Source organism: Cyprinus carpio, chromosome B25 (genome assembly GCF_018340385.1).
Source record: "Cyprinus carpio isolate SPL01 chromosome B25, ASM1834038v1, whole genome shotgun sequence".
NCBI classification, from domain to species: domain Eukaryota; kingdom Metazoa; phylum Chordata; class Actinopteri; order Cypriniformes; family Cyprinidae; genus Cyprinus; species Cyprinus carpio.
The window spans coordinates 15,304,476-15,440,396 of NC_056621.1; the positions used below are offsets into that span (position 1 = coordinate 15,304,476).

Sequence of the window (135,921 nt, forward strand, 5' to 3'; positions counted from 1 at the left end):
GGAGTGAGCTGATGTCCACAACAACCACAAAGTAATACTTTTTATCTTTACTTTGCACCATGTATTTATTGATTTATCCTTTTACACCTACAATTTTTTTTGTTCATTAAAAAAATGATACAATAAATGTGACATTTTATTTTAACTATTTATTTGTTTTTTATTCTAACTATCCATTTTAATATTTTATCCAAAGGTCACATCATATTTTGGCAGTAATAAAAGTTCTAGATTCTCACTGAAACTGTGAAAATGTCTAAGTTTGTGGCTTATGTAGCCAATATGATTATTGGAAATATCATGGCCATGGTATTTATAATTAAACTGTATGTTAAAGAAACAGACAACTTCATTTCACGTTAATCATTTTCAAATCAGTTTTGTGCAATATTCATTCATTAAATTTAGTGCACTTACAGCACATTTATTGGCAGGTAGGAATGTAATGTGACATGCTTATTAATTTTCTATAATTGTATATACACACTTAAGTTATTTTTGACACCATTAATGGTCTTTTCTGTGTGTCTCTGTCCCTGTTAAAAGGATAGGTGACTCAGGTAACTGGACTGTTGATTTTGGTGCGAACGATTCCATTAAATGTCACCTTCACTTGTATATACTCTATGCGTACCAGATTTCCCTTGCCCACCAGTATCCAAATAGCTTTACACTATACCCCTATACAACCTGCATGGGGCCATAACAGTTTTTGTATTTCATATAGTTATCACCTAAAATAAATGTTTAAAATAATTTAGATATAAGTCATTTCAGTTCTATAAAGGTTAAATCTTGCATAAAACCTTATGTAAAAATAAAACCCATGTTCATAATGTATGAAATAAGGTCAATAAGGGGGTAAAATTTGCATCAAGAGCTTTAGCTGCTACAAAAAAAAAAAAAAAAACACTTTCGATGTGAGGTCATTGTTACAACTCACTTCAACTTTATTATTAAAGCAGTCATGAATTATTCAGCATCACTGCATTTATATGGAGGCATACTGCATATGTTATAAAATATATTTATGCTCTGTGTTGATTTGTTTACATTTTAATTTTATTTCTGCAGTTTTCTCGTATTTTGTTGTTGTTCACCCGAAGATGAAAACTAACATCCCAATGATTTCCATGGTAAGGATAAAATACCTTGGAAGTCTGTTGGGACCATCAACTGTTTGGTTACCAACATTCTTCAAAATATCTTCGTTTGTGCTCAGCACAAGACAGAAACTCTGAGGTTTGGAACAACTGACAGAGTTTTCATTTTTGGGAGAACTACCACTTTAAGGTTTCAACTGGTCTTTATAAAGTTGGCAAAATCTGACCCACACACATAGGAAGTGTTAAAATTGAATTGGCAGGAAATGATGACATATATAAAGATTTTCAGTATGTATTAGATACTTGTTTTATATAATTTATTTATTTGTGCATACATACAGTATGTCTATATAAAAGCAATTGTAAAGATACTTAGGACAGAGTTCTCCTATAGCTGGAATGTTGCTGCACTTCCGACAAGCCCTTCTGTCCTAAACAGAGAAATAGAGAGGTCTGGATAAAGCATGGACAAAATGCACAAACACTAATCTGTCCTATTCAAGATTATCAAAACATGAAAGACACAACATACTGCTGATATAATCAAATATATATATAGCCTACAAAACAGTACATGGGCATAGTGAATGCATTAGGTATTGGGTTTCAATTCAGATCCTTTGAATCTTTAACTGATGCCAAATCACTCCAGCAGCAGTTATACTTACGCCTCTCTCATGAACGTCTCTTGTGATATTCTGTCATCACTGGCTCCTTCTGGGAACTCATTGAAATTCTTGATGCCAAGTGTCTTCAGTGCTGTTGGGAAGCCATGTTGTGCATATTCAGAGTCAGGCCATTAGTAATTCTTATACTCATGAATTGTAAACAAAATAACTTAAGTTCACATGGAAGTATTCAGTGTAATGTACTGTAAAAGTCGCAGTGCATTCAGGTCATTTTCAGGGTCAGTTGTTTCCCCGTGACTTTGCACTGTACAATAAACCGGATACTGAACACAGTCACATTATTTGATAGATTTAAAGGAATAGTTCACCCAAAAATGTAAATTAGCTGACAAGTCAGTGACCCTCAGGACATCCAAGATGTATACGTGTTTGTTTCTTCATCAGAAAAAATTTGAAGAAATGTAGCATTACATCATTTGCTCAGCAAAATATAATCTGCAGTGAATGGGTGCCGTCAGAATGAGAGTCCAAACAGCTAATAAAAACATCAAAATAATCAACAAGTCACCAATCTATCAATTAATATCATGTGAATCAATCCATAAGCAAATACATTAAGATGTTTTTAGGATCAAACTGTTGCTTTTCTCTCTCCATAATGTCCATAATGTTTACAAATGAAAATGGTCTAAAACTATTCTTAACAAATGTCTGTGGATTTTAATGTGAGTGGACAGCACAGGATTTTTTCACTAAAGGAAGTGTTAGCATGGATTACGGACTGGAATTTTTGGAATTTGAAGTAACAGGTTATCATAAAAATGCCTTAAAGGGTTAGTTCACCCAAAAATGAAAATTCTTTTATTAATTACTCACCCTCATGTCATTCCAAACCCATAAGAACCTTCGTTTATCTTCAGAACACAAATTAAGATAGTTTTGATAAAATCCGAGAGCTCTCTGACCCTCCGTAGACAGCAATGCAACTGACATGTTTCCAGGCCCAAAACCATAGCAAGGACATCTGTAATATAATCCATGTGACATCTGTGGTTCAACCGTAATAATAAAATAATTTATTCATGTCCTTGCTACGTTTCTGAACCTGGACCTTTGTTTTCCGAAAATGAATGGTGGGCTTACGGGTTTAGGGCGACATGAGGGTGAGTAATTAATGACAGATTTTTCATTTTTGGGTGAACTATCCCTTTAGAGATTGATTTGTTTCGTAGAAACACACTGTTTGAACTCTCATTCTGATGGCACCCATTCACTGCAGAGGAACCATTGGTGAGCAAATGCTAAATGTAAATGAGCAAATGTAATACTAAATTTATCCAAATCTGTTCTGATGAAGAAACAAATTCAAATACATCTTGGATGGGCTGAGGGTGCATAGATTTTCATGTTTGGGTGAACTATTCTTTTAACTTTGTTCAAGTAAGTAATGTAGTAGAAAAATTTAAATAAACCATTCTTTTTATTTTTAAATAGTTGTTCATATGAATATCCACCAATGTCTCTATTTGATGCCATTACATTTAAATAGGATATTTATATGTAGAATAAAACTATTACTATTTTTAAAATGGAAAATCATGTTTTTACTGCCTGTATTGATAATGTAGAGATTATTTATGCATGTGCCACTCTGTAAACATTTAATTTAAGAAAGATAAAAACATTAATAAAATGTGTTTAAACAAAAATCCTTAAAGAGGTCACATGACGTTGCTAAAAAGAACATTATTTTGTGTATTTAGTGTAATGCAATGTGTTTATGTGGTTTAAGGTTAAAAAAACACATTATTTTCCATATAATGTACATTATTGTTGCTCCTCTATGCCCCGCCTTCTGAAACGCGTCGATTTTTACAAAGCTCATCGTTCTGAAAAGCGAGGTGTGCTGTGATTGGCCAGCTATCCAGTGCGTTGTGATTGGCCGAATACCTCAAGCGTGTGACGGAAATGTTACGCCCCTCAACAATACTGCAGCGAGAATCAAAGTTACGCCTTTGCGTGAACATTTGGGCGGCGTTATGCAAATCTTCCCACACAGTGATGTATACATGTGGGGGCGTGTTTAAACGAGGCGTTTTAGGAAGGTGTGGACGAGTCTTAACTTTTATAAAGAATATCTCTTTGAGTCTGAGACTTGGTCTCTGCAACTTTAGGGATCTTATCTATTCACAAACAGCTTGTAACACTCCAAAGAGAAAGAAAAACTTGAAATTGCATCATATGACCCCTTTAACATTTCATGGATAATTGGCATAATTTTTCTGGTTTTTAAGCACTGGTGTGTTGCTCAATCAGCAACTATGAAGCCTACTTAAATTGATAATATAATATAGCCTAATATATAATACAGTATAATATAATCAGTGAAATTCTCAATTCAAAAACAATTTGTTGATGTTTTGTTTTTTCATTTATTTACATGCATTTGACAAACACTTTTATTCAGATGACCTTCTTTATATTTTACTGACCACGACTGTTTTTACTGGTGTAAAGTTAGTTAGTTACAGCACAGCTTTTCCCAAACTGACAAGGTCTTTTACAACCTCTGCAACATTACGCCAGTTTTACCTTCTTTGTATTGACTATAAGTGATGAATCCTTGATGGGAAGGGTCCAGGACTCCAAACAGAGCATCTAAATTGGACTCGTTAAAGAGGCACGGAGGCTTTCCTGGATGAACCTCGGAAACTTTCAGCTTTTCAAGCTGGTCGATCAGAAATTCTCGAGGACGATCTGTAACGGAAGTATTCATGAGATTAGCCATTAAGTTTGTCATTATTTTTCTGTTTCCCAAAAAAATAATGGCAAGAAGGCAACTGGTTACTACTCTAGATGTCAAAGCACTACAAAAAAACTGTCGTTATTTATGACGTCAAACGTTCAATTTCAAATTTATGCTGATTAAGGCAAACGCGACACAGGTTACCAAATCTTCTCGAGTCAAAAGTCTCACCTGGTCTGTAGAAGAAGAGCATACTAGTTAAATTATCCATAAGCTCAATAATTTTGTGTTTCTTGAGGTATTCTGCTGCCTCTAGCTCCCGCGGCGATGACATCTCTGCCACCGGTTCACTGTTTACCACTGTTGCTATGATACCGCGCATGCGCAGAAGAAGTGTCAACAGTGAACGCCCCGCTGCAGCGAAAGTTACAGAGGGATTTGATTAATTATCATGAATTATTAATAATAACTGAAGTTGTAATAAAGGAAATCGATCTCAATTTGTCTCTTTAGTGATATATTATGAATTGTGTTACCAGCTTCCACGTAATTCACATGATATCTACATAACTTTGCATTTTTTGTGTAATATTAATGTTTAATTTTGTATTATTTAATACAATAAATACTAAATCGCCAACAAGAAATGAACAGCTCTAATATGACATATCTACAATTATCTTTAATAAATGTTTGAGAGTTTTACAAACTGTAGGATATCAGTTGGGAAACGAACTATATGACAAAGATCCTTTTTTATTTTTTGCATGGTATGATTCTTTTAATTCCCACGCACATGAAAATGAGTCTAAAGCCCAGCACAGTAGTTGTCTATTTCTTGCAATGCTTATGGAATAAAGTTTTCTGAGTATCATTTGCCTTGTTTAACCACGAGAGGGAAGTGTTTGAGACAACCACGAGATGAAATTATCTAATACCACAAAAGTAACTGAGTTCATTATATTACATTATATAACTTAAGTACCTTTATTCAAAGGTATTGATATATAACATTATATTACATCAGTATTTTTTTTGTATGCTTTATGTTATGCATTTTCACGGTGTAAGAGGCAGGGGGAACGAAACCCTTAGTAAATCATTAGAAAATGTATTTTATTTACCTACACATACGTTACATATGCACATAAACTGACAGTCACCACTGATAAGCTACTACTAAATATTGTATAAAACTTAATTTTCTGTAAAGTTGCTTTGCAATGATTCGTATCGTAAAAAGCGCTATACAAATAAACTTGAATTGAATTGAATGTTAATATTAATAAACAGTTACATACAAAGCTGTGTATAAAATCAATGTACATAAAAAAAAAACATTATTGCTAAAACATTTAGTTTAGTAAGTCACTTTTTAAAATGTTTAACAAAACAATATTTGAGAAGTGGGTCTGTTTCAATTTTTATTAGTTAAATTAGGGGTTTAAGCGCGAAGACCACTTGGTGGCGCTATAACAGGATTTTTTTTTTAAATGGTTGTAACTATGGGTTAAGGCTAGGAGGGGTACCCCTGTGGCTACTGTACAACAATAATTACTGTAGAATGTAATGTAAGGGGTAGGTTTCGGGTTGGGTAGGTGTAGACATAAATCGCAATAAATACAATCTAATATGTAGAAAATTTAATTTATAGTTGGTTTCCAGCCGTAGCTGTATCCCTGCTAGCCACAACCGTAACTATGCACACATTTGTCTGATTGACTTGAAATTTGGCATACAGTGTCTTTTTGACCAAGGTGCTTTCACGCCATATCGTAATTTACGTAATTACGAGATACCAACATGAAAAAAGCATTCACATCCTTTTAGAACTCGTAAATACAATAAATAAAGTGTTATAATAACGTATTTGCATATCAACTGTTACTTACATTTACATTTATGCATTTCGGCAGATGCTTTTATCCAAAGCAACTTACAGTGCATTCAGGCTATACATTTTTTATTTTTATTGTTTTACTATTTTTTTTTTTACAATTTTACAATACAATACTTGTGTTGTGTTTTACAGCTGCCTGTAACATTTTCATGCAGGTTCATTTTGTTGACTGTCAATATAGAAACGGATAATGCCCAGTCCGAGGACGTGAACAGCACCGAGTTGAACGTCACGTGCTGTCATCTCAGAATTACGGTAATTATGACATGGCGTGAACGCAGCATATGAGGGCAGTGACGTATCTTGAAAAACATGGCCGCCATCAACCAATCAACTTTGAGCATCTATTAGACGAGGTTAATGGAGGCCAATCATAATGGACGTGTTTGACTCTTGGCCCTATAGGTCTGAGAAATTTGAAAGAAATAGGCCTCTAGGTGGCGCTATCATGTTTTACTACTCGTGTTTCACACATACAAACAATACTCATATCATATGTTAGATCTCTTCATTCTGAATAACTTTGTCTCTAGAACCACTTCTGTCAATCAAACCATTCATTAAAGATTGGACATTATGTAAAAAAGCTACTTTTTGAACTCGTCCAAGACAAATTGTCCAGTTTTCTGAAACAAAAAAGTTATCAAAAGCTTTCTGGTAGATCCAACCTTTCTCAAATAACCCACCAATGAATTTGACGAAGAGCTTGCCAAAGTAGACATGAGGCTTTATCATGTTAAGACCAAACTTGGGCTGCGTTCCACTTCACTTTTAGACACGCACTCGCAAACGTTCTTAAGCACTTCCCCTCGGGTGAATCCCGCTGCCATTTTGAAGTGCGTTCTACTTCGTGAAGTGGACAAGGGAAGTTTATATGGACAGATCCTCCACCCCTCGATTTTGACCGAGGGAGCAAGTCTGCTTTATAATGCACACTTCAGGCCGCTCCGTAGACCACAATGCGATTATGACGTCATTGCAGATCGCGTTTAATTTTTCCCCACCCCAAACAACTCTATACTCTAACAGCCCAAGAATACCTATTAACATATAGGATGCTGCACCAAACAAATTCATAAGGGGAATAATGTAAACAATAAACCAACCCTATAGCGGATTCTAAGTGATCAAGGGCTTAGGACGTTCTGATTCAGTCCATTGCAAGGGTTTCGTGAGTAGTGGGCACTCATGCAACGTAATCAATGACGTACATCCGAGTAAATGAGACAGAGGGAAGTTTGCGAGCGAAGGGCATAAAACAATAGACTGGAACGCAGCCATGGAGTTTATGACAACCATGACCTGATGTTACTTACACAGTTTTGGCACAGTGCCACCTAGTGGACAGAAGACATGAAAAAAATCTTGGGCATATTGGCACTAAACTGTGTGTCATCCTCACCCCTACTTAACCACACCACATTAATTTGGTCAAAAGTAACAGATCATTAAATAACATTTCTAGTGATTTTATTTATTTATTTATTTTTACTTTTTTGGGTAAAATCATCTTAAAATCTGATAATTGCTGCTTGCAGCTATATTTGTTAATTAATTCCTAACAAGGGAAAACAGTTAATATACAGTTAACAGTTTAACAGCTAACACTTTTTAACAGGGGAAAACAGTACGTATACATATGCATCCATAATACATCTTACAACAAAAATCAGTCAAATAATTAGTAACCATTAGTATGGTTTTACGGTTATTCTTTATAGAAGTGAAAAACAGTCTAATTCTTGGCACAACTTACCTATTTTAGTTTATGTACGGGATATATTCGTTTCATTACAGTTTCGTATTGTATTGTCAACCCAACTGGTATCACAACCACAAACAATTCCTTTTATCATATATTTGAATATTTTGCGGACAAACCTCGAAAACAATCAATGAGATTTGAGACCCGAATTATTTAGTATATATTAAACTAATAAAAATAAGCGTAAAATTATTTCTGACTTCTCTTTACAGATGATATGAAGTTTCTCCTGCCAGGTTGAGTAACAAGCTGGACGCCTGACATCATCATGCAGCGACTCTGATCGCGTTGCGTACTGCGCATGCGTAAATTGACTAGTCCTTGGACACAGCGATCGCTGTAGGTGAAGTGGTCTCGGGAGCGACGTACAGTCAAAATGCAGACCTGGAACCATCTATACCGCACACTTGCCACGGTAATGACTTTGTTTGGCTCAGGACACTGTACTCTGGGTATATTAATACTACGTTAGAATGAAAAGAAACCATTGTAGACAGAAACGCAATGTTGTTACTGCGTAGGCCCAACATACTCGCATGTCATCGTGCACAACTGTCAGCCCATAAACACAAACGGAGCGGACTTTATGAGTTTATGTGTTTAGCTACACGAATTTACTTCTATTTATAAAACTACGAATTTGATCTGTGCTCACTGGTTGAACTTACAGGGGTGTATAGTTTACTAAATCTGTGGAGCTTCTTGTTAACTTGCACATAGGTCACATCATTCTGATCCAGGTAACTTACAGACTACATACTGCATACTACATACTACATACTACACACTGGGTCAGCCGCCTGCCTAACATATGCCAGTGATGTCCACTTTTGTCATTGGCTTCTCTCTGGTAGTGATTCTTATTAGTGTAAAAATCAAATTTGTGGAATTTTTATTATTATTATTTTTTTTATATTGAGTTTTATATTAAATAACTTTTTTTTTTTTCAGTTAGTGGCCAAAACATTTCTAATTTAAGTTTTTATTTTCTTTTTTTTTAATCTAATATTAATATGGAGACATTTGAGGCCTGCCTTTATTGCAACATAATTATGCAACTGTTTAATATCTGTGATTAACTTTCATTTGACCTTTATACCTTTAAATGCTGACATGTATTTTTCTATTTTTGTCTCATTCTCCCTTTGGATTATTTATTTTATTTAAAAGCGTATTTAAAATAAATAGTTTGTGTGTCATTTGTAAGCATTAAAATAGAGTATTGCGAAGTAAAATCTGTATAATAAAATAAAGTTTGGTTGTTTCTATTTCCTTTGTACAATGCAGCGAGGTCAGCACCTCCCCAACAGGCTACATGGAGCCACAGTCTTGTCTTTGAGAACGTATGCTGACAAAGCACCAAGTAAGACGACTAAAGCCCCGTCCACACCAAGACTATATCATTATGTTTATAGTTATAGTTAATAATCATATCTGTACTGTTATATTTATAAACATTCAGTGATGACCTTTAACAATAGACAAACTTAATGATATGAAATGCACTTATATGTAAGTCCATATTGAAACAATCATTGGTTCTGTCAAAGTTGATGCTGATGTCACAGTTGTGGGCTCCGGGCCTGGAGGATACGTCGCCGCCATCAAAGCAGCTCAGCTTGGCTTCAAGGTATCACTTTGACACCCGGATCACAGATACCATCAGCTTTCTTTGACTGCGCTGGTAACATGCAAACTTCTTTCACAGACAGTATGCGTGGAAAAGAACGCGACCCTCGGAGGAACGTGCTTGAACGTGGGCTGCATCCCGTCAAAGGTTTGTGAGTTTAAAAATGCTTTTCCAAAAATGACTTTAAGTTATGCTTAACTTGATCTTTTGTTTTTTGCTTATTTAAGGCTTTGCTCAACAACTCGTACCTGTATCACTTGGCACACGGAAAAGATCTAGAAAGCAGAGGCATTGAAAGTAAGTTCAAGTGTAAACATGTGATATGGGTCCACATATATCGTGGATATTGTGTCAAGGATGTGCAGCCAACAGATTTGAATGAGGCCATTTAAACTGTAATAAATTAAAGAGGATTTAAATTTTCTGTTTGTTTCAAATCATGTCTTTCATTTCATCCTGATTTCTTCTACATTAGTTCAGGGGATCTCATTGAACCTGGAGAAGATGATGGCACAGAAGAGCGGGGCTGTCAAAGCTCTGACCGGAGGAATCGCACACTTATTCAAACAGAACAAAGTGAGAACCAGTGTTTCTTTTTCTGTTTGTTTTATCTGTTTATCCAATGGTAATATGTAGTTTTTTAGAGCCATATTAAATTATTTTTTTGCAATCCCTAGGTAACTCACATCAACGGTTATGGAAAGGTAACTGGCAAGAATCAAGTGACCGCAAAGACTGCTGATGGAGAGCAGGTCATAAACACTAAGAACATCCTCATCGCTTCTGGATCAGAGGTCACCCCCTTCCCAGGCATTGAGGTACTTCAGCCATAAACAAGAACGTAAGCAGCTGATGACACGGAGCAACTTTTCGAGTAATTTTACTGGGCAACTTTTTAAAACAATGTTGCTTGAACACTTTCCCATTGAGAATGGGTAACACATTTCTGTCTGGATAATTTAGATCGGTTGGGGCCCTGTGTCTCACCTGGTTGGCTGTTGATGTCAACATTGCTCAAAAAGTTGCCCTGTGTATCATCATCAGCACTGTCAACCACCAACACTGACAGCTGCCTTTTAAAGGCCTTGGTGGGTTTTTTTTCTGTGTTCCACTCCATCTTTCACACAGCCATGTCCACACAGTTTTTAAAGTGTACTTAGCTGCAGATAAGCTTTAATGGACGAGTTCGACCCATGCGCAGTTCACCATCCACAGGAACACAAAAATTGGGTTGCAGACGAACTGTGCGCTGATGTCCACGTGCTGGTGGACCGTTGCGGAGCATGGGCGGTTGAAGTATACTTTGAGCTTAAATGTGACCCTGGATCAAGCTGAATAAATAAGCTTGCCATTGATGTATGGTTTGTTAGGATAGAACAATATTTGGCCGAGATACAACTATTTGAAAATCTGTTTGTGGTTTATTGGCCTACAACTATTTGAAAATCTGGAAGTATAAATTTTTTGAAGTTAAAGTCTTCGCAATGCATATTACTAATCAAAAAATAAATTTGAATATATTTATGGTAGGAGATTTACTAAATGTCTTCATGGAACATGATCTTTAAAATTATAATGATTTTTAACATAAAAGAAAAATCGATAAATTTGGAGCCATACAATGTATTTTTGGTTATTGCTACAAATATACCCCAGCGAGTTTTATGACTGGTTTTGTGGTCCGAGGTCACAAATGAGCATCCTAATCGATGTGGAACACTCTACATCAGAGGTTCTCAGCTCGCCCTCGACATCAGAGAGTTCTCAACCTCGCCCTCGACATCCACTTGATCCTGGCAAGCTTTAGGAAAGTGACATGTGATTTCTAGGGATGCACCGAAATGCAAATTCTTGGCCAATGTGATTTCTAGGGATGCACCGAAATGCAAATTCTTGGCCAAAACCAAAACTGAACAAAATGAAACACTGGAAAAAAAATAAAAATTGCGTATTTTTCACCATTGCATAAGTTAAATAGCCAAAATGTGCCTTTTACTGTTTTGTCTTGCTTTTCAAAGAACAAATCAATTACAAAACAACGATTTAAAAAAAAAATATTTACACTGAACCATTTTTAACATTCTAGCAGACATTATACCAACAAAGCACAATTTAACTTAAAATTAAGTTAAATTGTTGGTAAAAAGTTGGTAAAATTGAAGTTGAAAGATGCGAACGAGGCAGATATCGCATGTTCGTGGCAATCACATTGCCAAATTCGCACCTATGCATTACATTGTGTGTAATTCACGTGTGTAAATAAATTCACTTTTGGTGTGCACACACCTTTAAAGCGTCTCTCTTTTGTTGACAACAGCCCGTTTATAAGCGCTTCTTCTCATTAATTAAATTTAAGTATTTTTGATTTTATAATTGCAATAAGCCAAATTGCGATTTCAGGTTATTACTTCATGCAAAAGTTTATTTGCTTTGTCTGCTGTCTTGTATAATTACGATCCTCTTTTGATAGATTGATGAAGACACCATTGTCTCGTCCACCGGCGCTTTGTCCCTTAAGAAGGTTCCAGAGGAGCTCATCGTGATTGGAGCTGGAGTCATTGGCGTAGAGTTGGTGAGTAGGCAATTGGTTGATCGTGGGGTTTCATTCCATAATCATCAGAACACTGTTCTGAATTGTTCATTTTGGTCATGAATCTGCTTGTTTGTAACATTTGAAGTCTGATGATGCTTCTGAATTGGGTTTGATAATGGAGATCCATTCTGTTTGTTTCCAAGGGGTCCGTATGGCAGAGGCTTGGTGCCAAAGTCACAGCGGTGGAGTTCCTCGGCCACGTCGGTGGAATGGGCATCGACATGGAGATCTCCAAGAACTTCCAGCGAATTCTCCAGAAGCAGGGGTTGAAGTTCAAACTGAGCACCAAGGTCATGGGCGCCACCAGGAGACCTGACGGCAAGATCGATGTGGCGTGAGTGCAGCATTGATTCATCTGCTGTGTAGGAACTAATACATCTAGTGCTTTTGCCCATTTTGTTATTTCTGTTTGATAGTGTGGAAGCTGCAGCTGGCGGCAAGAGCGAGACGCTCGCCTGTGACGTTCTGCTGGTGTGCATTGGCCGCCGTCCTTTCACCAGTAACCTCGGCCTTGAAGCTGTCGGTATAGAACTGGATAACCGCGGGAGAATCCCTGTCAATAGTCGTTTCCAGACCAAAGTGCCCAGGTATGGTGATTTGAAATGAGTTTTGTTGTATACGTTGCAACAGACAAGTCCTAATATGCATTGCAAATCTCTTCTAGTATCTATGCCATCGGAGATGTTATAGCTGGACCCATGTTGGCCCATAAAGCAGAAGATGAAGGTATCATTTGTGTCGAGGGAATGGCAGGAGGAACCTCCCATATATACTCAAGACCGAGGAACAGCTCAAAGAGGAAGTGCGTAGACTCGCCTTTATCTTAAAACACCGATTAAAATCAAAAAGAATAACATATTAAATTTTACTTCTCATTTACTACAAATTACTATTTAAATTCAATTTCACATCAAAAATTTTCTTCTAATATACATCAAATAATTGGCTGTTTTCCAGGGCGTGCCGTATAAGGTAGGCAATTTTCCCTTCGCAGACAACCAGCAGAGCGAAGACGAATGCTGATACAGATGGACTGGTAAAGATCCTCAGCCACAAGGACACAGACAGGATGCTGGGAGCACACATTCTGGGATCGGTAATGATCTGTCTGCTTTGCTTTTCTTCTATAGGAGGTCATTTTTAATTACATGATAATTCATATATTCCAATTTTCATTTTACAGGGGGCAGGAGAGATGATTAATGAGGCTGCATTAGCTATGGAATATGGAGCATCATGTGAGGATATTGCAAGAGTGTGTCACGCCCATCCCGTAAGTGTCCTGAATAAATTCTACTGATTTCATTTTACTTCTTCTTTTTCCCATAGATTCCTGTAATTAATTGACATTCTTTGGAATGAGCACATTAGACTTGACCAGTGTTTTTTTTTTTTAATTGTAAAATATTTAAAATAAAATGTCAACATTTCAATATTTTTTTATATATATATATATATATATATATATATATATATATTATATATAGATTAATTTTTTATTTTTTTTTCATTAATGTTAATCAAGATTTCCTCTTTTCCCAGACTGTATCAGAGGCCTTCAGAGAAGCTAACATTGCTGCTTCGTTTGGAAAAGCTATCAACTTCTAGATTTTCTTCGTATACCCTTGTATATAAATAAAGTATCTTCTGCATTTTTTCCAAACAGTCCACACAATCTGGAGTTCTTCAGTCTCTGGGCTTTCAGGTGTACCCTTCATGCATTCATCCAGAATAACCCTGCAAAACACTTAGGCCTGTTTTCACAGATGGGGCTTAGACTGAGTCAGGATTAGGCGATAGTACAATTAGGACATTTAAGTAATTTTTATTAATATGCCTTAGAAAAAACATTAATGGTGTGCATCTTGGGACAAAACAAAGGCACTGATATATTTTAACATCAGTTGAAACTGCTCAGACTTACATTTTAGTTTGGGACTAGGCTTAAGCCTTGTCTGTGAAACCGGGGGTTAGTCTGTTATTTAATTGTCCTAATAAAGGAGTTTGGGTCTTATGTTAAACTTCGCCTGACTGAGAAGAACGTGGTTTGGATTTTATAAATCAGTAGTGTTGTTCACTGTTGGGTTATATGTAACACATTTCATGCTGGTGGTCATAAATAGTCTCCCGAAAACCAAAGCAATAATTTTGACGGTTGGAAAAGTTGACTTTGGCTGTACTGAAATACACAGGAGATGAATAAAGAGGAACATCATTATTCAGTGTTAATTCTTGCTTTCATAAGGAAGATATACTTTGCACACAGTTTAAGATGTATGAGGATTTGAAAACATAATTTAATGCAGTTTGTGGTGGGTTTGTAAAGGAATGGTCTGGGTTCAAAATATCTATCTAAAGAACAGAGATAGGCAGTATCTTAATTAAATGTATTTGAAATAAGTATTTAATTACTAAACACGTAATTTGTATTTTGTTGGATAAAAAAAAATCCCATCAAAAAAGTACAATTTCTGCCTCTTTTTTTTTTTTTTTTTGCATTTTAATATTTGCATTAGCCAGTGTCAGCAAATACTTACATAATATAAACTTATTATTATTATCATTAAGACAAGAGCATAGGATACGACAGGATTTGATAAAACACTATGCTAATAATAATATAAACATGACTGTGATAATCATTTAGCCAAGTATAGATTCTGCAGTTCCTCCTTAAGCCACAAGAGGGCAGAATGTCTCCTGCGCACACACACACTGTTGTTCACTCCCTCATTTCCACAATTTTACACACACACACTGTTGTTCACTCCCTCATTTCCACTGTTGGAATAACCAAATATGGTCTATCACATTTTGAACACATTTCTTTGAGTCTGACAACCAGATGGTGGCCAGAACTTGTCTTCTTTTTCAAGTTTATTCTTGTATAATTTGAAACATAACAGACTTGTTAAAATGTTTCACATGTATTGTGCTTGTGCAATATAATTCCTAAAAATAAATGCTAATGGGTTTGTCCTTTTCCCTACCTAATTTCAAATTAGTTTCAAGTTTCTAAATACATTCTGGGGACAATGATTATGTGTCTACTTTAGATACTTCATGATAAATGAATGAAGAAGGGGCCAAAAAAGAGGTCACTAATGGCTTCAACCAGTTTGGATGATCACGCCCGCTGAGACCTTTGTGTGTAATAAAGTTGTGACGTTCATAGCTGACAGATACTCAGCATCCTGGCTTCTAAATGTATCCTTCAGAGGTCAGAAGGGAGATGGCTGTTATTGCTGGTGTTTAACAGATGGCGATATTAACACTTCATTTAACAACACCCATCCTTCCTGATTCATTTTATTCACTATATCCTGAGTACATCACTTATTTTAGTTTTCTGCAGGGGCTCATAATCTGGGAAAAGTGAATATATTGTATGTAAAATTAAAATAAATAAACAGGGTTGCATAAAAATCACGATAAAGCTTAGCACAATTATCAAATCGAACACTGCAATTTAATTAAATGCATATTTTGTTGCATGTTTCAGAGTGAAGCGTGGCACTGTGTTTAGCACATACACGCACAGCCGATGTTCCTGTGTTTTCAGCATCTCAAATCACATAATTTCCAAAAAAATTCAACAAAAATCATCAAAAATTCAAGATTTTGAAAATTTAAAAGTTTGAACATTAAATTTTTCGACAGAGCTTTACAGCATTTCAGGATTCTGTCAAAATAAAAGCTTGATCATTAAATAAGTAAAAAATTATAAGTATACAAAAAATAAAAAATTTAAAAGTGGAGAATTTAGGACAAAAATATCATATCTAGACTACCTTTACAGCACATTAATTGTGTAAGCAGCTTATAACTATTAAGCTCTTTATATGTATACAGTATATATATATATATATATATATATAATATATATATATATATTATGCATATATTACATTATATTCTTCTAAATATGCATCTTTTTGTATTTAAACAACTTTTGTTTATTTATATTCTTCTAAATATGCATCTTTTTGTATTTACTTTGGAAAATACATGTTTCTGTGAATATAAATGATTGCTGGGGAGTGTAACTTCAGATACTGAAATGCACAAACGATTGGAAAATGAAAGTTTTTCCATCCCACGGATGCTACATGATATTGCTATTCTATTTCAAGCTATAAAAGGCTTTCAGGAAGTGATCTACCTAGTGGTCTTCCTGTAGCCTAAATAATGCTCTGCATTCTGATTTCATTTCTGAAAATGTTCATGAGCAAACCATCAATGTAAAGTGAAGCATTATGTGCTATAGTGTACAAGTATTCATCTATGTAATGGCAGCATGATGGTATCTGAGAGCTAATGCTCACACACTACTTTCAGATGATGGGAAGGTATTAAACTAAAGAAGCTTAAGTCAATTAGCTAATTGCTGATGAACAGATGTAAACGTAGGGTGAGGGAAATGCATCACCTTCTGTTCAGATTAAATTGAATTCAGCTGTTTTTAGCTACCATATTTTGCATGTTGGTTTATTTTAAACCAGTTTCAGTTCCCGAAATTATGTTGAACATAAGACTAGAGCAGCTTTTGATGATTTTCCAGTCATTCAGTTAATCTTAATGTTTTCCACATACAGTACATGACCATTCAGTTGCAGAATTAGAGTTTTATTCATGGCAAAGGCTACAGCTGTAGAGGAGTGTGGGACACAACCTAAAACCTCTTATCTTTCTCTCATTTTTGTGTGTTTAAATTCACTTGAGGTTTCAGAATATTTATTTGTTTCCACATTAATTTCACATATCTAGTACAAAAATGTGGTCTTGTTTCACAGTGTGTTATAACATGACCAAACACATCTATACAGCATAGGCTAGTTAAAAACAATGTGAACAAATAAACAAAGGAAACACAGTTAGAAAAACACACACACATCCCTTTCCCTCCACGCACAGCTCTCCCAGAATAGGAGATATGAGCCAGTAAATTTCCTGAAAAAATAATTTCTGATTATTCAAGGTCTAAGAATAGCCTCTGCTCTGTTGGAGCGCGTTCATGTGTTTTGGAGGAGACATGGCTTTGGAGAGTGATTTGCAGGGAGGGTGAGATCTTATGCTTTCAAAGCTGGCTTGCTAGCCTCTCTGAAGTGGCCTACCCAGTGCATTCACATGAAGCATCGGTGTTAACACGTTCCCCATCAGGTGTGTTCGACCGCTTGCACTCAGGGGTAAAACAGAAAGAGGAGATGTGAAGTTGCTTCCTTTATTTTTATTTAAATAGTATAGGCATATGTTGAACTTTGTTCTTGTACAGACTGTGGCATTAAACACCACATGAAATGCATTTGTGTTGCCTCATGAAAATGTCTCGGAAATTTGTTTAATTCACTTCATCTGTGATAAAGTATGCAAACACCGCATGAGCGTCTGTACAAGAATAAAGTTCAACACATGCCTATACTATTTAAATACCTATAAAGTGGGTCAATATATATTTTATCAGTGTTTTTTGATAAGCGTGACTCAAGATAACATTGTAACTACACTAAAAGAGTTTTTACTGTTATAAACAGTATTAGTGGAACTGAAGGTGTCTGAATAAACACCGAAACACATCATCGTTGTCATGTGGTGAATTTGGTCAATCGTGAAACAGCTGTGTCATCATCGGAGCTTCTGCAGCTGTTTTGGATTAACTGCACTGATTGAGTCAGCCGACTGTTCTTGAACTGCTTTTGCGATACTTTGATGCCATACGTCGCAGTAACGAAATTTCTAACCGGCATGCACTGCTTCAAGCCAGCCTTCAAGTTTTGGCCTTGTCCCAAATGGCACACTTCACTTGTGGTCTTGCGGACTTACAATGGCCACCACATGCACATTTCCATTGAGACCACGAGACCTTAGGGTGCCCCATTCATCATTTTAGCTTTCAGAAGTGTGCTCGTGAGTTTAGGGTGCGATTGGGATAGTGCGCAGAACGATCAGCGTATGATATCAAAGTACACGGTACTTTGATGTCTTTACCTATTTACTTTGAATGAGTGACTTCACATGCATTGCGCGCTCTAGAACTCGAAAAACTTTTAACTTTTCAGCCAGTCAGTCATTGCCTTATGCAAATACCCTAGCGCAGGTGCTAGCCAATCACATTCATGCAACACCAGAAAAGTGTTGCATGAATGTGTTGACGCTTGAAAAGTTGAAAGTTTTTAAACTTTTGCCACGAGCAACGCCAGTGGCGTGACACAACGGATCCACAATTCAGTTCGTCAACGCATTACGTCACCTATTCAAACTAAATGAGAAGCGTTTACACCAACGCTCCGTGTGAAGGCATCGTTATTGATTTGATTCTGGAACCAGGGCCTGTGCTGATAAGAGGTAGAAGACTAGAAGTGATAATTCACGTAACCACTAGTTTAATGTGCCAAATGAGGTCCAATTTTACTTGCAATACTGAGAGTGTACTGCGTGTATTACTAGCACAGAAGAGTGTTAGGCTAAATTTGGAACGATCTTGTCTCTCTTATCTGATTAACGTAAGTGAAATGAAGAAAAATGTCTAACATTTATACAGTGACTCAACTTTCATAGAAATTGTTCAGAAAACATAAACCAGATAACTTGCTGCATCGCTGCCGTATTAGGCAATGACTTTGCAGGCAGCGTTTTTGCATGAAGGCTTCTCATGAAACTGATTTTGGACAGGCTTCTGAGGCAGAGTAACGGTTTAATGATCTACAGCAAAATATAGAGAGCTTATGTGATAACTAAGTGGATATTTCATTACTGCAATATTAATTTCTTGCTAGAAATTACATAAAAAGTGGAAAACGTTGATCAAAAACATACATTTACACACAAACTCACACCGACTTTCAGACGTCATCTTTATTTTTTGGCTTACAGTAACTGTCACAGAATGGAACGCACAGGATTGTGGGATATCAAAGGCAGTGAAGGATACATCTATGCTGCCTTAAAAAATCGGCCAGATGAAGGCATCTCAGGAGACAGGAACTGAAGCTAACAATGAATTCAGACGTGCCTTGATGCCTTCCTACCTTGGAATGCGTCCTCCGAAGGCAGCATTTCCAGTTTTCGGATGCAGCCCTGGTCTCACATCCAACATCTAATCACTGAATCTAATCATTTTACAGGCAAAAAGTTCACTTCAAGAATGAAAATAAGGGTGTTGACCAGCATAAATGGAAAGCGCAATCTATATTATTATATCTCTCTCTATGAAGCATATTTATTCAGTCTATAGAAAGACAAAAGTATTATTGAAAAATGTCTACACACACTCCTCCAGCCTGGGGTGAAACAAATCTAATGCGCTTCTCGTGCAATGTGCGACCACCTTTGAACTTATTCTTCTGTATCTTGGTAATATTTATAAAATGGAGTGCAAGTCAAAACAAATACTAAGAGCTGAAATGAAATATCAATCATCAAGCTGCCAGCAGCAAATGAAAATTTGGGGTGACACCTGGGATGGCCAATCAGATGTTAGGGGTGTCAATTGGACACCATTCTGGCTCTGCTACTACTATCTGTCTGTTAATACTAAAACATGCAGGTATTAAACATATCTGCTAACTGTATAGAATTTAAAATCCTAAACAAATATAAAATACCAAAACACTGTGGTAAAGAATAATATCTGTAGAAAAAAAAAATACTTAAACTAAATTACACAATTGAGCTCACAACAAAAACCAATATAGTGACACCACTGTCTAGACATAGGTATTAAATTAAAAATGTCATATGAAAAACCCATTTTCAAGTTACATGGAACAAGTCACGACCAGACATAATGGTAATATATTTTCCAGAGTGTCATTTTTGTGGTTTAAAAACAACCATGAGTAATTTGTGGGATTTTGTGTTTTCTGTGGAGCAACATGTAAGCACAAGGCACAATGAGTCATGCAACTGCAAAGATTTAGGAGGGTCATCTTTTCAAGAACTTGTGTGTAAACGTAATTAAACAATACAAATATCACTTATGAATAATATTTCAAGAGAAGTGCAACTTTTTCTGTGTTCAAAATTTGCTAAGTGTATATAATGAGCAAGTACATCATAAATTCATCTACCAAACCGGCATTTTGTCTTATCCCAAATCACTACGGTACATTTATAATAAGTGATTATTTCTGGACTATTGTTTGGGTCGTAACACATACCTACGTGAATCGCCATAGACATTTAACTTGGAGAAGTAGCTCCGGTAAGAATGTTCTTCCGCGGGATGCGTGCAGTTCTGTTTTTTAACCGCTAGAGTTAAAATGATGCAATCATAAACTTTTTTTCCCAAGACATCTTTACGAATGCGTACATAGCCCCGCCCACAATGCACGCCATTGGTCGAATAAGACGGCTAGTTTTATGTAGATGCTTGTAATATTAATGTATATTATTATTTTAATAATTAAAATATATATATTTTTTTAATTATTATAACATTATGGCAGTTTTTCTTTTACAAAGTATTTGTTTATTGAGTCACATTTTGGACAAAAGGTAGTCTGCAGGACTTGAAGGGGTCATATGATGTTGCTGAAAAGATCATTATGTATTTGGTTTAATGAAATGTATTTATGTGGTTTAAGGTTCAAAAAACACATTATTTTCAACATACTGTACATGATTGTTTCTCCTCTATGCCCCGCCTTCTGAAACACATCGATTTTTAAAAAGTTCATCGTTCTGAAAAGCGAGGTGTGCTCTGATTGGCCAGCTATCCAGTGCTTTGTGATTGGCCCAATGTCTCAAGCGTGTGACGGAAATGTTACACCCCTCACCATACTGTGATGCCGTGTGTCCCGGTCAGAATACCGGCTCGACCAGACAAAAATCAATAAAACCCATTAGAAATGAGGCATTTGTTGCATCCAGTGGGGACATAATTACTGATTATAATGACTTATACTGTGTTTTTACGCATTGCATTGCATCCCGCCACGTAAACATGAAACCATGTCTGCATTTGTGTTATGTGAAACAAACAACAAGCGCTTCTCTACATGGCTCAAAACTCGCGTTTGAATCATCAGTGGCAAATCCTTTACATATGTACTTACAGACTGTGAGTCAGAACAGCCGGCATTGTAGTCTTCTCTCCCAGGATCAGGAAACAGTCCTCCATAAAATATGCTGCACACATCTAAATATTTGGTTTGAATTGTTCTGGAACAGTGTTGAAAATACAACTTAACCACTGATTTCTAGTTGTGTCCTCTTTTGAAAGACCAAACAAAGTAGTATCGCTTTCACAATGAAACACACAGCGTCTCCACAACATGGTGCCAGCGGCAACAGCAAGAATTAAAGTAACGCTTTCTTTCTTTGTGTGAACATTTGGGCGGCGTTATGCAAATCTTCCCACATCATGACGTAGACATGTGCAGGCATGTTTAAATGAGGCATTTTAGCAGGGAGTGGACCAATCTTAACTTTTATAAACAATATCTCTTTGGGTTTGAGACTTCAGTCTTTGCAACTTTAAAGATCTTCTTTATGCACAAAGAGCTTGCAACACTCCAAAGAGAAAGAAAAAATTGAAATCGCATCATATGACCCCTTTAACAGACTGGCTCCAGATGTAAAAGGTGCTCCAAAAGCAGCAAGAGACCATATGTTTATAAAACTGAAGCATTGCGATTGGCTTGAGATAATGAAAATATTCTCCTTTCTGGATTCCTGGCTCCCTCTGTGTCTTTCTGTTCCTAAAACCCTTTTCAGAACATTTACTAATGGAATTTTTGGTAACATCCATAATGAAGGTGAATGTTTCTTTAGTGAATCTATCACTATTGTTACCAGTGTTGTGAACCATTCAAGTTAGGTGTTCTCCAAGTGTGCAGGTGTGTTTGTGCATAAGAATAACAGAGATGTTCAAGTGCTATAAAAATATAATTGTATTAGTTTTTCATTATTTAAAGGAAATACATAAGTAATGCACAAGAATAAATATACTGTAGTACAACTTAACAGATCATTTCATATCTAAAGGCTTAAAAGTCACACACTGGGAGTTATTTAGGGTACAGACCATTTAGCTGTAGGAGAACATGATTCAGAAAGTGCACAAAAATATTCATCATAAAATATAACTTAAAGCAACAAAGTGTCCCTTGTATAATATAATAAACAATTCAATTTTGCACTGACATGAACCAGACTACACTAGAATCAAAGCAGCCGGTTCACAGCTGTGACTCGTTTGTCATGTCCCTCTCCCTCTCAATAATGAATGTCTTATAGCATTAAATAAAAAATAAAGAGACCACTGTAAGCAATACTTTCATGCTATCAATGGCAATATTTAATGTCTGCAAGAAACATCACAGCTGCAGAAAAACATTTTTGAGTGAACATGTCAAGAATATACATACAATTCCCTTCATTTTCATAACATTCAGTTGTCTACAACCTAATGCGCACTCCTTTTTCATTCCCTACAAACACAACAGCTTCCAAACTTACTTTACATTTATAGTCCCACAGATAAAAGAAAATGCTTCAACTTTTAACACAGAGCCTATTTTCTTTAAACAATATGCAGCAGCCAAAAGCACTGAAGTCCAATAGTGACCTTGTGTTTGCCCACCACACCCAGAATTCCTCAAACATCCTCAGACTTCCTGAACAACTTTACTGATATGATTACACCCAAACATTTCCTATTTCTGTTTCTCATTGTAAAAGCTAATTCTTGGACAACTAGCACTATGCAGATTGGGGAAAAAGTGCTTAAAACAATACAAATAGCAGAAAAGAATTACCAAAGTAAGCAAGTGCACACATGAGTGCCAGACATAATAATTAAGTGGATACAATCTCTCAAATTAGGCTACACTAATATGAGGAAGTTGCAGTAAACAATAGGGCAGCAAACAATTCGAATCGATTATTCGAATATTCGTTCGGTGGGTTGGCATTCGATTGTCAAATCTGAGATTCTAATATTGTTTTTTTTTTTTTTTTTTTTTTTTATTCGCTGTTCTGTAGTTTATTAAAAATGTATTAATTCTGAACTTGCTGTATGTCCATATTGCACCAAAATGTGACACTGCACTCCCTTGGGTCCGCAGCACCACACCCGCCATGCATGAAGTCGATTCGATGAACGGTTCTCGACATAATAAAAATGCATAATGGGTTCTATTGTATTTTGTCGCGGCGCGTCCAGTGGACACGGTGTTGAGAGAAGAATATGTTCAGCCCCCTCCCTCCGAAGCTTCAAATATTCGGTGTTGATTACTACTGAAGCTCTAAATCTCAAAAAAATGTATTTGGACCAGCCAAGGGCATAGGCGGCGGACGGGCCATACGGGCACAGGCCCGCCCGATCTGATGTAACCCCCCCCAAACCCCCCCCCCCACCACCACCACCAGCAGTTTATTAGACAAATATAATATTTGTTAAATAATTACTGTTTAATCTATTTTAACACAATTAGACTATTATAACAAATAAATGAAATAAATAAAATAAATAAAGTGTATTGATGAGTTTGATTGACGGCAGTGTTAGCCTATTGTTATCCAGGTTGTTTCTGGTGTGGCGCGCATGTAACGTTAGGCCTTTATAAATTTGACTGAAATTCTTCTGATTATTAAGCCAATTAATATTAAGTAACTTTTATTATTAAATTAATATTACAATTAATTTGCACCGCAATAATTTCATAGCGCATATCACCACATAACTGACGTCCTGCGAGTATAATAAAGATTAGTCTGGTTTACTCCTACATGTTTATACAACATTCTGATAAACAAGTTTAACCTTCATCCATCTCTCGGGTCATTTTGTCCTGAAAATGATTTTTAAAAAATTCTAAAAATCGTGTGTTGATCATATCGGTCCAAGATTTCTTAACTTTTGTCACACTTGCACTGGGAAAACACAAATAAATAAATAAATAACTAAATAAAAAAAGAGTGGAATCGAGGAGTTTAAATGGGTGCAATAACATTTTTCCATTTTTTTTTTTTTTTTTGCACTTAACACAGTTAAATATGAGTATTTTTTAAAATATATTATATATTTATTTAATATTTATGAAATTGTATAAAAATACATACAGTATGTTTAGGTTATAATTCAGTTAGAATTTTAAATGTCAAAATATGGATTTTGTAATGTTTTGTATATATATATATATTTGAATCCATAAACAACCAAATTAAAGCCTCAAGATTATCTAATTTCTCATGTTTCACTTGTTACGCTTGTTTTCAATTCCATGGCCATCTGTTGGTTTTTCATGAAACAGGACTGAAATTGTGTCTTTGTTTTTTTTTTTGTTTGGTGAAATAATGTATAAAAGAAAACTGCTTATTTACTTATATTTTCTTAAAAATATCCAGAATAAAAGGTAAATATAATAAAAATCACCAGAAAATAATAGAAAAACCTAAATAAATATTTAGAAAAAAATTTATAAAAGTGGATCAATATAAGCTTTCTGGACCAAAAAAAAAAAAAAATGGTGTCATTTTCAGCCTTCAGATCATTTTGACCCGAGGGACACGGCTTACTTCATTCACTTAGGGACGGATGAGGGTTAAGCCTTTTTGCTCCACAAATGAAAACAAAGTTTGAAACAAAGTCTGAAAGAATTTGCATTTCTGTTAACAAATTGGTTGAATGACTGATTCAACGGCTTACTTCATTCACTTGTTGCCATCTACTGGTGTATTATATTATGTAACAATATTGATGAATATTTTCAAAAGCATCTTGCGACCTAGAAATAGTGCATCATCTGACATATTTCATCTTCATTTTCCTTCACCAGCTTTTGTTTGTTAAAACAATTCTAAATCCTAAAACTGTCATAGTATTTCCAGTTTTTAAAGATGAAAGTCCAAATTTTCATTGTGGTCTCAGACTTTGGACCACACTGTATACTTTCAACAGCCACTCAAGGGATGGCAACCATATAATTGCGAGTTGTCTGCTAGGACAGATGCTATCTTTTACTTCAGTGTTTACTTGCCTATAAACTTCACTTGATAAGACCACTGGCGCCTGACAACGTGTGACTGATGGTTTTAATCAGTTTATAGGTCATCAGAAAAGCTTTAAGATGGAAGCACTGACTTTTATATAACTACCTTGACCTTAAAGTGAGCGCAGATAGAAGGCACTAGTGACAAATGTGGCCATTAACCAGTTCTGGGCTCTCAGCTTGAAAGCACCATTCTCCATTCTCCATTCAACTCTGTATTCTCTCACAGTTCTGGTGTAATCGAGTTCATGGGATGTACATTTGTAATCACCATACATGCCATTCGTCATGGCTGGAATGAGGAGGAGACATTCTGATTGGGTCTGCTTGCATGGGATGCTCGTTTGATTATGTTCCCATTTGTAGGTGGCATGATTGGAATCGACAGGACAAGAGAGGTAGAAGGGAATGCCAGTGTGCACAGAGTGTTGAATCCTTAATGGAGCTGTCAGTGATTGTTTCACTTCTCTTGTGAATCTTCCACCTTAAAAGACATTAGTTACAGATACATGAGCCAGTTTTGTCTTTTGTCTTAAAAATCAAGCAAAAAATGATATGCAAAACAACTGGATTGATCTTATACCTGATTTTCGGTGACATACTTTAGTGAGTCCATCAGCAATGTTTTGTATTCCTCCTCTGAAACACAGAAAAATCTATTTAAAAAAATGCTAGGGTGTACAATACCCAAAAGACAGCATTTTAAAGCCACAATATGTAAATATATATATATATATACATATATATATATATATATATATATAGATATATATATATATCTATATATATATATATATATATATATATATAATATTACTAAACTAAACACATAAAACACTACCTAGTTTGTGATGTGCAGCCTTGTTCAGTCCAAGCGCAGTATGGATCACGGGAAAGGACACATTCTTCACAGGAAGCATTGTAATCTTCACATCTCTGAAGGTCTAAGATGGAAATTTGTCCAGGGTATCCTACAAACAGCTTCCTCTGCAGACAAAATCAGCAGTGGGTGAATGTGCAACAGAAACTGCAGACACTTTCTGAAATGTCAAAGTGTTCAATGATTCACAAGGCTGCTTGATTACCTTCTCAGAGTCGAGTTTCATCGAATGTACGGGTGCTGAACCATTGCACAGATGCGTTTCAGAGATGATGAATGCTTTGGAGCCATCTTCCAGTATCTTAAGGATCACTCCATTGTCTAAGATGAAGCAAGATATCAAATGGCTGAGTAAGACTGAGGAATCTGAAAGCGCTAACGAGAGCATCTGCAGTAGAATACTAAGTGCAAATAATGGAAAACATGAACGCACATGTTGTATGATAGGAACGTTGGACTGTTTCCATCAAACATGTTTGATATTTTGAGCCAATCAGTCAGTCTATGATGCCTAGCTTTTAGAAATCTGTTCAGAATTTTAAAGTCATGTAGTGTATTCCAGCCTATAGTAATATAAAGGCTATAGTATATCTCACTCAAAAGTGATTATATCATTAGAAAACAAATTCACCTTGTTTTTTTTAAATAAAATTATTCATTATTCTCTGACAGTATGATGTTTCAGTTAATTTCAGAACTTAAAACTTCATCCGGAATCCAAAAAGACTGGTTTCTTGTTGTGTGTAGCACCTACAGCTCTGCATTTCCTTCTGACGGATCACATTGTTATCAAAGTTTCAGCATATGTTGCTAAAACAGCAGGAATTCAGTAGCTTGTAGTTGAATTTTAAGGGTCAGAAAAAATTGGGAAAATAGTTAAAAATGAACGATGTTTTTTTCTTTATTTTTTAAATGCAAAACTAATGTTTTGAAAACGAATGTAAGACTAATGTAACTAATGTTATAAGCAGACTTCAATGAGAAAACAAAACAGAACAAAAGCTGGTAACAAGGGAAGGGTTTCTTTTATCAGGAGTATTGTTATGGTCTCTGGTATGAAGGAAGTCAGCAAACATCTTTGTAAACATCTGAAACAAAACAACACATGCAAGAATACCTGTTGCAAGCAGCAGCACATTGTGCAAGTTGTCATCTGAAGCTTGGACTCGGTCAACAGCTATCTTGGTGAAGTTCTTATTACTTGTGAAGAAGGGCGTTTCTTTTTGAATGGGTTGAATCCAGTCCTTCATCTCTGGATGGTCTTTAATGATTTGAAGGGTAGAAATTGGAATGAAATTGCTTTGTTTGACACACTGGAAAAGAGGGATATATCTGTTATAATATCATCTCAGTCAGTATTGCTTGAGGTCACAAGTTACAACACAACACAAGTGAGGTTAGAACCATTCTATTGTTATCAAGGCCATGGCAAAAATTACTGCGCATTTCCTCAACTATAAGAGGAGATTTAAAATAGCCATTGTGAGGAAACAATAGCCTTGGTTCACCAACAATGGCTATAATAATAGGTCTGAGCAATTCACCTTTGGGTCAAGAGTAAAATGATTGAGGAAGTTGTTGGGCATAAACAATATACAAAAATAAAGCTTGAATTTTTTTTTTTAATTTTGAATTGAATAGGCCTCAGCTGAATCAGATGTTACTCAGTTTTTTTTTTTTTTTACATTTTAATGCAAAAATATGATGATCACAGTAGGGCTGCCCTCGACTAATTATTTTTCTGGTCGACTAGTAGTCGTTCATAAGCATTAGTCAACCCGCCCGTTTATTAATAAAAAATTTAAATCATTATAATAAGCCTTTAATTGCCTATAGCCTAATAAGTGCTCAAGCACACGCATAAAGCCTGCCACAGCGCACCAGCAGAAGTAATGATTATGAATGTGTCAGTGAAAAACAGTAAGGAGACTGCATTAACATTTTAATAATTTGATTAACTAGTGCTTTCTTTGTTTTCGGTTTAAGAGATGAAGTCAATGACACTGACTCATCATCTCCGCAGTAGTGATGTGTCTGTATGCATGTTTCATACAGATTATATAATCTGAGAATATTTGTTTTCTATTTGAATTGTTTCATTTAAAAGTAGACATTTCACTGTCTACAGATATATTTTGCAAGTTCACAGAGACTGAGATGGCAGAAAGCGCATCATGTTTGCTTTCATTATTTTACAAAAGTGCAATGTTTTGTTGTTATTGTTAGTGCACACAAATAAACGTAGAGTCTTTACAGATTTGAAAGATGTATTATCTGTATAATCAAATATTACGGACAAATTTAAGAGCAAGGGTAGCGCACCCTGCGCCTCCATCTTCCTGCAGTGAGCGCATTATTCTGCTTCCACACTCCACACAGACACTTGAATAGCACACATTTCTCTAGATTAAAGGTATAGTTCACCCTCCCATAGACAGCAATGTAATTAACACGATCAATATCCAGAAACGTAGCAAGGAGATCGGTAAAATAATCTATGTGACATCAGATTGTTCAATTGTAATTTTACGAAGCTATGAGAATTCTTTTTGTATGCAAAAAGAAAACAAAAATAACGACTTTATTCAACAATTCTTCTCCTCCGCGTCACCCTAGAGCTTTTTTGGAGATTATGCACTGAATGCAAACAGCGTATGCCAGCGGTTCTCAATTCCAGTCCTCGCGCCCCCTGCTCTCCACATTTTGTATGTTTCTCTTATGGCTTCAGACGTTTGTTCTATTCAAAAGGAAGTGCCCTGCGAAGTGGACATCACAGGATATTCCGCCATGATTCCAGTTCGAAGCAAACGTATATGTTCCATTCAAAGTGCATTGAAGTGTGCGAGGCGTCAATTTAAATTGTATTTATTTACAGAGGTATATGATATCACACTTGTCCGTGTGTGAATATGTTGCGCAGTGCATATCCGTGAATGAATGTTCCGAAATGAGGTAAACGTCAACAAATTTCCCCTGCTCAGGGAGTAGGGAGCAATGAACACTGTGTAGGGACCATGTCAATGGGAACACAGTTCATGCATGAAGCTCACTTCTAACGAGCTGATTATCTCAATCAGGTGTGTTAACAAAGAGAGACATGTTAAATATGGGGGGCGCGAGGACTGGAATTGAGAACCGCTGGCATATGCTGTTCTGTGTCAGCTGTGCCACGCGAAGAAACTTCCGTACACATAATTTTACCACAGTGGTTAAACAATAAGTGTTGTAATGGACAGAAGTATAAAACAAAAAGAGGCCAAACAAAGAGAACAGTGATATATTTTTTTTTCCTACCCAAACATACTGAATATTTGATAAAACAACATGTTTATTTTGATTATTCTGTGTATGTTTTTGCTCACAGTTCCTGGTCTTGGGATGGGTATGGCCTCAGAATAACCTTTGAAGGAGGAATGCTCAAAAACATCATCAAGCTCTGCCAACGAGTAAATGCACACAGCAGTAGAGTTCCTATAACAACATTAAAAAAATAATGGTGAGATAATGCATTTAATTTCTGAGCAATCAGTGGCACCAAAGGAATCGCAAAAACAATATGAAGTAACTAGATGAGTAAAGTTTGTGAACAAACTTAAGATTCAAGTTCGAAAGTTTAGATAGATTACATAGATGTTGATCGCATGTTGCTATCATGATTTAACATGTTGCTAACGTTTTACCATGATTAGCATGCTGCTAGCATGTTTTAACATGTTTAGCTAGCATGTTTCTAGCATGATTACATTGTTGCTAGCACATTGCTAACATGTTTTTCCAATGTTGCTACCATGATTAAACGTTACAAGCACAATTATTATGCTGTTAATATTGTTAATAATGTTGCTAGCATTGATTAGCATGTTTGCTAACATGAGTAGAACAATTAGCATGTTGCTAGTATGTTTCTTACATGATCTAGCATGTTGTCAGCATGTTTTAGCATTATTTAACGTTGTTAGTGTGTTTTAACATGTTGCTATCATAATTTAACACACTGCTAATATGTTTTAAGACTACATATTTTAGCATGATTTAACCATAAATATATATACGTAGATGCCTCATTAGCAACATATTCTATGGGCCGTGATACGTAAGCCATCCGCCATTTTTGGAACGGTCTGCGAACCTTTGAGCATGTTGACTGTGTGCTTCTACAACAAGCGTGCTGCACTAGTCCTCAAAAGTGGAGCCATTGCGTTTCGATCACCCCCAGGTGGCTGGTCCCAGTATAGGTCATAAACCCCGCCCTCTCCATGTAATCTAATTGACGTGGGACAAACTAAATAATATATTTCACTTCAAATATTTTGTTTTCAAACATGGTTTATGTCATTTGATGTAGATTCTATCACGCTGATGTAAATTAGGGTGTTCGTTTTTAAAATAAGTTTGGCTTTAGTTAGTTATGTGATGCTATAAAAAAGGGAGTGTGACGTCATGACTGACAGCTGAGACTGGCCGCTTCTCTGAGCGAACTGAGGCGCCAACAGACTTTTTCGGGATCTTCAGGAAGAGATTGGAGTTGCCTCATACGAAAAACCAGCAGACAAAAATTGGACCAGTCAGGCTAATTTAAAAAAGGCGTGTTTGCGCTTGACTCTGCGGGAATGTGTGCGGGACGCGGCTCCACTTCGCTCTCTACTGCGCAGACTCCGGTCCCAAATCAGCGCAATATGGTTTTGTAGTATAAATAGTGCAAGTAGTGTGTTCACACTAAAAATTCCAAAACGAACAAGTGCACTTTAAATACCAGGATGATGCACTTAAATAACCAAAAAAAACCGCAATATTGAACTCTTCGTGCACTCGACTGTCTCTGCTTTAATTATGTAACGAATGGGCAGGGGCTCTCAGGCTTCAATTATGAATGACAAAATAACCTTATATAATTCATAAATAAATGGTTGAGTACATCGTGTATAAGTTCGTAGTGTATAAGTGCACAGTCCTATAGTGAGTCATTTGGGACACAGTTGTTGTTAGTGTAATTTAGCACACATTTAGCATGTTTTAGCATTAACATATCTGTAACATTTTAGCACACTGTTAACATGATTAATAATATTATCATATTATTATAATATTATTATAATAATTATAAAAGTAGCAGATTTCTCAAGCCAACCTAATTATTTTTTTTAAATGTCAGAAGATAATGCAGTGTTTACCAGCTGCTGGAGAAAAGTGCATACACTCGTGAATCCCTCCAGTCATCAGCATGTTGGATGAAAATGTCCTGTAAACGGTTGAAATACAGCGACTCTCTAGGAATCCCGCACACAAGTCGTGCCTTCAGAAAGGAGGTCCAGATGTTCTGGAGCAACTGCTTGGGACCACCCTCATCGACCTACAAGAGACTGATGTTTTTACAGGTGGACAGTGTTCTGCCATCATCATCCACAAGCCCTGGAAGGTACAAACCCGATTCCAAAAAAGTTGGGACACTGTACAAATTGTGAATTAAAACAGAATGCAATGATGTGGAAGTTTCAAATTTCAATATTTTATGCAGAATACAACATAGATGACATATCAAATGTTTAAACTGAGAAAATGTATCATTCTAAGGGAAAACATAAGTTGATTTAAAATTTCATGGCGTCAACACATCTCAAAAAAAGTTGGGACAAGGCCATGTTTACCACTGTGTGGCATCCCCTCTTCTTTTTATAACAGTCTGCAAACGTCTGGGGACTGAGAAGACAAGTTGCTCAAGTTTAGGAATAGGAATGCTGTCCCATTCTTGTCTAATACAGGCTTCTAGTTGCTCAACTGTCTTAGGTCTTCTTTGTCGCATCTTCCTCTTTATGATGCGCCAAATATTTTCTATGGGTGAAAGATCTGGACTGCAGGCTGGCCATTTCAGTACCCGGATCCTTCTTCCACGCAGCCATGATGTTGTAACTGATGCAGTATGTGGTCTGGCATTGTCATGTTGGAAAAAAGCAATTTCTTCCCCGAAAGAGATGACGTCTGGATGGGAGCATATGTTGTTCTAGAACTTGGATATACCTTTCAGCATTGATGGTGCCTTTCCACTCGTGCAACCCCATACCATCAGAGATGCAGGCTTCTGAACAGAGCGCTGATAACAACTTGGGTTGTCCTTGTCCTCTTTAGTCCGGATGACATGGTGTCCCACTTTTCCAAAAAGAACTTCAGATTTTGATTTGTCTGACCACAGAACAGTTTTCCACTTTGCCACAGTCCATTTTAAATGAGCCCTGGCCCATAGAAAACGCCTGCACTTCTGAATCATGTTTAGATATGGCTTCTTTTTTGTCCTATAGAGTTTTAGCCGGCAACGGCGAATGGCATGGTGGATTGTGTACACCGACAATGTTTTCTGGAATTATTCCTGAGCCCATGTTGTGATTTTCCATTACAGTAGCATTCCTGTATGTGCTGCAGTGCCGTCTAAGGGCCCGAAGATCACGGGCATCCAGTATGGTTTTCCGGCCTTGACCCTTACGCACAGAGATTGTTCCAGATTCTGTAAATCTTTGGATGATATTATGCACTGTAGAGGATGATAACTTCAAACTCTTTGCAGTTTTTCTCTGAGAAACTCCTTTCTGATATCGCTCCACTATTTTTTGCTGCAGATTTGGGGGAATTGGTGATCCTCTGCCCATCTTGACTTCTGAGAGACACTGCCACTCAGAGAGGCTCTTTTTATACCCAATCATGTTGCCAATTGACATAATAAGTTGCAAATTGGTCCTCCAGCTGTTCCTTATATGTACATTTAACTTTTCCAGCCTCTTATTGCTACCTGTCCCAACTTTTTTGGAATGTGTAGCTCTCCAAAATGAGCCAATATTTGGCATGACATTTCAAAATGTCTCACTTTCAACATTTGATATGTTATCTATATTCTATTGTGAATAAAATATAAGTTTATGAGATTTGTAAATTATTGCATTCCTTTTTTACTCACAATTTGTACAGTGTCTCAGTGTTTTTTAAAATCGGGTTCGTATCTACTTCTCATGGCACTTCATACCAAGAACGCAACTTCTGTGACTCACGCTTTGTTTCTAGAATCTGACCTCTGTCCTGCAGTCATGTTTTCTGCTGTAGATGCTTTTACCTAAATTTTCTGATAACAGTGGTGCTGACAGAACTGTGATAACTTATCGAGTTGAATGCCAGGAAGGCTCCAAAGTGCTAAATTTGAAACTCTACGTGAGTCCTCAGACTCCATTTCCACCTCCTGAATAATTCAGGGCATACTTGTAATGTGTAGGATGATAAAATCAATGTTGAAGGTCACTTTTCCACAACAATGGTTCTCTCAGATTTGGTGGGTTCATGTAGGAAGCCTCACAAAGAACCGTCACATCTTTCATACGTAAATAAGAAACATACCTTACACACTCTGGCCACTCTAGATATCCAAGGGTCAGCTTCTGGACTCGTGTCTGAGTTTTTCTCACGGAATAAGACATATATCTTCTCATTTAAGGAGTCATTCTTGCGCTGGGCCAGAAAACTGGAAATAAAAGTGGGTTCTGTGGGGAAGTATGAATGAGTCATTCATTATTTCCTTACTTATTTCACATATCACCCATATCACCGAACCTCAACTTTATTTTGAAATGAGAAGCCTGGTTTATAAAAGAAACAAGAACTAGGCTGTATTTTGATAGCTGCGGCTTGGGAGAGGCAAAATGCTGTTTGGTCAGCAGCTGAGGAACTTGCTTGCTCATCCCACTCTGTCAACAAACATACTTTACAGTCACTAAAGTGCATACTAAAGTGAGTTTACTAATTACAGCTTTAGAGGTAAGATGTTAATTAAGCAGAGCAAGATCTGGGTCATAATTCACCCAAATTGTAAAACTGGTCATAATTTACGTACTCTCAATTTGTTCCAAACCTGTATGAGTTTCTTTCTTCTGTTGAACACAAAAGAAGTTATCTTGAAGAATGTTGGTATCCAAACAGTTTCTATTTTTTCCATACTATGGAAGTCAACAGGGACCCGCAATTGTTGGGTTACCAAAATTGTTATTCTTATATTCTGCTGAAGAAAGAAACTGGGTTTGGGAATACAGGTTTGGAAAAACTTAATGATGACCAAATTTTCATTTTTGTTTCAACTGTCCATTTAAAGGCATAGTTCACCCAAAAATGAAAACTGTCCCATGATTCACTCACTTTCAGGCCATCCTAAGTGTACAGCCAAGAGGAGAATGGTTTCCCTTTGTTGCAAGAAAAACTTGGTTCTCACGAGATTAGCATATTCTCAGAGGAGATTATGCGACGCCTACTTCATCCGCTGGAACGTTACTCTCTCGTAAACATGCATTCGACAGTTAGCGGAAACTAGAGATTACGCATCATAAAATATTAAAAATTAACATACACAAAACAAAAACTCAACTCCACAATTCATAAATCAACTACCAACACCCCAGAGCCATGTGGAGCACTTTTAATGATGGATGGATGCACTTTATTTCGCTTCAAAATCTCAACAGCCATTCACTGCCATTATAAAGCATTAGGAAGAGCCAGGACATTTTTTAATATAACTCCGATTGCATTTGTCTGAAAAAAGAACGTCATATACACCTAGAATGGCTTGAGGGTGAGTAAATCATGGCGTAATTTAAATTTTTGGGTGAAACTATACCTTTAAATCTGATCTTTGGGAATATTTGGAGATGTTCTCAATTAGAAAAAAAACTATTTATACATAAAATAAGTATTCATATATATAAATTAAATAAGTTTTCTTCTAGCAATTTTTGTGTGATTCAACCAACCTGAGACCCATTGATCATACATCCATACGCTGGTTCGTTTTCCAGCTTTTCTGCGAAACTGCAGCAGGGTTCCATCACTGTATAAAGGAGCTGCCGCATAGAGATCTCCATCTGTATATAACCAAAGAAAGCCTTGGTGTTAAGCTAAATAAGTATCTACAATCCTCCAGCTCATTCACAAAGCCTAAGCAGATCAAAACATTAAGCTGCTTGTGCTCCCACATACCTGCCACCAGCGACAAGACGTTTTGTGAACCTGTATGAGGTGAGATTCCTGTGCCATCTACACCCTCTGTGGATTTATTGCTTTCTCTGGGAAACCAGGAAAGAGACATTATTAGATATCAGGAATATGGCAAGCCATTTGAACATTTATTCATTTGCAGGATATGAATTCTAGATAATATAGTTTCTAAACTACAATGCATTTACAGGCATCAAGAATTACATTTTTTGACAAGTTGAAACTGATTTTTTGCTATCAAGACTTTGTATATCTGTGAGTAATTCTGCAATTGTTTATATCAAGAATTCCTGTTTTACTATAGGAAATGTAAAAACCGACATCAAAAAGGGGTTTTAAAATAAAAAAAGGTGTTTTGATACAAAATCAAAAATCGAACTGTTAATATACAAAATTCATATCCTGGGAATGATTAAAAGTAAAATTGGCTTGCCATCCAGGGTAAACTAGTAAGACATTGATTCTCATTCACACATTTCTGCGTACATATGTGAATCGTCACACATAAATTATTATTTATCAAACTAAACTTACATTAAATTTGCAATATGAGACCACACATCTGGAAAATTGCAACTTGTAAAGTCGGCAAATGCGAGGTCCGAAACATGATTGCATATAGTCTAAGCATGTATAAAAACTGTTTGCTGTGTTTTAATTTGTATTGAGAAAATACTCATTTTAGAGAATTTTCTGTTTTTCTGTATTGATTTCTCAGGCGTTTTACCCACATTTTGAATTTTGCATTGCATTTTTTGTGTTGTTGGGTTAAAAGAAATGTCTGTAAACTTAACAAATAATGTCATGTCATGGCAATGTTTTTAACAGTGTGAGTTTCACATGATCATATGCTTCTGTTGTCAATCTGGTGGCGATTTTGCATGTGCACATAAATTTGTAAATTGTATGAAACTTATTAGAAAATTAGACATGTTGTAAGCAATAACAAAACTGCATATGAAGTTATGTCATTCAAAATTATACAAGCAAGTTAAAGGTTCTGTATGTAGGATTTTGACTCTACTAGAGCATAAAAATACCATAATATGTTTGCAAATAATTAAGAAACATGCTAAGTTAACATACTTGTTTATCTGATAAAAAATGCTACAGTCAGTTATTCTCCTGTGAAAATGTGCGTTCCTGGCCGGAATGTCGATCTCTGTTTTAGTTTATGAAACCAACCCACTGCCAGTTTACCCAATTGTATTTTGGTATTTCGGGTTGCCAGTTCGCGGAAAACACAGCGTATTTCATTTCTTTCATCATCAAGTGCGCTCGTTCCTTTTTGTGTTGTCAATCTGGCAACCCGTGTGTGTACCAACTGCCAAGCCTGAGGAGCAATATCGCCGAGGTATTCTGTCATGTTTTCTCCCTATCTTTCCAAACCGCGACAAACACCAGTCTCCCTTCTCTGTAGAATGCGATATATCCGCTCAACCAATCACAGCACACCATTCCATGCACTCTAGACAGTAATGAAGGCGCTTTTAATGTTATTATAACCTAAAGATTCTTTAAAAAATAAAAAAAAAAAAAATAGTTTCCTCCATCTTGCAACTTTCTTGGTAAAGAAAACAAATTTTTTATTCAAATCAATCAAAATGGATTTATAGCGTTTCCGAAACCAAACTCTTAATTTATTTCTTACCAGTTTCCAACACTGTGGCTGTTCTCCATTCGTCCCACACACAAATGTGTAGTTTTCAAATCTTTCAATTACTGTCACTACATTTTCACAGGAGCCCTGTACAGATAAATGCAATATCAGTAAGACGGTCAAACTACAAAACTCAATTTGTGCGTTCTTTTTTCAACAGAATTATAAAACTCACCTCAACACATCTTGGATTCAGAGTAAAGTTCTAAAGAAAATAAATACATTTGATAAAAATGTTAATATTTTATTATGATCTTGGTCACAAAATCTACTGAATAAAATCTCAAAATTGATGTAAAAGTATTTTAAATTCAAGAGCGTACACAATTATGTACCTAAATGTGTATAAAGCAAAAATAAGGGATTATTTTTTTCACTAATCAATCACACAATTAACATTTAAATTATTTATTGCACCCATAGCAACAGATTGGACTTGTTGTTTATGGAAATAAATCTTTCATAAACACCTGAAACAGGCCTTTTCATTCGCTGGCACATCAAAGCTGTCTGTGTGCGTCATTGACAACAGTTACTGAAATCTGTCCACATTATATAATTTAACGTAGGCTAGAACACCAAATTAAATCAGAGTTCGAATATCCCTTTGCTCAATGCTGAGTCACTTCTCCAATTTATGATTTTCAGCCGTGCTTTATATTCCAACTTTATTTTCATAATAAAATTATTCTATATAAATGTATTATTTCTTATAAATGTACAATTATGTAAATGTAAATAGTCTACAGTAATTATAAATACATTGAAAAATGTCATATATTTACATAATGACCAGTTCCAGTTTAGTAATTACCTCCACAATCTGACGACTGTCTACATCAAAATGCAGAAGTTGATTTATTCCTCCTACAATCAGACTTTTTGATCCTTTCTGATGGAATAAGACTGTATGACTATAATTTCTGTTGTATAAAAGAAGAGCATCATCTGGGGGAAAAATAAACAAATCTGGGTAAAGTTATGCTCTTTAGTAAGACATCATATGTTTAGATATTGTCTCATTTGATTATTTAAAACGATTGAAGTCTACTGTACAAGTGCATTCCTGAATAGACTGACGTTAGTGTAAATAATTAGTCTGATCGCAGAGGAAAGATGTAGGCTATTTTATCTTACCTTGTTTTAGAGTTAATCTGGGATTATAAGAGCAAAACGCGCAATGAAAGCACACTCCATATACAAGCAAAGGATACGCCAGATTTCCCTTGATGTGGAAAGAGAAATAATCCCGTAGCATCATGGTCCAACACAATCTATCCGCTCAGAATAACGCGAGCTCATCTCATCTCCAACCTTTCCAGCTGAAGACTCCTCCTGAAAGCCGCAACGCCACGTGACAGCAGCTCCACCTGCGCCCTGCTGCTGTCTTAAAATATATATTTTTAATGCATTTCAGTAAAAACTGTAATATTGTAAAATGTTACGACAATTTAAAATAATTTTCTATTTTAGTGCGACTTAAGATCGTACGATTTTGGTCCGATTTTTGTAAAGACCTAATAATATAAACGTATATGTAATTGAATATATGTTCAATTGTTCGTTTTTGTGATAAGTTTGAGTTTAGATGGTAATTTGATGTTATAAAAACGGGGCGTGTCGTTATGGTTGATTTTTTTTCTCCCTTTATTTAGATAAATGACTCAAAAACATTAAATCCAACAACTCAACATGCAACTGCAATGTTTCACAAGACGAATATCACACCTTTAGACAAACTGACAAATCATAAAAAAAGAAAAGAAAAAAAAAACAAATTATTTCCTCCTTTTTCCTAATTAGACATTCAATATACATATAATTTAGTGAACACAATGGGGACATTACAGTATCAAGAATTTCTCCATAAATTATAACAAAATGTCGTTCTTTTTATTTTTAAACAATAATAACTAATTCTTTAACAATTCCATCTATACAAAAAAAAAAACATCCTACAATAAGGCATTCAAATTTCAAATTATTGATTAAATATTTAACATTCAAAATAAAAGATCATCAAAAGTTAATCAAACATTTTGCTTCTGTGTGTTAAAGAACATATAACATCTTTTAGAGATAATTTATAATTCACCTTTCTTGGGGCAAAAAGAAAAAAGTGTCGCTGTGGTTGATTGAGCTGACTCTGGCTCCAAGTGACGTCATTTACTCAATGGCTGCGGGCGGCCACACCGAGACGCTTTGACTTATCTTTTCTATAGTGGAACAGTCTATGATATATATGCAATATACGGGTGCGTTGCTGTTTATCTTGTTTTAAAAGGAGCAACGTATATAGATAATACATAGTCCAGTAGATGGCGAAAATGCACGGTAAAGCTGGCGTGCCGCCGTATCTTACCAGAAGAAGAAGAAGATCAGCTGACTGAATGAATATTATGTCAAAATGGTATTATTTATCTTATTATTGAATGATACCTGAGTTTATTCTAGTTTAATATTTCAAACCATTACAGTTATAATGTGTCCGCTGTGATTAATGAATAGTTATTTTATTTTGTATAGCGAAAGCTGACTTTAATCTTTAGAGTACGCCTTAAAGCCAAAGCAACAGACGTATACAATCTTAATAAACTAATTTTGCCGCATTCTTTTATTTCAGAGGTTCCGATTTTGTGGAGATCTGGACTGTCCAGACTGGGTCCTTGCAGAAATGAGCACCTTGGCTAGAATAGTAAGTCTAATATTTTCCGTCTTGACAATTTCTGCACAAAACTTACCAGAAATGATTTCCTTCTCTGCTGTTCTTCACAGTCGAGCGTCAAGATGAAGCTTCTGTGTGTGCAAGTCATTAAAGATCTGCTCGATGAAGGCATCGATGTAAGACAGCACTGGAGACAGCAGTCACGTTGCAATGTCTGCTAAATACATATTCCTCTAACTACCACTCTATAATTATGTGTTTTCAGTATGACAAAGTTTCAAAACTAACCTCAGATGCAAAGTTTGGTGAGTAAAAACCTGGTTGCGTGTCGTGATCTCAATAATAGAGTAGTGTGAAATTAAAATTATTATAAATCAGGTTAGGTGTTGTTTATATAATTCTGGCCAGAACTGATTGCTTACCTTTTTTTTTTTTTTTTTTTTTTTTTTTTACACGTTATGGCTGATATTTAAATTTTAGACTGTATATTAAATAATGTAACAAACTAACAAGGCCAAATGCAATAAATAATGTTATTAGATTAATGTTTTAAATGCATTTATGAATATAAGAGATGTCGAGGGGCCAAGGCCAAAAAAAACTAAAACGAGCAAGATAGTATATGATTGTTATTTTTATTTATTTAATCATTTTTATTTTGTTTGTAAAAATAATATGGTTCAAGTTATTTTATAAAATTCATTTAAGTATTGTTATTAAGCCTATTTTAAAAGTGAATTTAACACAATAAAAAAAAATACATAAAAAAATAAGATTTGCTTAGGATACATTTAACAATGTAATTTAATTTAACACTATAATGTATAATCTATGGAAAATTAAGATTTGCTTAGGATACATTTAACAATGTAATTTATTAGTGTTTTTAAAAATTAATTGTAAGTGACTTTTAGATAATGTTAAAGGTAATCTATAAACGTAAAAACTGAAGAAATGAGCAGCACAATGAAATATTACAGTTAATGGATGAATGAATATTTACTGATAGTTATTGTAAACTCATTTAATAAACAACAATGGTACTGATATTTAATGCAACCTACATAAATGCCTTGTCTGTTTATATTTAATGCCATATCTCTTGCTTATTTGTCTGTCTGTTTTAATCAGAAAGTGGAGACATTAAAGCCAGTATAGCAGTGCTGAGTTTCATTCTGTCCAGTGCTGCTAAGCATGACGTGGACAGTGAATCTCTCTCCAGTGAACTACAGCAGCTTGGCCTGCCTAAAGGTAAGGATATCTGCTTTATCAACTCTTTCAAAGTTATACTTAAAACTAAACACATTTCCATGTCCACTTATAGAGCACACCACAGGCTTGTGTAAATCATATGAGGATAAACACATCGCTCTACAGGAAAAGCTGAGGGAGAGCAGCCTGCGCTGTGAGTATCTCCAAAAAACAGAAGAAAGAATAGAAATACAGCACAGATTGTTTAATATTCTGATGCATGTCACGTGTCAGTGGGTCGTCTGGAAGCGGTGAACTGGCGGGTCGATTACACCCTGAGCTCCAGTCAACTGAAGCAAGTGAATGAACCCACAGTCCAGCTCAGACTTCAGGCTCAGGACCCCGAGACAGAGTCCACACAGACCACCACGGTCTCCATCACTGCGGACAAGTTCAGAGTACTGCTAACAGGTGACAGTAATCAATAATTAATTAATCAATGCTACTCCAGTCCATCTTGTGACCTGAAAGCTGCTTGTTTGGATGGAAATTTGATGCAATTCAAATGCATAAACCTTTCATTTAGACTGAAATGTTTTAAGTGTATATTATATTATGCAGTTATTGTAAATTTCCTTGTTTTTCTTTTCCAGAACTCAAACAAGCACAGACTATGATGAGTGCATTACAGTGAAGAAGTCAGCGTTTGTTAAATAATATTGCTGAAATGTACACAGAATCTGTCTGTGTATTTAAACTGTGCTTCTGACGTAATGTATTTCGTTTAGCTTTTCATGTCCTGATTAGTCAAATGTTGACTAATGTTGCTCAAATTGAGCTCCAACTTTAAAAAGCGTCTCTATCAGATTTATCACTTTTATTCATTGTTTTTGGACCAAATGTCACTAGGAAACTTAATTTGTCACTTGATTCCTGATAACGCTGATCAAGAACAGCCCTTAGTGATTTATCTCACCTCATGTATTTGTTTATGTTAATGTCATGTGTATTTTTGTTAATGTATTGTTTCTTTTTTTTTTTTAAAGGATAGAATAAATAAAATAATACAAAAAGCTTAGTGTCTGTCTCATTGCTGCATATTCAGAATCCTTAACAATACTTAAAGAATTTATAATTATAATTATAATTATTATTATTATTATTATTATTATTATTATTATTATTATTATTATTATTATTATATTTTATTTCTTGGTCTTGAGACTATTAAACGGGACCAGTCGGAAATTATTAGTTTTGAGAATTCCTCAGGGGGAAATTGTTTAAAACTTATTTAACTGAAAGTTTGGCTTTAAAGTAAATATTCAGACTTCCCACAATTTCCCACAGTAAGAAAAAAAAAAAAAATGGACTACAACTCCCATGATCCCCCCGTGTCCGTTTCATAAACTAGCACATACCGCGCGAGTTTCCCTGATTATATAACAAGCTTGAGGAGCAAAGGTGGGTTGGTGCACGATTCGCTTCAATTAATTTAATCATCGATTTGCTGAACATGATTTGACTTTCTGTTTTTGAGCACACAGTTATGCGACAGTTCATAAACTTTGCATGTAGCAACATACGCATGTAACATGTAAGTTGCTTAGCTCTAACAGCACACTTTCATAACAAGAGCATCGTTCAGCGTGAGGGAAAGATTTCCTGAAACTAGCATAGAACGCAGTTTTTTTTCATTAGTGTAAACATATTCATATAGGAGTATCAATGCTATTATTGTCCTCTTATTTACTGTTTACTTTGGTGTGTCTTTATATTTTAAAGCATTAGATGCACATTACGGTTAAGACGGAAAGGATTCCCACCTACTAGGAAATTTTTTTTGTGACAAATAGCTGAAAACAAGTACAGAATAACATATTTCTAAATATTTACACAGGTTGTAGAGGTGACTGAATTTGGCGAGCATCTTTCAGTCCTGATACTCCAAGTTCTAAAAAAAAAAATTAAAAAAAATTATCCTGCTAATTTATGTGAAATATAAAATTATTACATTAGATTAGATTTTAAAAAACTTAGAAATTATTTTGACCTCCCGAAGTTTAAAATCTTAAGGTTAAGCACTTCTTATTTATCACTTATCACAGTTTTTTAGAGTCTTTAGACCTGCTTCTGTAACAAGATCTGAACCCTTGCTGTCACACGTTCAGGTTTCTGACGCCCTGTCTTCATTTCCTGCTCAAGAATGCCTGAAGGCCCTGAGCTGTATTTGGCCAGCCTGTATGTCAACAAGATGTGTGAAGGGCTTGTGTTTAGTGGAGCCGTAGAGAAATCTGAAGTGAATAAAAATCCTGAGGTCCCATTCTGCTGCGATGCCTACTGCATCAAAGCCCAGTCCAGAGGAAAAGAGGTCAGACTCACACTCACACCCATTAAAAATGATGACCATGGTAAACGCAAGGTCACCAAACATCAGTCCCAGCAGCCGATGGATGTGGTTTTCCGATTTGGGATGTCAGGGTTTTTCCGCTTCACATCTGTAGACGATCTTCCCAAACATGCCCATCTGCGGTTCTACACTAAAGAGAGCCCACCCAGGGTGTTGAGTTTTGAGGACACCCGCAGATTTGGCAGCTGGCATCCAAATGGGACCTGGCAGAAAGACAGAGGGCCTTGCGTCATGTTTGAATACGAGAGCTTTAGGTGAGAGAGAATAATGAATTTGTGACAGCGTTTCACAGTGCATTGACTGTATAGGTGTGGTCATATTTATCATTCTCAGCACCATTTCACTGGTAAAAAAAAAAAGTCATCCCAATAGGGATTGGGAGTTTCCTGTCAGTGCAAAAAGACTCCCCTCTTTTAAAGGCTTAGTTCAGCCAAAAATGAAAATTATGTCATTAATGACTCACCCTCATGTCGTTCCAAACCCGTAAGACCTCCATTCATCTTCGGAACACAGTTTAAGATATTTTAGATTTAGTCCGAGAGCTTTCAGTCCCTCCATTGAGAATGTATGTACGGTATACTGTCCACGTCCAGAAAGGTAATAAAAACATCTTCAAAGTAGTCCATGTGACATCAGAGGGTCCGTTAGAATTTACTGAAGCATCGAAAATACATTTTGCTCCAAAAATAACAAAAATGACGACTTCCATTCCGTTCCGTGTCTGTTGTGAGTGCGACTGCTGTGACAGTTGATGTACGACGCTGCTGACGTGTTATCTTTGTTATTGGGCGCACCAGAAAACACGTCAGCAGCGTCGTGCATCAGCAGCGTCGTGAACGCACTCACAACAGACCCGGAAGAGAAGAAAATGCTGAATAAAGTTGTAATTTTTGTTATTTTTGGACCAAAATGTATATTCGATGCTTCAATAAATTCTAACTGACCCTCTGATGTCACATGGACTACTTTGATGATGTTTTTATTACCTTTCTGGACATGGACAGTATACCGTACATACATTTTCTATGGAGGGACTGAAAGCTCTCGGACTAAATCTAAAATATCTTAAACTGTGTTCCGAAGATGAACGGAGGTCTCACGGGTTTGGAACGACATGAGGGTGAATCATTAATGACATAATTTTCATTTTTGGGTGAACTAACGCTTTAAGATTTCGCCCATTTTGACTTGAATTCACCACCCTGACCAACAGAAAGCTGCTTGGTTCGAAAGTGAATTCTTCATGTGCCGTGCTTCATACATCACTGCACTACTGAGACAATATACCTTTTTTTGCATGCAAAAGTTTGCTGAAATATTGCTTATGTGACCGCGCTTAATAATCATATTGTACACGTTAAATATTCAATTGGATTAATCTCCTGTTCTGGTTTGACCATCGCAGCTCATATAATGTTAAGTCATGGAAATTGTTAAAGGGATACTCCACCCCAAAATGAAAATTTTGTCATTGATCACTCACCCCCATGTCGTTCCAAACCCGTAAAAGCTCATTTCGTCTTCGGAACACAGTTTAAGATATTTTGGATGAAAACCGGGAGGCTTGTGACTGTCCCATAGACCAGTGGTTCTCAAACTTTTTAGCCAGCGACCCCTAAACTAACATCGACGAGAACTCGCGACCCACTACCACAGAATACACAAAAAATAAACAAAAAAAAGTTGTTTTAAATCCACATCCATTTCCTATGGAAGCTTGTTTCCACCACAGAATAAAAAATAAAAAAGGTAATTGCGACTTTATATCATTTATAACTGAATAACACGCACTGCAAGTTTATATTTCACAATTATGAGAAAACAAGTCAGAATAGCGAGATGTAAACTCACAATTTTTAGAAAAAAAAAATCGCAATTATCTTTTCAAATATTTTCTTACGTGGCGGAAACAAACTTCCATAAAATTAACTGTATTTAGGCTTACCTTTCAGTGGGATGGGTGCACTTGTTTTTCGGTGCACAAAAGCGTAATCTGTGGCCTGATGTTGGATACGGCAACTCGCAGATCATCCTCAACATCAAGACGTGTGTCAAGATGTTTGTGTTTGGACCTTGTAATGAAAGATTAAGCATGTTAAGCCTTTCAAATATACAGGCCAAATAAGAAAGTTTTGATAACCAATCTGGATCTGTCAGGTGGTGCGCGAATTCAGATTTAGATTCTTTCAACAACGAGTGCACTTCCTCACGCAGTTCGTAAAGCCGGCCGAGTGCCTTCCCGCGAGATAACCACCGGACTTCGGTATGAAACAGCAGCGCTTCGTGCTGCGAGCCCATCTCATTGCAAAGTGTGGCTAGCAGTCTACTGGTCACTGGACGTGATTTTATGTGATTTACAATTTTGATTGCACCTTTGAGAACACTGTTAAGCTCACTATCAAGTACTTTGCTAGCAAGAGACTCACGGTGAATTATGCAGTGCGTAAACTTAACATGAGGAGCCACTTCTAAAAACCTTTGCCTTGAGTCCCTTGTTTTTACCTACCATTGCACCTGCACCATCAGTACATACGCCAACACAGTTATCCCATGAAAGTCGCATCTCTTTTTAGTCTGGTGTCCAGCTTGTTGAAAATGTCACTGCCGGTACAAGTCCCCTCCAGCACTGAGCAGAAGAGCATTTCCTCGTGCATTTTTCCATAAAATGTTTATCTGATGAATGCCAGCAACTGAGAAGAATTAGACACATCGGTAGATTCGTCGACCTGTAACGCATATTTCTTTCCATTTAACCTATTAATCAATTGACTCTTAATGTCTTTTGAAATATCATGAAACGACGAGCTATCGTGTCATTCAACAATGGGACAGTCATAAGCTCATTTGCAATTTTCTCACCATGCATGGCCTGACACATAGCCAAAGCTGCGGGCTTAATCAAGGTTTCCCCGATCATGTGTGGCTTTTTGGACTGTGCTATCAGGTATGCCACCTCATAAGATGCCTTCAGGGCATTAGCAGTAATTTGGGTTTGTTGTGCGAGTGTGCGTTTTTGAATCTGTAATTCCTTCTCTTTTCTGCGAAGTCTAAGTCTATAGGCTTTTTCAACACAAGCAGGGTGTCTTGTCTCCAAATGTCTCTGCATTTTTTCCAGGCTTCATACTTTCATGGGCAAGCACTTCTGAACAGATAACACACTGAGGATGGTCCACATCGTTGACGGTAGAGCAAGTGAATCCATACTTTATGAATTCCTCTTGATATTTCCGACGTTTCCTACATTGGTCAGAAGGGGTCTTGCTCTTGTGTTTTGTAGAGGTACACAGTTCAGATGATTCAGGCAGACTGTCCACAATTTCCTCAACATTTTTAACCTTGCGAATTACAAATTTATCCATTCTTGCAGTTGCAGTTTCCACGTGCAGTATTGATAACTAGCGATCAGTCGCCGCACAGTGACGTCATATCTTAGAGTCACAAAATATTATTTAATTTTTTTTTTTAAAACCTTCTAATCAATTCTGTCTTTAGAAATCAAAAATATTTATTTGTTATCTTAATTTTTTAGTATTGAAAAATATTTTTTGTAATCAGAAAATACAGAATTTTTTCAAACCAACTCGCGACCCCGGGGTCGTGACCCCCAGTTTGAGAACCACTGCCATAGACTGACAAGTAAATAACAGTATCAAGGTTCAGAAAAGGTATGAAAGTCGTCGTCAGAATACTCTATCTGCCATCAGACGTGGAATCTGGGTTATATGAAGCGACGGGAACACTTTTTGTAAGCGAAGAAAACAAAAATAACAACTTTATTCAACAATTCCTTTGTCAACAGTCTCCTCGGTCTCTCTCCATATCACCGTATGCTCTTTTGTGTCATCCGCGCCACAAGGATGTGCTGTTTTCTTTCAAATTTAAGCTAAATACACATAGAAACAGCGCATTCTTGTGGCACGGATGATACAGACGAGCATACGCAGTATACGGTGATATGGAGAGACACAGAGGAGACTGTTGACAAAGGAATTATTGAATAAAGTTATTTTTGTTTTCATCGCTTACAAAAAGTGTCCCCATCGCTTCATATAACCCAGATTGCAGGTCTGATAGCAGATGGAGTATTCTGATGACAACTTTCATACCTTTTATGGACCTTGACACTGTTAGTTACTTGGCAGTCTATGGGACAGTCTCAAGCCTCCTGGTTTTCATCCAAAATATCTTAAATTGTGTTCTGAAGACGAACGGAGCTTTTACGGGTTTGGAACGACATGGGGGTAGGTGATTAATGACAAAATTTTCATTTTGGGGTGGAGTATCCCTTTAATGCTGTTATTGGGCACAATGCGACACTGGATTTGTATTTTCACGCTGTTCTCGGCAGTTGCAATTCATACGAAAAGGTCACATTACTGTGTTGTCAGCTTCTCTGTGATTACTAAAACTGCATATTTAAATATTTCAGGGAGAATGTTCTTTCAAATCTGTCTGGCAAGACATTTGACAAACCCATCTGTGAGGCGCTCTTAAATCAGAAGTATTTCAATGGAATCGGGAACTATCTTCGAGCAGAGATTTTGTTCAGGTAACTCACTTTTCTAATGTTTTCCAGATTTGAATTACCAGAGATGCACTGGTCAGCTGGCCATCAGCTGGAACCAGTACCGTCGCAAGGGCTGTGCCAAGTGTGTGACCGCACAGGCCCTCGCACCTCTAGAGGGCCTCGCTCCTGGCTTGCATTTTATGTCGTTTGTCAAATTTTTATTACTGTTTTTCCACCCATTTTGTCCCTTGAAAGACTGAAATACTCATAGCTGATAGACATCATAAGAATCAGTAAAGCTGTTTGTTGTTAGGATGACAAAAAGTTTTAAAAGTTAAACTTTTAGGCTGGTCTAGAGCCCTGCATTTCACCCCGGCTTTTTTACGCCCCTCGGGCCGGGCTTCGGGCCAATTTTTACGTCATAGTTCAGACGCGGGCAGGGCCTCGGGCCTGTTTTAGGCTTCTCCTTATTTTTATATTTTAGACATCCATTATTTAGTGATAAAAAATTGCCGCGCTGTTGCAAACAACACAAGACCGTGCTACCGTGACTGTCAAGAGCGGCTCGTCTGTGTTTATTGTCCCGCCGCAGCAGTGCAGCTGAAGAGTTCTGCGTTCAAATACACGCAATAGGCTAACGCTTGCCGCAAGGCATCGGCAAAAGTAATTACCATAAATGTGTTAGGGGGAAATAGGAAGGAGATATTTGAATTATTTACTAATAAACTAGTGTTTTCAGAGTCTGTGTTGCAAGGATGAAGTTGCCGAACCTGACTCGCCATCTCATTAGACGCGCCTTTAGAGAGAAGTGCATCTTTACGGATTATGATTATAATGAAAGAGGTTTTGTTTTTTATTTGTTTTATTTTAAGTAATAATTAACAGCTCTCTATAGATATACTTATGTCTGTGAGGCATGTATTCGCTGAGTTTCGGTTAATTTTTGTGAAGAGCTCCTGTTCAAGATGAGAAGGCAGAAAGCACATTATGTTTGTTTTCTTTATAAAAGCACAACGTTTTGTTGATATTGTGAGTGAGTGCACACACAAAAAAGTAGACCCTTTACTGTTACGAATGATGTATTACTCTTATCTTTATGAGAAAAAATGACAGCCTATCCACTGAAAAAAATGCAAGTGATTGCGCTCGCGCCTCCATTTCCTGCAAAACAGCTTTAGCTTGCACTTACTGCACAAACTATTCGATACAGCGCACATTTGTCTAGGTTTAATATTTAAACATTGTTATATGCTTGAACTGTTTTATATCTATATATTTTATTTTAGGCAAGTCATGATGATTTGAGAATGCTTAATTGTTCAAACATAGGCTATGATCAGCTTACTGTCTGCCGCAAGTTAAGAATCATGATGACCAATTACCGGCTCGCGAGGATGGGGCTTAAATTTCAGTAATTAATTAAGCCCAAAACATAAGGTACTTATTATATCCACTAAAATAACAAGATAATACAAATAAAATGAGAAAATATAAATTATTAAATTTTTATATTTTATTCATAGCTCAGACAAAATCATGATTGTCTCTCGTCTGGGGAGCCGCTCAACTGGAATCTCAACTTTAAGAATAAAACCACATTGTTTAGTTGAAAAATCTGCCATTGTTTTACTTAATTGTACATGAAACCTTTGAACTTTTCCTCTCTTTGATGGCCTACTATCATGTCAATCTAAATCTAATTATGAGGAAAAGTAACCGTTCCCCCCCCATGCTTTTCAGATTACAAATCCCTCCATTTGTGAAGGCACGGACCGTTCTAGAGGGACTTGTACTGAAAGACGAGGATAAAAATAAGGTCAAAAAGGAGATTACAGTTCTAGAGGTGAAGGAATCTGACCTTCTTGTCTGTGTCAGTGAATTAATAGGCACTTTGTTTGGCATAAATCATCGCTTTGTACTGTTTCGTTCAGTCAACCGAGAAAACCAGGAAGAAAGTGGTGAAGGTTGAGACACCAGACATTCTTTCTTTGTGTCACACTGTTCCCTTGGAAGTGGTGCAGTTGGGTGGGTTTATACTGAAACCAATTGTGATTTAATAACTGATTTTGCACAGTTGTACATGCTAAGATGGATTTGTGCATGATGGTACATGAAGCGACATTTCATTTTTAGTTTTAATTCATCATCCATGTGTCTGCTTTTTTACTTCATTTTTATACCCTGGTGAAAATGGTTATGCTCCAGCAAAGGGGAAGTATTCTGTGCTTCAAGCCTGGATGCAGTGTTACTGTGTGGATGGAATGAACTCATTAGGTGACAACAATGGACGGACAGTTTGGTTCAAAGTATGTATTTGTAATTCTCTGCAAATCTTAATTCTAATCCTGGAGACCATTTTGAAACACATTTAGAGTTCAATCTGATTTTGATTCATTGCTTGCTTTGTTTTGAGGGGGATCCTGGTCCTATGGTGCCCAAAGGTAAAATGCCTCTTCAGTATAAACAGATGATTGATCCTAAGAATGTTTAAGTCACAAGTAACTAAAACTAAAAACTAAAAATATTTCTCCATTAGGTGCCAAATCTCGCAAAATTATGTGGAAAAGGCAGAAGGATGATCACGATTACACTGATTCAAAAGTGAGATGTCATTACTTTGCATTTCTGACACTGAACAGATACAAGAACTTAAAACAACATCTGCTTCACTCTAGAAAGCCAAAAAGACACGCACCGACAGCACTGCAAAAGCAAAACCTGTTAAGAAAGAGGAAAACTTAAAGGTAAAGAAAGAAAATGCAACCTCCAAAACACAAAATGCTTCAAAAAGACAGAAAACAAACACCGAAAAGATCAATGCAGCACCTGCAAATGAGAACAAGCCAAAAACAAGAGGAACGAGGAGCTCAAAGGGTCAGAATCTCACTTTCACTATTTATTTGGCAACTTTCAGTATTATTAGTATTCAGATCTTGATTACACAGAAATGTTGTCCTTTCTTAGTTCCTCCAAAGACTGGAACTAAAACAATCAAAAGCCAACGTGTGGAGGAAATGATTAAAACTAAAAGGAATTCTGTAGCCTGCAGGAAAAGTGCAACAAAAGGTATGCCTTCAGCTTTAATACAGAGGCCGGCTGTGCTCTGTGAGTTCTTGTATCTTGTGATGTTAATCATTCTCTGGATTTTATTTTAGCAAAGCCACAGCAGAAAAGAAGTGGCACAAGACGAGGCCGTTCCAAATGATGTCATTCAGACTAAATCATCAGAATGCTTTTGAGCAAGAGCTGAAGTCAGCAAGCTACTGTAATGGACCACCCAGACTTTTTATATTCAGTAATGATTTCAAATAGATTTAATCAAAAAAAAAAAAAAAAAAATATATAATATATATATATATATATATATATATATATATATATATATATATATATATATATATATATATATATATATATATTTTGTTGTGTAAAATGCCTGCTTGGGGCATTATCATCTTTTACTTCTAGTGGTTTAATCAACAAAATTTACAAAGATTAACCCAATATAAATACAAAATAAATACAAAATAAATCCAACTTAAATCTTACTGTTTTAATAAAAATAAAGTTTGTGTGAAAAAAAAAAACTTAATTGAGACTTAATTGAAAATGTGTATGAATATCATAAACCACAGTTTTCCAAAGTGACATCAGCTACTTGGGGAAAACAAGCGATTCAAGTTCCATCACAACCGATATACAATTAAATGGATCACTGTATAATTAAGAAGAGATCTGATCTGAAAGGGTTTGAATGTTAAGGATATTCCAGAGGATGTCTTTGACATTGGAATACTGGAATCCGGACGCTCCAGGAGATCACAACTGTAAAGACAATTACCTTTGAGAATAATGTTCTTAACAATACAACAATGTTAGTATTGATTGTTTACTCACTGCCATGCTTCTTGTATGGGAAGGGAAGTTGACAAAGTCGTAGTCACGCTACTTCCGTGTGATTCATAGAGCCTTATAAGTAGGGCATTCTCTCTGCTTTCCGCCTGTGAGAAAAAGGAAACCGTTTGTGCTGAACACAGTGGGCAAAATCCATTAGGAGAGGTCACAGACAGTACATTTCATGAATGGGCACCTGTTTTATGGTCTCCAGGATGACCGCAGGACAGTTTACAGAGAATGCACTCCAGGGTTCAGCAATGACGCCATGAAAGACGTGGAGCGGGAAGTTCAGGTTGTAGGCGTACTGGATAACTGAAGCATCCTGGAAGAGGCCTTCACATGAATTGGTTTTATTCATGGTTGTCTGAAAATTGTTTATAATAGTTTTAAGATTCAGGAAGATATACCAACCTGTGTGTGGCATCAAGGCATAGGTAAAATTATGACTACCCATATCTGCATTGGCATCTGGTGCTTTTGGCGCACGCAATCTGTGAAAAAAAATTAGCCAAAACAACATTTTAATGAGCTGTCTGTACTTGTGTTAGAAAGATACTGCTGTGTTTGTTCATTCTGTGTGGGTAGCTTACAGGGACAAGGTCATGATGTTTTCATGGATCGAGTAGCCATATTTCGAGTCATTAAGAAGAGCCACGCCAAAGCCATGCTCAGACAGATCAGCCCATTTGTGACCCCACACCTATTAAATAAAGCATAAGTTCACACATTATGTAAGGTTTTACAAAAAAACATAAAACCACAGATGTTATGAGGAGGAGACATGGCTGAGAAACCAATGGGAAAAACTGCCGTGTTCAGCACAAGGGTGTTGGGAAGCACAGTCAATTGAATTAAAGGGGTCATATGATGCAATTTCAATGAAGAAGATCTGTAAAGTTGAAAAGACTAAAGTCTCAAATCCAAAGAGATATTTTTTATCAAAGTAAAGACTCTGCCATGCCCCCCAAAACGAATCATTCTAACACGACCCCACATCTATTATGTGGAAATATTTGTGTAATGCCACCCAAATGTTCACGCAAAGAAAGAAGGCGTGGTTTCAGTAACCGCAGTTAGTGTCGAAGCAGTCATGTCAGGGAGATGCTGTGTGTTTCTAGGTGAAAGCAAAAGCACTTTATTTGGCCTTCCGAAAGTAGATGCATTTAGGAAGCGTTAAGATTAGTTACAACAGAACAGCAACGCATTTTATGGATGACCGTTTCGTGAACCCAGGAGAGGAGGTAATCCTGACTTTGCTAGACAATCTGGCGCTTTTGAATCAGCTACTGTAAGAAGTGTTGTTATTAAAGTTTTTGCTATTGACTGTTCAAATGCGGAGTTTTGTGCGTTGTGTGTGTGTGTGAGAGAGAGACAGGATCACACAGTGGGGTCAGCTGTCTTAACAGTCCGTGGCTTGTGTACTGCAGACACATAGAAGCTTCTTCACTGTGTCTGTCACACGACTCTGTTCCCCTTTCGGGCTTGTACTGATGGTAAAACTGAAGACATTATTAACTGTCTTTACATTTATTTTGAAAGTTGAAGCTCGTGATTATTTAAAGGGGCGTTACATCTCCGACGAGTGCTTGCGATGTTAGGCCAATCACAATGCACTGGGTCAGTTGGCCAATCAGAGCAGTCTGCGCTTGCCAGAAGGAGGGACTGTGTAGAAAACGACACGTTTGAGAGAGGCGGGGAATAGAAGACCTAAAATAATGTACAGTATTAGAAAAATAATGTGTTTTTTGAACATTTAAGCATGTCAACATATTCTGTTACACCAAATACAGAAAATAATGATCTTTAAAAAAAGCATCATATGACCCCTTTAAAAGAGACAATTGTCCTATTGGCGATTACATTGTCTGGTGTTTTTGGCCTAGAATGTTCATGGGCATTCATTGGACCAACTAAAAAAAAAAAAAAAATTTGCCTAATTTGAACCAAAGAATCAAGGTTTAAAATGTGTTTATTCAGTTACTGAAATGTACACTTGGCAAAAAGTGTCCCAAACAAAGTACTCGTGGACTTTGGTGACAGTAACATCAAGTTTACAGACCATGAAGGAAGGCTGGGAACTCTCAGAGTCCACTGTCCTGCAGACTCCATTAGGGTTGGAGATAAACTCTGTAGTTGACTTTGAGGGTCAGAGTTGCCCAACCCTGCCACAGGGTTTCCTGTTTATAAATAAATGTTTTTAAAGGGCTCTCATTTCTCGTTTTTGTGGCCACCATGTTCCCTTCCCAGCCCAGAGTATGCCCACACTTGCCCCACTGTGCCCACACCTAGTTTACAGTGTAGACATACTAGGAGCTTTCGCACCACATAGTTCTAAGAACCAGAGAACCAATTTCCTCCTCGGGCTGTTTTCCTGGTTGCATTCGCAGCGGCTGCAGGAACCTTGAAGCGGGCGAGAGCGATGTCTTTATTCGCAGCATTAACAAACATCAACAACCAGTGAATGGAGGACAACATAATCAGAGCTGTTTTTGTTGTGTCATGGGTTTTGTGATAACGGAGATGGAATGTAAATGCACTATTTATGAGATTGAAAGGGCATGAAAATCTGACTAAATCTTCTGTGACAACTTGCAGTGTTACATATCATCGAGTCTTTGAAAAGAACACAACGCTGCAGACAACAGGTAGCCAAATACGATTATCGCTGTTTTCAATGTTCGTGTAGTAAATATTTTTACATGGCTTTTTAAAAAAGCCGGGTAGACAGTGTTTTGTATGTGTTTGGCCAATCAGCGTACACTTACATCACCGGTAGTTCTATAGGACTCTTTCCGGTGTGAAAGCCCCTACTGTGGGCATGTTATGGGTCCACAATTTGCCCCATTGGGGGCCCACTCTGGTCACTCAGCCCCTACTTTGGGCTGTGCCACTCAGGCACACACATGCCCTGTATTTCATGCCGGTATCGGGGCCCACAGCAGGGTACCCACGTGACTCAATTCTCTGCATGCAGTGGGCCCACACGGGCATATTTGGTGGGATGTTGTGCCCTTTACCACGCCCACAATGATGAGGTCACAGTAGACTATAACTTGACTACTACTACGAAGTGGACTCTTGACAAGAACTGCATGGATTGAGGGTGAAATTTGCATAAAAAGGATTAAACCAAGTACACACTACCTCAAAGCGAGCCCAATCCCAGGATGTGTTTCTATGAGTGGGCCTCTGCAGGTGTCCAAACTGGATCTCATAAGTAGCATTTGGGCTGCGCACCTGCACAGGGAACTCCACCTTCAGAAACTTATGTGACTCTTCCCAGTCCACCTGGAAACAAGATATCCATTATGCTTCACCAAGTTTCTTGAGAAATCGGTTGATTAAATATCAAGCATAAGATAACAATCTTTGCTACCTGCGTGTTGAATTTGATATAGGGGCAGCAAGCATCCAGAAGAATCTCCTGTTTAATAGTGCTTTTTCCGCTAATTCTCAGCGAGAAGGAGATGCTGCCCTGAAGTCCCCCTGATCTCACCACTTTGGCTGGCTCAATGACCTCAACTGCAGGCTTTCTAGGAAAGTAGAGTTATTGCCATCAAGATTATGACTTTAATTTTGGTTCATACAGAGTTCAAAGCTGGGTTCATACTGGATCAGAATCTGATCCCACCCACTGCAGTGACAAGAAACAGGCTCACCTTGTCTGAAGGTGGTAGTCCATCACATCCCAGGCATCCCAATACAGAGGCACATCATCAAACAATGCAAACTGGTTCCCGAGGTAACCCTCAGAAATGGTTTCCCTGGAGGCATAACAGTTTCTTGCAGTAAGTATTATAAACAGCCTTATAAGATTTTGCACTTTCTTTGAAGGTTCTATGTTATGACTCACCTGTCTGCTTGAAGCAAAAGCAGAGACATCAAACGACCCGTTTGGTCTATGGTGGCCTTCAAAAGACCATTCTCCATAATAATAGTCCCATCGACCTGTATCACACAGAGAACCCACAGAATGATGAAAATGTGTGGGTTGAATAAAAACATTGAATGATGGAATATTTCCAAGGGAATCAAGTACCATCATTGTGACAGAAACAGAGTCCTTAGGCTTTGCTGTCTCCGTGACTTGAGCGACTCCCACGCTAGGTACTTTCACCAAGGCTGCAGGAAACAGTTAGGGACCATAATTGGGGATGTGGTTCAAAGAACCTTTCTCTACTTTAATGAAATCTTACCCTATTGTTAGATACGAGTAGGAGATATCTTTGAGGTTGACCGAAAATAAGGTAATTTGAACAATTTTATGTTTTGTCTGTGGGAAGTACCTAATCTTGTTTGAGTGTCCTCCGCTGGCAGTGATATAACTTCAGTTCTTTCCCAAGGTAAAGTATTCAACACAGCTATGTTGGATCCTGCAACTTTCCCAGGAGCTGATCCCAGTGATTCACAAGCAGCAAAAAGTAGTCTTGATCCTGCGGTGCGGATCTCTGAAAATATGAAGTTCAGGCACAGGAAGTGAAGGCCTCTTATGAATAATCAAGATCCAATACAACTCATGTTTGGTTTTTCATACTTTGTGGTCCTTAAGCATATTATCAGTCTGTCGTTATCATTTACTCATCCTCATGTCATTCCAAACCCAACATGAAGGAATGGGATAAGAGGCAGAATGTTTACACATCTGTTTTCCATATGCACTATATTCCAAGTCTTTTCAAGCCATACAACTTTAGTTACGCTTCCTTCCAAAGCTGCATAGGTGCAATGTATCAATAATAAAAACAGGAAGTTGTTGCAACCGGGAAAGCCATTGTCACTAATTTTCCTGCATAATAAATTACTTGCGCCTCAGAACATGTAGACAAAATTCTATAATTATTGGTCCGCTGGTTATTTGGGTGATTTGATGAGGCAAATTAAAGGGATAGTTTACCCAAAAATGAAAATCCTGTTCTTAATTACTTGCTGTCATGTTGTTCCAAATTTGTAAGACCTTTGTTCATCTTTGGAACACAAATTAAGATATTTTTGATGAAATCAAATTTTTTAAGTTTTCTGACCCTGCATAGACAGCAATGCAACTGACACAAGGCCAAGAAAAGTAGCAAGGACATAGTTAAAAATAGTCCATAGGACTTCAGTGGTTCAATGGTGGTTCTATACAGGGTCAGAAAGCTTTCGGATTTCATCAAAAATATCTTATTTTGTATTCCAAAGATGAATGAAGGTTTCACGGGTTTGGAACGACATGAGGATGAGTAATTAATTACAGAATTATAATTTTTGGGTGAACTATGCTTTTAGTACAAGTTTTTTTTTTCACATCAAAGAATTTATTCAGTAAATGTTTCCATTTTAGTATTATTTTATTTAGTTTAACCATCATCTTATTGGATAAAAAAAAAAAAAAAAAAAAAACTCTGCCTCATTTGAGGGCATGTGTATTTTAAAATTTTATGCACAGAGAAATCTGCTAGTACTATGAGATGAAAGTTTCATAATTTAAATTCTTATTCTTCCACTATAGCTCTCAAATATGCCATATAAGGGTACATTAGACTTGTTTTGCTGTCAGCAAAACCAAGCACCACTGGTTCTCACGAGTCTCAAATTTGAGTATGCAGAAGTGTTATTGCGATTCCTGAAGCGTAATACTTTCAATGACTTAAATTTCAATACACTGCCCACACAAAGCCATTAAAATGATATCAGAAGACCTGGAATACAAGGCATGAATTGTATGGACTCCTTCTTGGTATTTTTTGAGACTGATCCCCCTCCCCTATATTTAAAGCTAGACACAGACAGTCCCCATTCACTTTGATTTGTATGGAAAAGAACATCCTTTATTTACAACTAAAGAATGAAAATAATGAAAAGCTTGGAGCAACATAAAGGCAAGTAATACAATAACTGGATCTTAAACTATGAATTTAATACTACTACTACTTATTTTTCTAAAATCAATGGTTAAAAGAAAATATACAGACAATAGTTAAGGCAGATGATTTACCGTCATAGTACTGTAAAGCATCCTCAACAACCATCTCAATACAGCTGCCAGGAATCACGTCATGAAACTGATTGAGTAGAAGCAATCTAAAAAACAACAGAGAGACACTTGAGATCTCAGCTATGTTATTATGAGCAGGATCTTTGATGCATTAGCACTTGCCTCCACAGCTCTTGAAGTTTGCATGCTGGGTATTTGAAACCATCTCTTTTACACAAGGCCAGACAGCTAGACACCTCAATGTCATGAAGCAAAGCTTCACACTGGCGGTTTCCCAATTTTATCTACAGAAAAAGAATTAAATGGAGGCACGATCATTCAGACATTGACAGTGTTTTATATTGGAACACTGGGCATATTCATAAATAATCACTCCCTTTATATATCTGGGCTGGGTTTCTCAAAATCATTATGACTTAAGGGGATCGTAGAGACCATAGATGGCAATGGTTGTTACAATGAAATTAGGTTCATGATGCTTTTGGGAAACCCAACCCCGATGAATAATGTTGTGAACTACAATATCAAAATTAAACACTCTTAAAGGTATCAGTGTTGGGGAAAGTTACTTTTAAAAGTAATGCCTTACAATATTGCATTACTCCCTAAAAAAGTAACTAAATACGTTACTTAGTTACTTTTTATGGAAAGTAATGTTACATTACTTTTGCGTTACTTTCACGTTACTTTTTAAATATGAGCAGGGCTTGATTGTTTTTTAATATAAGAAGTTCTAATTATAGCAAATGTAAAAGCCCTTTCACACCAAAAAGTGTAATGCATAAACCTCAGGCTGAGGAACAATAAATTCACGTCTGTACAGTAGAACACAGGAGAAGAAGTTTCAACACTCTTCAGCAATAAAAAAAAAACAATGAAGCACAATTTGTTAGTTTATCTAAAGTCATTTTTGATTATTAGTATGGTTGAACTGGATCATTAAAGGTCAGCAGCAAAGACACTGTTAATAAAAATGGGAATAGATCATTTGTGTTATTTAATATATTTAGTTATTGCAGGTTTGCGTCATATTCTGAGTTTGCATTTCACTGTTTTTGATTAATTTTGATGAATACTAAATCTGTTTTGTTTTTTGTTTTTTTTGTGAGTGGGATGAATTAATGCACATTCACATTTAGTCTAGAACTACAGTAACATCATGTTCACACAGCGCACACAACGCCTCCATTTCTCCCAATATGGGAACGGGAGGCTTGTCAGTCAAAAAATGGGAATACAAAGTAACTGGCATTACTTTTTTGAAAAAGTAACTCAGATATTTTCTTGTAAATTAAAAAGGAATGCGTTACTTTACTAGTTACTTGAAAAAAGTAATCTGATTACGTAACTCGCGTTACTTGTAATGCATTACCCCCAAAACTGGTCATAAATGAGGTCATTTAAACACTCTTAAAGGTATAGTAACCAAAAAAGCCTGTTATGTCAGAGAAAGGGAAAATGGTCATGTGAAAAAATTAATTATCAAATTTGATATTATTATCAAATCATGCACTGAACAATGAAAATCAATGCAGTTGCAATTTCACTCATTTTATTACTCTTGGAAGAGCACTATTGGGTTTTGAGAGAGGGAAACACACCTTTGCTTGGGTTGTGTAAGTGCCATTATGTAGCTCAAGGAAGAGCTCGCCAACCCACGTACAGAGGAGGGATGAGTCCGATTCCAGCTGAGAGAACAGGACATCAGGACTTGACATCTGGACCCTTGAAGACACAATCACGATCATCTCAAAATCAATACTAAAAAAAGACCACTTATTCTGGTAATCATTCATCACTGACGTCATGCAATTGTGTTACAGGCTAAGTGCATTTTATTGTTAGTTTATCATACTATTTGGTTTACACAACAGGAAATTAGTGTTTTTGTGTTACACCCTCAGACAGGGCGAAAAGGAAACTGACTTTGGCAGACAATCAGTGTCCTGAACACGTTGTAGACGGTCCAGCATTAGCTGTGTGGGGCCACCACCCCCGTCTCCGAAACCAAACAAAACCGCACTGTGATTGGCTCGTCCCTTGTCTTTATTGTTCTTCACCGTATTAATCAGCTGTGTTGGGGCCAAAGAAAAGAGAAATGATATGGGCGCTCATTTAAGTAAGCTCTCCAAATGATACATCACACGATGACACACTTACATCTTCCACTTTTCCATTCATCCCATAGGAGTTACCCGGAGGAAAGTGAGTGAGAACCAGCGACCCGTCAATACCTTCCCAAAAGAATGTGCTATGCTGGTGAAAAGAGGAAAGATTTATGTGGTTTTAAACATCAAAACGAGAGGTTTTTACATGTACAGATGTGGTAGGTACATACCGGGAATGTGTTTACAAGGTTCCAACTCAGCTTTTGAGTCAGAAAACGAGAAATCCCACATCCTTTCATGATTTGAGGCAGCTGTGCTGAGTAACCAAACGTGTCTGGCAGCCAGAACTGTGTGAGATACAGTAGACAGTCATTTAATAGAGGAAGAGGTGTGTGTGTGACTGTGTTTTAGAACAGTGACTAGCATAATACATGAATCTGTAGAATCTGTGTATGTATTACTTAATCTGATTATACACATAATCAGATCACATTATACTTAATCAGATTAAATTAGATTACATTTTAAAAAACTCATCAGATTACAGCTACTATTACTGATTACATTTTATTCACACCGTGGCAATAAATTATTCATTATTTTTTAATTCTCCTTAATTATTATTTTTATAAGTTTTGAAAATCTTTCAGTTTTGTGGAATTGCACACGCTGGCCACTAGTCAGGTGGTTATAATTACACCCGTATAATTAATGATGTATAGCTTTGTCTTTAGAAAGCTTCTGTTTTCTTGTTAAATTATTAATCTAATAAATTTACATGAAATACTTCCTGAGATTTTAAGTTCATATTTCAATAAATTAACAACTCATTTGCATGTCATGTGAGATAATTCTCACATGAGATGAAGGTAAACAACCTTAAATCTTTAATTTATTTATAACATTTTTATAATTTAATTAAGTATTAGTCTTTCAACCCAATGTAGGGGAAACCTGACAATGTAATGTTTAATGCACTTCATTGTTGTTGGTAAGAAAGAATGGAATATATTTTTCTTTCTCTTTCTATTTTTTATATCCATACAGTTCAAGATGATCAATGTAATATATTAGTCAAACGTAATCTTAAAGTAATCAAAAAATGGTTTTGTTTCATTATCTCTTCTCAAGGCCCATCTGTGGGTTGTGTCTGACAGATATAAAGCTTCATGTGGCCTCCTTTCAGGTTCTCAAGACCTCCTCAGCCTTGGCAGAGAAAAGATGTGCACTGTTTTTCTTTCGCAATCTGTTTTTTTTTTCCTATTAAAACTGCAGATTTATTTTAAAAAGAGGTCAAGACCTGGAACCGTGCCCATGAGTTACTGCATGCGCCTGCATCAACACTGATAACGAAATAGAGAAATTATTTGAACTGTATTAGTCATAGGAAGTGAATGTTTCTTTTTTTTTTTTTTGACAAATAGAGGTACCCTCACCTCTTTACAATAATGTCCAAAATTCAACCTTGAAGAAGTTCTGTCCGTGTAGAAACTGTCTGACCATAGATTCCCCAGAAGGCAAGTTGCCATCCGTGATACAAAGGAAATTTGAAAGATATTTTAACCTTGTTCTGAACAGAATGAGGTGAAGAAAAATGCACAAATATTTTCATCCTACCATTTCCACCCACGTGCCTCCGACTGGAATAAACTGGCCTTTCTGCACAAATTGCTTGATCTCTGAGAACAGGCTCTGGTACCAGCTCTTCACCCACTGAAACTGCTGTGCCTGAACATACACGTATGCTTTTGATGAGAGCATTTTCATTCATGTCTGTTGGTTTTGTACTCTAATCTAAAAAAAAAAAAAAAAAAACTTTTTACATGTGAATTAATGGGATACTCCACCCCAAAATGACAATTTTGTCATTAATCACTTATTCCCATGTCGTTCCAAGCCCGTAAAAGCTTTGTTCGTCTTTGGAACACAGTTTAAGATATTTTGGATGAAAACCGGAGGCCTGTGACTGTCTCATAGACTGCCAAGTAAATAACAGTGTCAAGGTCCATAAAAGGTATGAAAAGCATCGTCAGAATACTCCATCTGCCATCAGTGGTTCAAACGTAACATTATGAAGCGACAAGAAGTACTTTTTGCAGCACAAAGATGCGCTGCTTTCTTTCAAAGCAAAGCTAAATACACGTAAAAACAGCGCAACCTTCTGGCACGGATGAAACAGAAGAGCATACGGTGATATGGAGAGAGACAGAGGAGACTGTTGACAAAGGAATTGTTGAATAAAGTTGTTACTTTTGTTTTCTTCGCTTATAAAAAGTGTTCCTGTCACTTCATTACATTACGGTTGAATCACTGATGGCAGATGGACTATTCTTACGATGCTTTTCATACTTTTCTGGACCTTGACACTGTTATTTACTTGGCAGTCAATGGGACAGTCACAGGTCTCCCGGTTTTCATCCAAAATATCTTAAATTGTGTTCCGAAGATGAGCAAAGCTTTTACAGGTTTGGAATGACATGGGGGTAAGTGATCAATGACAAAATCGTCATTTTCATTTTGGGGGGGGGGAGGAGTATCCCTTAAACACAATATTTAGTAAGTTTATTAAGCATTTTCCATTGGCTGACGCCCACGGTGAAGTGGGTTCTTTCTCACTGTGCCTAAAAATAAAGAAAATCTGTAAGCATAGTCAGAAACCTACTTGTGAGCATGTAAAGACAAACTCTGGGTTCTTCTCCATCAGTCTGATCACAGTGACCCAGCTGCGAGCACACTTCCTGATGGTCTCTTCATATGGCCACAACCAAGCTGAGGAGGGGATTGAAAACATCCAACATCATCTAATATTCGTAATTGAAATTTTTTGGGAGTTAATAAGTCTTAAGTGTTTTTGAAAAAAATTATCTTACACTTACCAAGGCTGCACTTATTTTACAAATATATATATATTCATACATACATACACCACATGTGTGTATATATATATATATATGTATACAACAGGTCTAAAGACATCCATCTAAAAAAAAACAAAGCCATCTACACTGCAAGTACACACCACACACACACCAACACACATATATATTATATAGTATATATATAAAAAATGGAATATAATTACATTTTAAAGAAATTTTTTTTTTTGTTGTTTTTTTTATATATTTTAAAATTTAATTTTATTCCTGTGATGGGCAAAGCTGGATTTTCAGCAGCCATTTCTTTCAGAAATCAGTCTAATATACTGATTAATATTTTTGTGGACATACACATACATACACTCTTCAAAAAGATTAAAAATAAATTCAAGGCTTTGTATATTTTTAGCATGCCAACAGCTGTATAAATGAAACATAAAAACACTTTTCGTGTCCTAAATAGTGAAGTGAGCTAACATTTATTAAATATTACCTGAGTCAATGTGTGGCAGTGACCCATGGCATGCACCACGTGTTGACTCTCCCCATTTTTCTGGGCAAAAAACTTATGGGCTAGACTCCGCGCAGCAGCAAATGAACTGGGATCGGCTGGATCGCATAGATTCACCATCTCATTGGCTGTAAACAAGGCCTGGAATCCACGGCTGCTCTCCTTCTCACTAGCATCTGTCCAAACGCAGTGTAACACAGACCAGGAACATGTATTCAGTGCATACATTTTTGATTCCCAGCCAATATTAGCATCCAAGTGTGACAATACCTTGACAATATCCACAAGCATCTCAAAGTCAGTGAGAAGCTCTCTGACGTCTCGATTGAAAACAACAAGCTCGGCCTTCTGGAGAGTGAAATCCGTGGGTCGGGGGCGGCGATCATGCAACCTTGTCCGGCTCCAACAAGTCCATTACATGCAAAGTTCCACGTACAGGGTATGCTGGAAATTCAGATTAAAACATGAGGCTTGAACCAAATGCATATAAATTCAAGCTATTCTATTAGATTTCCACATACCCTCGAGGTTCACTGTCCTTCAAGCACTCGGTCATCAACACATAACTGGTCTTCTCACCTTCTTTGGTCAACCCTGAAAAATAATTCACATTGAATGCACTCGTACACCTTCTGCAACTCATGCAAGGGAGATTCTGATGTGGGCCTTGTCTCTCCTGACCTGGACTGGCTGTTGATCCGCCACAAGAGAGGAAAAAGGCCACTTCTCTCCATGCTCTCCCCATCCCAATCTAGGTGCACCTCCTTCCCTCTCCAGGCCTCGGGGAGTCTTCAAGCGACCACCTTGAACCAGCATGTCCACCATCTGTGAAAACATTCACACGGCAGCCCATAAATACTAAGTATACAGTGTACCGTTGTTAGGACAGTTAACCTTTGACGGCAAACTTTACGAGGGCCCGAATGCTCACGTCCCAAGAAACTTAAATACACAGGAATCTAAGGAAGCTTTGTTGGACTTGCATGCTGAATAAGGAATACGCGCTGCCTGCCGAAGGAACAACAGAGGATGGATTCAAACAAAAATAAACGGCAGATAAAGAAGAGTGTCAAACAAAAGAGTACTTGCAGGGAAATAATACAAGAGTGTTTAAATCACTGCGGGTCATAACAAAACCGGCGCGTGGCTCAAACAAACCAGTTAAACAAGGGACGGGCAAAAGGTCTCGTTATTAAACTTTCACGAAATAGTTTGACAGGAAAAAAAGTGCAAACCCACGAAATAATAATTATTTAACGATATGTAGAGTAAAAAGGGATAAGTTGAACAAGTAAATTGGGGCATTGATGAAGAAGAATGAATTAATAATTAATAGTATGCCGAAAGGAACACGATGTAACGTTACATAAAACATGCACTGGTTGACCTTCCTCTAAAGATTGCAGTCTGTGAAAATATATATCGGAGGAATACAACTTCTCGCTCGCTCAGTGAGAGTCCGTCTGTGTTTTCAGCAACGGAGTTGCGCTGGTGCATGATTAAAAAACTAAAGTTACAGTGTATGAATTCAAGAGAGAGCAGACTGCAGACGGCGTCTCTGTCTGCACTTGTACCCGGAAGAACTTTGGGGAGAAGAATAACGAGGATCAGCTGCAAATCCGATGAGTGCCTCGGTCGATGAACACTGGGGAACGCCATTGCTTCATGTGTTTATTCAACTGCAACAACAGCTATTCAGTCACTTGTCTGTTTCTTCTCTTATTCATTTTTTATTGTCTATAATATAATGGCACAGTATGATTTATTTTCCAAGCTTTCCAGTGTGAAGTTTTTTCTCTCTTTTTGTTAGCTAATGAAGATCTCATTATAATAATATCTTCTTAAATATCATATATAGCTTGGAAACATTGCATGTTGTTAGAGTTGTTTTTACATATGATTGACAAATACCCCTGCCTCCCTTTTACTAATCATCCCACCCCTTAACCATTTATGCACTAATTGCTCTCATAATAGCTTTAGATTTTATTGTTTATATACCATACTTTATTGTTAATTTGTAGTTTTTGTAGTCTTATTCTACTAGAATACAAACTAAGAGTTGAAAAGAAGCAGCTTTTGGAGACTTGTTGATTATTTTAGAGTTTAAATATGAATTATCTCTGAGTTTTTGTGATTGTAATCACTTCATTTCTGACATAATCATGATCTGAGTCATCAGATGCTTTGGAGACTAAACTCCTGAACCTGTCGGACTTTCACTATGTGTGTTTCTTGTTTCCTGCTGTATTTAAGGGGTATCCATTTTATTTAAATGTTTCAACATTGTGGTCTTTTGTTTATGTGTTGGCAGACAAAAAGTTTGAAAATATTAATTATGTTATCTGTGACACAAATAGATTAAATATCGTTCGCGGGAATTTATTAGTATATGATCAGATATTAGCTTCATGGTGCGTTGCAAAAATGGTAGTTAGTGTTGATAGAACTAAGCGTAGTCGCAGCATGAAGGAGTGACATACGTTCCGTGGTGGGGGCCTTTCATGTAGACAATGGGTATTTTCCTCCATTAGTATAATATAAACATTGTAGTAGGTGGGTTATACACAACGGATATTACAATTATAGGAATACCCGGTGAAGAGTGAGCGAGCAGATAATACAGGGTAGGAGAACTATTATAGTGAGATTGATAATACGGAAGAATGAAACTAGTATACATTATAAACATACTGTGGAAGATCATAAGAATGCTAACTTTAGAGGAAAAATAGTTAATGGCAGTGACTAGAACAGAAAAAAGAAAATAGGCACCAACACGAGATTCACCATGCAAAAAGCACAGTAAAGAACTTTTATCAATAGCAACACAACAAAATAAAAAAAAAAGCATGCATGTAGCGAAAATTATCATAGATTTTGTCACAGTGTTCATCACAAATATATGCAGGCGCAGCAGAGATCACAAGCAGAATAAATCAAAATCCACTTATTCTGTTGCCTTTGATTATTCAGTTTCCATCTGAGGAGGGGGGCAAAGAGTCTATCTGCAAGATTTTACAGCAACATTCTAACTAGCTTTAAACCCCACACACAAAGTTATCCGGTCAATTTATCTTCAGCAGAAGACGTTTTACCAGCTGTAAACGCAAAAAAGAATGAACATAAAATCAGCATGGAGACAATCATTGAAAGCAGGCATACTCCCCAAAACTTGCACGGCTCGTGTACGAGCTTCTAATATAGACCAAAAGTCAATCAATATAGCATTATGATCCTTGCCAACGACACTTAGATTAATGTTCATTCATTATTTTGGCCATTTTAGCTCTAACATCTAGTAACTCAACCCCCAGGAAATCAACCTTCCTGTGGAGTTCAACTCAAATCCAAACCGCTGACGACACATCGTTCAGCATCTTGTGAAAAGACAGGCCAGTGAAAGGTGGATGCTGAAAGTCAGGAACTGAGGGTCTTCCTTTCATCAAGCTAATTCACTCGAGTGTTTATGCAGGTTCTGGGAACGCCTGAAGCATCCAGGGACATTATTATTGCCTGGGCGTTTCGGTTCTGCATGATTGCTAGCGCAACGAAGCGTCCAAAGGTCAGAACTACACGCAAGCTGGGGAACAATAGGCCATTTCTGTGGCGTGTTCATTGGGAACGGAGAGCTGCGGCGCTCTGCACAATACCTTTCATTACTCTAATCGGTCCAACAGCCACACTAGTAAAATACAGGGTGGGGACATCATAACCACCCAATCTCCGTCCGCCACATATCCACGCCTGCACCCAGAACGTACCTCGTTGGGCCTCGGGCATTGAAAGCTGCGTGTTTTCCCCCACCCACATCTGCTTGGCACCCCAGCGCAGAGAGATGTCACATGCCGGCGTGACATCAAAGGGAAGGCCCACCCTGCAGCAGATTCATTGTAATGCTTTGTTCCTGCTTCCACAAAGCCACCAGGTTTGAATGTCAATGGTGGGTTATACAAATGCGGTGAAGTTACATACTGTAATGAAAACGACATATTTTTACTCTCCTCTCCGTGGCATCAAGGTTTTTTTGAGTCCTGGTGGATGATTAGTAGAAATCGGAAGGTGGGTTGAAGAAGAACCAGACCTCAAATAGCTCAGAGTTCCTTGAACATTTTTGATCTAAATATTGCATGCAACCATATTGCGTTCTCAGCGACTATGGTCTGTGAGATGCAAGGACAGAAAACGTGAATGATGTTTGGAGCGACTGCGAGTGCTTGTAATATGCGCTAGATGTCATCAGGATGTTAGAGTTAACGATCATGGATATGTTTTGTTACGCTCTTTCCTCAGCCAGCATTGTCACCCTGAGGGTTTTCCTCTTTTTTGTTCTTCTAATTGTTAGATCTATGTGAACAGAACAGAACACGGGCAAGTTTATGTAGAATCTTTGAATTTCAGTTCTCCGTAATCAGGTTCCAATTCTTTGTCCACGTCAATATGGTAAACTTTCAAAAAGCGTGTGTGCCCACACCATTCAGAATTTCGGACTAGAAAAATACTGTCGGATAGTGTAAGGAAGAGCACAAAAAGCACCACTTAAAGGCAAAGAGTTCACCCAAAAAATGAAAATTAACTCTCATGAGATAACCACACCCTCAAGCCATCCTAGTGTAGTCATATAACTGTCCTCTTCATTTCAGATCTTGAATGCAATCTGAGTTTATATGTAAACTAAAAACTGTAAATTAAAACAAATGTTATATTACAAAAACTCAAGAATTGTGAGAAGTCCAAAAAATACTGATCCATCCATCATAAAAGTAAGCGCCAACACACGATTCCACGGTGTTTCTGAAGGTGAATCGATGCGTTCATAGAAAGAAAATTGTTACATTCTTTGGCTGGGACTTGTTTGCCCCTCACCTTCCGCCAACATCTGATCATGCCAGATTTGTCACAGTAGCAACGGTTAAATATGAATGCAACTATCAGCTCAATGCAAGAATACAATAAAATAAATGTGGGAATACAGCTGTCATAAATTTACAGATCATATTTAAATACAATCACACATGTAAGCTGGATTTCAAACACACCAGCTTCCTATACTGAAGAGATGACTTATGCCAAGCTGCTATGTGCCTGACACTTCCCTACAATTAATGATGGTTAATTCTGATTGGATTTTTAGTGCCGTTAGGATTTACATTGTACTCTTATGGCCATGTACACTCTGTGATGGTTCCATCTTCACAATGGTGAATCTAAACATTGATTTATAATTCACATTCATTTGTATAGCTTCAAAAGAGAGCAAAGCAGTATAGGATTCAGCTAGACGAGGCCTATTTGAGACTGCTTGGGTTGATGAATCATTTTGAGACGGTAGTTGACAATTCAGTATATATGGCAAGGAAGTCAGTTCCATGGCAGGCGTGTCCAGAGTTCTCTTGCTCAAATATTTTTTCTTAAATAAAAACTCTTGTACTTGTTGTTGTTATCAATCTGTGTTAATAAAATTCACTGTTGATCTAACAAGCGATAATAATAGGATGCGGGTTAGACAAGACTTGTTTGCACGGAAATGAAAAGGAGTTCTTATCTTCATGCAAAAAGAAAAAAAACACTTTTTGGTCCGAGTCGCCTTAACCAAAAGATTTTTTGCATCGGAAAAAAGGTCTATTGGTCATTAGTGTTTGCAATGTATGAAGCACAGCTCCTACACAAAATTCACAGCAAATTTGCATGACAAAAATAAGGTGCTCTGTCTTATAGTAAAAGTTGTGGGGGCAAGAAAGTCCCTTGACTACTTGGTCAACAGATCTTTGAAGCACAGTCCCTTTCAAAAAAACCAAGCAGTTTCTGATGGTCATGTGCGTTTATTTTGGTTTTAAAATCTATTGACCAACTTTAACCGGTTTTGTGAAATCTTGCATGAAGGTCTTTTGGGGTCTCAAATAAAATTTCCTCATGTGCACTGATTCCTAGTAAAATGGACTTCATTTGATCTTTCTATAAACGTAACATTCTGATACATGTGACCACATCTTTATTTAATTGTGGTGTGTTTAACACTTAACCTTTTTCTCAAAAGACACCAAAACCATTGTAATGATCCGAAGCAGTCCTAGCATAGAGGCCATTATTAATTGGTTGCTAGAAACCTGAAGGTTAGAATTAACCTCATAAGTAACAGTAGCTATGTTGAATCGTCTCAACTGTGTTTTTAATGCAGAATTGTATTAGTTGTAATATTCAATTAGTGATCACAACCTGGTTTAACTTATTTAGTCATCAATTGAACGTTAGGGACATTAAAGTCAACATGAAATTGCATTTGTTTTTTCATAATGTTGATGGATTTCTAGAGTGGAGACAAAAATGCCAGGACTGATTTAAATCCGGGGTGTTGGGCATTGCCTGAATTAATAAAAGTTATGGATGCAAAAGTTGATTTTTTTTTAATTTTTTTACTTTTTTGTGAAATTATGAATCACGCGTGTGAGTGTTAATGCAACATGCAAGAAGAAATTTTTGGTAAATCAATTTCACGTTTACTCAACAGAAGTTAAAATAACTTTGTAACTTCCCTCAAAAAAGCCCAGACTACTTCTTTGTTTAGCAGTTTCTCAATATGATTTAGCAAGTCCATCACCACTGACATACTGCCACAAAAATACACAAATTTTGGCTGTGATTACACATTTGTGTGACAAACCCAGTGCTGTCAATGAACACTCATGCACATGTATAGGGCACCGTGGTTCAAGTAAACATATCTGTCCATGCACTGCACACTGCAATTAGAACTAAACCATAGATAGTCATATAAGGTCTTAAAGTCATGCTAAGTCACAACCTTCCCCCTCACATATGTTCAATCTTATTCACAGCAATTTTGTTGTGGCCAAAGAAAGTGGTGATGCAACCACGGCCAGCACACGTCACTGTCATGGCACCAGCTCATCGCCTCGCATGCGTGTCACAACAATAATACTCACGTCTGTTACCCAGGAGTAGGAAGTGTCTGACATCACAACACTCTGCACACTCAACTGTGTATTTTACGATAACATACCCCAGTTCATCCAAGGAAATGTCTCCTTGAAGGGAAGACAAGAAAATATGAAGTGAGAGGAAATTTTTTTGTGAATATATTGTCACAACAAATGATGTGGACTATTTTTTCGAGATAAAAAACACACACACACACAGATGATTAATAGATAGATTAGTGAGTTAAAACAGTTTTTGTTCTCAATTAAGTCAATGGGGTCCAAACCTACTGGACACCATTGAACTTCCACTGTTGAAAAAAAAAAAAAAAAACATCATTGTGCGCAGTAGAAGAAAAAAAGTCAAACAGGTTTGAATGGACATGATGGGAAGTAATATGACAGAATTTGTGGATTAAAAAGCAGATAATCCTACAGAAACATATGGGTCGGAGTCATACAAGCTCCAAGGTTTCTGAGATTCGTGTGTTAGCTCAATACAAAAATACAAAATAGACATTCATGCGGCATGCACTTTAGAATAATCAGACATCACTTCTGAGACACATTATGATATAGAACAAGGACACGTTTGTCCTTAAGTGGAGGGGGGAAAAGTGACTGGACCGTGTTTAAGTTGACGGTGGATTTTGAACAATCCATGACTAGACATTTCACAAAGAATTTTTATAGCAAAAGGTCGTGCGTGTCAGATGGTCCAAACAAAAAGTATACGCTGCTGGCTGGGTCTCTCTGGGTTTCAGATCACAAAACCCAAAAAACCGACCATACAGCTGTTCAAAGAAAAAGGAACGTTAGAATTAAATAACTGTAAGTCAAACGAGCTTAAAAAAAATGGTCCCCTTTTACTTTCGCTTGACATCTTTAAGAACTTTCTATTTCTCATAAAATATACAAATAGTGCCTTGTACCATGATTGTCTTATTATGTACTGTCTTATTGTGTGCATTGCAATAGATCCTAATATGCACATCAGTTTTGGCCCATATGCTCCCCAAAAAACAAAACCACTCGCGTAATAAAAAGCTTAAACCCGACCCGCGTTTAGTCTAGAGGGACATAAACGACATTAAGGGGAGGTAATCTGTTTGATTGAGGCAAATTAAAGGGGATAGTTTACCCCCAAAATGAAAATCCTGTTCTTAATTTACTTGCTGTCATGTTTGTTCCAAAATTGTAAAGACCTTTGTTCATTCTTTGGACACACAATTAAGATATTTTTTGATGAAATCAAATTTTTTAAGTTTTTCTGACCCTGCATAGACAGCAATGCAACTGACACAAGGCCAAGAAAAAGTAGCAAGGACATAGTTAAAATAGTCCATAGGACTTCAGTGGTTCAATGGTGGTTCTATACAGGGTCAGAAAACGCTTTCGGATTTCATCAAAAATATCTTATTTTGTATTCCAAAGATGAATGAAGGTTTCACGGGTTTGGAACGACATGAGGATGAGTAATTAATTACAGAATTATAATTTTTGGTTGAACTATGCTTTTAGTACAAGTTTTTTTTTCACATCAAAGAATTTATTCAGTAAATGTTTCCATTTTAGTATTATTTTATTTAGTTTAACCATCATCTTATTGGATAAAAAAAAAAAAAAAAAAACTCTGCCTCATTTGAGGGCATGTGTATTTTAAAATTTTATGCACAGAGAAATCTGCTAGTACTGTGAGATGAACAGTTAATAATTTAAATTCTTATTCTTCCACTATAGCTCTCAAATATGCCATATGGGGATACATTACACTTGTTTTGCTGTCAGCAAAACCAAGCACCACTGGTTCTCATGAGTCTCAAATTTGAGTATGCAGAAGTGTTATTTCGATTCCTGAAGCGTAATACTTTTAATGACTTAAATTTCAATACACTGCCCACACAAAGCCATTAAAATGATATCAGAAGACCTGGAATACAAGGCATGAATTGTATGGACTCCTTCTTGGTATTTTTTGAGACTGATCCCCCTGCCCCTCCCCTATATTTAAAGCTAGACACAGACCAGTCCCCATTCACTTTGATTTGTATGGAAAAGAACATCCTTTATTTACAACTAAAGAATGAAAATAATGAAAAGCTTGGAGCAACATACCGGCAAGTAATACAATAACTGGATCTTAAACTATTAATACAACAACACAACTACTCAAAAATCTAAAAATCAATGGTTAAAAGAAAATATACAGACAATAGTTAAGGCAGATGATTTACCGTCATAGTACTGTAAAGCATCCTCAACAACCATCTCAATACAGCTGCCAGGAATCACGTCATGAAACTGATTGAGTAGAAGCAATCTAAAAAACAACAGAGAGACACTTGAGATCTCAGCTATGTTATTATGAGCAGGATCTTTGATGCATTAGCACTTGCCTCCACAGCTCTTGAAGTTTGCATGCTGGGTATTTGAAACCATCTCTTTTACACAAGGCCAGACAGCTAGACACCTCAATGTCATGAAGCAAAGCTTCACACTGGCGGTTTCCCAATTTTATCTACAGAAAAAGAATTAAATGGAGGCACGATCATTCAGACATTGACATAGTGTTTATATTGGAACACTAGGCATATTCATAAATAATCACTCCCTTTATATATCTGGGCTGGGTTTCTCAAAATCATTATGACTTAAGTGGATCGTAGAGACCATAGATGGCAATGGTTGTTACAATGAAATTAGGTTCATGATGCTTTTGGGAAACCCAACCCCGATGAATAATGTTGTGAACTACAATTTCAAGAGGAGGTTAGCCAATCATAAATGAGGTCATTTAAACACTCTTAAAGGTATAGTAACCAAAAAAGCCTGTTATGTCAGAGAAAGGGAAAATGGTCATGTGAAAAAATTAATTGTTATCAAATTTGATATTATTATCAAATCATGCACTGAACAATGAAAATCAATGCAGGTGCAATTTCACTTATTTTATCAATTTGGAAGAGCACTATTGGGTTTTGAGAGAGGGAAACACACCTTTGCTTGGGTTGTGTAAGTGCCATTATGTAGCTCAAGGAAGAGCTCGCCAACCCACGTACAGAGGAGGGATGAGTCCGATTCCAGCTGAGAGAACAGGACCATCAGGACTTGACATCTGGACCCTTGAAGACACAATCACGATCATCTCAAAATCATTACTAAAAAAAGACCACTTATTCTGGTAATCATTCATCACTGACGTCATGCAATTGTGTTACAGGCTAAGTGCATTTTATTGTTAGTTTATCATACTATTTGGTTTTACACAACAGGAAATTAGTGTTTTTTGTGTTACACCCTCAGACAGGGCGGAAAAGGTAAACTGACTTTGGCAGACAATCAGTGTCCTGAACACGTTGTAGACGGTCCAGCATTAGCTGTGTGGGGGCCACCACCCCCGTCTCCGAAACCAAACAAAACCGCACTGTGATTGGCTCGTCCCTTGTCTTTATTGTTCTTCACCGTATTAATCAGCTGTGTTGGGCCAAAGAAAAGAGAAATGATATGGGCGCTCATTTAAGTAAGCTCTCAAATGATACATCACACGATGACACACTTACATCTTCCACTTTTCCATTCATCCCATAGGAGTTACCCGGAGGAAAGTGAGTGAGAACCAGCGACCCGTCAATACCTTCCCAAAAGAATGTGCTATGCTGGTGAAAAGAGGAAAGATTTATGTGGTTTTAAACATCAAAACGAGAGGTTATTACATGTACAGATGTGGTCGGTACATACCGGGAATGTGTTTATACAAGGTTCCAACTCAGCTTTTGAGTCAGAAAACGAGAAATCCCACATCCTTTCATGATTTGAGGCAGCTGTGCTGAGTAACCAAACGTGTCTGGCAGCCAGAACTGTGTGAGATACAGTAGACAGTCATTTAACAGAGGAAGAGGGTGTGTGTTTGACTGTGTTTTAGAACAGTGACTAGCATAATACATGAATCTGTAGAATCTGTGTATGTATTACTTAATCTGATTATACACATAATCAGATCACATTATACTTAATCAGATTAAATTAGATTACATTTTAAAAAAACTCATCAGATTACAGCTACTATTACTGATTACATTTTATTCACACCGTGGCAATAAATTATTCATTATTTTTTAATTCTCCTTAATTATTATTTTTATAAGTTTTGAAAATCTTTCAGTTTTTGTGGAATTGCACACGCTGGCCACTAGTCAGGTGGGTTATAATTACACCCGTATAATTAAATGATGTATAGCTTTGTCTTTAGAAAGCTTCTGTTTTCTTGTTAAAATTATTAATCTAATAAATTTACATGAAATACTTCCTGAGATTTTAAGTTCATATTTCAATAAATTAACAACTCATTTGCATGTCATGTGAGATAATTCTCACATGAGATGAAGGTAAACAACCTTAAATCTTTAATTTATTTATAACATTTTTATAATTTAATTAAGTATTAGTCTTTCAACCCAATGTAGGGGAAACCTGACAATGTAATTTTAATGCACTTCATGTTGTTGGTAAGAAAGAATGGAATATATTTTCTTTCTCTTTCTATTTTTTATATCCATACAGTTCAAGATGATCAATGTAATATATTAGTCAAACGTAATCTTAAAGTAATCAAAAATGGTTTTGTTTCATTATCTCTTCTCAAGGCCCATCTGTGGGTTGTGTCTGACAGATATAAAGCTTCATGTGGCCTCCTTTCAGGTTCTCAAGACCTCCTCAGCCTTGGCAGAGAAAAGATGTGCACTGTTTTTCTTTCGCAATCTGTTTTTTTTTTCCTATTAAACTGCAGATTTATTTTAAAAAGAGGTCAAGACCTGGAACCGTGCCCATGAGTTACTGCATGCGCCTGCATCAACACTGATAACGAAATAGAGAAATTATTTGAACTGTATTAAGTCATAGGAAGTGAATGTTTTTTTTTTTTTTTTTTGGACAAATAGAGGTACCTCACCTCTTTACAATAACGTCCAAATTCAACCTTGAAGAAGTTCTGTCCGTGTAGAAACTGTCTGACCATAGATTCCCCAGAAGGCAAGTTGCCATCCTGATACAAAGAAATTTGAAAGATATTTTAACTTGTTCTGAACAGAATGAGGTGAAGAAAAATGCACAAATATTTTCATCCTACCATTTCCACCCACGTGCCTCCGACTGGAATAAACTGGCCTTTCTGCACAAATTGCTTGATCTCTGAGAACAGGCTCGGGTACCAGCTCTTCACCCACTGAAACTGCTGTGCCTGAACATACACGTATGCTTTTGATGAGAGCATTTCATTAATGTCTGTTGTTTTGTACTCTAATCTAAAAAAACAACAACCTTTTTACATGTGAATTAAAGGGATACTCCACCCCAAAATGAAAATTTTGTCATTGATCACTCACCCCCATGTCGTTCCAAACCCGTAAAAGCTTTGTTCGTCTTTGGAACACAGTTTAAGATATTTTGGATGAAAACCGGGAGGCTTGTGACTGTCCCATAGACTGCCAAATAAATAACAGTGTCAAGGTCCAGGAAAGTATGAAAAGCATCGTCAGAATACTCCATCTGCCATCAGTGATTCAACCTAAAATTATGAAGCAACGAGAATACTTTTTGCAGCACAAAGATGCACTGCTTTCTTTCAAAGCAAAGCTAAATACACGTAGAAACAGCACATCCTTGTGGCACGGATGACACAGAAGAGCATACGGTGATATGGAGAGAGACAGAGGAGACTGTTGACAAAGGAATTGTTGAATAAAGTTGTTACTATATAAAAAGTGTTCCTGTCACTTCATTACGTTACGGTTGAACCACTGATGGCAGATGGATTATTCTGACGATGCTTTTCAAACTTTTCTGGACCTTGACACTGTTATTTATTTGGCAGTCAATGGGACAGTCACAGTCCTGCCGGTTTTCATCCAAAATATCTTAAATTGTGTTCCGAAGATGAGCAAAGCTTTTACAGGTTTGGAATGACATGGGGGTAAGTGATTAATGACAAAATCGTCATTTTCATTTGGGGGGGGGGGGGGGGGTATACGTTCGATCCCTTAAACACAATATTTAGTACGGTTTATTAAGCATTTTCCATTGGCTGACGCCCACGGTGAAGTGGGTTCTTTCTCACTGTGCCTAAAAATAAAGAAAATCTGTAAGCATAGTCAGAAACCTACTTGTGAGCATGTAAAGACAAACTCTGGGTTCTTCTCCATCAGTCTGATAACAGTGACCCAGCTGCGAGCACACTTCCTGATGGTCTCTTCATATGGCCACAACCAAGCTGAGGAGGGGATTGAAAACATCCAACATCATCTAATATTCGTAATTGAAATTTTTTGGGAGTTAGTAATTCTCTTACACTTACCAAGGCTGCACTTATTTTACAAATATATATTCATACATACATACACATGTGTGTATATATATATATATATATATATATATATATATATATATATATATATATATATATATATATATATATATATATACACACACATACATATATATACATATTACACACACACACACACACACACATTATATATATATATATATATATATATAAAATGGAAATTATTACAATTTAAAGCAATTGTTTTTTTGTTTTTTTGATATATTTTAAAATTTAATTTATTCCTGTGATGGCAAAGCTGGATTTTCAGCAGCCATTTCTTTCAGAAATCAGTCTAATATACTGATTAATATTTTTGTGGACATACACATACATACACTCTTCAAAAAGATTAAAAATAAATTTAAGGCTATTGTATATTTTAGCATGCCAACAGCTGTATAAATGAAACATAAAACTACTTTTCGTGTCCTAAATAGTGAAGTGAGCTAACATTTATTAAATATTACCTGAGTCAATGTGGCAGTGACCCATGGCATGCACCACGTGTTGACTCTCCCCATTTTTCTGGGCAAAAAACTTATGGGCTAGACTCCGAGCAGCAGCAAATGAACTGGGATCGGCTGGATCGCATAGATTCACCATCTCATTGGCTGTAAACAAGGCCTGGAATCCACGCTGCTCTCCTTCTCCTAGCATCTGTCCAAATGCAGTGTAACACAGACCAGGAACATGTATTCAGTGCATACATTTTTGATTCCCAGCCAACATTAGCATCAAAGTGTGACAATACCTTGACAATATCCACAAGCATCTCAAAGTCAGTGAGAAGCTCTCTGACGTCTCGATTGAAAACAACAAGCTCGGCCTTCTGGAGAGTGAACTTCCCGTTTGGGTCGGGGGCGGCGATCATGCAACCTTGTCCGGCTCCAAAAAGTCCATTACATGCAAGTTCCACGTACAGGGTAATGCTGAAAATTCAGATTAAAACATGAGGCTTGAACCAAATGCATTTAAATTCAAGCTATTCTATTAGATTTCCACATACCCTCGAGGTTCACTGTCCTTCAAGCACTCGGTCAGAACATAACTGGTCTTCTCACCTTCTTTGGTCAAACCCTGAAAAATAATTCACATTGAATGCACTCGTAAACCTTCTGCAACTCATGCATGAGATTCTGATGTGGGCCTTGGTCTCCTGACCTGGACTGGCTGTTGATCCCGCCACACCATTCCCTCTCCATCGCTCTCCCATCTCAGGTGCACCTCCTTCCCTCTCCAGGCCTCGGGGATCTTCAAGACCACCTTGAACCAGCATGTCCACCATCTGTGAAACATTCACAGGCAATAAACTACTATATACAGTTTGTTAGACAGTAAACCTTTGACGCATCTTACGTGGGCCCGAATGCGTCACCAACTTTACAAGGCTGGAAGCTTTGTTGGACTGCATCTGAATAAGGAATACGCTTCTCCGACAGGAACACAGAGATGGATTCAAGCGGATGAGTGTCTCCAAACAGTCTGCAGGGAATGAGAGTGTTTAAATCACTGCTCATAACAAACCATCAACTACAGTAAACAAGGTCAAAGGTCTTTTATTAACCTTCAAGGAATAGTTTACAAGAAATAACTACTAAATAATAATTATTTAACGATATGTAGAGTAAAATGTATAAGTTGAACCAGTAAATTTGCATGAACATGAATAATTAATTAATAGTATGCATGAAAGGAAACGATGTAACGTACATAAAAATGCACTGGTTTACCTTCCTCTAAGATTGCAGTCTGTGAAATATATATCGGAGATAAACTTCTCCGCTCGCTCCAGTAGAGTCCGTCTGTTTTTCAGCACAGGTTGGTGGTGCATGATTAAAAACTAAAGTAGTTATGAATTAAGAGAGAGCAGCTGCAGACGCGTCTCTGTCTGCACTTGTACCCGGAAGAACTTTGAGAATAATAAACGATCAGCTGCAAATCCGAGTGCCTCGGTCAATGAACACTGGAGGACGCCATTGCTTCATGTTTTACAACTGCAGCAACATGCTATTCAGTCACTTCTGTTTCATTCTCTTATTCAGTTTTATTGTCTAAAATATAATGCACAGTATGTATTTATTTTCAGCTGCCGGTGGTAGTTTTTTCTCTCCTTTTTGTTAGCTATATGAAGATCTCATTATAATAATATCACATTAATATCATTATATATCTTGGAAACATTGCATGTGTTATAGTTTGTTTTTACAATGATTACAAATACCCCTGCCTCCCTTTTACTAATCATCCACCCCTTACCATTTATGCACTAATTTCCTCTCATAATAGCTTTAATATTTATTGTTATATACCTATATTTATTGTTAATTTGTAGTTTTTTTAGTCTTCTGCTACTAGACTACAAACTAAGAGTTGAAAAGAAGCAGCTTTTGGAGACTTGTTGATTATTTTAGAGTTTAAATATGAAATAAGCTGAGTTTTTGTGATGTAATCAATTCATTTCTGACATAATCATGATCTGATCATCAGATGCTTTGGAGATTAACTCCTAACCTGTAACTTTTAACTATTTGTTTCTTGTTTGTCCTACTGTATTTAATTATTCATTTATTTAATTTTCAAATTGTGTCTTTGTTTTCGTGGTATACAAAAAGTTTGAAAATATTAATTATTGTTATTTGTGACACAAATATATTTATAGTCTAATTTATTATATATGATCAGATATTACTTCATGTGCTTTGCAAATGTAGTTTGTAAACTACACTAGTATCAGCATTAAAGTAGTAAGTACATTTTTAGTCAGAATTTAGAAAATTATATTTCCTACATTAGTAGTAATATAAAGATTTATGTTTTATACACAACTATTCCATAATACCATACAATAAATAAATAAAACTACTAATAAATATATCAAATAAAATATTATAAAACAAATTGTGCTTTATCATGTTAATTTAATGCCAGTACCAAAAAAAAAAAAAAAAAAAAAAATCATCACAACACAAAGATTCACTTCATCAAATTAATTTTTAAGACACAAAATGAGAAAAAAAATGCAATGAGAAATAATATCTCAAAATTTTCACAGTGTTCATCACAAATATATGCAGCGCAGAATAAATCAAAATCACATTCTGTTTGCCTTTCATTATCATTTTCCATCTGAGGAGAGTCTATTTCAAGATTCAGCAACTTAACTAGCTTAACCACCAAAGTTATCCGGTCAATTATCTTCAGCAGAGACGGTTTACCAGCTTTACCAGAAAAAAAAAAAAAAAATCAGCATGGAACATATGGAAAGCAGGATCTCCCAAAACTGACCTATTCACAGCTTCAATATCTCCAAAGTCAATCATAATCATTATGATCCTTGCACACACTAATAATTTTCCTCATTATTTTGCCATTAGCTCTTACACTAGAACTCAAACCCCCAGGAAATCAACTTCCTGTGGAGTCAACTCAAATCAAACAGCTAATCAAGATCATTCATCACTTGAAAATGACAGGCAGGTGAAGGTGGATGCTGAAAATCAGGAACGAGTCTTCCGTTCATCAAGCTAATCACTCGAGTGATTATGCAGTCTGGGAAAGCCTGAGCATTATGATGCATGGGCGTTTAGTCTCATGATTGCTTAGGCAATGAGAGGTCAAAGGTCAACCTACACGCAAGCTGGGGAACAATAGGCCATTTCTGTGGCGTGTTCAGTGGGAACGGAGAGCGCGGCTCTGCACATACCCTTTCATTACTCTAATCGGTCCAACAGCACAATAGTAAATACAGGGTGGGGACATCATAACCACCCATCTCAGGCCGCCACATATCCACGCTGAACCAGAACGTCCTCGTTGCCTCGGGCAGAAGCTGCGTTTTCCCACCACATCTGCTTGGCACCGCGCAGAGAGATGTCACATGCCGGCGGACAGCAAAGGAAGGCCACCCTGGCAGATCATTGTATGCTTTGTTCCTGCTTCACAAAGCACCAGGTTTGATGTCAACTGGTGGGTTATACAAATGCGGTGAATTACATACTGTATGAAAACGACATATTTTTACTCTCCTCTCGTGTCATCACAGGGTTTTTTGAGTCCTGGTGGATTAGAATGTGGTTGAAGAAGAACAGACCTCAAATAGTCAGAGTTCCTTGAACATTTTTGATCTAAATATTGCATGCAACCAGATGCTTTCTCAGCGACTAGGTCTGTGAGTCAAGGACAGAAACGTGAATGATGTTTGGATGGACTGCGAGTGTAATATGCTCAGATTTCATCAGATGTTGAGAGGTTATACTTTGGATATGTTTTCCTCTTTCTCAGCCAGCTTGTACCCATTGGTTTTCTCTTTTTGTTCTTCGGTGTTAGATCTAGTGAACAGAACAGAACACGGGCAGTTTATTGTGGAAATCTGTGGAACAATAATATTGGTAAACTTTCAAAAAGGTGTGGCCACACCATCAAAATTTCACAGAAAAAATACTGTCGATAGTGTAGGAATGCACAAAGCACCACTTAAAGGCATAGTTCACCCAAAAATGAAAATTACCTCATGATATACTCACCCTCAAGCCATCCTAGGTGTATATAACTTTCTTCTTTCAGATGAATGCAATCTGAGTTATATTTAAAAAAAAATGTTAAATTAAATGTTATATTAAAAAAACTCAAGAATGTGAAGTCCAAAAAACTGCATCCATCCATCATAAAAAGTGCTCCACACGGATCCAGGTGTTCTGAAGTGAATCGATGCGTTCATGAAAGAAAATTTTTACATTTTTGCTGGGAACTTTTTTGCCCTCACCTCAAAATCCTGATCATGCAGATTTTTCACAGAGCAACGGTAAATATGACTGCAACTTCAGCTCAATGAAGAATACTAATAAATAAATGTGGGAATACAGCTGTCATATAATTTACAGATCATATTAAAACAATCACCATGTAGCTGGATTTCAACCACCATCTTCCTATACTGAAGATGACTTATCCAACTGCTATGTGCCTGAATCTCTCTAAATTAATGATGGTTAATTCTGATGGGATTTTTAGTGCCGTTAGATTACATTGTACTCTTTTATGGCATGTGATCTTCACAAATGGTGAATAAATGATTTATAATTCACTCAATTTGTATAGCTTCAAAAGAGATCAACATATAAATTCATAGAAGAGGCATTAATTTCATTAGACGTAGTTGACAATTCAGTATAATGGCAAGGAGTCAGTTCATGGCAATGCTTTCCAGAGTTCTTTGCTCAAATATTTTTTCTTGTACTTTTGTTGTTACATCTGTGTTTTAAAATACCTAACAAGAGATAAAGTATGCGGTAGACAGACTTGTTTGCAAGGAAAATGAGTTCTTATCTTCATGCAAAAAAACCCTGTTTGGTCCAGTCGCATTAGCCAAAAGATTTTGCATCGAAAAAGGTCTATTGTCATTAGTGTTGCAATGTATGAAGCACAGCTCACACAAAATTCACAGCAAATTTGCATGACAAAAATAAGGTGCTGTCTTATATTAAAAGTTGTGGGCAAGAAAGTCCATTGACTATTGTCAACAGATCTTTGAAGCACAGTCACTTTCAAACCAAGCAGTTTTCTGATGGTCAGTGCATTAAAATCTATTGACCAACTTTAACCTGTTGTGAAATCTGCATGAAGTCTTTTGTCCTCAAATAAAATTCCTCATTGCACTGATTCCTATTAAAATGACTTCATTTTGATCTTTCTGATAAACGTAACCATTCTGATACATGTGACCACATCTTTATTTAATTGTGGGGTGAATTTAACACTTACCTTTTTCTCAAAAGACACCAAACCAGTGTAATGATCAGAAGCAGTCCTAGCATAGAGGCCATTATTATTGTTGCTAGAATACCTGAAAGGAGAATTAACCTCATAATTAACAGTAGCTATGTTTAATCGTCTCAACTGTGTTTTTAATGCAGAATTGTATTAGTTGTAATATTCACAATTAGTGATCACAACCTGGTTTAAAATTAATTTAGTGCATCAATTGAACGTTAGTGACATTAAAGTCAACATGAAATTGCATTTGTTTTTCATAATGTGATGGATTTCAGAGTGGAGACAAAAATGCAGGACTTGATTTAATCCTTTGGGAATTGCTGAATTATGAAAAGTTATGGATGAAAGTTATTCTTTTTTTTTTTTTTTTTTTTTTTTACATTTTTGTGAAATTATGAATCACGCGTGTGAGTGTGAATGCAAATGCAAGAAGAAAGTTTTGGGTAAATACTAATTTCACGTTGACTCAACAGAAGTTAAAAATAACTTGTAACTCCTCAAAAAAGCCCAGACTAGCTTCTTTGTTTAGCAGTTCTCAATATGATTAGCAGTCATCACACACTGACATAATGCACAAAAATACACAAATGTGGCTGTGATTACACATGTGTTGACAAAACCCAGTGCTGTCTAATGAGACACGCATGCACATGTATAGGGCACCGTGGTTTAAAGTAAACATATCTGTCATGCACTGCAACACTGCAATTAGAACCAAACCATAGATAGTCAATGATAAGGTCTTAAAGTCATGCTAAGTGCACAAACATGCCCTCTCCATATGTTCAATCTTATGTCAACAGCAATTTTGTTGTGGCCAAAGAAAGTGGTGATGCAACACTGCAGTTACACGTCACTGCATGGCCACCAGCTCATCGCCTCGCATGAGTGTCACAACAATAAGACGTCACGTCTGTTAGCCAGGAGTGAGGAAGTGTCTGACATCACAAACACTCATGCACACGCAACTGTTTATTTTACTATAACATACACCAGTTCATCCAAGTAAAGTCTCCTTGAAGGGAAGAAAAGAAAAATATGAATTGAGAGGAAAGTTTTGTGAATATATTGCACATACAAATGATGTGGGACTATTCGAGAGAAAAAACACACACACACACAAGATATATTAATAGATATATTAGTGTTTTAACAGTTTTTGTTCATACAATGAAAGTCAATGGGGTCCAAAACAATACTGGACACCATTGACTTCCACTGTTGGAAAAAAAAAAAAAAAAAACATCATCTGTGCTCAGTAGAAGAAAAAAAGTCAAACAGGTTTGGAATGACATGATGGTAAGTAAATGATGACAGAATTTGTGGATAAAATCAGAAAATGCACTACTTCGGATCATACAAGCTCCAAAGATTCTGATATTCTTTTAGCTCAATACAAATACAAATATAAACTTAAGCCATTGCACTTTAGAATATTCAGACATCACTTCTGAACACATTTAGGATATAAACAAGGACACGTTTGTCCTTTACAAGTGGAAAAAGTGATACATTTTTAATTGACGTTTATTTTACAATCCATGATCTAGACATTTCACAAAGAATTTTTATAGTCCAAAATCTGAGTCAGTGTCCAAAAAAAGGTTACGCTGTCTGCTGTCTCTCTGGGTTCAGATCACACCCAAAAAACAGTACCATACAGTGTTCGAGAACTTGAGAATGTTAAAATACTTTAAGTGCCCTTTGTCCCTTTTAATTTGCGCTTGACTCTTTGAACTTTTCCCAATAAAATGTAAAAATATGCCCTCTCCATGATGGTCTTCTGTCTTTTTGTGCATTGCATATCATAATTAAAATAGTTTGAGCCGTATTCTCCCACAAAAAACTCGCTAATGCTTAAAACAGACCAGCTTTTAGTCTAGACTAAACATTAGATAGTTAATCTGGATCCTGAAGGCTGGAAATTTTGTGGTCCTGTCGACATCCATCTAGCAAACGCATACTGTCCAGTTCATTGGAAAGTAACTACAAAGTTTTCATAACCAGCGGCGTAACATATCATGAAGACTATTTGCTCAACAAGTCATTTCATCTACTGCAAAAGCAAAACTAGTTCGAGACAAAGACTGTCTGAGTCTCAGGGACGGTTTAGAGGGTACCATCAAACTAAATAAATCTTACTCAAATGACATACTAGCCTTAGGAGCTGACTTGACTATATGAATATTGTGCGTGACAGCATACTGCAGAAACTCAGGCCCTTGGGAAGGACCGTGGCCCCTTGCTGGGTTTAATCTTCCCATTCAGCACGTTGAGGTCTGTGGAGGGTCAAGGCTGAGCTGAAATCCTTCGGGACTGTAGCTTGAGGATGCCCTATGGTGGTTTTCATGTTTGGGTTTCTATGCTGGTTGATTTGCCTCCTCATCTTCTTCAGCATGGCTTCAGCCAGTGATTGTTCAAGCTCTGCGGCTTCATCCCGAGATCTTCCTTGTACGAGTTTTCTTATGGTCTGAAGGTCTAGATCAGACCGGCAGTGCAAGTAACTCCTGAGGTTCAACTCTGGAAAAACGACCTCTCTCAGAGCTTCAGCCATCAAACCCTTTGCATGGTATCTCTCGAGCTGATGCATGACATTCTCCTCCAGGGATACAAAGCATATCCCTTTATTCGTATCAAATGCTCCCATATACCACGGTGTTGGTGTGTTCTTCCCAACGGAAGAGGAGTAGCCAGTATTGCTTTGCATCTTGTTCTTTGACCACTGCTTTTTCTGAGTTGCCTGGCTCCAGTGTCCCTCCTTCTTGGTCTTTTTCAACTTTTTGTCCTTTCCCGGTTTGGGACTCAACTTTGGCAGAAGTTGGTAGAGTCCCTCATCGGCCAAATCCGCAAGGTCACCCACCAGAAGTTTCTGGATGACTTGCTTCCTCTGAAAGGGGGACGCCGCTGAAAGAATACCATGCATTCCTGCACCAGACACAATGTAGAGAGGTGTTCAAGCTTAGCATTGAAACGGAGGACTGCTATGGAAAAACTTTACTAGTGCAGGGGTTGGAAGGAAAAATGAAGGACCCAGCTTTCTTCTCCATAATTTAGTTTCTTAAGAAACATTGCCATGCAGTAAAGAACGCAGCAAGTGGTATCGATGAATTTAGCCTTCATGCAAGGATGTTAGCAAACAGCAAGACTGAAGCAGATCACAAGCCTCCGGTAATGACAGTAAACCTAAACTTCTCTCATAGCAACAAAATGCCTGACATTTAGAAGTAAACTCTGTGGTACACCAACTCTAAAACCAGGTTTGGAGGGAAAGATTTATGCCAGTTGAAGCATCTAATTTAAAACCCAGCATTTGTTTCGAAGGAGCCTGCAGAAGCAAAGGTCTTTCATTCAGGAAAAAAGGTAACAGTGCATAAATGGAGGCCTTACGCAGATGTTGAAAGAGAGACAAAGCCAACTTGAAAGCTTGTATTCCTATCAGTTATTTGATAGGAAACCATGGCACTCATAAAACTTCTCTTCAAGCATTGCAGCAGATATTTTAACACTTATATCATACAAAATCAAAATGCAATCTAGACACTACTTACCATCCTTGAAGGAAACCAGTACTACTCTGTTATCTGCGATTTGTGGTTTCCGGTAATTTCCGTGAAGTGGCACAGTATTAGACTCTTGGGCATTAGAAGCGTACAGAGCAGTGGCCAATGCCAAAAACTGTAAAGACACAACAGTAACATTACTACACACAATACAGACAGCTGAGACTATTGACTCAGAGTTGCAAGTCACACACAAAGAGTCAAGGTTTGGCTAGTTAAGTGTTTGCAATTATGCCATAACTACATGCACTACATCTATTGACAACCATTCAAAATTAGCTGTGTATTCTGACGAAATAAATGTGTTTATACATGTTTGCGATTAATGGATAGCTTTGCCCCGAATATCATTGACCTCCTTGGTCGTACTAACAAACTTATTAGCTTGCAGTGCAGATAAAATGTATATTTGATAACAGTCGCCTGATTTGATTTCTACTAAACCACCTTTTCTCAAAGCAAAGCAAAGCAGTACCTATTTTTTTTGTGAAATACCTGTTTTCTTGAAATGGTGACCGGTCTCCTAAACACAGTCCATAGTACACTGGGATAGCAGGGTGGTGTGGTCAAAGAACCATCGTAGCAGTAATACTCATCCAAACGGGCCGGTAGCAGTGCATGGATGTTAAATGCTGAGACCTGTATTTTCTGATCTGTCAGTTCACAGGTTAGCAATAGGAGAGTGTTAGCACATCCCAATCACAGATATTTCAAACTATATGAAAGTAACGTACCTCTGTACTTTATCCCATTCATGTATTTGAAGAATTTGTCGAAAGCAGGGTTGAACTCTCCAATCTAAATTATATAAAACACTGCCTCATTAGAAAATAAGAGTTACGCTGGAAAATTTGTTGATGTGACTTTTAAGCACTTATTACAGGAACAATCACCCTAAATTACCGAGAGTTAAATGCCTTGCGGTGATGGCTCATTGCTCAGTTCTTGCAGGAATAAAACCAGCAAACTTCCGAGCATCAACCCTGAGCCTTAACCACTGCACCACATCAGTCGCAGTGGTTTGAGGCCTGGACTCACCTCAATGAAAACTCCCAGCACAGCCAGTCCATCATGCTTGTCCACTGCCATTGAGATGTTGGGGTATTTGTCAGAATTGAAGTGTACTACATGCATCTGGATACAACAGAAAAAACTTGGCTTTAAAGAGAAATCAATCAATCAATCAATCAATCAATCAATCAATCAATCAATCAATCAATCAATCTATCTATCTATCTATCTATCTATCTATCTATCTATCTATCTATCTATCCATCCAACCAACCAACCAACCCACAAACCCATCAACCAGCCAAGCACATAAAACAGAAAACCATCTAAAACAGAAAACTTGCAGTGGAATAGCCATATATTGCAATAACATTTGTTGACTGATTTGGAAGAATTTTATAAGAAAGCCATAAATTCTATTCTATTTAGGGCAATTCACAGCATGTGCCCTCTGGCCTCTGGAAGGAGAGGCAACAGGCAAATATAAAAGGGCAGAGGTCTGAACTACAGAGCCACAATGACTGTAAATGCTATCTTTGGGAACACATTTATGTGTGTTCTATGAACACAAACTGTGCAGGCATTTTCCCTGTCCTAAAGTGAAAAACAGAGATAGAGTGATTGTTATTTGGGACACCTCCATACATGTTACTGAACATTGCATCATGCACTGTTGAGTCCTGACTTCAGGTTTCTTTTCAAATCCTCTATAATGGGCTTATGCAATCGTAAGCAGTTTGATCCTGCACTAAAGGTGTTCACAGTAATGGACGAGGTCTCCTCTTTGGGGTGTGTGTGTACATATTTACTTTACCTCTCCAGCAAACCGTTTGCCATTAACAGTGTGTTCTGATCCAGTCAGCAGATTGGAGTAGCCCCAGTGGAAGTGGAGCTGAGCTGCTGAATATCTGTGAGGGAGGCTGGAGATGTACATGTGAGACGGCAAAGACAATTGCACTGTGGGTACAAAGGAAAGAAATCGTGCATTTCACCTTTAAGGTATGGTCACATACAAGACAATACAGGTGAATGCATCGGATTCGGGTAAAAATCTGCATGGGGAAAAGTTTTGCTGAGTCAAAAGAGACCATACCCCAAGTCAGGTCCATCTTTCAATGTAAAACTATGTTTTATTTTCCTGGGTTTAGTTTGTCAGGCATACAAATCTTAAATGTGGCCATTGCTACAAGTAATATTACATGCTTCCTCAACAAGCCATATGATTTCCGGTGTCCACAGCAGAAATGGTACAAGGAAAGTTTAACCCTCTGGAGTCGATTAACGCGTATACGCGTTTTGGGGTATTTTCTCCTGATAACCCCGAAAAGAACTTAAATTACACTTTCAGTTTTGATCGTAACCTAAGTTACATCAATCGAATCTGTAAAGGTCTACTTTTTTTTGTATACAGACATAATAACAAAAAAAAACTTTGTGCACTTATAAAATAAAGATAACAAACAAGGAGTGCTGTCTGCAAGCCTTTGTCTGCGCTGATCTTCAGATACAAATGCGACATTAAAATGAACTGAAAGTGAATACTCAACACAGAGACATGAAGAGATATCTATAGAAAGGCCTTGTCTACCTTTTAAACTAAACAATGCTGCTGAAACAAATATTCTGTGATAAGGAATCATATGAAAACAACGCAGGACGTCTCCCTTCATTATCTTCAATGCGACCACGCCCCCCCGCGCCGAGCGAGCGCTTTTGAGATTCAAATGTTTCACTAAAGCGCGCTGCTTTTGAATACGCCCACACAACAGAAGACAACGCAGCGAGACTGTTCTTCAAGTATTATTTTTACTGTTTTGCTTCGCGATGAGAGGAATAAGACATAATTCACACCAAAAAGATGTGATGTGGTTGAGGATTTGAGATTTGGATTTTCAGAAAAAAGAATGACGCACTTTATTCAGCAGAGGCATAAACTGAGTAAGTCTCTTTTTATTGATTTATATACTTGTACTAGTTTTTCACATAACGTGTAAACATTTTACTAGTGATTTACTTTTTCCAAACTGTAATTCCTGAAAATGTATAATCAATTGTGAAATATTATGAAGTTTTCAATAACAATATACACTACTATACCCCTTCAAAAGCTTGATGTTCATCCAAATGTAACTGTAACAAATTAACAATCATTGCCACAATTTATCCCCCTAAAAAACCTAAAAAAAAAAACATTCTCAGCTCTTTTCAACATTAATAATAATAATAATAATATAATAATAATAATGATTAATAACAATAAATGTTTTTTTGTAGAAAATAAGATTGTTAAAAGGATTTCTGAGGATTGTGTGACTGGAGTAATGATGCAAAAATGTCAGTTTGAAAGTCAGTTTGATTGTTCCAATAAACTGTTTAACTGCACTCACAAGTGAAATATTAAATTATGTTGTTGGCATAATTTAATATATTCTAAATAGGACTACAAACATAAATTAAATAGATTTATTTTGTCCTCACATTCTTTCTTGTAACTCATCGCCTCTCAGTGACACAGCTGACTGAATGGCTCATTATGCAGCTCATTATGCAGGCCTTTGTCTTCTCAGGTGTGAATTTCATTATAGTTGACGCCTAATATATGACTTTTACCAACACAAAAAGTGTCTTAGAAAATTTAAATCAATATATTGTTTTCTGTAATGAGTAAACAAGATGATTTTCACATCATGTAGAAAAAAAAAATTCTAGGCTACAAGCTCTTTCAAAATATCTGGGAACCAATTTTCTGTATGTGTTTTATTGCCTTTTTCAAGTGATTTAAACATTTTTTAGTTTTTCACTAACCACGCATAACATTTTTTTTCTCCCCAAACACAATCATGTACATACATGCTGCTCACATATTATTATAGCCTAGTTTGTGCTGATTACAGTGAGATTAGACTTTAGCCATTTAGATATTTATAAGAAACTGAAAAAAGCACAAATGTCAGGGCATGACAAAACTTCTCCAGGCCCCAAAAATACCCTTAGACTCCAGAGGGTTAATATTTAAAGGATTGGTTCACTTCCAGAATAAAAATTTCCTAATAATTTACTCACCCCCCTCATCCAAGATGTTCATGTCTTTCTTCAGTCAAAAAGAAATGAAAGTTTTTGAGGAAAACATTCCGGGATTTTTCTCCATATAGTGGACTTCAATGGGAGCAATGGATTGAAGCTCCAAATTGCAGTTTCAATGTAGCTTCAAATGGCTCTACATGATCCCAGACGAGGAATAAGGGTCTTATCTAGCGAAACGAGCATACATTTTCTAAAAAAAAATAAAAACTGTCCAACTTCAAAATCGTCCGACATCGTTCTTTTACCTTTTTTTGTAAAGGGCATTTGACTTTCTTTGCACGTTTGCTTATAAACACTGGTCACACATGACCTTTCCAACATAACTGTGTGATGTATGAATCAAGCTAGTGCAAGATGAGCATTTGTGTTTAAAAAGTATATAAATTTTTACTGATCGTTTTGCTAGATTAGACCCTTATTCCTCATCTTGGATCATGTAGGACCCTTTGAAGGTGCATTGAATATGCAATTTGGACTTTCAACCCGTTGGGTCCCATTGAAGTCCACTATATAGAAAAAAAATCTTGAAATGTGTCCTCAAAAAACCTTCATTTCTTTCCGACTGAAGAAAGAAAGACATGAAAATCTTGGATGACACTGGGGTGGATAATTAACAGGTCTTCATATCGAGATTTCCATATGACAAATTCCGCAAGTTTTTCAACTAATAATCCTGCCTAAGTTTTCCCAAACTAAGTCTTTAATGGCTCTGAAACCCCAAGCACAGTGGTACACTGTCAGGAAACCTCATCAGTATTCATCCTCGTGGCAGGACCTCTGTGGCAGCAATGCACACTTGCTGTAGTTAACTATACATTTCTCTCTCTTTCGGACCAGACACTACTCTTTGGAGTGAGAGTGGATAAAATAAAAGAGTGTCTTAAGTAAACAATCACAGTCGAGAAATGGTAGATGGAACAACTTCAGTCTATATAATGCACTATTGACCAAAAATATAGCCGAAAATACCCATTACCTAGAAAAGTAGCACTTGTGATGTTGTTTAAGACGTTACCTCGAATCACAACTTTGCCATATTTTCCAGACTAAAATACAAACAGGTTTGTTTTATCATAATAAGCGGGTAATTATGGGAAATTGCTATGGCAGACATGCAAAATAGATCCTTCTATCATTTTCTCCACATTGACCTAGAAGTTAAGCTTGAGAAGAAAGTCTATTTTACCTTTATGTGTGACGCACGGTCTCATTAGTTTAACAACCACAAATCCTTTAATCTATTGTAGTGAAAGAAAGGTCTATGTTTTTGCTCAGACATTACAATATGAAATGTAATATCTAAAAATGTAAGTTTAAAAGGTACGTAATGTGACAATAGTTATTAGTCATCTTTAAAAAACAAAATGCTCTATAATTATACTGCACTAACCAGAGTGGCCGTTGTTGCTGAGAGTGAGCTGTTCATTGGTCGTCAGGTTGTAGTTCTGAACCTGGATGGGCGGCAGGTTTGGATCGTATCTCAGCAGCTGTGTTTGGAAGTCGATGGGTGACTGAAATGCTCCTCCACAAAATGGGTAGTTGCTGGACCAGTTGTGTTCGCCATCAGGTCCTGAAAGCAAAAGTCAAAGAAAGCCGTGGTTAATGAAGTGACCGTTTCTTATCTGGAGGTGTAGATTTGTACATTTGATGTGGCCAGAATTGGACTGCATTAATGTTTTTCTAAGACACAGGCTAAGGTCAGCGGTCACAGAATGCTGCCTTACAAAATGAATGCCCTTCATGAATACCACACCCAACAATAAAAGATAATGTTTTGCTATGGGGGAGGCTTCGAAGTCATTCCAACAGAGTATAAATTTGTCTTATATACATTTCTAGTGCATTGTAGAGAAGAGGGTATGGGAAAAGGTCATTTTTTAATAATATGGCAAAGTTTTGAATTATTTGAATAATTACTAGGCTTTTTAAATGCAATTGTCATTATTTTCTGCTACTGAAACAGTGGCAGTAAAAGAGGTTTCCTGTCGCTGTGGGCTTAAAGCATCACATTAAGGGCTTGTGTATTCTTTGTCAATGATGATCATGGTTTTGTGGGCAGCTTTTGTTTTGTGGACTGCCGTATGTCATTAATTACTCACCCTCATTTAGTTCCAAACCTGAAAGACCTTCGTTCATCTTCGGAACACAAATTAAGATATTCTGATGAAATCCGAGAGCTTTCTGACCCTGCATAGACAGCAACACAACTGACACATTCAAGGTCCAGATATCGTTAAAATAGTCCATGTGACATCAGTGGTTCAACCGTAATGTTACAAAGTAACAAGCATATGTTTTGTGGGCAAGGAAAACAAAAATAACAACTTTATTGAACAATTTATTCTCTTCTGTTTAAGTCTTCAATGTGCGTTCACGAGAGTTTCACGACATATGCGTGTGGTGCTGCTGACATAGAAATTATGGATGTACAGTACATCTGATGTCCACTGATGTCACATGGACTATTTTAACGAAGTCCTATACTTCTCTGAGCCTTGAACATGTCAGTTGCATTGCTGTCTATGCAGGGTCAGAAAGCCCTCGAATTTCTTAAAAAAACATCCTATTTTGTGTTCCGAAGATGAACGAAGGTCTTACGAGTTTGGAACGATGAGTAATTAACGACAGAATTTTCATTTTTGGGTGAACTATCCCTTAGTGTTATTGCCCTTATATTAAAATAAGTTATTCATTAATTAAAATAAATTTAAATAATCTAATCTAATTAAATAAAAAAATATTAGATTAAGATAATTTGGGGTTTGTTACGACTTGTCATTTCTGATCAATTTAATGTCCTTCCTTAATAAAAGTTTGAATTTCTTTAAAACAATCTTACAATCCCCAAACTTTTGCCAATTTTAGTAAAACATGTTAATATATTAAAAATGCCACACAGAGACACACAGAGTCCTAGTTTTTAACCAATTCAAAAAAGCCTAATCAACAAGCTACATGATTGAAGTATCATTCATGTCTGTCTGGGATAAATTATGCTAAGATAATAATCTATTGAGCATTTGTGCATCTGTTTTCATCTTAGACCTCAGGCAGAGAAGTGTTTGATGTCATTATGTCCCTGGACATGATTGAAAACGGCCTTGACTCAGCTGAATTAATTCAGACTCCGAATGTCAAGAGCTCTCAGTGTTAGCTGGCACAAAGGACAACACTCATCTGAGCTCTTTCTGATGGGCAAGATAACATCTACACAACAGCACAAGCACTGCAGTGTTTCTCGTTGAGCTATTCATCATGGTATTTCAAACAGTGGTCAGTTGGACACTTCACTCAATTGTAACATTGTCCGCATCTCAAAATATATACATTAACATTTTAATGGGCAAATAAATTCCATAGACTTACATTTTGGGCCACTCAGACCAGTATACAACTACTTAGAACACTCAAAACACTTTAGCATCATATCTCTGACTTCTGCATGAGTACCACTCACGTTTTCTTGTAGATGTAGTTTTAGTAGCAACTAAACTTAGCAATTTGCTTAATGAGGGTGGTTGGTTTGATAATCACATCATCTAAAAATTTTAGTCTACGAGCCTAAATACAGCACATTACAAGGTAGTCTGACTTTGTAGGCACTGTAAATTTGCACAAAGAAGTGAAAATTATTTCACAAGTTTAACTGAAGGGACAGAAGAGATTCAGCTTGTAAATTGCAATGTGCCACACACAATGACAGAATTATATTATGCATTGTTCTTTCTTAAGTATAGGGAGCTATGAAATTTCACAGCCAAGCAATTAGACAAACAATCTTCTCCCAAAATAAAGCCATTATAACAGCTTTGTTTTGCAGTTGAGGTCCCTTGAGTCGCGTTATATCTTTAAATCAGCCATAAAATAAATCAAAAGACATGTAATGTAATTACATAAAAGTGTGTCATTCAATTCTGTGTTACTCAATGATTCAACAAGTCTCCTTGCAAAGTCAGTGAGAACACGTGAGTGATAGCAGCATGAGGAGAGAGCTGGGTGGAATGACACAAGAGCCGTGAGAGCCAATAGGGGTCAAAACGGAGTTATCTTTGCACCACGAGATCCCATTTTCCAGGAGCAACGTGTTCTTTGATACCTCCTTCATGGCTGCCAGAGGGTCTTCATGTGCACACTGGTATGGCATACTGGGATTGTTAAAGATAATGGTGAAAAAGCCTGCCCAGGAATAGTCTTGGCTCATGAGGATGGTAACCAGAAGCCTGTTTGGTTCCCTAGGTTCAGGCAATAGAGCAGAACACTGCCACAGCGGCCGTGATTAAGCATGTTTATTTTAAAGCTCTTCAGCGTGTAAAGAGCACGTTTTGCTGGTCTCTGTAGCAGATGACTGGATGACCTTTTCTACTGAGGTGAAAACGACTCCATCTGGTCATTGTAAGAGAAGGCATTACAACTCAATTACTTACAGTTAGGTGATAACCTAAGCTAAAAGTTTCATGATTCCTCCATCTTGCATTTGATGGGATGAAATAAACATGATCAACGTTTCATATTCATTTTTAGTCAACTTTTTGATTTAAAGGAGTGTTTGATGGCATCTCTCAGTAGTGAAAATGGCGTTATATTTGGTTCAGTTAATTTCAGGGTATCAGTTTGAGTTGTTTGTTTGAATAAATCAAATAAAAAATGATTCACTGACTCCTTTGCTTCATTAAAACAGAACGGTTCATGGAAGTCTATATGTGTGGCATTTTAAAGGGGTCGTATGATGCTATTTCAAGTTTTTCTTTGTCTTTGGAGTGTTACAAGCTGTTCGTGAATAGATAAAATCCCTAAAGTTGCAAAGACAAAAGCCTCAAACCCAAAGAGTTTTGGGTTTCGTCCACACCCTCCTAAAATGCCTTGTTTAAACACGCCCCCATGTGGGTTCAACACATTTTACGGAGGACAAGGACTGTTTCCTGAACCTGGAAGAGTAGCCTACAATGCCGTCTGTTCTGACTCACAGCCTGTAAGTATGTTTTCATATTAAAAGAATTTGCCATTGACGATTCAAACGGGAGTTTTAAGCAGTGCAGAGTAGCGCTTGTTTGTCGTTTCTCTGATCGCAAATGCAGACATGGTTTTATGTTTAAGCGGTGTGATGCAATGCAACACGTAAAAACACAGTATAAGTCATTATAATCAGTAATTATGTTCCCACTGGATGCAACAAATGCCTCGTTTGTAATGGGTTTTATGTTTTTGTCTCGTCGCACCGGGACACGGCATCACAGTATGTTAAGGGGCATAACATTTCCGTCACATGCTTGAAGCATTCAGCCAATCACAATGCACTGGATAGCTGGCCAATCAGAGCACACAGCGCTTTTCAGAATGATAAGCTTTGTAAAAATCAATGCGTTTCAGAAGGCGGGGCATAGAGGAGAAACAATAATATACAGTATGTGGAAAATAATGTGCTTTTTGAACCTTAAACCACATAAACACATTGCTTTACACCAAATAATATTCTTTTTTAGCAACCTCACATGAGCCCTTTAAGTATTAAAATGTTTTAGTAAAAATATTCAAAAGTTCAGTTTTTTTTTTAAAGAAATTAAAACTTCTATTAAGCAAGAACCAACTGAATTGATCAAAAAATGACAGCAAGAAATAATTAATCTAATTTGACTAATTTAAAATCTAATTCAAAATGCAGTTCTTTTGAACTTTACATTTGTCTGTACACTGTTTACAGTGAACTGTTTTCAACATTAATAATAATGAGAAATTCTTCTTGAGGCGTAAATCAACATATTAGAATGATTTCTAAAGGATCATGTGACACTGAAGACTGAAGTTATGATGCTAAAAATTCAGCTTTGCATCACAGAACCAAATTACATTTTGTAAATATAATAACAGAAAATAGTTATTTTATTTTGTAATAATATTTCACAATATTAGTTTTTACTGTATTTTTGAACAAATAAATGCAGTGAGCATGAAAGACTTACAGTAATTTAGTTATACTGTTGTTGATATCTATATTTATACATTGGTGTATATATTTATCTACCTATATATACGTCCATCAATCCATCAATCCGTCTATCTATCTATCTATCTATCTATCTATCTATCTATCTATCTATCATGCTTGTTTGTTTTCATTTAGTATGGAAACCCTATCATTCTTATATTAAATATTTTAAATTGCAACAATGGTTATTTCAAATAAATAAATAAATAAATAAATAAATGATTGATTGAATGAATGAGGGGTCTACTTACCATTATATGCCCAATTTGCCCCTGAAAAAGAGACAGAAACAAATATTAAATGCTTTTAAAGTTTCACTCAATTCAGTCATAAATCAGTCAGATAATGCATTCCACTGCAGCTGGACTTTATTCTGGCTGCAACCTGCTGCTCTGGTCACTGCTGGCTTCTCTCAGTCAATCTGACTGACAGGCCGAGCCAGACTCTTGCTGGTCTTTCCTAGAGACTTCTGGTTGACAATGAGATTCCCCCGGAGCATGAATAATCCGTCACTGATTAAAATTCTAAAGAACAAGTCATTGGAAATCAAGGCATTCCTCTAATGATTAAAGTTCATACGTTTAATTTAAATTGATGTTGACACAGAGTCTATAATGAAATGCAAAGCATTTTTGCGCAACTATTTTTAGTGCACCATGCATTAGCTGTAGAGTAATGGAAATTTTTCCCAAATGACACAGGAAATTATGATATTTTCTCAATATGACATTTTGAGTCCAAACAGGAAGCCGCAAAAATGTACTCAGCAATTTGGTCATCACTTTTATTCACAAAAGTTAATCTACCTTGCTACTGTAGGACCACAGGTTTTTCCTGAACTGACCCTTTGGGGAAGATCTACAGAAAAGATATTAACAGCGCAGTTAAGTCAGCACCTGAGCACTAATTTGGCGTGACAAACGTTTCACCTGTGGTTTTCAATACACTGAGGTCAGTCGAGGTCATCTGTCAGATCCGCAGACACAGCCTTACTAATTCAAAGCATTTTGGGGTTCTGTAAATTTATAATTACACATTATGATTTTACATGTTCTTACTTTACTCCCAATGTTGTTCATTTATGGAAACAGCCACTCATTCACCCACTCATTATGTTAACAACTTAAATGAACTTCCAGGAATCTATATTTGATGTTCAATTTTCTTCCAAATTACTGCTTCTACACCAATATGAGACCATATTGTCCGTTTAAAACGATGCAAATTTTTTTTACAAAAGGTTTTTACTGAGGACTATAAAAAAATACAAACATTCACAAATATGCATCAGAAAGTAATTTCCTTTAAGTGTTTTAAAAGAAAGTATCAGAAATAAGAGTGTTTAATATCACTGCAGTTTAAAATGCAAATGTCACATCTATAAGCATTTTTTTTAACAACAAAACTATAAAATAAGGTAGGCTTCCACATAACTTATTAGCAAACATTTCACATTATATAGGCTAATGTTGAACATATTATTAATAATTCACATTTTCCTTTATTCTTTTATATGTAGGCTACAATTTTGAATGCACATGTAGTACTGACCTGTTAAGTGACAGGTTACCATGTTTCTGAGCAATCAATGGAAGTTGGGTTATTATAACGTGAGTTCTGGAAGACTTACCTGTGAACTCGAGGGGACACGCGATCAAGATGATGAATGTAAGTGTAAGTGTCATTGCAGAGAGGTACCGGCTGCTTCTCAAGTGCCCTCAGAAGTCGACTCAGAAGAGAGAAACGTTGACATAGCTGTCGGAGCCGGCTCTTATATCAAGCATGCTGCGCTCGCGAGTTAAACAAACTGACGTCACGGCGATGACAGAGCAGCGCGTGTCCAGCGAGTGACTTCATACAGAACAAATCTGCGGCTGTGCCTCGAGCTAGTGTGCTGCCTACCCAGACAGCATCAGAGGAGCACAGCTTTTTCTTAGCCCTGATAAATAGCTATTAGCCACACGCTCTCAAACCGGCAATTTTAAAACTCCGCAAACAAGATACAGAGCGTCATCTGATATGAGAAAAAAATTACAGCTTATAGGACAGTGATTATATCTCCATATTGCAGCATTTGCTCGGTGTTTACTGTGACCGCAAATAACATACCGCGTTATTATAGGTGTCTAGCCTATGTATAATGTAGGCATCGTGTTTATTGTACAACTGTATACGTTTTGCTGCTATTGTATCATGATTTATGGCTATTAATCTATCAGTCCATGCGCACGAAACGCCGCTCAGCCAATCAAATTCGTGGACTGGAATTAATTGTTGCAGGCCTACATCATCATCATCATTGTAATTATTATTATTATTATTATTAAGTATATATAGCTACTATTATACAGAAGCACAACAATAATTTTGTTTATACATGAATAATAATTTAAATTAATAATAAAAACTTGCAATCCATAACTGTCCATAATCCATATACAGCCATAGCTCACGGCTATTCATATATATGCAGTGTGTGTGTGTGTGTGTATATATATATATATATATATATATATAATATATATATATATATATATATATATATATATATATATATATATATATAGTTTCAGTAATATTGTTGACCTTTTGTGACAACATGCCCCAATAGCCTGCACTATGTACAGCCTATTTGACACAAATCAATTCATAAAACAACAACAACAAAAAATAACTTATGACATATTATCAAAATGTACTATAACATCATATCAAAACTTTTGGTTGATTCTTTAAAGCATCATTCCTCTAAAGATGCATAGGTGTGCGTTGTTGTATTTTCTCAGTATGAACAGGAAAAGTGGATTTTGCCCATCTCTGTGTCCCCCCTGCTGGTGACCTTTGACACTGATGAAACAACTTCAAATACTCTTTTTTTCCCCTTAAAAATTTCCTATTTTTCTCTAATTTATTTTAGCTTTGAGAAGAAAAAAAATGAAAGATAGAAATATATGGGGCAAAGAATTCTAAGAATAATAATAAAAAAATAAAATAAAATAGAAAATATAAAAAAAAAAAAATTCATAAATTAAACGTTTGTGTTTCATTCTTGTTTTCCTATTGTTTAAATTTTGTTGAAAAGTCATTTTAAATCATTTTAAAACATGTTGCAAATGATGCGGTTTTCTTTTTCATAGTATTACAAATAAATCACTGTCAAACAAACAGCAGGTTATTATTTTAACAACTTCGTATGGCCTGCTACAGAGGCACATGTTTTTAATTTGTTGTAATATTATGTCAAAAACTTAACCAATACCTGCCATATTTTGAAGGAAAAAAATTGTAATGCTGTAAATAATGTTCTTCAGATTTTTTTTATACACATTGATATACTTTATAATGTCACTACAAGCTAAATCTATCAGATACGTGTGTGTTACACACTATGTGAATCACCCACTGGAGACACATGGGTGATCTTTTAGTGAACCGAAGGTCAAATGGGGAGAATCCCTCAGTAATTTACCATCTGAGCCACTCAATATATCCAACATTTTTAAAAGAAAAGAAAAATGTAAAGAAAAAAGCCTACTTATACAGTATACATGATGGGACTGAAGAATAACAGTGTAAAATTATGTTTTAATTTACGTTCTGTAAGGAACAGCCAATGCTGAAACCTGAATCTCTACACACATCATTTGTGGGGCCTCTTACTGGCACCGTGCTGGATACTATTTTCATCTGTAACCCGTGAAGAATTCTTCCACAGTAAGGTACACAAAAATGGTCATTATATTATATTAGTCTTCTGCTATATCTATACACTTTAAACATAGTTTATTTTTAATTCTGTGCTGGACCAATGCTAATTGTGCTTCAACCAAAAATTTGAATTTGCTGAAAATGTACTCACCCTCAGGCCATGAAGATATAGATGAGTTTGTTTCTTCATAGGAACAAATTTGAAGAAATTTAGCATTCCATCACTTGCACATCAGTGGATCCTCTGCAGTGAATGGGTGCCGTCAGAATGAGAGTCCAAACACCTGATAAAAAACATTACAATAATCCACAAGTAATCCACACCACTCCAGTCCATTAATTAAACAATTAATCAATTAATGTCTGTTGAAATTAAAAAGTTGTCTCGTCTGAATCAGGAGAGAAATATGCACAGATCAAGCAAACAAGTGAAAGGTTTTTACTTATAATTTACACATATTTTACCTTTAAAAAATGCCTCAAAGAAAAAACATCTTAATAAAACATTTACACTCCAAATAAAAAAAAATGATGGAATGGAGTGGTGCACTTCAAATGACATTAATTGATGGAATGGAGTGGTGGTGAATAATTAAATATTCACTCAGCAGTTTGGACTCCTATTCTGACGGCACCCATTCACTGCAGAGGATCCATTGATGAGAGCAAGTGATGGAATGCTACATTTGTCTTGGATGTCCTGTGGATGAGTAAATTTTCAACAAATGTTAATTTTTGGATGAACTATGTAATTTTACTGATTACTGCTTGTAAAGAAAGAATGAAGAACAATACAAATTTATTTTACTGGTGTTTCTTGGCATGACAGTCTCTGTCAGTCAAGTTAACAATACTGTGAATCTACGGTAACATAGGTCTCTTGTGTTTGTGTCTTTAATTCTGTCAAAATATAGGTACGAATGTAAAAGTATATTACTTTTGAAATTTACATTCAAATTCCAAAATGAATTGAGGTGGTGAAAAGAAATCCAATTCAAATTTGAATGTAGGAAGTAGAATCAAATTAACTCGAGTTCAAAGATGTACAGTAAGTTTATTTTTAATTATGAAGAAAAAAATCATCAAGACATTGGCAACTAAATGTTTGCATTTAAGTAGCAAATTTATATTTTACTTGTGCATGTACATCTTTTCCAAAATAACAATTTCTAAATAAAGCTAAAAAAGAGAGTTGTGTGAATGAAACCACTGACTCATGATTTTGTAGGCCACAATTAATCACCAGCTGCCCAAGTGTAAAATTCTAGGAAACCATTAACAACTACAGAGAAGCTTTTCACCAAATTTGAGAGATTTAGTTAGATTTCATTTTGATGCAAGAGACTTCTTGTGATATGTATAGATGGGCTTCACTTCATCTGTCTATAGCTGGGAAGGTCAATGTTTTGAAAACTGAATACAGATATTTCATGCAGACTCTCCTTTTTGAAGTTCTTCTTTCTCTCCCTTTCTCTCTGGTCTTTAGAGCCCCCTTACAAACATCACAAATACACAAATTTACATCTTCAGCATTTAACAAGTTTACAGCTACAGCCATTTCATATACTAAATCCTTAAGCAAAAAACTCAACAAAAATAATTAATAGAAAAAAATTAAAAGGATCTCAACTTGATGTTAGAAGATGATGAATATAGAACAGTAAACCAAAATAATTCTGTAAAATACACACAAAGCAACTTTAAAAAATAAACGGTAGATTTTATTTTAAAACTGTTGCAATTTACAAAACCAATTTTAAAGCAGTAAATCCAACCATCACTTTCTGCTGAATTAGCATAACCACGCTGCTACCAAAATCTGTTTTGATCCTTTAACATATACTGGCAACCAGCATAATAACACAGGTGGTAAAGAGAAAGACACATGGAGAATCCAAGTTCATCATAAGCTTTTCCACAAGCTGAGGTAAATCCTAATATATAGAAGATGAACAGTGTCATACATACACACAACCACAAAACACCATGGTAACACACAACACTAAAATAATACTATAAACATTCATTTAACAATATGAAATATAGAAGCCGTAATGAACTTGTAACAAAACCTTAAACACAATTATTTACATGAAATAACATCAAATGTGAAATGTTACACAGGGAATGTCAATTATAAGTTGACTTGTTCTTTGTATTTTCCAAACCAGTAAATTTCAGTATTTTATAGTAAAATTACATTTGATGTTCTGATAGATCAGTTTTTCACCATATATAGTAAGTGAACATGCTGTTAAGCAAATAACAGGTTTTTACTGTAGCATTATTTATTTATTTATTTATTTATTTATTTTTTTTTTACCATTATAGTAGTAGTAGTAGTATATTTTTATTTAATGCCATGTCAGCATCTTAGGCATTTTTTTTTTTTAACATTATACTACAATAATTTTTTAAAGGGGTCATGACATGATATTTATATTATTTTAATATGTTCCTTGAGGTTTACTTAAAATGTTAATAAAGTTTTTTTTTTTTTTTTTTTTTTTTTTGTGCAAAAAACAAATAAATATGTGGGAAAATGATTATTTTCAACCCTCATTCTGACCCTCTCTCTAAAATGACCTGTTTCTAAAGGGATACTCCACCCCAAAATGAAAATTTTGTCATTAATCACTTACCACCATGTCATTCCAGACCCGTAAAAGCTTTGTTCGTCTTCGGAACACAATTTAAGATATTTTGGATGAAAACCGGGAGGCTTGTGACAGTCCCATTAACTGCCAAGTAACTTACACTGTCAAGGTCCTAAAATGAAAGACATCTTCAAAATAGTCCATCTGCCATGAGTGGTTCAACCTGAATTTTATGAAGCAACGAGAATACATTTTGTACTCAAAGAAAACAAAAATAATGACTTTATTCAACAATTTGTCTCCTCCGCTTCACCGTAGTGCCATTTTGGAGAGTATCCAATGAACGCAAACTGCCAACCGCTGACCACACGGTCACCATCACTATTTACGAATTGAATTGAACTGAACAAAAACAGCATATCTGTGTGGTGCGGTTGACATAGAACAGCATACACAGTTTGTCACATGTAACAAGCCTCCCGGTTTTCACCCAAAATGCAATTAATGACAAAATTCTCATTTTGGGAAGCACTTCAAAATATCTTACATTTTATTCCAAAGACGAACAAAGCTTTAACAGGCTTGGAATGACATGGGGGTAAGCAATTAATGACAAAATTCTCATTTTGGGGTGGACTATCCCTTTAAGCCGGGATGTGTCCTTTAAGGCTTGTCAGGGATCGGCCACTGTTATGATTGACTAACGTCACACAAAACAGCATCAATGCCCCCTCGCTACTGCATGTTTTGAGTGTTTTGACAACATAATCAAAATAAAACAGTAATTTCCAGACAAACATTATGAAATCATTTACTTAAGGTTTGTGATGCAGCTGAAGTCAGATCTATGACACTGTGCCTTGTTTACAAAACAAAATGCTCCAAAAAAATCCTCTGACACGATCTGGGATGCCATTAGAAATAAACAATCCAACCTTATGCTGAGATCCTTCTGATATCTGTACAAAGACATGAACGAACTGTTCAAACCAAACGTGTCAAAGCGGACGTTCTTTCACTCCATTTGTCTCCATTGATGATGGACTCAAGCGTGTGGACTGTGTCAGAAAGCGAACATGCATCTCCATACTGGATCCAGTACAGGGTTGCCAGGTTTTCACAAGAAAACCCACCCAATCACTACTCAAAACTAGCCCAAAACTATAGCCCAATCTTTAAAAATCACGTTCCGGGGGTAAAATACATGTTTTTTTGGCATGGTTCCTTTTTTTGTTTTTGCAATTTGCTTTTGACGTGACATTCTCATTCAGTATAAACAAGTGTCAGCCGTTAAGCGACTAAACACCAGTGGCTGGGGCCTATGGTGAGAAGAAGACTATTTGTCCATGTCTTTCTCTGGAGGCGGTGTTTATGCAAATGTTTGTGCCTTGGTGATGTCATCTTGCACCTCACATCCAAACGAGCCATTTTTGGAGCTTGATTAATTAAATGCTTTGTTTATAATGAGGAGGATGTTTTAAGCTATGAAACCTGCATGATGTTTTAATGGTTCAAAGACCTCTTATATGCCAAAAGATCAAGGCAAATTTGATTTCTCATGTCATGATCCCTATGGATTGCAGGATTGGGCAGAAATGACAGCATTAGAAAAGTTGTCGTAAAAAACATGTGGTAGACTGGATCTATGCAATAAGAAAGGGTAAACAGATTTTTTTTTTTTTTTACAAACATTTCCATTTCAGAGACAACATGTTTATATCACTTTGGCATAATTTAGGGTACACAGTGTAAATTTTACTTGAGCACATTGTACAGCACTGCAATGCAGTATAATCATTCGCTATCTTTTCACCCTCCAAAATTCAGAGATCCAATGTTAGGGCAATATGTACTACAATACACAGAGCTGGACAACTGTTTGCTGTGGACTGTAATTTATCTATGAACACATCATAAAATTTGTTTGTATGAAGTTCAAATACTGCCACCATATAGTAAAAAATAATAGATTTTTTTAACAGAAAGACAAATTTGCAAGCTTCCAAAAGAGTCCAGGCAATGTTTCGGTTATTAGGCCTCATGTATAAATCTAATGTAGAAATGAGCGCAGATCCGTGCGCACAAATCAATTTACGACAGAGTTCACGTGTGATTCTTGAAACATTCGTATGCTGCCAATCTCATCGTACGAATGATCCCACGCTGATAAATGTGGTGGCAGAAAACAATCGTCATTTGAATATCACGCCCCTAAAAACACCCTGGTTTAGTAGCCTTGCCCCTAGAGTTTACAGCACTGCGAAACGAAACCAGGCCAAAAAGAGGAAGTAATCTTATGAAAGAGAAATTGATCTTATATACTCCAAAAAAACATGTTAACCTTGTAATTGCAAACAGTTAGGCAATATTAATAATTTATATGTATATTAAAATACTGGTAGCCTAAATAGATTAAGCCAGATGGATTAAATCAAATAAAGATATAAAGAAAATAAATAAAATGCATTAAGAGTGTCACAAAAACAAGCGTAGACTATACTTGTTGCACAGTTTTTTTCCCCCTTTTGTTAATCTGTTAATTATATTATAGCCTATTATATAGTTTGTGTGGTCCTATTTATTTTATTCCTCTTATAGACCTAATTTCTGTTTTTCTCTGTTCACAGGAGCACTGCAGGTGCATGATGCGACGATTGAATCCTCATGGTCTGTTGTTTAAACTTTATTCGCGCATATAAAGCTAAAGCCCATTAAAGGTATAGTTCACCCAAAAATGAAAATTAGGCTGCGTTTTACTCACCCCCGAGGCATCCTAGGTGTATATCCCTTTCTTCTTTCAGACGAATCCAGTTGGAGTTATATTAAAAATTGTCTTTGATCTTTCAAGCTCTATCATTGCAGTCAGCGGGTGTTGCATTGCTTCAGTCCAAAAGAAGTGAAATAAAAAGCGTCCTTACATAAAAAAAAGTGTCTCACACGGCTCCGGGGGGTGAACAAGGCCTCCTGTAACGAATTGATGCATTTTTGTAAGAAAAATATTCATATTCAAAACGTAATAATTACTTGAATCTAGCTTGCACCAACAGTTGTACACAGAAGCAGCTTTGGGCTATTGATGTATGTGGTCAGCATTGCGCACGTGTGTTAAAATCCAAAGAAAGCAAAGTTTCGATATAAGCCAAGAGTCTCCTCTTGGCTTTATGCATCAATTCGTTACAGGAGGCCTTGTTCACCCCCCGGAGCCGTGTGAGACACTTTTTTTTATGTAAGGGTGCTTTTTATTTCACGTCTTTCATGACTGAAGCACTGCAACACCCGCTGACTGCAATAATAGAGCTTGAAATATCAAAGACGATTTTTAATATAACTCTGACTGCATACCATTGGAAAGCCTAAAATCTCAAAATTCATCCTGTGAAAAGCATTTTGAAATCAGACATTGTGTTTCTATAGAAATGGTACTTCAAAAACATCTTTTAGCGGTCTTCCCCTTAGCAGGGGTGTCATATTACAAAATGTATTCTGGTCTTTTAGAATAAAAACATTTTATTATCCATACAAAATACAAATCAACCTAAAAGTCTATGAATAAATATTCAAAAATAGGTGATTATCTATTTTTAAATTTAAGTGAAATGGTGGAAATGCAAACCGTTTCATAACAGAGAGGCAGTGCATGAGAAACTGTTCACACAGAGCCGATGAACTGTTCCCCAAGGACAGTAAAAACATAATTGCTTTTATTTATGAAATGCACCTTATTATGGACTGATTCATTCATTTGTTAATTCAATCCTGTCCAAACAACGCCCAAGAAACAATGCTTGACTTTAGATAATACCTCCACCCAACAGAAAGACAAGCTTGCAATCTTCCAAAAAAGCCAGGGGAATGTGTAGGTCACTATCTCCGTTATTACGGTCCTGAACATCACACATGCAAGGACCGGCTGTGTGGGCAATGTTACAATGCAGCAGGTATGTGGCTAATAGTGATTTTACCCAGAGATATATATGCAAAAGTGCATGTTAATGTGTATTTGTTTGAATAGATGAAGGCCTTGAGGACTGTTCTGGTGCATCAGATGTACCAGTCGGTAAGTGAAACTTAAATATGTTTTCAACTCATTTGAATTTTTTATGCAATTATATTAATGTGTTATTATCTCATCAGGAATTATCTTGGGTGTTGTGTTTGGTCTTACCGTTGCCGTTATTCTCATTGTGGTGATTGTCTTTGCTGTCAAGAAAAAGAATGTCATTACAGTACATGTATTTTTGTGTTTGGCTTTATTGGTTTTTACTGGCAACGTTTTTGTAGTTACATGTTAACATGGAATTTTTATTAGGCCTAGCTCAAAGAAACATGGGAAAAAAGATCCAAGTCTGCAGAGCAACCGCTGAAAGAGCAGGCCATCAAGATGGGAGACAGCCACTCTTGAAGTCTCTACAATCCAACCCTAAATTTTTAGCCACAAATGTACATTGAAAATTTTGGCCAATTATTGTTAGCATTTTTTTTTCAAAGATGTACAGGTAAAAAGTTTGACTGTAATAAAAAGGTACATGCATATTATTCCTGTTGCTTAATTACTTGTACATTATACTTGTGTCTATATTTGGAAGTCCATTTCTAATTTGCATTGTTTTATATGTCCGCTAAGCTGGTCATATCAGAATAAACATATCAAGTAGAAATATCTACATGGTTTTAAATGCCTTGAAGTGTTGAAGTGTGGCACAGTTTGCCTGTTGGTGCTTGGAAAATGAATCACAGACCAGGTAACTATAAATATAATTTAATAGCGTGACAACGTGTACATGATAATAAAGCAGGGGTTTTTAAATAAACAATAAAACAATAGCATAAAATTGTGAAAATAGTATATATATATATATATATATATATATATATATATATATATATATATATATTTATATAGTCAATTAACAGAATGTTATTTGTATTGCTTGTCATTGGTTTGTTTCTCTAATAAAATGGACAAATAATTGCAATAATAAACATAAAATAAGTGAACATTTACATGCATTTTTATGATGTTTGTCACTCATAGTTTTAGGGTTTCACTTCAGAAATAAATTATTTATCATATTTAAAATAATTTTTGTATTTTGCATTTTTTAAAAAAAAACACAAATAAATAAATACAAACGTTCACACAACATAACATTTACAAAACATCTAACCAAATATACATCCACACAAACATAAATTCACAGAACAATAAAGGTATTCAGACCACCTCCAATTTAATACTGATTGTAAAATAGTCAGAATCGCGTTCTGAGATGTCCAAATGTGCTGATATCCCCACTTCCTCTCTCTCTCTCTCTCTCACTGTGTGTCTCTCTCTCTCGGGATTCGTCACTGCTCTGTCTACGAAGCTTTATTCGTCGTCATCGTTCTGAACGAATTGTGTCTTTTTGTCGATTAATACAGGCTTGTGTAAACATCCCGTTAAAGGAAAAGTAAAGCAAACTCAAGACCGACAATAGAGTGTTTAGTACGCTCTCTATTTCGCAGTCTAGGTAGGGCTCTCGGTAGGTTTTGAGACAGCCCTAATGTATGCATGCATGTCTGCTCTCTTAAACCATAACAACACACTGACTTCACCTAGCAGAGCAGCATCACTCCTCAGCGTTCAAACGTTTAAGAATCCACCAACTGGAAAGCGAAAGCTCATCTTGTGCCCACTAACACACGCTTTCAGAGTTTAAACTACCGCCAGAAGAGCACAGAGTGGGCTAGCGAGAGCTTCAGCTAGCACACAGACTCATGGAGTGCCCTCACCTCAGCTCCAGTGTCTGTATGACGGTGGATCCGACCCGGTTCCCCAACGGTTCCCCTTCCTCGTGGTGCTGCTCCGGTGAGTTACATGCGAATCATAATTCATGAATGACGAGTAATAATTCAGTCAGTTTCCTGCTAGAGCTAGCTCGAGCTAGCCGAACCGGCTAAGCGCCTCATTGCTCTCAGCGGCTCGCGCCAGGAGACTTTTGTGTTTTTGTACTAATAAAACTGAAGAACATCTAAACATATAACATGACGTGAAATTATAATAGTCGGTACTTGTGTTTTAATGAATATTAAACCCACAAACCGAGTAGTTTAGCTTCACACAGCAGTCAAACTTGCTAATTTGAGTGTGATAGCGGAAAGCTTATTGTTCTGTGAAGACATTTCAAGGAACCGTTTATTTATATATATATATAACTTATTTTTATATATTTTATATATATTTTTATATATATATATTAAACGATTATCACCGTTTTCCTTTCGCTTTCGCCTGTTTATTTCACCCTTTGAGAAGCTTGAGTGAGGTTTTCTTTTCTTAATGACATTTAATCTCATATTAAATGTAGCTGGCTCTAATTTGGCATTTGCTTTATATGATTTACAGTAAATGATTGGCATTGATCTCCATATGCAATACAGACAAAAGCAGTCTATGCAGGCAGACCTCAAAATAAACCGGAAATAATGTCTGCAAACATTTTCACAACGTTAATGTAATGTTAATACACACGGCTTTACATGTGTGAGAAAGCACTGAAATACAAAGGATCTGAAAACACTCTTTTCAGCTCTCTTTTTGGATTTGGACATTTGCTGTAGGTAGGAAAGTATTGAGAGTGGAAATTTAAAAGCGAGCTTTTGTTGATGGTAATTATTGGCTTAGTGTGGGCCGGCTTGCTGGAAAAATGCATTCGGGGAAGCCATTAAAAGTTGGAGAGACCTTTAAAGTAACCCATTAGGTCTCATGAATTTGTGTGAAGAAGTGCAGGATCTAGTGTTTGTTTGCATTATCATCAGAATCTCCTTGAAATGCATCGATTTCATCTATAAATTAAAATAAAATGTAGGAAGTAGTTTTTTTTAGAGATATTATATATTGGGGTGCATGATATCAAAATTCTATTTTAATATTATGGCCAATATTCTAAATCGTGGCAGACAAATATACAAGCCTACCACCACACAAACGTCTGAGGTCGACACAATTAAAAAAAAAATGTTTTTGAAAAGAGTTTCTTATGCTCACAAAGGCCGTAAAACACTGTAATAACAGTAATGTTATAAAGTATTATTATTAAATAAGTTTTTTTTTTTTTTTTTATAAATCTTTGTAACATTGTAGATGTCTTTACTGTCACATTTGATCAACTGTGCATGTATTTATTTATTTATTTATTTATTATTTAATCTTCCAGACACCACATTTTTGAATGTTAGTGTATCTGGCTAAAATTTGGCTATTTTGAATTTTTCTAAATTAATCAATTCTGGTAAATATCAAATATTTCCTGTTTTTAGATATTTTATCGTGAATATAAACAGCTAGTAAAATAAGTGTTTATTTAAATGTAACCATTTAGCGTAAATCTTATTCGATGTCGTAAATATTTCAAGCGTTCCATTGTGTAGATATTGGCATTGATTTTTTTAATATATATATATATAAATAAAAAAAAATCAGATGAGATTGCTTTCATACTAACTGACATCAAATAAATACTAAAAATATAAAAAATGCTAGTTATACTTTTATACCATTACCAACATATCATGCATCCATAAGTATTACATAATAGGTTATGATGATATGTATTTTGGACCAGACCAGAGTGAAGATGAATTGTCACGTTAGATTACACTGAAAACCCGTGAACATTTAGGGTGTGACGCCCAGTGGCCCCTCAGCACACCCACGGGACATGAGAAATGCCCCATATCTCTTGTTTAACACATTTCACACTTATGAAACATATCAATCATTAGTACTGCTAAAAAAAGTCATGACTTAAATGACTGAACTAGTAAAACAGAGCTGTGACCCACCTTTAATACCATATAAGTGAATACGACTTATATTTCACTGCTTTCACAGATTCTTTGAGAAAATCGTACAGGACATAGCTGTTTAGGTGGCTTTGTTCCTAATAACGGCGTGATTTTGTTAGAACATTGCTTGTTTTGTGTGAAGTGCATTATATAAAGCATGTTACGATAGCACAGCAGTGGCGCTTTCTTAATCAGCACGCAGGCGGTCAGCAGGTACGAGGAGACAGAGGGGGTCTATTGACTTTTTCCACATTTGTTGGGTCGTGCACAGACCAGCATTCACGAGAACCGACCGTTCCTTAGCAACGGCTAATTCAGATGCTCGTTGAGCGCTCAGAGGGAAGGTGATCAAGGCAATTAGAACAAAGCGCTCTCTCCCAGCAGGCCACAGCCAGAGATTACATTCGCACGAGGTTAACATGCCACCTTATCTCTGCACATTACAGAGGTCTTTATTATACACTAGGTTTCATGTCTTGAGCATGTGGGTCAGATTTTATACATCCGTAAAATACAAAATTATGTTTGTAAAATTATATATATATATATATATATATATATATATATATATATATATATATATATATACACACATATATATGTATATATATATATATATATATACACACATATATATGTATGAAATAAAATATATATATCTATATTGTATATATAGTATATAATATATATATGTGTGTATATATATATATAAAATTATAAGCATAACTTTATAATTAATAGATTTTATAAATATATGCTGTAAAATATTTTATACTTTTTTTAATCCCAAGATTACTTGTGTGGGTCTAGTATAGAGTTTGAAAAAAATATGCTTATTATATGTATGTTATATATTTCTTATTTCATTTTTTTTAAGCATTTTAAGCCTAAGAGAAGCTGACTAATTTACATGTGTAGGGAAAATAATTAATAAAAAAAGTAATTAAAATGGTCTCGTTTTATACATTTGTAAAATGCCTAATCATATCATGGATGTTACACATATGCTGTATATTTTGATATTTTGTAGTTTGCCGGTCAAACAAAAGCCCATGGGTTTGCCTGACGTGTTTGAGCGTGCATTGTGGAAGGTGAGTGCTTAAATTGACATTTTTTTAGTCTGTGTGGTTTTGTTTCTTCATATGTGACTTACAGTAAATATTACATGTGAATTCAAATGTAAATTATTCATTGTTTCCTTGGTTGTTTAGAATTATGTTTAAGCTATGTTAAAATGTAAAAAATAGAAAAATGATTTTAGTAGATAAAAGTGTATTCAAATGAATTACGTTCTAATGATTAAAATATTAAATTTCACACATTAAATGACACTGCATCTGTTTCCTGTGGCAGGTATGTAAACGGCCATGCAAAAAAGCATTTCGAGGAGATTCAGGCACCAGGAGGCAGTCAAAGGAAGCCAGAGCGAGAAAAGTCGAGCGAGAAGAGTCAGCAGCACTCTGTGTGTATGGACTGTAACAGTTACAGCACGTTCTGGTTAGTTTCTTCCCTATTTTACTTTCCAGAAATATTTTGAAACGGACAGTAGTAAGATGAGAGTGTCTTAAAGGGACAGGACATACAGTATTTTTCAGTGAACAGTGTTATGTGTGTTTTTTTTTTTTCACCACCATCACACCATTCTCTCCCCTATATACACATATGATAAAAATTTGTTGAACAACAAAAAAAAACTAGGCCATGTGCAGAGGGTCAGAGAACATCTGCAGAGTTTGGAAAAGTATGTCTGGTGTTTGTCTGTGTTATGATTAACAAGTCCATTCTTCAATCATCATCACTTAAATACATTGATTATATTATTGTTTTTGAACTGATTTATTCTCTTTTTTCAGCTCTGTGTCTAATACTGACAGGCAGAGGAAGAGAAAACTGTCGGACAGTTCCTCTCCTGACAGCAAGCTGAAGAAAGACAGCGTGAGTTTAATTGGATTTTGGAAGTGGAAGTGTGTAAAAGACCCTGGCGTGCTAAGATATGGTTTAGAAAAACTTGATATGCCCATCCACATATCTCACCACATATTTAATTGTTTATAATTACTTGAAGGTAAAAACTTCCCCGTGCAATGCAGATGACTTAGGTTTCATAATTCTTAAAATTACTATCGTGTTGTCATAAAGCCCAAGAGAAGCTGCAGGTTTTACTTGTTTATTAATTTGTAAATAATTACTTTTACATTACAATTCTGAATGCATCATTTGTCAACTGTGTTCTGGATCCATAATTTTCTTTAATGTCACCACACAGGACAGTACCATAGCACAGTGTGCCACGGGCCTCCGAAACCTGGGCAACACCTGCTTCATGAACGCCATTCTCCAGTCCCTGAGGTAAGAGCAACCCTCACGACCCCGAGCCAAGGGCAGCCAGCGATGCGTAGCCTGGCAGGGTGTGGGTGGCCCGGCTGGAGGAGCCTCAAAGCCTCCCTGCGCTCTGCTGGAGCCTCTAGTATGTGCTGGCAGGTAACGGTGCCTCTGTGGCCTGTGAGCTGGCTGGAGGAGAGCTTGGTGGGCAGCCAGGGGACGGATTAGACCGTCTGCCTGCTCACCGCAGCCAATCTTACGCTGGCCGGGCTGATGGTTAAACCACAGAGAGTGACTCGTGCCAAATATCACATAAACCGTTCACTCTGCATTATCAGAACTCCTGAGGCAAACATTCAGTTACACTACCGTTTTAAAAGTTTGTCAGCAGTAGGATTAAACAAAATAATACATTACATTACAATAATACATAGCAAGGATGAATTAAATAGATTTTACATCTACAAAAAAAATCTATTTCAAACAAGTGCTGTCATTCTGAACTTTATTTTTTTTTGTCAAAGAACCTGAACAAAGTGAATGGTTTCCACCAAAATATTACAGTAGTACAACTGTAATAGCAAGTAAAAAGTAATTGTAAGAAATGTTTCTTGTGCTAAATCATGCTATTGCGAATTCACGTTAAAATATGCTAGCAATGTTGTAAATAATGCTAGAAACATGCTAGCAAAGAAAAATAATGATATCAACATAAACATGTTAGCATTGCTAAATCATGTACATAAATTCTTAGCAATGTATTAAGTCATGTTAACAATGTATTGCTTTTTAATTAGTTTTGTACGCATGATTTAACATGCTTGTAACATGTTAACAATGTGCTAAATCATGCTACAGTAGCAATGTGATAAATCATGCTAGTAACATGTTAGCAAATCATGCTATCAACATTCTTAAAGATTCTAGTAATGTGTTAATCTTATTAGCAACATGCTAAAACATAAAACGTTAAAAAGCAATGTGCTAATTCATATTAATGTTAACAAAAATGCTAAATGTGCTAAATCATGCTAGCAACATTCTGAAACATTCTAGTAATGTTAAATCACATTAGCAACGTTAAAACATTAGCATATTAGTATGCTAAAATGCTAAATTGTGCTAGCAACATTTTAAAAAGGCTAGAAACATGATAGTAACACGTGTTAATCAATCTAGAAATGTTACCAACATACTAAATCATTCTAACAGTATCATGTTAGAAACATGTTAGTAACATGTTAAATCATGCTAGCAATATGCTAAAAAGTGTTTGCAACATTTTATTTACTTCCTCTGACTACTAAAATCCTTTAAACTTTAAGCTTTTCTAAGTTATTTAAAACTTTCAGACAAGGCTTTGACAAGTCGACGTCAAGGTTTGTCATCAAACCGCACTATAATTTTTAATTACAGTTTTAATTATTTTGTTGCTGAGCTGTTATCGTTTTTTTAAGGCCTGGGTAAAACACTAAACCTACCTAAAAAACAAAAAACATTTCCATTTGCGCACTTCTGCTGGCCATGATCCATGGAAAAGGAAGCCTTGGCAAGGTTACCATAGCATCTGGCATACTGTCGATGTTTAATTTGCGTTTGGAAAGATATACCAAACGGTCGTAACTCAGAAGGATCTTGAGTCATGTTTAAGACATCTCTGTTTGGTTAAACACTGGTTTTTGTTTCCCGTCTCCAGTAACATCCAGGTGTTCAGCTGTTATTTTAAGGAGCTGCCCTCGGTGGCCTTACGAAGCGGGAAAACAGCAGGAAGGAGAATGTACCACACCAGAAGTCAGGGGGACAGCAGTGTGTAAGGTCCTCTCCACTGAAATTCAAATGCTGTCCTTTATTTTAAAGAAATAGTCAGAACATATTTTTCATAATGTAAGCCTTTACAATATATGATATGCCATATCATATTCAATACCATACCAGTCTAAATGTTTATGGAGTGGTTATAGTTTTTGTTACGTAAAGATTTATTATACCTTGACAAACATCTAATGTGAAAATGATGATTTTTAAAAAAACATGATAAATTAATAACATATATCAAACTATATAAAATCTAAAATGTATATATAATGTGAAATTCTGATATTTTAGATGTATTTTTAATTAAAAATAATTGAAAGTATACTTATATACTTTTTATTAACTTTAAATTACATTTTTAATTAACATTTTTATTTGAATTATATGTAATTATTTGGTAAATAATTAACATGATAAACTCTTAAATTAGATTTTTTTTATGTTACATTTTATGGTTTCTAGTTTTCTCTGGCCAAAACTTCAGCTCAGAAAACACACTGTGGTTGACCGTTGACGTAATCCATGTTTATCCTTACTACAGCCCGTATTTAATAGTCTGAGTCTTGTTGTTGTTGTTACCTTGTTTTGTAGTTTGTTTATGGTTTTTGAGGATGAGGGAAGCCTATTTATTTTGTTATCCTAAACACAAAATTATGATGAGTTACACTGTGTTATTTGGTTTAAGCATAGTTTTTTCTCTGCAATCTGTCAGAACCTGATCTTTCAGTTTATTAGCACTGTCCTGGTGTCTCTAATATACTAGAGACCCTGTGATGTCCATTAACATACCTACATTTCTCTGCTCTGTTGTGCAGGTCTCTGGTTGAGGAGTTCAGGAAAACACTCTGTTCCCTTTGGCAGGGGAGTCAGACTGCCTTCAGCCCAGACGCTCTCTTTTATGTCATCTGGAAAATCATGCCAAGTTTCAGGTGTCATAAAAATCACACAATTAAACAATGTGTTGCAGTTTTTCCAACAAACACCAATGACTTGTACATATATGTACAGTCATTTTAGACACTTCCAAAACTGTTGCAACAGAGATGGAAATACAATTTTTAAATACATGAATTATGTTTCTATCTTTGTTGCCACAGTTTTGGAAGTGCCTTTTTCTGTTCTAAAGAAGGGAGTGTCCCAATACATTTGTCCATATAGTGTAGATGGATAGATCAAATAATTTTTTTACTTTAAAGTAACTTGTTGACGAATCATTCAAAATAATACCAGCAATCTCTTTAAGAAGTACATTTTATCTTGACAATCTGCTGTATTTTGCAGGGGTTACCAGCAACAGGATGCTCACGAGTTCCTGCGTTACCTTCTGGATCATCTCCACCGAGAGATGCAGGGGAGCAAGAACGGGTCGCCCAGTCCCACCCTGTCCCCGGACCGAGCCAAACACACCTCCGAGAGCAAATGCTGCATGTACGAACATATAATCATCATTTGTACCCTCCAGTCTACCTTTGTTTGGACAAACAGGTCATCCTTTCCAAACCTTACCCCACTCGATTAACAAGCAACCCTTCAAACACAAACCAGGTGCCACAATATTTTAACATGGAAAAATAAATGCTTGTCTTCAGTGAACTACACAGATGGTTCGGGGCAAATTTCTAATTCGAGGTAGGTCTATCTCAGCAGGGCGCCCCTCGTTCCATTTCTTCCCTGCTAGTTTAGCGAGTACGTGGGCAGCAGTGATAAAGATAACTCTTTACGCCACGCAGAGGGAAGTCTTTTTCGTACACAGACACGGCTGTTCCCACATTTGCCTGCTGCTAGAGCCAGAGCCACCCTGTTGTGTTTGTATTAATAGCTGCAGACAAGTGAGGAAGCCCTCGGCCGAGAGCTGCGAGGGTGACCTGAGTGCATTTGTAGGGGTTATTGAAAAGGAAGTGCAGTGTTTTGGCGTGCTCAGTGGATTGTGCTGAACAAAATGGCAGGTTAATCCTGCTGTGAATAGATGGACTAGATGTGCTTTCACAAAGTCCTGATTCTGTCCAATGCTCTCGGGATCGGACCTGTGTGGGTTTATTTAATAATGTAGAGCGGTTTTTCTTTTTTTTTTTTTTTCTTTTCAGAAATGGGACCTCCACTATCGTTACATCTGTGTTTGGTGGCATCCTGCAGAATGAGGTGTACTGCTTGATATGTGGCACCGAGTCTCGAAAATTTGATCCATTCCTAGGTGAGCCGTCAATTCGATCTATAAAAGCTTTCAAGGCCTCTGTCGCTATGGTTACGTTAAATCTCACTCTCCTCCAGATCTCTCATTGGACATTCCCAGCCAATTTCGAATCAAGACCAGAAAAGACCAAGAGCCGGGGCCGATGTGCACTTTAAATGGTAAGAGATGTTATTAGATACTATTACATGGCTGCATTTTGGTTGATTTTGTTGACTTAAGGTCATTGCACACTGAGTCTGAAATTTTCTCACGTTAAAAAATAAATACGACCTCACGTTGTGTCAATTACATTTACACACAAAAAATTAAAATCAGGTTCGATTTTGAAAAAATAGAAATCATTTTCAAATTAAAATACGAAGAAAACAAATAAAAAAAAAAACGAATACGAATATAAAAAAAAAATAAAAACGCATAGGAAAATTTCAGATTAAGTGTGCAAGGACCTTAAGTCAGTATGTAGGCTTACTGTCTCTCAGATTGCCTTCGGAGCTTCACAGACCTCGAGGAACTGGATGAAACTGAGCTCTACATGTGTCACAAGTGCAAAAAGCGACAAAAGTCCACTAAGAAATTCTGGATCCAGAAACTGCCCAAGGTGACGGAAGTGTAGAAATATCAGATTTTTAAATAAATGGTGCTTTATGTCATTTGTAATGGTTATACAATGTCTAATCCGTGTGTAGGTGCTGTGTTTGCATCTGAAGAGGTTTCACTGGACAGCGTTTCTGAGGAATAAGATTGACACCTATGTAGAGTTTCCAATGCGTGGCCTTGACATGAAAAGCTACTTGCTAGAGGTGAGTGAACCATTTGTTTTTTAATTATAGTTTTGTAATAAGTTGTATGTTATTTAATTAGTTTTTAATACTTAAATAACTATAATATTTAATTATTTTATATAAACATATTTAAAATAATATTAATATTACTGTTAATTAAATAACTATATACTAATTTAATATTTAATAATAATTTTATTTATATTTAAGATAATAAGTAATAGTAAGGTAAGAATGTCATGTGTGTTTATTTATATATAATTTTTAATTAATATTAAATTAAATATATTAATGTAATATAAAATATAAAATTTGTAAGATTTTTATATTTAAATAGCTGTAAAATTTTATTATTTTATATGAAGTAGTGAAATATTACTATTAATTGAACAACTACGTATTAATTTAATATTTAATAAGTTTTATTTTTAAAGATCATATTAAGTAATAATATAGAAATAATGTAATATGTGTTTGTCACTTTCAAATAATATTAAATAAAATATAAATTCACATATATAAAATAAATTAATAAATTGCAGAAACTCTTATAAATATAAATGATAAATATTGTTATATTTAAATAAGTTACAAATATATGTAGTATAATATAATAAAGTATAACATATAAAGTATGATTAAATACAATATATAATAATAAAGTTATTTTACTTCAATATAGTCATTATTTTAATAACTATCACAAAATTTTATTCATAATTGTATAATTTAATGTAATTATTAGGACTGTCAGCTGTCAGAAACAACATGAGGGTGAGTAAATTATGACAGATCTTTTTATTTTTATTTTTTTGGGTGAACTAGGCCTATCCCTTTAATGTTTTTATTATTATTATTTTATGAAATAATACTCTAAATAAGAAACTAAATCTGCCAGTAGGTGGCGGTAAATGTCTTCATTCGATTCGTTCAAACGACTGATTCATTCAGGAATGAAGTAAATGGCTCTCTATGAACGAGTCTTTAAATCATTGGTTCACACGATTAGTTCAAAACGCTGATTTTTCCTCACGTGTTGCTCGGAGATGCTCAACAATTCTGCAATAATTTAAGGTAATATGTTCTCTGCAGAATTGCGCAAAAACATAATGTTGTGTTTAAAACTTAATACTTTATCAACTTTTTATTTACTGTTGTATAAAATCACATTTAAACTCAGCACTCGTGTGATAACGTATGATATAAATATGAGACAAAAACTCATACGGGGCATTTTTTGCACCAATATTTTAAATTTTAGAGCATAACTGCATTTATGGAGCATCTTATTTGTTAACAGTCAGCTGTATGTAATGTAAGATGATGTACAGGTCTGGGGCCGGGGCCAGTACGTTAACTGCGTTAAAATAATTAAATCACATTAAAACGTTATTTTTTCATATCTAATTAATTAACGCGTTAAACTGACAGCCCTAGTAATTATATACCTTTATATAAAGCATATGATTAAAATAAATATTACAATATTATATAAATATAATTTTTTGTCATATTATATGATATCTTGTTTTATGTAATACTGATTTCATAACAATTCTGTAATTCTGCTCAGCCTGAAAACAGCTTGCCAGAGAGATGCCTGTATGATCTTGCTGCAGTAGTGGTGCATCATGGATCTGGGTAAGTAAACGCTGGCCTTGTCCTGTTCATATAACACTATTTCTCACTTCCCACAACTGTAACAGAGATATGTTTCATTTGTAGCACACATCTCATTTACTGCAGCAGCCTGAAGTTGGGTTTCTTTGTCCTCCACTAGGGGGCGATGTTATATCAGTAGCTCTGCTAATCAATTCACGCTCTGTACAGATAATCAGATCACTATCCTCTCCCACAGCATCGGCTCGGGACATTACACGGCATACGGGCTTCACGAAGGCCAATGGTACCACTTCAATGACAGCACAGTCACTCTGGTCAGTGAGGAGGCTGTGCTGAAAGCCAAGGCCTACATTCTGTTCTACACAGAGCACACCGATCAAGAGAGTCCAGCCAAGCTTTAAGACTTCCTCCAGATCAGTTATGGGACCTTCACACGTGTGCGTCATCTGTCTCTTGTCTTGTGCTATCCAGTTCTGATTTTTTTGCGTCACAAACCTCAATACAAACCGAATTGCTGCTTGCGTTTGGACTTGATGACTTTTCGTTTAATAGACTGTCCCAGTTTTTTGTCTTCATACCCACCAGTGTGAAATGAGATTCCAAAGGCAATTCTTCAGGGGGATATTTGTCTGCCGAATGAACTCAAATTGACTGTAGAAACAAAATGCTTTACAATTGATGTTTTTCCTCTTCTCACTGAGTGTTTTTCTGTTGTCTGAAATGATAACAGCTGTCACGTTTCTGACGTCTCCTACTCACGCCAACGATCTGCTCGCTGCTCCAGGAAAAAAACGTTTCTGTTCGGCTCGGAAATTCATTCTTGTCTCCTGAGCCTGCTGTTCATTGATCTAAGTTGATGTGGAGGTGTTTCCGAACTAAAACTTGAAAAGTGTGATTTTACGTGACAAAACAAGATGTTGTCTGTATCACAAAGCAGTAGTTGACTCTGATCACCTCACTAATGTGAAAATGACTTCTGAAGGGTCCAGTAGCTCACGTGTCTCGTTTCCTTAACGCTTGAAAGTGTTTGACCAGATGTACACGTTCTGTCCTTTTAGAATTAAAGGGATGCAGATTGTGCAAAAGTTGGTTTGTGCGTTTATTGTATTATTCTCAAAATTAAAACGTATGCAATAAATGATTGTATTTACTGATCCATTTGGCAGCTTATGTTGGCCAAAACCTCACTTCACAAGTTCTGACCAGTATTATTTTACTAATTATAGTTTTCATGAGTATTTGTTGAATTATTTTGTTTGTAATTTTTTTTGTTTTATTTTATTTTTATTTTGGTTTTAGTTATTTTAGTACATTAAGTAAAATGAGAAATGTTGCCTGGGCAAATAGCTAAATTAAATATTGAAATAAGTTTAAAGGTTTCATGTCAGTTACATTATATTTCAAGAAACACGTTTTATTTTTTATTTTTTTTATGGTTTCAGTTTTAGTTAATATCTCTGGTTCTGGCTGACATATAAAGGGACCAACCATTGTTTATTTTATTTTTATGGAACAATTAGGACCAGGCAAAGCTGAAATCCAGTGATTCCTTCTTCCTCACAATTGTTAATTCTTGTAGCCTTGTACATTTTAAACTTGATTTTCTATGCAAAAGTTGTGCAAAATGAGCCAATCAGATTATAGCTTGCCAAATAGAGAAAGAGCATGCCGTGTGTGTGTGTGTGTGTGCGCACAAATATGCATCAGATGGTCTGTGGGTGTGCCGTCTGATGCTGAGACTAGCTGTGCCCCACTTTTGTATCTCACAATGCAAATAGGGTAAAATATTATTAGATTATCTCTGTTCAGCAAAAACAAAAAAAGGTAGAGGAAGTAAAACTAAAAATGTGCCACATTTGATAATATTATGTGTCAGTTCAGCGTCTTGCATTGCCAATGTCATGCCTATTCTGTTATCAATTCTACAACAAAAAATCAAGATAATTAGATTTAAGTATATATTATATATAGGTAACAATCCAAGTCATCTATACATACAAAGAAAACAAATAAGTTAAGAAATTAAGTTATGTGTAAAAAGTATTGAACACATGAAGAAAGGGAGGTGCAACAAGGCATGGAAAGCCAAGACACCAGCTGAAATCTATCAGTAATTAGAAAGCAATCCTGCCCTTAGTGGAAATTAATATTAGCTGGTTCAGTCCCAACTGTTGACCTATATAAAGGTGTCTCATGACCAACGTGTCACACAAGAAACATTTTGTGATGGGTAAAAGCAAAGAGCTCTCTCAAGACCTTCACAACCTTATTGTTGCAAAACATACTGCTGGCATTGGTTACAGAAGCATTTCTATACTTCTGAATGTTCTAGTGAGCACTATTGGGGCCATAATCTGGAGGAGAAAAGAACATAATTTCACCATAAACCAGCCACGACCAGGTGCTCCTCGCAAGATTTCTGACAGAGCAGTGAAACAATTATCAGAAGAGTTTTCTAGGACCCAAGGTCCACTTGTGGAGATCTCCAGAAAGACCTGGAATTAGCAGGTACAATTGTTTCAAAGAAAACAATAAGTAATGCACTCTAACCACCTTGTCCTGTATACATGCTCACCACGCAAAACTCCACTGCTGAGAAAAAGCATGTTGAATCTCGTTTAAAGTTTGCTGCACCACATTTAAACAAGCCTGTGAAATACTGGGAGAATATAGTCTGGTCAGATGAGACCAAAATTAAACTCTTTGGATGCCATAGTACACACCATGTTTGGAGGTCAAATGGCGCTGCACATCACCCCAAAACATCATGGTGTAGCACTGGCAAAATTCATAGAACTGAAGGAAGGATGAAATGTACCAAGACATTCTTGATAAAAAATCTGCTGCCATCTACCAGGATGATGATGACGAAACAAGGGTGGACATTCCAGCGAGACAATGATCCTAAACACACAGCCAAGGAAACTCTCAAGTGGTTTCAGAAGAAGAAAATAAAGCTGCTAGAATGACCAGCCAATCGCCTGACTTGCATCCAACAGAAAAATCTATGGAAAGAATTAAAGATTAGAGTTTGTAGAAAATGCCCACACAGTATCTTCAAGATGTGAAGACTGTTTGTGTGGAAGAATGGGCCAAAATCACACCTAAGCTATGCATGCCACTAGTTTCTCCTACAGGAGGCGTCTTGAAGCTGTCATTAACAACAAAGGCTTTTGTACGAAGTATTAAATAAATTTCAGTAAGCGTGTTCAATACTTTCCCCCGGGTCATTCCATTTTATTACTCCAAACTTAATTTCTGAACGTATTTGTTTTGTTTTCTTTGTTTATATGGATTACTTGGGTTGCTACCGACATCTGGTGAAAATTTCATGTCAACAGCACTTTTAGAATTATATTTACTGAGAAAAATGATGACGTGTCCAATACTTATTTTACCCACTGTCTGTATATATATATATAAACAATAACAATATTATAATTAGATGTGTTCTATTTAATATCTTGCACAATGTGCAGTGATCTCAATGCTAACTTTTTTTGTTGCCAACTTATTTTGTATACAAAAGCACACGCCGTTGCTCAATTTGAAGTGCTGACACTGAATTGAATGCTTCTGTACGCGCTGTCCTCAAACACGGGTGTGGGTTCAGTCTGAGTGTGTCACAGCGCACACAACCGCATACATTTCCTCTGTTCTGCACATGTCATTGCTGCAGGTGGAGTAGTGTTCTCTTCCACCTCGCTTGAAACAGTGGCAAGTACGTTCGTTCTCTAATCTTTTTCAAAGGACTACTTCCAGTGTCACCCACTGTGAAATGTAAATGCTGAATGGTTTTTAATGACGTAAACCGCTCCAAAACAAGAGCATAAGAGGGCGTGCTTCATTCCCATTGTGAGTTCTTCTTATCCTTCCCCCTCGCTCTTTTTGTATCAATTGCTGCCACCCACACAGTCACTCTTGCAAGAGCTCCCAGGGGCAAAACAAACACCGGGGCTCCCCACATGTCACGTGCCAGAGGTATTGTCCCTGACAGGCAGGAAGAAGAGGAGAGGAGGAACAACTGCTCGACACGCTCACAGGTGTCTGTCTGAAGCCATCATACTTTAGAATGGACAACAAAGTTCATTCTCTCTCTCTCCCGATAGGCCACAGCTGCCATTAAGATCACGTTGCTTGTGTTATCAAGTGCCACTGCGTCAATCGCGCCATGTTATGACTCAATGAGAGTGACTCAAACAGTACAAGCTTCAATTGCACTTCACTCGAGAGAGATTCGCCAGGTCCGCCGTGAGTCGTCAGGTGCCATATCAAGAGTATATAATTGTGTAGAATAATTCCAATAAGGAGGCAGGAATGCTAATTGTGGTAGTTACGTTTTACGAAAAGTAATGCATTACTTTTGCGATACTTTTTGTCCCCTGGGTTGAGCTTGATTATTTGTTTATAAAAATTCAGCTGAAGCAAGTGCCTCTGCACTTACTCCCAGTTTCTCTCAACATGGGAAAGAACAGCTGTCAGTGAATTAATGGAAAACAAATTAACTAGCGTTACTTATTTGAAAAAGTCAGATATTTTGTTGTAAATTTAAAAGTAATGCATTACTTTACTAGGTATTTGAAAAAAGTAATCTGATTACGCAACTTGCATAACATGTAATGTGTTACCCCCAAGACTGCCTGTAATACTGCTAGAAATGTATTAATTTAAACTCAAAAAAATTTAAGCAAAGCAACTTAATGCATACATTACTCAACTTTTAAAACCTGAACAGATTTTAAAACACGAGGCATCATACACTTGTCAACTTTGTAAATGGTTACAGAGAAAAAAACAGAATGACTAAGGATCAAGTTATTCCCAACATAAACTGATGCAGAAACACTGTTTTAAAGTAATTCTGAAATCTAAAACATGTTTGATATCCTCAGACTGGATTGAATCATAAGCAGCACCAGAGAAAAACAACCTCGAAAACAGCTCAAGAGATTGCATTTGTCTGTTGCATACATAATCAAGGATGTTATTATTATTATTTTTTTTAAAGCAACCATACTAAAAACTGACTCTTATTCCTTGTGAGGTTTAAATTAATGTAAATATTATGCATTTTCTGGAGGGCAAAGTTTTCAAAATGAGACACTGTAATAGTCTGAAGCTAAAAAATTGGAATCTGCCCCTCATACACTCCGCTATTTTCCATGAAACTCCAACTCACCAAAATCTGCAGACTGACAATGGATCTGATTCTGCAAAATTTCTGGAAAATTGGCAGAGAGCCTTTTATGTAAATGCAAGGTGGAAACATAAGGCAGGAAAACTGATTCACAGACAGAGACATAATCTTGTGGGCTGCGCTCCTACATTAGTTGCAACTTAAAGTCCCTATCAAACTCCTGTACTGATCCCATTCCCCTCTCCTATCACTTCCTGTCTCTACTTAGCTAAGGCAAAAACGTCCCCAGAAAGTATGTATAAAAAACATCCCAGCATCAGACCATTGTAACATTACCAGGATTAGTACTATCCCAGCAGGCACAGGATGTCAATATAAAGTCAGGTTGACGTTGGACATGACGTCGGACAGACAGACATCATTATTTGATGCCAATCTGACATTGATTGGACATCAAATTAACATAGACATTAGACATTGAATTTTGGTCACCTGGCATCGCAACCGAAATTTAAACAAATATCAATGTCTTAGGAGGTTGTGTGCCTGCTGGTATAAGATCCGATGCTGTGAAACATGCCATAACAAAATTACCTCCCCTCGAGAAGCCCTGTTCTTTATTTATTGTGTTATCTTCTTATAAACATTTGCATATGGCACTGCTAAACTGATAATTTTGTGGTATGTATGGATGGCGAGTAGCTCCTCAGTCTTAATATCATTCCAAGTCAGTGTTATCATCTTTTTTGCTAGCTATGTTGACCTGTAAATCTCCATCAAATGTGGAGTATCTGTGAATTCAGGAAAGCTCTGGCAGTCCAAACAACAAAATCCAACTATTTTGAGTCTCAATTGCCAGAAAATCTCTGGAATCTCTGGCCCATTTATATCTGGTATTAAGATACATTTTGGTTGAGCCAATCACAAGTAAGCAACAGGCTAAATACAGGAGTAAACCAAGTTCAAACTGATTTGTGCATGTCCACTTTCAAGTGCATTCGAAGGTGGTTGAAAATTCAAGTGTCCACATTGCATCTGTAGTGCCAATTTTGAACAGAGAACAACCACTAAAACAAGGGTTTAAACTTTAGCTGTTATGTCCAGTTTAAATAAGTGTCCCATTTTTGTTTTTCTTGGTATGCTTTACCAACACACAGTAACAGTGAGATAGTCAGCAGTGTATGCAGTCATAAAATCAGAGACCCTGCCCTCAACATCCAATCACAAGTGGTCAGAAGAGACGCATTTGAGATGCATTTACTACCAGGTGTAAATGGAAATGTGTCTCCCTTGACCACAAGCAAAACCAGGTGTAAACGGGGCCTCAGTGTCTTGCTATTCCCCATCCCCCAAGATGCAGGGCACTGAGTGATAAACAGAAGTTGCCACACTTTAGACGTCCCTCACACTGCCTCCTGTCCAGGTGTCGGAGACAGATGGACCGGGAGAGTCCATGTGCCTCACACATTTCTATTTTTGACCGTGCCTGAAGCGGTTCTCCCAAAATAACCCCCATTCCTCACGACCTTATATGTGCAAGGCATCAGCTAAGCTACAGTCTGGGGGACAATCACAAATCCACACCACACGAGACACGCTGTTGTCCCATTGTTGTTTTGTGATCATTCTGGTTGTCTCCTGTCTTGTTATGCATCTCACCGAACTAGATCAGGAGTGTTTGCAACACCTTTTTTCATACCTAGATAAGGACAGTTGCCGCAGCCTGTCCCTGACCTGCGTACAACTAAGACAGGTCTTCCTGGACCCACAGCTGTGGACGCTACTTCACTTTAGGTCTCCGTGCGAGCTGAGGAGGGACAACTATGTTCTGGGCTCTTCGCTAAGGTACCTGGCTGTATGCTGGCACTCGAGCAGGGTCAGAGTGTGCAACATTGAGGACTGGATGAAGACCACATTCCAGAAGGACCTCTGCAGGAAGCACGAGAGCCTCGTCACTGACTTCCTGGAGCGTGTTTGCCACATGTGAGTGTTTCTGTTTGTCTTGGCCTCAACATTCATTTTGTCATTGGTTTGATCTTGGACAAGCAGATGTTTTTTCCCCCTGATATATTTAGACAGATGAAGCAATCTTAATGAATCCCATCTCCACTTTTGTTTTTAAAAGTATAGTAATGGCACCGATATTAATTTTCCATGATCTTTTACTGACCTTTGCGCTTTCCAAACAGTCAAAGAATAACGTTTGCACAAATCTGTCCCATTGTAAACAACAGTATCCAATGGCTTTCAAATGGTACAGAATACAAACTATTATTAGCATAAATTTTGTCCAAAAGCAATATGACCAATTTGTGTGACAAACTCAAATTTTAGTAGTTTTTGCCATAGTGCTTGAATCTCATTTGTGCTTGCATATTTTTAAACTTAGTGCATAAAGCTGTGTTGACCCTAGGTTTTACATCAGTGACACCAAATCACATTCGATTTTTGTTTCATAACTGATCATGACCTGTCGAGTTTGATATGCACAAGAGCAAATGAGATTTGAAAGCTATGGTGGAGGGAACGATTGTCAGTAAACAATAACTTGAAGTCACCATGAAATCAAAATGACATTGCTTATATTTCGGGTAATGCTGTGTGATGTGTTTATTATAAATGTGCACATCATTACTTTTTTTTTCCATCTCTTTAATCAAAAACATGCTCATCCTTTCCCCACTGCAACAATGTCTCTTCTCCGATGATTTGTAAACTGGCATGTTTGTCCGACAGCCTGTTTCAGTCCATAACCTCCAGCAACCTGTTACTCACATGACATTGCAGCAATTTGCAAATGAAAAATATCAAATGAATTCCTAATGGATGAAGTCTCGTTTTTTTTCTCACTCAAGAAAAGACTCACATTTTCCGCTTCATGCCGACTTAATTTTTTTTGTACTGTTCCTACAGCCTTCATACTGACTATTTTTATGATGCTTTTATAGTTTTTTTTTTTCTTTTACTTTTTGGAGCTTGAAAACATTTAGTAACTGCTTTTGTTGTATGGAAAAGAGCAGCTTGAACATTCTTTGAAATATCAGCTTTTGTGTTTCCCATCTGAAATAAGGCAGACAGGTTTGGAACAGCATGAGGGTGAGTAAATAATGACATTTTTGTAAGAACTAGCTCTTCAAGTCACAAAATCATCAAAATATTTTAAACTCATGTTAAAACAAGTCACAATTTAATGTTTATGAACTCTGTCTGGCTTAGGACGGAGCATATATGCCTATGGCTGTGAAATGAATTCATTAAATCCCTATATGAATGGAAGCAAAGACACTGCACTGCAATTTTAAACATTGTCTGCAACAACTGGCCCATCAGACCATAGCTGCATGCACACAACCGACCCTTCAGTCAACAGGAAGCTGTGGGACCATCACCCAAAGTATGGACTCAGAGTATGTTTTACCTCAATTATTTAAAGTACAGAGCAATACGCCGACCATTCAGACGTTTTTGTTCTTGTGTGTTGCAGCATTACTCATTTACCAGGTTCTGTTATGAGTTGAGAAGGTTTACATGAATACAGACCGTTCAGCAATTAGAAACGTCTGTTTTCGAGGAACACAGCTACATTAGGACGTAGCATGATATTTTTTTAAGGAACAGACGTCAGTGGTGGGAAGCTTAAAAGTACTTCAGCATGAGCGTTCCTCACGTAGCCATTTAACTCTGCCAGTGTCGGACAAATAGGGACCTTCTCAAACCTCTGTTCCTTAAACGTTCATCAGAAACACATTTTAGCTTCAAGCAAGCACGTCATCACATTCTTCCACCGATAGATGCGGCTTGTGTTCGAAGCGTGCTGAGGCTGGGAATGCAGTTTGCCTCAAGTTTTGAGTGACACGAGGTCTGTGGAGTAGCATGCAGTGCACAGTTGAATTAACCTCTGCAGTTTTAAGGGAAGATCTGTACAGCCTCTTCCAGGCAGCCAATAATAACGGTAGACATGATGGAGCTCTGCGGTGTCTCCGGCTGCTGTTTTGCACAGTAAACTCACTTATGAGAAAAAAAAAAAAAAACTGTGATTTGGCAAAACACACTTAAAAAAATTATAAGAAAGTTTTCTTTAGTGAATCTTTGCATCACCCTCAGATGAGATCAAAACGTTACAGTTATTGATCTGTAGAACGTAGGATAAAGAATTAAGAACTTTTTAAGAACCATTAGAAGGTTTTGGAGTTTTTTAGTGTTATATTATAGGCTCCTCAGGTCAGTGTTGTGGCTGGTTCTTTAAAGCAACAGTGCAACAATTTCCTCAAGAACAAGATGATAAATGTTTGTTAAACACAAAGCATGTTTCATAATTGGTACCAATTGAAAGTTTTAATCTTAAGTATGAAGGAAGAATGTGAAGACAGCTGTTTTTTTGACCAGAGATCTGGAGCAACTCATGATGAAATCGGTAGGCTTCTTGAGGTTGTTACATTGTAAACTCTTAAAAATAATGGTTCCAAAAAGCAGTTTTCACAGCAATGATATAGAAGAACCATTTTGGTTGCCTTAAAACATATCAGTGAACAGTTCTTAAAAGAACCGTTTTTCCATTTCTGTGAAGAATATTTGATTAATCTGAAGAACACTTTTTGAACAATTAAAGAACCTTTTGTGCAATGGAAAGGTTCTATGGATGCTAAAATTACCTTTATTTAAAAGAGTATATGGTCGTTTTTGAAGAATAACAAAGTTCTTTATGTTCATTAGAGGCTCTTCAGATTAGCATACCAGATCTGTCTTAAGAATCAGTAGACAAGATCTGAAGCGTACAAAGATCTTTGAAGAGGTTCTCACACCAGGGTGCAAAATTCTCGAAACAACCAAAGCCAACTCAATATGGTTATTGAGGGTTCTTAAAATGGTTCTTTTGAGGTTAAGAAGTTTTTGATGTTACATTGTGGGTTCATCAGTGCAGTGCCAGTTGTTCTTTGACCAGAGGAAATTGGAGAGAAGCAGAAATACGTTCCTCTGAGTGAAGTTGAGCCTACAATCAGTTCTTTGTTGATGAGGGTGGAATGCACATGTGCGTCGCAGTAACTGTGCGCTGTGTGTGTGTGTGTGTCTCTCGCTCACTTTCCTACAAAGACACACACACACTTGCTGACGCCATTGTGGCAATACATTTCAGCTGCAGGAAAATGTATAAAACACTAAGCACCTGGGAAAGAGACAGTCTCAGATGGTGTCATTAAGTTCAAATAAAACTGTTATTTTCTTTCTCTTCTTGAACACCTTTTGCCAGCTTACTCTTGGCATCTATTAAAATTCTGAACCGAATTCAGTTAAAATTTTCACGGCCAAAAATGAACACACACAAAAAATAATGGTTTCCTACCTAGAATATTTGTAACACTTTAGTAAAGCGACCAGTCCTCACTATCAACTAGTTGCTTCTAACCATGCCCATTGTTAACATATTGGCTGTTTATTAGTACTGCATGACTATATACTACATCCCTAATCCTGCCCAATACTAAACTTAACAACTACCTTACTAACTATTAATAAGCAGCAAATTAGGAGTTTGAGGCAAAATTCATAGTTAACGGTTTTGTTAATAGCGAAAATAGGACCTTAAAATAAAGTGTGATGAATATTTTTCAGAATTTCTAATATCTAAACATCCTTAAAATGGTAAATTTACCCAAGAAGAATATTAATATAGTGAGAGTTAAAATAACCATTCTTGAATTCATAGGAAATGCTGATGATCACAATATGCCATCACTTTAAATGGCCTGTAACTCTTAAAAAGACAACAATTTGACTGCTTTGATCTCCAGTAGACCTTTTGCTCCAAAACAAGAGACTGAAAGCATTTGTTACGGATATTGCGCATGACAAATAACATCATTTCTCAAAACAGGCTATTAGAAACCAAAAAAAAGAAAGAAAATAAAGAACGCAACTACATTTGACCACATCCATCTGCTGTGTGGGACTTTTCTGTTGACGTTCTTGGCATAGACTGGTCATTAGGGCCGCTTTAGGGAAAAGAAGTCTCTAGCCTCATTCCTACAGCCATAGACACACCCTCCACAGCGTCCCGAGAGTGACATTAGTCTCTTAAAAGACTACTGTCACTATGACGACTTTATGAGTTCAAAGAAAAAGCGCTGAATCCAATCCCCTTTAAATTACCATCGTGCAACATGTGGGATGTCTACAGAGGCCATATCCACATGGGGAAAACTTACGCAACAGCAAAATGCAAAATATTAGTAGGGTTTTGGCCCCCCACACCCAGCCTCATTCTCAAAAGCAAAGTAAAATAAGACGGTTACGTCTTTGTTAGTTTTTCATTAAGCCTGTTTGATGGAAATGGCTTAAAAAAAAACAAAGCAAACAAAACATCTGCACAAGAGAAGGGCGGAGCTACCAGAGTAAGGCATGGTTATGTAACCGGGGATGATGCGACACATATATCTGGTGTGTTTACTTCATCTGGCCGGCTCTGAAAGCTCCTCCCGTTCAAACACAATGGCTGAATGCTGCTCCAGCAGAAAACTATCTAACCAACCGATCCCAGAAGCTTTGAATTCTTGCGAGCCTCTCTCATCCTTCCTCTCCTGCTGATCCCTTTATCAGACCGTCTGTGTCACTGATGGCCGTCTGCGATAAAAAAAGCAATGGCACGTGTAGTGTGAGATCCGCCCCATGGCCAGGGTTATTGGGACAGTACTCATAACACTTACAGGCGGCTGGAATGTGCCGCTCTCACATGTGGATAAGTGGTAAGATTATGTAAGAGTTTATATAATCTGCATCAGTAAACGTGAATGACATCTCAAAGCTACAGCCATTAGCTCGCTCCGTGTGAGCATGTGTGACCCTGTGTGAGTCTACCAGCAGGCTGCAGCAGAGGAGAATCACGGACACACAGAAGGGCGCCTCACCAGTAGCCAGTGAGGAAGGTTCCTGCTGCCCGAGCTCACTGGTGCGGGCATGAGAAATGGCTCGGCTTTCAGCTGGTGCTATTTAGCAAGAGCACCAGCTGTGTGTGTGTGGCAAAAACAGCTGATACAGCAAACACTGACTTAGGGAATGGTTTTTGTTATGCTATGCTCAGTATAATATCATGCAAATGCCTGATGGGGATACATAAATTATTGCTTAAAGTCTTGGGTTACAGTTACTGTGTTGCAATATGTGTCAATTACTGTTTATTGAGAAGACATTTATAATTTATTACACAGTTTACCATTTTATGTGTCCCCCGAGGAGTGAAAAGCATTTGTAATGCAGTAAGCTAGTGTGTTTTCGAACCAGTAAATTTCTGTCGGCCATTTTTCTTACAAGCAATCATTACATATGTAATATTCATATCCCATTTTTCACTGTCTAATCACTTAAAGGTGTCTTCCTTGATAAAAAAAAAAATACTTTTTCAAAACATTTCTCTATTGTTTGAGAATTCTGACCAGCATTACACAGCAACACAGGCTCAACCAATGTTTGTTTGACCAATAGCAGACAGGAGAGCATTCGGGAAACCTGATTGAATGGTTTTGACTTGTATTGCCACATTAAATATGATCTTTACAAATTAAATGAACAATTTAATTAAAGTTTATGTCACTTAATGTAGTTTTGAATGTGTGTATTTTTTTTAAATGACATTATTCTATTTAAGTCTAAAATGCAAAGACAACTTTAAGTTAGTTGCTTGGAAACTGAATCCCACAACGTGTAAACACTATCTTTTAAAACACTGTCCTTTGTTTATAAATCTTGACCAGCCTGCATAGCAACACTGACTCAACCAATGGCATGAGTTTTGGGGGGTGGCTATCAGTATAATCGACCAGTGACATACCTGGGGCGTGTTCAAGGAAACCTGTTTGAAAACAAGCAGCACTGAAATGACTCAATCCAGCTTTAACAGACTGTTGTTTGTTATTAATTCACTTGGCCAATCTACACAAATAACAAACCAACATGTATGCACTACATGTTGCACTTTTCAATTGTTATTCCTCTCTATCAGCATGACAAAATTATTTTTTTGTTTGTTGTTGTTTTAGGTGTCCGAATCTACTCTCACTGACTCTGTCTGGATGTGGGCACATTACGGACCGTGATGTTATTAACGTGCTACAAAGCTGCAAGAAGCTACACAGCCTTAGTCTAGAAAACTGCGCTCGGATGACTGACTCTGTCCTCCAGGCTGTCGTGAACCACGGCCACAGTCTCACAGACATGAGGGTGGACTTCTGTCGCAATGTGACCCAGGCAGGGCTGCAGGAGGTCAGGGACAAGAGACCAGAAGTGCATCTGAGCGCGTTACACAGTGGCGATATGATTCCAGACAGCAAACCTGAGGAGAAAACACAGATCAGGAGAGCTCTGCAGAAGTTCTTGATGTTCTCCTGACAGCTAGAGGCTACCTAGAGACTTCATGACAAATTGAGGTTCACAACACTGTCCAGTGCAATTATTATCCAGTTTTATTTTCTCACAGTTTCTTTTGTAATTTCAAAAGTTTCCATGAGAGTCAGTCTTCATCTCTAAAGTTTTCATTCCAATTTCATTTTCCTTGTTGACATTCATTCTTCCAACCTTTCTACTACTTTATTTCATCAGCAAATTCATTCTCCTTTCAAACTCATTCTTTGTTTCTTCTCTGGGTTGTTTTTCATTTGTTTGTTTGTCCATTTGACTCCATGAAATGACTCAGCGGTCAAGTACACAGTACAAAGACTAAGTATTCAATATGCAGGGCAGTGGCCCAGTCTAAAAATTTCAACCATATCTTAGATTTTGATAATAAAACATTTGCGAACTCTGTGAAAGACAGTATTTATTAAAAGCACAGCATGTTTTGGTTGCATAATCTAGGTTAGTTCTGGAACAACTCATAGCTGGTTATCCTCATTGCGGGTTTTGTACTTCCTCCTAGTTATGCAAGAACAATATTTGACAGAGCACAGGTTTACATACAGCCTTTCAGCATGACATTTATTAAGCAATAAGGTACAAGAGACCATACTACATTGTGAATATATATATATATATATATATATATATATATATATATATATATATATATATATACAGAATATTTCTTTACCAATTTGCTAAATTGCTTGGCAACAATTGCTTACCTTTTAACATATTGCTGTTTTATAACAGCAATAATCTTTTATAGCTATATTTTATCACAGCTTTAGGACCAGAACTGTCTGTTTTATAACATTATTTGCAGGCTTTTTTGCAGAGGTTTGGATATAAATTAAAGAGCTAATGTCATTTTCATTTTAAGAGGACGCAAGGAGATGAACTGTAGCTATTTTGTCTTAACGGAGAGTTATGACCTAAAGCCTGCACAGAGTTATTTGAGGCCATGTTGGATGTCTTCCAGCGTTGTGATTAGAAACATATTATGTAAGAGCTGTGGAGTGTAAAAGTAGGTTGGCCAGTGTCTGTGTTGTCCACGTGACCACGCTATTTTGCGTCGTAATTGCAGCAAAAATAGATGTTCTCGTCTCTTGGAGTCACAGAATTTGTTCTTCCTCTATTATGCCTGTTTGACCTTTTTCAAGTGTATGCAATCCAGTCAAACACACAAGTACAGTTTCCTCAAACCCTCAGGGCATCATCAAGGCTGCATGAAGAACAATCGCACATTCTGTCCCTAAATAGTCCGTAATATTATTGGAGATAAATTTAGAAAAACAAAATAATTTGTTAACTTGTTTCTTAACAGAAAGTCCCTTGTTTTAAAGCCAACATTCTCCACAGGATGTTTCTCGCGATGGATTGAAGGCTGGAGGGTGAAATAATATTGGGATAATTTTTTCTTTCCCTCTTATTCCTGTTATCTGTATCTCTTTCCAACTCTCACCTACTTTCTTTTGCTCAAGGTTTGCACTTGTCAAGTTACATAAGTAAGGAAAAAAGCTGAAGTAATGCCTTTAATTATGTAACGTCAGTTATCGTTGTAAAAAAGCCTGTTATTGTGTACTTGAAATGAAGACGGTTAGATAACATCCGTCTAATCAATGCTTTATAAAAATTCCCATGACCAGGACAACAAGGAGGGCCTGTGACTCGTGGTCCACCCATAAAACTCTCGTCCTGACCCTGTGAAGTCAAGAAATGGTACTGGCCGTGACATTCTGTAAGACTTTGAGAGGTCAAATGAGTGGCAAAACATGATCAGCATGCTGTGATTGCCTAAATCTATTCAATCAGGTATTTCTTTGTTGTGGATGTCAATCCACTCCAAGTGGTTATGTAATCTGGTTAATACTTCTCAAGCATTTGATAATGTCAGGGGTCCAGCAAACAGATTTAGAAAGGTGGAAAACTTTAGACACTATTTATGTGCACGATCACGTGTAAGCAATTAGGCAATAGAGCCAAGAAACACCAGCAGCCTTTCAAAGAAAAAGTTTTTCACGCTACTAATGCCAGAGTGTAGCCCTTGTATTTTATCAAAATACAGAACTAGTTAACACCCAAGGGCAACAGTAAGGTTAGTGTTTATTGGCTGTAGACAACATTGGGCCTCTAATATGTGTGATCAGCCTGAAGCTAAACTGGTTGCAGTAATCGTTGGATCTGTGTAGTCTACTATGGCCAAACACAATCTCTGAGGAGGTCATAAAGCACACTTCAACATCTATTTCTTCTGTTTTGTTTTTTGAAAGTTTCCAGCCAAAGATCAGTATCAAAAACATCATTTAAAAAGATATTTTTATTTTCATAGAAAACAATCAAACACCTATCACCCACCTAAAATGTTGTATAGGTAGTAATGACAGACAAACAGTTGCTAGGTCTTGCAAAATATTCAATATTGCTATTTAAAATATTAAAAAAAAGTTAAAACGTACTAAAAAACAGCAAATTCTTGAGCAATCAATGTTTTGGCCTATTTTTGCAAACATGGCTGCATATTGTGATGGCTTACACACTTTCTCATGTATTTTTAGAAGGTTGTAAAAGCTACCGTTTAAATACAGCAATGTTACAAACTTACGAACTTCTGGCATTTGTAAAAAAAAAAAAAAAAAAAAAAAAAAACGAAAAAAGAAAGGTCATAAAAAAAGGCAACTTACTGAGACATCAATTTTTCCCCTTTGCAAACGTTGTCAGGTATTTTCTGGAAGGTTGTAAAAGGAGGCAACATTACAGCAATGTTACAAACTTTCGAACTTAAGGTTAAGGCAACATATAAAAGTGTCAATATTTTTGCCTTACCGACTTCATCAAGCATTCACACAAAGGGCCTTAGATTGCAGCCTTCCAGCATTGAGAAAGCAAGATTTTGGTATTTTAAAGTTCATCAGGCATTCATACAATAAAAATGGTGTAAGAGACAGCAATATATTGAAACAGAAACTTTCAGGCTCACAATCTTCACCAGGCATTTGCAAGAATGTCACAAAAGACAGCAACATATTGAGACAGCAACATTTTGAAGGTCTTAAGACCTAAATAAAAATGTGTGACAAAGCTCAAAAGACCATAACATTGTCTCTTTTTTTTGTCAGGCATTTGTAAGAGTAAGGAAGGTACATTTAAAATCATTTAATTCTTGCAGATTTTGCCATGCATTTATAAGAAGGTCATCTACATACTATACATTGTCAACCTTTTTACAACTGTAAGACCGGAATGTTGCCATTTTTATTCAACTTCCTTATAAATTCTTTAGAAATGCTCAGAAAATCTTTTTTGAAAATTATTTTAGGACTTCTTAACTGTATGTAGGGTTTCTCTTGTTTCTTTGTACTTCATTCTTATGATGAAATAAATTGCAAAAGTTACTTTAAGTTGTTAAAGAATTGACTTTATTTTGGTTGTGGTATCTAACGCACCTTTATTTTCCCCCCAAGTATGTCAAAATAGATAGGAGTTTCATCAAACAAAAGTCCAAACCAGAATTTGTTCTCAGATCAAGAACTTCAATGCCTTACAGCAATTTAGATAAACTTCAAAGCAAATTGCTTGAAACGCATCACAGCCATTTTTGCCAGGTGCAGTCGTTCATGTGGGATTATGAGGTCGCGCCAGATGCTTATAAGACCGTATAAGAGCCAATTTCTTCCAGGCTGCCTATAGAAATGAATTATCAGCCTGCATCAACCTGTAAGTGTCTCCATGTGTGGGTACTC

General features: G+C 36.6%; 10 protein-coding genes across 16 annotated transcripts; 6 read left to right on the top strand and 4 right to left on the bottom strand.

Moving 5' to 3' along the window:
• Positions 1-1,478: 1,478 nt before the first annotated feature.
• si:dkey-42p14.3 (EF-hand calcium-binding domain-containing protein 10) lies at positions 1,479-8,449 on the bottom strand. Of its 3 annotated transcripts, none has more exons than XM_042753371.1 (5): positions 8,347-8,449; positions 4,713-4,895; positions 4,328-4,492; positions 1,775-1,865; positions 1,479-1,537 (listed from the first exon to the last, which is right to left on the bottom strand). In XM_042753371.1, the coding sequence occupies exons 1-5, from the start codon at positions 8,447-8,449 to the stop codon at positions 1,495-1,497; spliced, it is 585 nt and encodes a 194-aa protein (XP_042609305.1). In that variant the 3' UTR covers positions 1,479-1,494. The 3 variants fall into 3 exon arrangements, with proteins under 3 accessions (XP_042609305.1, XP_042609307.1, XP_042609306.1); XM_042753373.1 differs by having other exon boundaries at positions 8,263-8,355; XM_042753372.1 differs by lacking the exon at positions 8,347-8,449 and adding an exon at positions 8,138-8,325.
• On the top strand, positions 8,423-14,587 carry dldh (dihydrolipoamide dehydrogenase). Its single transcript, XM_042753369.1, is given in 16 exon segments — positions 8,423-8,561; positions 9,434-9,509; positions 9,697-9,776; positions 9,855-9,923; positions 10,004-10,073; positions 10,252-10,352; positions 10,454-10,594; positions 12,247-12,348; positions 12,513-12,703; positions 12,786-12,956; positions 13,034-13,140; positions 13,143-13,171; positions 13,327-13,368; positions 13,370-13,465; positions 13,553-13,642; positions 13,912-14,587. Coding segments are annotated over 16 exon segments (1,470 nt in total). The 5' UTR covers positions 8,423-8,522; the 3' UTR covers positions 13,978-14,587.
• Positions 14,588-24,905: 10,318 nt separating this feature from the next.
• On the bottom strand, positions 24,906-39,794 carry sema7a (semaphorin 7A). The gene is made up of 15 exons (XM_042752723.1): positions 39,664-39,794; positions 38,060-38,309; positions 37,737-37,870; positions 37,098-37,127; positions 36,914-37,009; positions 35,245-35,338; positions 35,019-35,129; positions 33,616-33,758; positions 31,413-31,591; positions 29,604-29,712; positions 27,359-27,554; positions 26,447-26,562; positions 26,203-26,348; positions 25,945-26,000; positions 24,906-25,845 (listed from the first exon to the last, which is right to left on the bottom strand). The coding sequence occupies exons 2-15, from the start codon at positions 38,181-38,183 to the stop codon at positions 25,475-25,477; spliced, it is 1,905 nt and encodes a 634-aa protein (XP_042608657.1). The 5' UTR covers positions 38,184-38,309; positions 39,664-39,794; the 3' UTR covers positions 24,906-25,474.
• Positions 39,105-41,848, top strand: commd4 (COMM domain containing 4). The gene is made up of 8 exons (XM_019090410.2): positions 39,105-39,332; positions 39,546-39,617; positions 39,698-39,763; positions 39,853-39,892; positions 40,719-40,838; positions 40,912-40,992; positions 41,073-41,249; positions 41,432-41,848. The coding sequence occupies exons 1-8, from the start codon at positions 39,330-39,332 to the stop codon at positions 41,470-41,472; spliced, it is 600 nt and encodes a 199-aa protein (XP_018945955.1). The 5' UTR covers positions 39,105-39,329; the 3' UTR covers positions 41,473-41,848.
• Positions 41,849-42,163: 315 nt separating this feature from the next.
• neil1 (nei-like DNA glycosylase 1) lies at positions 42,164-51,014 on the top strand. 3 transcript variants are annotated; one of them, XM_019087744.2, is made up of 11 exons: positions 42,164-42,242; positions 42,950-43,442; positions 47,618-47,737; positions 49,436-49,538; positions 49,627-49,720; positions 49,880-50,001; positions 50,109-50,136; positions 50,232-50,296; positions 50,371-50,569; positions 50,660-50,761; positions 50,851-51,014. In XM_019087744.2, the coding sequence occupies exons 2-11, from the start codon at positions 42,985-42,987 to the stop codon at positions 50,898-50,900; spliced, it is 1,341 nt and encodes a 446-aa protein (XP_018943289.2). In that variant the 5' UTR covers positions 42,164-42,242; positions 42,950-42,984; the 3' UTR covers positions 50,901-51,014. The 3 variants fall into 3 exon arrangements, with proteins under 3 accessions (XP_018943289.2, XP_042608927.1, XP_042608928.1); XM_042752993.1 differs by having other exon boundaries at positions 50,660-51,014; XM_042752994.1 differs by lacking the exon at positions 42,164-42,242 and adding an exon at positions 42,243-42,375 and having other exon boundaries at positions 50,660-51,014.
• A 242-nt stretch (positions 51,015-51,256) lies between these two features.
• Positions 51,257-78,310, bottom strand: man2c1 (mannosidase, alpha, class 2C, member 1). Its single transcript, XM_042752834.1, has 26 exons — positions 78,112-78,310; positions 77,738-77,863; positions 77,543-77,666; positions 77,388-77,458; positions 77,133-77,310; positions 76,849-77,038; positions 76,158-76,264; positions 75,125-75,235; positions 74,948-75,040; positions 59,905-60,021; positions 59,727-59,822; positions 59,493-59,638; positions 59,168-59,291; positions 57,729-57,850; positions 57,567-57,652; positions 55,879-56,040; positions 55,632-55,714; positions 55,446-55,540; positions 55,252-55,356; positions 54,969-55,125; positions 54,737-54,880; positions 52,183-52,292; positions 52,004-52,083; positions 51,786-51,925; positions 51,593-51,696; positions 51,257-51,520 (listed from the first exon to the last, which is right to left on the bottom strand). The coding sequence occupies exons 1-26, from the start codon at positions 78,210-78,212 to the stop codon at positions 51,382-51,384; spliced, it is 3,111 nt and encodes a 1,036-aa protein (XP_042608768.1). The 5' UTR covers positions 78,213-78,310; the 3' UTR covers positions 51,257-51,381.
• A 1,089-nt stretch (positions 78,311-79,399) lies between these two features.
• Positions 79,400-97,785, bottom strand: ca12 (carbonic anhydrase XII). Of its 3 annotated transcripts, XM_042753188.1 has the most exons (11): positions 97,422-97,779; positions 96,043-96,063; positions 91,199-91,378; positions 87,539-87,681; positions 86,752-86,847; positions 86,448-86,511; positions 86,209-86,366; positions 85,702-85,828; positions 83,145-83,168; positions 82,142-82,223; positions 79,400-80,709 (listed from the first exon to the last, which is right to left on the bottom strand). In XM_042753188.1, exons 1-11 carry the CDS (start codon positions 97,474-97,476, stop codon positions 80,631-80,633), a joined length of 1,029 nt encoding a protein of 342 aa, XP_042609122.1. In that variant the 5' UTR covers positions 97,477-97,779; the 3' UTR covers positions 79,400-80,630. The 3 variants fall into 3 exon arrangements, with proteins under 3 accessions (XP_042609122.1, XP_042609123.1, XP_042609121.1); XM_042753189.1 differs by lacking the exon at positions 83,145-83,168; XM_042753187.1 differs by lacking the exons at positions 79,400-80,709; positions 82,142-82,223; positions 83,145-83,168 and adding an exon at positions 83,175-85,078 and having other exon boundaries at positions 97,422-97,785.
• A 7,906-nt stretch (positions 97,786-105,691) lies between these two features.
• si:dkeyp-73b11.8 (BPTI/Kunitz domain-containing protein) lies at positions 105,692-106,498 on the top strand (the record flags this gene model as incomplete). Its single annotated transcript, XM_042753346.1, has 5 exons — positions 105,692-105,779; positions 105,912-106,034; positions 106,109-106,153; positions 106,231-106,313; positions 106,412-106,498. Coding segments are annotated over 5 exons (426 nt in total), but the record flags the coding sequence as incomplete, so codon positions are not given.
• An 898-nt stretch (positions 106,499-107,396) lies between these two features.
• On the top strand, positions 107,397-119,741 carry usp3 (ubiquitin specific peptidase 3). Its single transcript, XM_042752711.1, has 16 exons — positions 107,397-107,944; positions 110,954-111,014; positions 111,277-111,420; positions 111,526-111,536; positions 111,592-111,664; positions 111,777-111,858; positions 112,190-112,272; positions 113,942-114,055; positions 114,876-114,989; positions 115,342-115,488; positions 116,145-116,251; positions 116,329-116,409; positions 116,731-116,849; positions 116,938-117,051; positions 118,607-118,674; positions 118,892-119,741. The coding sequence occupies exons 1-16, from the start codon at positions 107,854-107,856 to the stop codon at positions 119,055-119,057; spliced, it is 1,575 nt and encodes a 524-aa protein (XP_042608645.1). The 5' UTR covers positions 107,397-107,853; the 3' UTR covers positions 119,058-119,741.
• A 5,673-nt stretch (positions 119,742-125,414) lies between these two features.
• fbxl22 (F-box and leucine-rich repeat protein 22) lies at positions 125,415-132,803 on the top strand. Its single transcript, XM_019068663.2, has 2 exons — positions 125,415-125,776; positions 131,824-132,803. Exons 1-2 carry the CDS (start codon positions 125,442-125,444, stop codon positions 132,170-132,172), a joined length of 684 nt encoding a protein of 227 aa, XP_018924208.1. The 5' UTR covers positions 125,415-125,441; the 3' UTR covers positions 132,173-132,803.
• The last annotated feature ends 3,118 nt before the right edge of the window (positions 132,804-135,921 follow it).

Excerpts from the sequence above, each read along its gene's own strand:
- si:dkey-42p14.3 (XM_042753371.1), bottom strand. The coding sequence starts at position 8,449 with ATGCGCAGTACGCAACGCGATCAGAGTCGCTGCATGATGATGTCAGGC. Across the intron at positions 4,896-8,346 it reads CATATCATCTGTAAAGAGAA|CGGGGCGTTCACTGTTGACA; the intron begins GTCAGAAATAAT and ends CTTTCGCTGCAG. Across the intron at positions 1,866-4,327 it reads TTATAGTCAATACAAAGAAG|CACTGAAGACACTTGGCATC; the intron begins GTAAAACTGGCG and ends GCTTCCCAACAG.
- sema7a (XM_042752723.1), bottom strand. The coding sequence starts at position 38,183 with ATGATGCTACGGGATTATTTCTCTTTCCACATCAAGGGAAATCTGGCG. Across the intron at positions 29,713-31,412 it reads GCACTTTTCTCCAGCAGCTG|GAACTCTACTGCTGTGTGCA; the intron begins GTAAACACTGCA and ends ATGTTGTTATAG. Across the intron at positions 27,555-29,603 it reads CCATCCCAAGACCAGGAACT|TGTGTCAAACAAAGCAATTT; the intron begins GTGAGCAAAAAC and ends CCTCTTTTCCAG.
- commd4 (XM_019090410.2), top strand. Across the intron at positions 39,618-39,697 it reads TGAGCACCTTGGCTAGAATA|TCGAGCGTCAAGATGAAGCT; the intron begins GTAAGTCTAATA and ends TGTTCTTCACAG. Across the intron at positions 40,993-41,072 it reads GAGGGAGAGCAGCCTGCGCT|TGGGTCGTCTGGAAGCGGTG; the intron begins GTGAGTATCTCC and ends GTCACGTGTCAG.
- neil1 (XM_042752993.1), top strand. The coding sequence starts at position 42,985 with ATGCCTGAAGGCCCTGAGCTGTATTTGGCCAGCCTGTATGTCAACAAG. Across the intron at positions 49,721-49,879 it reads CTTGGAAGTGGTGCAGTTGG|GTGAAAATGGTTATGCTCCA; the intron begins GTGGGTTTATAC and ends TTTTATACCCTG. Across the intron at positions 50,570-50,659 it reads AGGAACGAGGAGCTCAAAGG|TTCCTCCAAAGACTGGAACT; the intron begins GTCAGAATCTCA and ends GTCCTTTCTTAG.
- man2c1 (XM_042752834.1), bottom strand. The coding sequence starts at position 78,212 with ATGCACCACCAACCTGTGCTGAAAAACAGACGGACTCTACTGGAGCGA. Across the intron at positions 76,265-76,848 it reads TCACTGCCACATTGACTCAG|CTTGGTTGTGGCCATATGAA; the intron begins GTAATATTTAAT and ends TCCCCTCCTCAG. Across the intron at positions 55,357-55,445 it reads CTTTTGCTTCAAGCAGACAG|GGAAACCATTTCTGAGGGTT; the intron begins GTGAGTCATAAC and ends TTATGCCTCCAG.
- ca12 (XM_042753187.1), bottom strand. The coding sequence starts at position 97,476 with ATGACACTTACACTTACATTCATCATCTTGATCGCGTGTCCCCTCGAG. Across the intron at positions 87,682-91,198 it reads CAGCAACAACGGCCACTCTG|TGCAATTGTCTTTGCCGTCT; the intron begins GTTAGTGCAGTA and ends TTGTACCCACAG. Across the intron at positions 85,829-86,208 it reads TCACCATTTCAAGAAAACAG|TTTTTGGCATTGGCCACTGC; the intron begins GTATTTCACAAA and ends GTGTCTTTACAG.
- usp3 (XM_042752711.1), top strand. The coding sequence starts at position 107,854 with ATGGAGTGCCCTCACCTCAGCTCCAGTGTCTGTATGACGGTGGATCCG. Across the intron at positions 115,489-116,144 it reads TCCGAGAGCAAATGCTGCAT|AAATGGGACCTCCACTATCG; the intron begins GTACGAACATAT and ends TTTTCTTTTCAG. Across the intron at positions 116,252-116,328 it reads AAAATTTGATCCATTCCTAG|ATCTCTCATTGGACATTCCC; the intron begins GTGAGCCGTCAA and ends ACTCTCCTCCAG.
- fbxl22 (XM_019068663.2), top strand. The coding sequence starts at position 125,442 with ATGCATCTCACCGAACTAGATCAGGAGTGTTTGCAACACCTTTTTTCA. Across the intron at positions 125,777-131,823 it reads CTGGAGCGTGTTTGCCACAT|GTGTCCGAATCTACTCTCAC; the intron begins GTGAGTGTTTCT and ends TTGTTGTTTTAG.